The sequence below is a fragment of the Opisthocomus hoazin genome, chromosome 5 (assembly GCF_030867145.1).
Source record: "Opisthocomus hoazin isolate bOpiHoa1 chromosome 5, bOpiHoa1.hap1, whole genome shotgun sequence".
Lineage (NCBI taxonomy): Eukaryota > Metazoa > Chordata > Aves > Opisthocomiformes > Opisthocomidae > Opisthocomus > Opisthocomus hoazin.
Genome location: NC_134418.1, coordinates 12,655,648 through 12,781,936, shown reverse-complemented (window position 1 = coordinate 12,781,936; position 126,289 = coordinate 12,655,648). Strand labels below are relative to the sequence as shown.

Below are 126,289 nucleotides of genomic sequence, written 5' to 3'. Positions count from 1 at the left end.
TAGTGGCATGGAGGCAGGTTCTGAAATGAAAGACTAAGGCGTAGAAGGTCTATAAAAGAAACCTGAAAGTTAGCTTGTCAGCTAGAAAACCTCTGCCATGGACTTTGGGTAGATTTCTGTAATTCCGCTGGCTGCTGCAGGTCAGGCACACATTTGCCTCTACTTGTAGCTGTAAAGGCTGTGAGAGTTCGCGGTGACTGCTATTAATTACAAAAGCTGGGGAGAAGTTACCTCCTCCAGCTTGCTGATAGCAGAGACCTTCCTTGGCCACCTCCAACTGAGCAGGCTTGAGAATAGGCAAATGATAAATCAGCATAAAATACAGCATTTCCTTTTCCCCAGAAAACTCTGATTCCAGTTTAATGACACCAACATTAATTCTGTAACACGTAAAAATTTACTACAGCTATCATCCTGGTCAGGTCAATGAAGTTTGGTGAGTAAATGAAAACAGATGCTTAAGCTTCAGATAGTCACTAGATAGCAAGGAGTTGTGCAGTCAAAAAATCTTACATTTTGAACAGAAGGAACTGTTGGTACAACTGAATTTTACATGTGCAGTATGGGTTTATAGTCACAGGTGCACTCTGTGGTCCTTTTCTTTTTACAGAAAAAATATGGAGGAAGTCAAAGAGTGAAAAATGAGCTACACGCCATCCCACTCACTCTACGAGTATGGAGGAAGAAGAAGCAGCAGAGAAAGGCAATCGCAGCCTGAAGCGGCAGCTACCTCTTCCTGGGGTTAGGAGTGGCTGGATGATGCAGAGGTTTTTCTAACTGTCGATTTCTTTATACAGTCCCCTTCCCATGGCATCGGAGGTCCAGATTCTCCAGAAGATGTAGGTGGTATGCCATGAATACCTTATAGACTGCATGATGCTCTGTGTGTGGCTCATGGGTACTATATTTCCTAGAGACTGACCATAAGACAAAATTTATATGTGTGTGGTAATTTCTGACACCACAGCACTGGTTTGTGTCCTGATTTAGGGAAGAACAAGTCAGAATATAAACAACTTTCATGGAGCAAACATTTCCTGCAAGTTCATCTCGACACTTCAAATCACAGTGACACATTTTGATATTCATTTATCTCCCTAAAAACACAGCAATACCTCAGCCAGAAAGAAAATAATTTACATCACAGAGCACACAGAGAACCTGGATTGAAGGCAGGGTGAGAGGAGGCTTTTTATTTTACATATTGTAAAGCACAGAAATTTTTCAGTAAGTAGATGATATATCCAAATCTCACATTCCATAGGAGTATTAGGTAAAAAAGTCTTACCAATATCTGGCAAGCAAAAGACAACCATGACAACCATATTTTCACATTGCATGCAATTTGTCAGATTTTTAATGGCAGCTATATATTAAGGAAAAAAAAGGAGATTTGCTCTGCAGTAAGAATCTTAAGCTAAAGCTGCATGATTTTGAGAATCTGCTTCATGTTCATGTTTTAAATTTATACAAAATAGGAAAGAGCTGCATGAAATTAAAGCTTACTGCTTAACGATGTGTAGCAGAAGTCTTTCTGCTGTTAGTACCAAAAATACTTCAGCTCATTCTCACTGATAATTCCCCACCTCTATTTGTGCCAACATTAACAAATAGAAAGTCATATTGATTGTAATGTGCTACACAGAGCAGGTTTGTTTTAAACTGAAATTCTCCCCTAAAAACAGAAAAGAAAATCCCAGTCAGTGTGCTATTTCACTTTATTTTTTGTGTGTGTGCGCAGAGATTAGGAGGATTAGAAAAGAGGGTCTTAGCAGCACAGAGGGTGTTTTGGGTTAAACCCAAGATCTAATCCCACGGCTGCAGCAATAGTATTTTGAAAAATCATTTTTCAGCTGCTATGGTAAATGTTTCTAAAAACAGAGGAGAGGTTTACAATCTGTTACAACAATGAATCAAAATAACTCTGCTCATTTTCCATGTTAAGTCTCAAGAGCCTTGGTAAACACCACATTGGTCACTGGAAACAGGAGAATGATTGACAATGTAATGCAACCAAAAACCTGAAAGAGAAAACAAGTAGATTAATTATCTGTTAAATTAATACTCCTCTACTCCTCAGAGTTCTAGTCATGAGAGCTGGGTCTGCTTAACAAATAAACTGTCCGTGGGTCCAGCACAAGTACCCCATAGAAACCTAGGGCCTGATTCCAAAATCTGTGAAGGAAAACATATGCTTGAAGTTAAGCACATGATTAATACATTGGTGAGCATTGAAATCTGGTCTGTGCTGGAATCCTCATGATGCAAATATTAAAACGTCCCTTCAAATCTCTGCGAGTGATCACAGTTTGCCAGTCCAACACATATTTCATCTGCCGTTGGTAGCAAGTCCGTAGTAGCCCTGATCTTGAGTGACGATAACATAGCAGACACACCTCATTAACTCCAGGTTGTATATGTGATACAGGATGCATTCACATGTATTCATTTTGGATGCATGTCTATACAAATATAACATACAGAAAGGGGAAATTAATATAAATAAAATATAAAAATTGTAGAAGCATTCACCAGGGAAACGCAAGGATGAATGATGAATTCTGTGGCTAGCAGATACTCAAAAATCTGACCCTGGGAACTTTAAAAGAGCTGTCCTTACCCTTGATCAGCTAAAAACACTGGTGAAAGTATTGGCATTAATGCAGAAAACAGCGTCTAACAGATGTTTCTGTCTGTGATGAGTACAGAGATACTATCAAATGAGATAACATGAAATGTGGCAGTCAATTCATATGATAATGATGAAACACTTCCCAGTTAAACAGTAGCTTAGGATGAAGTTAGACAGCTGTATCTAGAGCTGTTTTTTTTTTTGTTCTTTTGTTTTCTTTTTGTTCTTTTTGCTCTTTTTGTTCTCCCCCCCCCCCCTTATTTTATCATCAGGTTCAGATAACTTGTAGCCATTTTAAAAGCTGTTTAAACTGTCTAACAGTTCATGTTAACTTTCTGTAAACCTTAGAACTGTGGTGATGCTCCACGAATAGCCCGAAGTGAGACTGGAACATCTCTGACATTTTTAAGGGCTTCTAATTGATGAACATATAAATAAGCATCAAAGGGGAGATTTTGACGGGATTTTTAAGTCAGACTAACAACTTTACAGCTGATAAAATGAGCTGAAACTGGAAATGATAAATGTCTGGAAAAATGGGATGATTTTGATTGTATTTTGTGCAGACCACAGGAATGAGAATCACGTGGCAGTAAGAAGAGGAGGGAGGAGGTGGCTGTGGTAAATAAACTCTGACTTTAATCCAGATAAAATGTTTTCTGCAGTTTATTTGAAAAGCAGGGGGACTGCAATTCAAATCTATTCCAGACTGTGACTGCTGCTGGACTAGTTCAACTCCTCTGCTTCAGAACTTGCATACATTAGATGTAGCTGCTAAAAATTCCTAACATGAATCTCTCTGAAATCTCAGGCAAATAAGATTATACTATCAAATTACAAGCGCTGTCCGTATGTGGTTAAAAAAACCCAAGACTCACTGAGCCTGTGTGGTCTGCAAGAAGATAGATGTCTAAACGGACGTTGCCTCCTCTCTGATGTTCAGTCTCTCCACTGAAACCTTAGTTCATGACTGTGAATATGTGCTTTTACAGGGGTCGGAATTCAGTGTCTCAGCAGGGTAAAGGCAATGTGCCCAGTTACTCACAGTGGTGTCTCTAGGCATCCTAATGTATAATTTGGACTGACTTTTAGCTGACAGTTTAAATGCCAATGATTTTTTTTTTTTTTTTAATCTTGATCAGTCACCATCCATTCTCCAATATGTTTTGTCTTCCTGGCACAAATTCGTACTCTGTGTTTCCCCTTTATCAGAAAGAATCAGTTTTGGGTTGTTGTGTTTTTTTTCTTCCTTCTTTTATACATATTTCCGTTGTGGGTCAAGTCTCAACTAAAAAATTCTAATAGGGTATTAAGGTTCCTATAGTTTAAAGACAGAATAGTAAAAATAAAATGAAAGTATCCCTTAGAACATTTCTTTTTTAACCTTTATAAGCTAATGCCATACTTTGTATCACAGGAAAAACTCAAAGCTAATATGTAAAACAAGGTTAATTCAGCCTTGACAGAAAATCTTCCACTTCCTTGTAACTCTTTGAGGTGCAGTGTCCAGTGCTTGACTCAAAACTGTGAGAAGTCAGAGGGCAAAGATGCTCTCCATTTTTATGGGATTTGGAGGAAAAAAATCCCAAATAAAATTTGCTTCTAATGGGAAACACTTCGCAAAATGTGACCTGCTGGTCTCTTCATTATATGATATGAAATACTTGAGTAACTTAGGAAAGATATTTGCATTAATACTTAGGCATATAGGCTTATTGATTTGATGGGTTGTCACCCAAGACAAAAGAAAAAGTAGCAAGTAAGGGCAGGTTCTTGCAGTCCATGGTGTTACTTGTGTGTATGAGCTGCACACAGTGCTTGAAAGGCGAAGGATATCCCAGGTTTTCAACCAGGTAGAAGTCAGCCCGTGGCCAGTAGCCTGATGGCCTGACAGACTGCTGTGGGGCAACGTGTTATTGTGCAAAAGTTGCGCCTGTGTTGACAGATCTTATCTGCACATTGACAGCAGACATTTGTCTGAAAAGGTCAGGTTTTTTTTGGAAAAAAGACTTCGTTATCAGCCAACTGCAAAATAATTCAGCATTTGAACAGCCAGGAACAGGGAAAATCCCCGTAAACATCTTTACACGTTAACATTGCATTTGGTTCTGGAAGGCCTGAAACATCTGGGAGTGGCTTGAGCATTTGCGCTACAAAAACCAGCTGACAGTTTTAAGGTGAGCTACAAGCATCTGACAACAAGTCAGCCTCCTCATAAATCTGTTAGAAAGCAGAATATGCACAGACTGCCTGGTATTCTCTGTTTTTATGCATGGAATCATATAGCAGCAGGTGACTTTAATGTAAAGCAAGTAATTTGTGCACATTACACAGTATAAACTCATCAGGCGGCTATTTTGATACTGGCAAGACTTCTGAGTAAGCCAGTTGTGAGGAGGAAAATAGAAGACGAGTTTTATTCCATTTTCTTTGATTCCTCAAGATGCAAGAAAGCATCCAGCCTTTCTGCTACAAAAGCATTCAGAAGAGCCATTAAGGATCATACTAGAGCTGTATGTTATGTGCTTCGCCACTTAGGTTAGGTCGTCAAATTAAATAACCTCTAGCTTCGTGATCCCTGTCTTTCTGCTCCCACCCATTCCTTTTTGCCAAACCGTCTTTTCCAAATAGTTGCAGCAGACAAGCTTGGGGAAATGTCAGGCAAGGAAAGAACAGAAAAATCTGAGAAATTCTAACTTTTTAATGACAATTCCTACATTATTATTACCTATATACAATATTGTAAATCAGACGGGAGGATGTAGTGAGGCAAGATGTATTCATTAGCTTATAATGAATTAAAGCTAAATAAGAAATCTTCATTATGGCATGGGAAAAAGTAATTTCCTCAAAATAAACTTTTATTTTTGTGGGAAAAAATCATTAAGCTGATAAATATTGCTGAACTCTATTTTCAGTGGTGACACTGAGAAGCAATATGAAGAAGGCAAAGAGTAAATTCAGGCACCAGTCAATCACTTTCATCCTTGTTGCAAATGTAGACAAGGTACTAGTCTTTGTGATTATAATTACAAGCTGCTGAGAACTGGACTAAGAGCAACAAACTCCTTTTGCATTTGTCATGAAGCAGCTATAATTTTATATGAAAGAATGACCTGGATTTGAGCCAAGTGGCCAGCTGGAAAATATACAGCCAGTTTTAGGATCTATATAAATGACTGTGTTGACTCCTTATGAAGAAGCAAAGCTAGAAGTGTTCAGATCCCTTTGAAACACTGCAAGAATCAAACAGCAGATAAATGAAACCAAATGCAGGACAGCCTAGTCCTGTTATTCTATTCTATTCTATTCTATTCTATTCTATTCTATTCTATTCTATTCTATTCTATTCTATTCTATTCATGTCCTGGCCCACCCTTAATGTGGTAATAAATAAGAATGTAATTATGCAGTGACAAGGTGTTATTCTCTGATACTCTTCTCAAGGACTGCATCCTGTCGGTAAAAGTAATATGATTATGTAATGGTCTGTAGTTTTTAGCTAAATAAAACAGAGTAAGTTTAACTTCTAAGAAAATGCTGCTCTCAAACGAGAGGAATTTTATCCTGATTGGGGTAAATTCCAGAATAGCTTAGGTGTATCCTGCATTTTAAATATGCTTAGCTCAGATACTGACTATTTTGAAGTAAAGGCATTGGGACCTTGAACTTCATTCAAAGTATGAGGATTCAGAGTTGCACCCAAGTTGTCACGGAAGAGATGGTCTACGGTATTTTGCACCAACATTTCCTAAATGAGGAAGGCTTTTAGACTAAATAGATAGCCATTGCTGTTGTTGAAGTGAGAAATGTACAGGCACAAATAACTGTCATTTCTTGAAAGAGAAACAGAACACACGGTTCCACAGAAATAGCCTAGATGTCATCTTCTTACTTTTTTTCCTAGGCTTATGAAGGGGTATCTCAATAATCAAAATAATTACCTTTCTATTCAAAATACCAGAGCCAATGTGTAATTAGAAGAAGATGTAGTGGCCAAATCTGGTCCTAGTCTCTAATATTGCGAGAGTTTGTTGGTCTACCCCGGATGTATAAAAACAGAATTAACAAAATTGTATTTTCAATATTAATGCTGAAGCAGGAAAAAAATTTAATCAATGTTAAAGCCAGTTTCACAATGTTTGTTGTAGAGCTGGATATACTGATAGACAGATTTAACTTCAGTGACTACCCTTAGTCTCTTAGAGCCTGGAGACACATTTTTTGGTACAAAATGAAATTATTCTCGTGACAGCTCTTGCAACAGTATCTTATTGTTCAAACTGGATTTGAATATGAAATGGATATATTTTTTTAACGCTACAAAATTTGTGACAACTGTTTCTTTACAACAGACGTTTTCTTCCTCTGGTAGAATCTCCCAATTAGTGGTGGCCTTTTGTAAGAATACTTTTTTAAATGACGCTTCTTACATCTTTGGACGAAAACTTAAAATATAACCCATAGCATTTTATTGTTGCTTTGAATCTTAAGGCTGTGCTTACTTCTGCAATTAGATCAGCTTTTTTTCCAGTTACTTTTCTAAATCCATTTATGGTGATGCAGAAGGTAATATGACCAATAATGGAAGATTTAGAAGACTCCTGTAGAATAGCTTTAATCCAATCCTCAGCAGCGTGTAAAAAAATTCTATCCTTTAGCAAAGAGTTATCAGATCTCAGAAAATAACCTTTACAACCCTACTTTCCAGTCCTAAATAAAGTAGACATAGTTCTGATACGACTATTATTAGGATTTTCCTTTCTGGGGCATAAATTAATTCAAAGACCCATTTTAAAAACTAGACTTCTAACTGCTGCATGCACTGCCGTGAATTGGATCTCCTTCTCTACTGTGGACTGGAACTTCTTCAGAGGAACAACTGACTTCACTCGGTGCATGCGCAGCCTGAAGCTTACAGTCAGAGCCCAGCTACTACTCAGCTCTAAATAAGTGCATTGACTCACACACTCCCTCTGACTTAGCGTGGGTTTGTGGTTTGATAGGTTTCCCAAAAGCTTCGAGAATTTAGTTTGAGATTTTTTGCGTGCCTGGCATATGGCTTAACGCACAAGTGTGAGTGTGGGAATACACTTTTTTTTTCCTACTTCTCCCTCATCAATAGTAAAAGACTTCATCTGTGAAATTTTCTTACGTAGACCAGAGTGCAACAGAGGAGCCACAGAGGCAGAAGTCAGTGAACTTGAGTAGTCATGGACTGAGCAGTTCTGGGATCAGTCCTATGGTGTGCATGTAAACACTTATCTCCATCTCAGCCTCCTTGACCTTCTGTTGAAGACCTTACCCCAGTGTGGGCTATGGGCAGTGTCCATCAGGCCACCCCATACAGCAGATGTACTGCAATCAGCAACGTGATTGCTCATCAAGAGCAAGAAGGGGCAGCAATTACTTCACTTTTGTACTTACTGGAACACAAACATTATGGAAAGGTTGTGGGGTTTTTTGGTTGGTTGGTTTTTTCCATGTCTTTTATTTCTTCGTTTCCACATAGGAGGTGGATTTAGTTCCGTTCAGACCAGTTGACCTTTAAGATCTCAACAGATCCCTTTCATGAATTACAACAAATACGTTAGCTGATTGCACTGGAAACAAGAGTGGGGAAAACAGTAATTTCTTACTGTTTCCTGTGACTGCTGTGTGATTCCTGGCCCAAGGGGAAAAACAAAGACCCGATTGGATTAGATTATGAGAACTAGGGTCTGAGAAGCTATCTCAGATAAGTCTTTACTGAGATTAGGTACGAGGTCCAGTATTACAATATTGAAATGTCTCTCCTCAAGTGCCATCGATGCTGAGAAACATCTAAACTCCAAAGATGTGCATACCTACAGCTGTGTCTCTGCATCTATTCTGTGTCAATGCAGTTGTGATGAGACTAAGTATTGTAGTTAAGCCAAAATCTATATGCAGAGTGTAGGAAGTTGGAGTCTCTGCTCCACAGCTTGCTCTTGTAGATGTTCTTGAAGGGGTGCTATACCATGGTATTTTCTGGCTCCTTGTGGCAGTTTCCTCGTTCTTTAAAAAAAGGCATGTTTAGGAGGGAATATACACTTTCAATACAGCATACTTGTGACTCTGCTACTTGCCCAGGAAATGTGGAACTAGGCTCTTGATTCCATTCATTGGTTAAGGGAGTTCAGGCTAACATCTCTTATCTCCTAGTAAATTGGTTTAACTAAGTCACTATTGGGGGAAATGGCAAAAACTGTGCTTATGTAAGAAAAAGGATTTAAGAAACGCCATTTCTGAACAAGGGCATAGCAACAAGCATGACCTTAGCTTAGTTACCAGAGTGACTTAGGCTTGGTCCTTGGGTCTTAATGAATTTTTGTCCAAAGATAGTTTTAATGGGCCAATCTTCAAGTGCTCAGGACCTAACACAGAGTTTGGGACTCAGCTCTGGGAGCAGGTACTGCAGAGAAGGTCACCTGGACACAAAATCCCTGTGTTACTGTCAACTTTAGAGTTATTTCCTTTCACAAGTTTTTTTTTTTTTTTAATTGGGCTGTTATTGGCCATTTTTAGAGAGCTTTCTTTAAAAGCAGTGGAAGTGAGCCCTGAATGGGCTTTCTAATGGAACAAAGTGGTGGCTCCAGAGAATAACGATCCTATATCTTATACAGAGGCAAAAGGGCAAGACAGGGGAGAAAGCTGACCCAACTGTAAGCAGCTCAGGGGGATGAGGGTAATGCAAACACAGTTCCATAAGATGGAAGTAACTTTATTAAAAGCATCTGGCACACGAGAAACAGGATATTTTGGCACCATTAGAAACTTTACCAAGACTTCGCCATGTAAGGCTACGTTGATTGTTATTTATAGCATCAGCTTAGAGGGGATATGGAAATTATACCAGGAACCTCATTAGTATCAGCATGAGAGCCATGATCAATCTCGCTGCCTTAGTGATTGTATTCATTCCATAGTGCAGATGCAGCAAGCAGCCAGGGAGGAATCTTCCCAGTGCCTTTCGGCCTTATTATGGAGGAAACACGTACAAATGGAGAGCAACTACAATAGTGACCAGGCAACACCCTTCAGAGAGGGTTAGAGAGGGTTACCTGTCTTTTCTAGAGTCACATGCGCATATTGACATCCCACTGCCAGCTAGCCTGTAGTGGAAAGCAGATTTCTGTTTTCTTCAGAAATTAAACTAATGGAAAGGGGAAAGCTTCTAGAGGTAAAATTTTAAAAATTATGATTTTTTTTTCTTCAGAGGAGAGTGTACTATCAACTGAAACAGTCAAGAGATGACATACGCCTTTAGCAGATGTGCAAGTTATCTACTGTATGCATTCAGTGAGGCAATATCTGGCATGAAATTGGTTTAATTGTAAACCTCTTATCACTCTGAGAATGTTTCAGTCTTGCAGCCACTTATTTTCTTGAACTAGGTCACCTGATAGTAAGCCAAGTAAAAAGATGGCTGATTTATTGTTTAAACCAAGATGCTGCCAGTTACTACTATTACCTATACAATACGAACACCACTAAAGGTGTCCCAGTTCTGACTTACGTGTAATTCTCAGGCAGTATGTATCTGCTACAGTCTCATTTCGCACGTTTGTTGTGCTCATGGGTTTTGCTTCAGCAAGCCCTTATTCAGGTCTGAGCAGCTGGTGTGTGTCACAGGAGCTCTTGTCAAGGGAAAAGCTGAAAGAGGCTTGGTTTTCAAAGGGTTTGAAGTACTGGTATGTATATTTGAGGGCTTTGCTACTTAGCAAGTTTGCAGACTGTACCACCAGAGAATTACAGAGGGGACAAATTGAACTTGAGGAGTCTCAGTCTGTATAAAGAGCAGAGCTGAAAAAATGTTATTGAAAAGAAATATCATGGCTTGAAGTGTAGAATTTTCCCTATGTGCTTGCTATTGCTTATTGTCTGCATTTAATAACATATCCAGATTTTTTAAATTCAAACTCCTATGCAATCTGACTTTAATCTACTGGTTTTATATCAGGTAGATGAGTGGAAAAAGACATGCAACAGCACTATATTTTGAAATTCTGCATTCCTGTGGGAGTCTGTTAATTTTCAAAGGTTACAGTTCAGGCTCTGATTGAATAACTGGTATAGAAGTTAACAGTCTGAGAGTTTTAAGTATTATGCCTCAGCTGAACTGGTATTACAGTTGTTTTTTAATCAAAGTTTATCTTGCATTCTGTATTGTCCATAATGTGTTTCATTTACTGGATTCTTTATTAATAGTAAACTGAGCAATAAAGCGAACATGAAACACAGCCGTGTCAGTAATTGATTGAACTTGTCTCTTCACTTTGGATCAGTCATATGTAATTGCTTTACTTCCAGACCTCTCTTCTCTGTGGATTAATTACCCAGGAAAACATACCCAGACAGCCTCACTCATATCTAGACTTACATTATGTTCAACCAGTGTTTCCATCCCATTTTTTTTTCCCCTGGGCTGAATGTCAATTTCGTACATTCTCTTGTCTTATACTTTGGATATTACAGGAAAATCTGAAATATCTAGGTCTTGGATGTGCTATTTTCAGATGGAATTTTTATACGCAAATTTGTTTTCTCCTCTTTAATAACATTCTAATGTGATCTACACTTTGCAACAGTTCTCTTCCAGTCTAGCTAGATCTACTAGAATATATGCAAACCTGAATTTGCTTTTTAAAATTTATTCTTAATTCTTTCCCCTTATTGTTAAAAAAACAGGTGGAGAAACGACACATCCTCAAATAACTAAATGGTATAATTTTTCTTAATTCCAGTGCAGAAATCTTTCCATGGCATTTATCTCTGACATTGCTTCCTCTCCTGGACATTATTACATTTGCAGACAAACTTGAGGAGTCCTAGCAGGCATTTTTACCAAGAAATTACCTGCAATACACATTTGTCTGTAACTCTGAAAAAATGTCTCTTATTTCCTGATAATGTTTTATGCTGCTTTGTTTAAGATTAGGCTTCTGCAGTCAGAAACTTCCAAATCCCTAAAGACCTTTTTAACTTCTTTTCTTGTAAGCTGTCAATAGGTGATTGGAGTTAATAGGTTCAATGGGTTATTGAAGTTAATCTTGTGTTTTCTGGGCCACAACTGTTGAAAAGGGAATCACCCTGTTATTCTCAAATAAGCCACTAAATAATGATAGAGGATTGTGTGGTTTCTGGTAACGGCATTCGAAGTGTAGCAGACAGACATTAAACATCCTGTGCCTCCCATTTGCATAAACATTGGTTTGGAAATCACTAGGTTCAGTAGTCTTCAAAATCCTCAGTAACCACCTGGCTATGAGACGTGCAAGCCTAACTTCAGGGCATGAGCGACCACTTGGGAGATGTGGGCTCAGGATCATGCCCAGGCTATGACCAACACCTGAGCTGGTGTGACAGATGGCAGCCCAAGGGATGCTTTTTGCACATCACTTGATAAGAGCAGACAGAGATCCATCAAAAGGACCAATAACAAGGACCAACAGAGTATATTTATACCTTGCAAGTCATCACTTCTTTTAGCTCCCTAAAAATTTAGCCGGAATACAGAACCACAAAAGAGAGGTGTCTGCCTACCTAGAAGGGAATTCTGTGTCCTACGTGAATGCTTCTAAGGCTTCTGTGTCACATATCTGGGATTGTTTGAGGATAGTCACTATGCCCACTACCTGTACCTAAGTTAGGTACACTCCACTGACTTTATGAGAAATAAGAGCTTCCTAAGATAGGTGCCGACGGCTGAGATATGAGTATCTCCCTTTGTAACTTATTGCTGGGTACCCAGTCGAGTGTGGTCAGGGAGAGAGCAGCATTATGCTTAAATATGAAATAATTTTAAATATTATATAGAAATTCCCACAGAGATAATGACAGCCAAGAAGAGAATTTGATAAAGTAGGTAGGGGAGGAAATGCTATTAGGCAAATTGGAAATCTAGGGTAATGTGGTGAAAAGGAACAGTCTGAAGAATAGAGGAGCGTCTGGCAAATGTTATATAACTGAAATTATTCTGGCCAGCTTTGGGTAGAGAAGAGCCAACACGTGGAGCAGACTGGTAGGGACAGCCCAGAAAGAAGAACTGGAATGGAAAAAACTTGTGAAGCACTTTCCAACTGTCCCAAATTCCTTTGTCAGTAATGCAAAGTGCTCTTTACCGATTGCTTTGGATGGGGCTGGAGGTGGTGAGGTAGCGTCTAAGCTTTAGCATGTACCTAGCAGCTTTCGTGTACACGCAAGCTGAACTGGAAGAGAGGAAAGATGAGTGCCCACTATTTCTGCAGAGAAAAAAAGAAGAATTTCTATTTAATTGCTGAATTTTACCCAGTTTGCCTACCAGCACTAAACCATTGTAAGAACACTCAGCTCATTGTCTCCAGAAAGACATTACCAGCACAGCAGCTGTGGTGTTTCAGTGAAGCATCTAAGATTAAATCACATGAAGCTGTGTAATTTCTTATTTTCCCATTTCAGTAAAGCCTCTTTTCTGGTTCAAAAACATCTCGAGTGGCCTCAGCTTTTCATGACCTACATTCCATGCATTAGATAGGCTCGCCCTGCCCCCCACCAGTGACAGACACCCAAGGACAACATGTCAATAGTATTTTCCCAGAAACAGAGATGATGCATGTCTGAGTCAGCGACAGAGAAACCAAAGGGTGTATAAACAATACGGGCGCAGAAAGACGAAAATGATGGAAGAGAATCTGCTGGAATTTGTTGTCATCATAGTTTTACATGAACACTCCGTATATTCACTATCAAAGTGGTGTTATTTGCCTTTCAGAAACTTGGAGGTGAAATAATTATTGTCTCTCCATTCTAAATATGTTGTTAAATTAGGCATCTTATTTTTTTCTGTAATCCTCTACTACATAAATTTATCTGGGCAATTTTTTTTAACATGTATACCTCAAATGTGTGATGATACAATTCTAATTTTTCACCTGGATACTTACTAATGACATCTATTAGCATGACATATGAGTGTTTTAACTATACATTAGGTATATATTGTTAAAACATATCTAAGCAGTGTTATTTTGAAGTTGTGAAGCAGAGGCACGGACAGATTTAAAGACAAACCAGAACAATCAAAATGTAGTAGCTTGAAGCTGGTGACAGTCAGAAAATATGTAGCCCATTTACCTGTCTAAGCCTCCTTTTCCGTCTTGGTCCATATGATTAAGATCTCATACTTCGGAACATTTATCTTTCTTGACAGTATGAGATTAAAGACTGTGATCCAAATGGGGGTGGGGATGGTGGTTAATCTGTTGTTTATTAGAGCAAGAACCCAGATGAAGAACTTTAGAGAGTACAGAAAGAATAAAGGTCTTTTTAGCTAAGTATCTATTATTTATGACTGGCTGGTAACATCTCATAAAGAGAGTAGGAACAGAGCAAGTAATTAGTGATATGTAGTCCTTTTATTATTTTCCCAGCAAAATATTCCCCTGTGACTTGGGGAATTTGAGCTTCAGGTTGTACCTGCCTTTTTGTGTGCAATAATATTCCTAAAAAGACTTTCCTTTCATTAATTTAGCTGGTTGCTATAAGAGGATCAGTCTATATAATCGCTGTTTTAATATAGTCCCCCCAAGCATCAGCAGAGTATTCTCAAAGGCAAAATATTAGATTACACAACCAGAGCTGGTTCTCCCTTTGGGATAGTGCCCTCCATTCAGCCTTAAATTACTTGGCTTCTTTGGTTAGATTGACTCATGGCTGCACAGTGGTACAGTCTTCAGTCTTTGAGGATTTCAAGACTAGGCTGGACAAAATTACAGGTGGCGTGATCCAGCATTGGTAACCGTCCTGCTTTCAGTGGGAGACTGGACAAGATGGCCTCCAGAGCTCCTCCCCAGCTAACATTTCTATGATTCTGTGATAACTGGTGTAGTTAAGGGAATCTGAAAGAGAAAGATCATTTCTGTGGTGAGGTGTTTGTAACACTTAGGACAGTAAATGGAAAACATGGATGAATTCAGTGTAATCGTGCTTGTCTCTGTAGTCCCACTCATATTAAGGAGAAGTGATTATAGATTGAGATAGTTCATCCATTTGCATTAGTGAATCAGTTGCTTGGACTTCAGCAGAATACGCTGGCTGACTTCAGGGGTTGGATGGAAAAGTGTTTAATTGGAATTGCAAAGTGGCAACAGTCCAGCCAGTGGTTTGCTGTGACTTTGCTACAGAGGTGCCTTATGCCTCTGTTTCTGTGTCCAAAAAAATTAGTGTTCAGATTCTGCCATATACTTTGTGAATACTCTGGTTGTCACAGTACTAAATTGTTTTTCTGTTTTGATGGTAAGTCTGTGGTCGTGGATATTTTAGATAGGCCAAGTAAACTGAGATACCAAATTTTGTTACATACATAGAAAAGAAATTTGATGATATGAACCTATCCCATAGGTCTCTGACTTGGTTTCCTAAGAGGACTTTGATGCCCTTAGATACCAGCATTGACCCTCTGAGCGCAAAGAAGTGTACATGAAATACATAGGCTCCCTTTGAACAGCAGGGGAAAAATTAGACATCTTGGAATATACATAACATGTATTAAGCAGGGAGAATATTAATGTTAACCAACAGGAAAAACTAAGAATGGGGGTTTTATATGTTATGAATACTATCCCTCTCCAGAGCATAGACTCTGGATTCAAGCCTACAGAATGGTGTATCCATTCATTTCAGAGCCTAGGGTCTTCTGCGACTAGACATTTACATCTGTTTTTTGAAAGAATAATGCTCATGCTTTTCTTTAAAAATAGGAATCTTGCAGACAAAAGCAGTACACTTGTTTTAAATAATAGTCTTATGCTTTAAGCACTTAGCAGGGAAAGAGCTGGTCCAGACAGGCACTGAATGTAGGCCATTCAACTGTACTGTTAATTCCAGTGCCCTGGCCCCTGGGCTGTGCTGCAGAGGACTGGAGCTCTCCCTCTCCTTTGTCACCGTGCCAAACGGAATCCGAGGTCTGGCAGGGAACAAAACCAGAAGCAGTACGCAACCTGTGGCTAGTGTGGAAGGGGGAGTCTTGGGCTTTGGTCCACTCTAGCACAGCTAAAATTTGTACTGACAATTATTGAAACAGAATATGGGAGGAAAGGTTGTATTAAATACGTCAACAGTATTCTGTCTTTTTCAGGTTTAGGGTTTTCCTGAGATTGGGAATCTCTCTAAATTAAATGCTTGGACCTCTTTGGGCACAACCAGAGGAACAGTTTGTTCCTGTATCCCAGACAGGTGCAGGGCAGGCAGCATCGAGGCAGAGACTTTGGGGCATCGATACCTTTATTCCACCAAAATCCTCTCTTCATGGTATAAGTTCCTCACTGGCTGTAGCTCTCGATATCTTGCTTAAATATATACTGTTTAAACCAAATGCTGAACCCAGATCACCTCAGTCTAGCCTACAGCCTTACTACAATGCCATTGCTTCTCAAATGTGTAGTACTGCTTTAATAAGCAGCCTCCAGGCTTTCAAGTTTGTGGATGGTTTCCTCCTCTGATAACTGTTCTCAGATTTCCTCCATTTCAAGAAGGTGAAAAGACTTTTCAAAGAAAATCCCAAACCAATGGTGCTTAATCAGAATCCTAGCAAGTCATTGAAACCTTTCTGCTGAGCCTTGCAGTACAAGGCCTTGGAGAGCAAAGACAACGTAAAAACTGCTTTGGCTCAAGATAAGCTTCAACCTTTCTGCTGTAGACAAGAGGAAGAATTTAATTCCGTGGAGCTGAGTTTTCTGTGTTTCATGCTGAAGGAAAAGGAAAGCTTTGCTGGCACTAATGGATACAAAGTAAAACTGTATAGAGTCCAAGTCAAACAGTGGAAAAAGCAGTCACTGACTCGTCTTAAGCTCAACTGTAGGTGAAATAGCACCTTAGGTTTTTCCAACCAAAAAGTTAGAAATGTCTGGTGTTTTTTCTTTAGTATACAAAACTCAGAAAATGTATCCAGAATGGCTTGTAATTTTCTGCTTTGGTTCCACAAATAAATGACTAAACATTGAACTGAACTCTGGGTGGCATGAATTCTGGTACCCAGAGTGACATTCCTTATACCAAAAAGACAGAGAAAAAACAATGCACAATGAACAATTCACATTTTAGGAAACTCTATGTGTAGGCACATGTGGAATCTTTTAATATGCCACAGATAAATTATGAGACCAAAATTAGGCACTCAAATCTCAGAACATAACGCTTTGCACACAAGAATTTTTCTTCCATTGACATCACACAGCGCTTTCCACAGGTCCACTATCTCATTATGGTACCAAACGAATTATCAAAGGCCTATTTATTGTTTTTCCCCTGACTGCTGAGTTTTGGACTATGTACTACTCAAATTTTTTCATTATTCATTGTGTTTTAGGCCATGTCCTAGCTGGAGATTACTGCCATTATGAGTTAGGTGACTGGATTGTGTGAATGCTCTTTGTCTGGTTCAGTGCAACATCAAACAGGTCTGAACATCCTTCAGCAAGATGTCACCAGAAATCAAACTGATGTGGAGGAGAAATTTTTAGGCACGTCATCTGGTGATGATGCAGCCATTGGGACAGTTAAATCCACCAAAGCAATAATAATCAACTTTGTGGCGGAGAGGGCAGTGCCATCTTAAACTACTGTACCCATTTCTGACCAGGCCTGATTTTCTTTTCTTGTAAAAGAAATAGAGATATTTCATCCTATGTCATTGCTGAACTCAGCAGGGTGCCATCAAGCAGTTAAATACTTGACAGCAGAAGTAAATTGACATAATTTATAGAGACCAGCTGTAGAGGAGAAAAATGCGCAGAGATCACCAATGGGTTTCACAGCTACTATCTGGCAACGGCAAATGGTGAGGCTTAGGAAGCTGGGTATCCGTTACAGGCTAAAAATAGTGTGTTATGGCTCCTAAGTTGTCACTTTGTGTCTCACCTTCTCTAATATGTTCCTATGACTGCACTGATTCTCCTGGGCTTCTTATTTCATGTAATTCGGCCAGCTCCACTTTCCATCCTCCAGCAAAGTTTTAAATCTTTGTTCACTCATTTTCAGAGCATCACTCCACTGATCTGTCTTTGTCCCCTTTCCCATTCTTAGTAGACCATTTCTTTTCTCTGTTCTCCCACATCCAAGTTCATGTTTCATCTGCATTTGCATCAGCTAGTTTTCTGTACCAAAATGTCTGTGCCCCAAAAAGGGGGCAATCTGGAAGAGACAGGTACCCTATTTCTCATTCTGAAAGCCCAGCACTACAGAAGCTGTGAGAAGCTTAAGACTGTTGAGTGAGGACAGAATTGGTGCTGTTTAGCTTTTAAAACAGAAGCTGTTTCTGCTGAGCTAATTTAAACTGTAAATTCTTAGAAGTTTATCTGGTAAAATTTTGTCTAGATTTGGTGGAAAACAGTGAAAGCATGCTCCCTGTAGGAAAGCACTCTCTTTAGCATGTTTCCAATACCTGTTGTAGTGTAGGCTTCTAGCTTCTCCAAGAAAATACCTGTATACTTTTAACATTGCAAAAAATGTTTCATTTTCCCAGTTTTGTTCTTGGAGAAAGCTGAGCAGTTGCACAATTTTGGGTGATACTTGCCAGTAAAATTCAGCCTAAGGCTAAATTTTTTGAGCAGTATGCAAAAATTCAGCCCAAATTGTTCAGGTCTGGTAAAACTATAAGTTGTTGAATACACTCCTGTCAGTGGAAGTATTTGGAAAGTATAACAGTAGGCAGTGCTACCAACTCCACCTACAGGATAACTTAAATCTATCTGTTAGGTCTATAAATTAGATCATGCTAAAAGTAGTACTAAAACAATAACAAACATATTTTTATCAAACCTGAAATGTCATAAAAAGCTTTACAGCCTTAAGCTGATGTATAAATGTAGGTTCTGATCTTGCAATATATCCTAAGCAGAGACAGAAGTCAATGCTTTTCAGCTGTGGTGTTGGTATTCCCACAACAGTATCTTGGCGAAGATTCACTAGCTTGATCTGCTAACTCAGATTTATGTGGGAGTCCCTGTGCTCTGCAGTTCATGTCCTGAAATCTCTGCTCTGTCATTCTATGGACCAACTCCCACTGAAGTCAAGTTTCCCCGAGAGAGTATTGAGCAATAACTGAATAAGGACGTCTGTGTGTAGAAACATTTTTACTGTGACTCCAGCCATATAGCGTAGTTTCTGTGATGTTTTTATGATAAGGGAGAGCAGGATCAGGGTGTACATGTGGAGGTGGGAGTGAGAGCGAGCAGTGTAATAATTAACATCCATCAGGCCTAAATTCTTTCTCAGTTGCTGGAAAGCAGCTGTTAAAGGGATGAAGACAAAGTAAAAAGAGAACAGTTGTTTCAGAGAGAACAGTTGTTTCAGAGAAATAGGTCCACTAACATTTACCAAAGTTTATGTTAAAACTGTGGTGGGCAAACAAATGGAGAATGGAATGAATCATTAGGAATCAAAATGGGGTTTTGTTGGTGGATGAAGCTGATGGACAAACTGGTGAAAGGATGGGCTTCTCTTTTTCTCTCCCCTTCCTCCCTTCCTCCCTTCCACTCTTTCTTTCTCTTTCCCTCTTTCTTCAAATCTTCAAGTCTAATTAAAAAAAAAAAAAAAAAAGGAAAAGAAAAAAAAGGAGATGGGACAAGGAAAACTAAATATCTTGAAATAGGCATGTTGTAACCCAGCTCTATAGCTACCACAACTTCCTCTTGATACTTCATGATCAGCCAAGATGCCCTCCCACCTCTCATTGCCCTAAGCCTGAAGGAACCATATAAAGTTGTGTCATCTACAGACCATAGCTAATCCCCAGTCCTCTCCTGGATTCCTAATGTGTTTTCTTCTCTCATGCACCTTTTCCCTTTTCACCTTATGTACTTTCATAACACTTCTGGTTGCTTTATAAGAATTTATTTTGTGTGCATAAGGCTCCTATATTACTTCTGCTGTCTCATTGCACAGAGACAGCTGTAAGCACCGTCTACAAGGTCACAGCAGAAGTATCTGTTGGATCCAAGAGTGTCTGAGATTTTCTGCTTGAGATGCCCTGGAGTGAGGTGACAACTGAGGGTTAGCAACTGAGACAGGAGCTTTGCTCTTCACCTTTTGCCACTGACGTGGGTTTACTCTGCAGAACCAGAATTAGCAAATGCAAGAACTCTCCAGCCCCATCCTTTGTTGATAACTATTTTGCTCCCTGAAGAAGCTGATTACTGTATTTAACACTTTCTAAAAGACTGTTGGTGTGCTTATCCTGTGCAACAAGGCTCACAGGTACTGAGGGAAGAAAGAATGAAGAATATCATTAAGTAGGAAGCTTGGCTTTATAATTTCTTCCTATTCTCATTTATATTCTTTATTATCTTTAAGAAAATACAGGAGATTTCTATTCACAGTTGTTACTATGGGACTAGCAGGCTGCTATCTGAGCTTTTACTGTAATGCTACATATCACCAACATCAAGTTAATGTATCTGGGACTCTGGTTCCAGTTTTTCATACCAGTGGAACACAAAAGTAAACACTGGTTCCTTTTTCTTCCTAAAAGCGGGAGAAAATGTTCCCCTTCTTACTGGCTTAGGGAAGAAGTACTTTGCTATAGTTCCCTCTCCCCACTGATTTGATAGAAATAAATCCTACCACTGCATTGCACTTCAGACACTCTTCTGTGGGGTGATAGGTTGTTAGCTTGCCCCACTGCAGAGAGGAGGCTTTTGATTATCTAGATTCAGAGCTCCTGCACAAATGAATCAGAAGATTTTTCAACTGCCTCCACTCCTCCTATAAGTAAAGATGAAAGCGGAAAGAAATCAAGCAGAGATGAATTTTCAGTGCAGAGAAGCTTAACCACCTCTCTCACTGATTATTACAGAGTAACATGAAATAAAAATCAAAGCAATAAAGGCATGGTGAGATAGCGTAAATTTAATATAATCTTAAGACTTTTGAGAACAAACATTATTTTAAAAGAAATTTTTGATAAAGAGGAGGGTTTAGTCCTTAGAGTGCAATGGGACTGTATTGAATAAATCAAGGATAGTCATACTAAACTAATTCCCCCTCAGAATGCCAACTTTCCTAAAGGTATTTAGAAGACAAATACCGATACAAATGAACTATGTTTCTAATAATGTAGATGAATGAGCCCAGGCTTATGAATTCTTAAGGAAAATGAATACAGGCAATTTCACGCTGGCTTCTTGGCATAATGGTAAAATAGAAGTTCTGTACTGCTGTACATAAAAGGCATATGAGTATTCCTGAAATCTAGAGTCATCTCTTCAACCTGTCAAACCTATTTCCCCTATTCTTGCTGTTCTGGGAATGTTGGTTCTTAGGTTTTGTGTTCTCCTCAAAATGACATCTCTGGTAAAATGGAGTGGCAGGATTAATACACAATAGGAATTCAGAGTATTTGCTGAATCTGGACTTTATAATAGCATGGCATGGAGTCTCATTTCAGAAATGAATTAAAAATGACTTGGATAACTACACTTTCAAGTAGGCTGGCAAGCAGACAAGGGACCATAAATCAAGGTTAATGATAATGGCAACGTACCAATTTGGAAGAGAAGATCAACATAAGGAGCATTGCAAGAATTGGTGCTAGGCCCAGATTTACTAAAAGCCATTATTTATTATGTTAATGGAAACTAAAGAACACTGAAGTCAAAGCAGTTGCCAAAATCTATGGAAGATGGAGAAGAAATCTTGCCTAGCTACAGCTATCTGAGCATTACTTGAACATTGTAGTTTTCTAAATACTCCTGAAAAAAAGTGAAGAGAAAAAGGTACCTCAGAAAGAAGTGACCAGGCTAGGCAGAAGCATGCACTGTCTAGAAGCACCTTCCTATAGATTTGGAAATAATCCAGATGAGTGTAGTAGTTAGATGACTGAAGTAGCTTCAGGATTAATAAATACGATTAAATCTGGAAAAAGGTTAAATTATGTTCCCTTTTGGATTTGCTTTGGACTGAGATATACAGATGAAGAAAGATATTTTGAAATCTTAGTGTCAATAAAGAAGCTTTAACAGAGATCAAGAAGTAAAAATCAGCTTTTAATATTAAACAGTTCCAGTGTCAGGTGTTTTCATGCTTCATATGTAAAACTGATAGACATAAAATAATTTAATTGCAACAATAATAAAGAAATGTATGTTGAATTTGAAGAGCAACAGTATTGAATGAGAAGTCAAAGGCTTGGTTCAACAAATCATATACTGGTATTTAAAAAAAAAAAAGAATCAATTTTGGCCAAATAATGACTAAGAGGGAAAAGAAAACCTGCTAAAAGTATGTATTTAAAGACGAAAACAACAAAGGGAGTGATAGCCCAAGGGGCATGAGTAAGGAGGATGAAATCAGTGTAAATATAAGCTGAATATTAAAAGTATTGCTTAATACCAAATTTCTTCAGACTCTGAAATATTTTGCAAGAAAGAGGATGGAAGCCCAATAACATTAGAGTTGTGCTTTTTTTGTTGTTAGTTTGATTAGTCTTCACTAGTTTTATAAAATAAGGAGAGCACACTGTGTGGTGTGTTCCTATCCTAATTAGGGCATGGGCAAATTAGAAGTGAAGTGAACTATGAATGCGGCGCTCTAAAGACAGAAGAAAAGAGTGTCTATCAATGGTACTGTTTTAAGTTTTGATCACACTCTTCAGGGTTGCTGAAGGAAAAATGAACGAGACAGAAGAAGTAATGACATCAACACCCTGATCTAGTGGTTGGGTCCTTTGCCTGAAAGATGCAAACATGCTTTTCCAATTTTACTGCATTTAAGAACTGTGCCTGCTATTTCTACAGTATCCATAGTAATTGGACAAGATATTTAAACAGTTCTTACAGCAGGGACTGGAACCCAATTCCACTCTTGCAAAGGAATTCTTTAAACCAAAAAAAGAAGGATTATCTCTTGGCCTAGTGATTCTTTTATAACTCCAGGGAAAGCTGGCTGTCTAGAGGGGTGTATGAGGTCATCCTCCAAGAGTTCAATGTTTAGATCCCATTCCTGGGACACATCTATTTGATATGCATTAGACTAAGAAAACAACTGGAAATAGGTGTTTCGCAGGCTGTGCGCGTGCTCAGCCCGCTGCATTAATGGATGACAAACCAAAACTACAACCGCCAGAACCTTTGCTAGCATTTCCGTGGAGAGCCTTCCTCAGTAGACATGCTGTAAATCTTTAATATACAAGAGAGAGAGAAGAATATCGATTGTCTTCTGATGCAACTGATGTGCTGGAGTTTTCTGCATTGTCAGAGCTAAAGCATATGTGGCTGGTGTCGACTGGGTACGTAAGTTACTGGTGAAAATGGAGCAATCAAAGGGCCACCATTTTGGAGTTAAGCACCTAAATGCAGCCTGTGTCCCACATCTGATTTTATATTGCTGATTCTGAAAAACATAATGAGCTGACAGCAACATCTGCCTGGAAATTCACTGGAAAGAATAGTCATGCAAGTCAATAAAAGCTCCAGAGCTAACTTTCAGGAAGCAGGAACGAAGGATTGCTATCTCTCAAGGCTATCTACTCACACTACGTCACTTGTGTTATTAATCCTGAAAATTTTGTCATTGTCTGGAAACAATTTGCTCTGAATATATTCAGGAGTTCTTGACCCTGTTTCCACCTGGCCCAAAGCAATTCCCTGCGCTGCAGGTAGTCCATTAAACAACACAGAATTCCTGTTTAGGGTTAAAAAATAAAAGGCTTTTGCTTTTTGCAGCTCTGTTTGGATTTTATTGACTGGATGTAGTAGACTATTATGTCACTTGCCCTGTAAAAATACACAAGCTGTAAATAACATTGGAGTCAGAGATAAAAAGGAAAGGCTGAGGTCTGCAAAGGAGCTTAAGGTACTCAAATCCAAACATGGATCCTTGGAACTATTGCATACCTTTCAAAGAAACTGAATTCCTCCTGTCAGTGCAAATTTTTGGATATCTACATTTCTAGTGTTGGAAATACGTATTTCTTCCAAAATCCTGATAACAGAGCAGTACCTTAGTCTTCTCAGGGTTCCCAGCCTCCACATGTTTTCTTAGTCTTCCTCATGAGGTTACTGTGCTCTGGGGCATTCTCTCAGGAGATGTTCCAGTTCTGCCAGGAGCAAAGCTTGAAGGAGACAGTGAAGTCTTTTTTTAATCTTTAACAAAGCAGTGATGAAGGCACTGCATGGTTGAAAATACTTCCACTGTCTAGTCTGGCCCGAACATTTTTGCTGGGATCCATCCGTATGTTCTCATGTAGGTCAATGAAGCCTCTGCTGTCTGTAGCTTGCCTCTGTCTTTGGCGAACATCTACAGAAGAGGAAATGTCCCCTCCCTGGAAGTGCTGAATGCCAGGTTGGATGGGGCTTTGAGCAACCTGGTCTAGTGGAAGGTGTCCCTTCCCATGGCAGGGGGGTTGGAAGTAGATGATCTACAAGTTGCCTTCCAGTCCAAACCATTCTATGATTCTGTAAGCGCATATCTAAGTGCCCACCAGTCTGTCAGGAGAGGGTTCAAACCATCGGGCTGTTGGAGGACACACTGACTTCACCTGCTCTTGAGGTTTCTTGATGGATTATTTCACTGTGCGTAAGCTGTTGAATAATCACTGGGTTGTGGAGGAAAATGGTGAAAAGTGTCTCTGTTACCACTGGTAATGCACTGTTCCCAGTATGTAGGCAACACAAACTCAGCTTCCCTACCTAGAGTAGTGCCCTGATCATCTGGATATTTGGCAGGGAGAGAGATCTGCATCTTCATTTAAGGTGCTTTGTGAAAAAAGTGCTGGGCTAAGCTGGGGCTTAATTCTAGGCAAAAGTTACCTTGGGTCCTAAGGAAGGGGATCAAAACCATACATTTTCAGGAACATGGCAAGAAATACCTAGGCCAATGATGGAATAGAAAGCAGAAGATCTAATCTAGGTTCTCTAAAGATTGGGAAGTTTCAGATCTGTGGGATTGAGCAGGAGTCCCTAACCACCAGTCTAGGTGCTACGCTGGGCTGAGTTAATGCAACAGGTTGTGATGCAGAAAAAAACTGAGTCTCTGAGCAGCCATAAGCAGGCCATGGATTTTAATGGTCAGGGAAACTGGATGTCTGGGTGGCAATCGCAGGAAAACCACCTGGAGCATCATAGAAACAGTTTTCTTGTTTCTTAACTGGATATACCATTACCTGTATCATAGGTCAGCCCAGGATGGACATTTAGAAAGCTCTTATGGAGACTTAGATAGCGCTTGATAGCTTCAAAATGCTCCAAGCAGCCCTTGCAGTGTCTGCAGGGTGTTTTGAAAGTGAGCCTGAAGAAGTGGGAATTGAAACAGCATTCTTTGGGTGGGTGGATCTGCTTGTCACCAGCTATTGGCAAGGTAGGTGCTGCGTCAGGGCTGTGCCTGCCTTGGAGTTTGCATTTTTAGACAATGTGTTCTCATCTCAGATTGTCAGAGATCCCTGATGTTTCATGTCATTACTAATAATAAAAATATCTCTGCATTTTTTTTCTGTCAAAGACCTGCTGTCTAGCTCAAACCAGATCTCTGCTTTTCTGACCACTCACTAATATCTACCTGGACTACCGTTAAAGTAAAAATCCATTTGCTTGTCTTTAAGTAATGCCATTCAAATATGGTCTCTGCAAAATGTAATTTCCATCTAACGCTTGAACTAGACCTCATGAAATAAGATGCTAAGAAAGATTTACGAGTCACCAAGGCTCAAGCTAATGTGCTGATAGCTGTGGAATTTCAGATGTTCAAATAGAAGTACTCACAGCTGCAGCAGGAATTTCCTAATTTGCCAAAAGAAAATAACCCTCCAAACAATGGTAACTGAAGATTTAAACTATATGTGCGCACTTGACTTTTCTACAATTTTAAATAGTTCTTACAACCAGTAAAAAATAATTTTGGAATCATCTTCATATGTAAAGACACTTCTGAGGCAGGAGCAAGCACGGAAGAGTGAGAGGGAGCTTTCTGACTGCTCTGCCCCTGGGAAGTCTCCTGGGTGCGTACACCTGATGGCACCTGCCCTGCAGAATAGCTGCCGACACATCCAAAGTCCTCTGGGAAGTCTCTTACCAACTTACACGTGATTGAGGCTTTCCTCAGCTCCTAAGCACAACGTAACAGACCAGCTCCTTCCTTGAATACTCCTCTGAAATATTCAGAGATATTGAATGAAAGTTTTACTTAGGTAGAGACTGCAACATTAATTTCATTATTAAAAATAATGGAGGATTTGATGTAATGGAAAGCTGCTTTATGAATCTGTCGCATGCCAAATCCAACTTACAGTTCTTTTGGCTCACTTAATGTTATTTCAAGACATTAAACAGACCATATCCTATGTTGTTTTCTGCAGGAAAGATAGCGTGCAACCCACTTGTATATGTTGCATCCTTAAAGTAGATGTTCAGAAGAGGGATAAAAAGCTATTTGAGGGGACAGGCAGTGCTTATAACCATGTAGCTGGGATTGCTTAAGAGTTATTATTTTTCCAGTGTATATATGCTGGCATAATGCTGGTTTGGACACAGTTATGAATGTATATTAATAAAAAATTTTTTTACCAGTATAATTCCTTCCCTGGCCAAAATCAGCTATACAAGTGTAAGCATATGTATGTAAGCGCAACCATGTTTATAGCGGTTGCAGCAGGACAGCCTTTTGTCTAGGCGAGCCCAAGTCCTTCATCTCTTCACAATACACCAAAATGGCACCAACATCAATGTTTAGAGATTTGACCATTTTTTGTGAACAAATTATCAGTCACTTTACTCTCCTCTGCACTTGGGGAGTAGTCCTTAAGTGCACATGTTTAAAGCGATGTCTTGCTTCCAGTAAAGGCATTGGAAACCTTTGATTTTTTCGCGGTGTCTTTCAAAAGCCAGTTGTGTCAAGCACACCAAGTGTTTGATGTTGGTAAGCTGACACAAGCACTTAGAACTGTGTTGTCTGTGATCTGATTTTGGACAACACAAGCACTGCCGTGCTTTGATGAATCCTTGACGTTTTAGTTCTTTAGGGGAAAGATGACAACAACATCGAACTTCAGCCAAGAAACCTCTACCCTGTTTCAGTTGCAGTCAGATATCCAGCTGCAGGGTAATGAAAACCTAGGATGTTCAAATAAAAAAAAATAACAATCTGGATGTGGACTGGCTAGCTCACACTTTTTGGTGAGTACCATCCTATGACAGAATGTTATAAACCCAGTAATGCTTCTGTACTAATACATAGAGTTAATTTAGGACCAGAAGCAACAGTTTTGTGTCTAAACTAATAAAGACCCACTGTGGAGAGATGCAGCAAAGAGACTTCTCAGAAGAACCTGTGTTGATCAAGCTGGTTGCCTCTCCACATGTGGCATTATCTGCAACTTAGACGATCCACTAATGATTAGGGGAAGTTGACTATGAATGCATTTATTGGTGAAGAAATATATCTTCTAAAGCAGTGGGAATTTCACTTCTAATATATCAAGTGATCTTACTTCTCAGAAGTAAACACAAGTTAGGTGTAAAACCAACTAATTTATTTTTAATTTGTGGGTCACTGGAGAAGCAAAAAGAGCAGTATTTTTTAAGCTCTGACCCAAAGTTCCTTGAAGTCTGTAGATGTTTCTCTGCTGTTTTTCATAGTCTTTTCTCCAGCCTCTTAGTAAGTGTGTATGTGAAATGGGCTTCCATGGTTTCACACTGAGATGGAAGGAATGTGTGATATCAGTTTGAGGAGAACAAAAATCATTAGAGAATTTTTCCAAAGCCATTTGGGACAACCATCATAAAATGAGGTTATATATTTTCAGTGCTTTCTAATGTAGCCAGTCCGTACGTGTCATTCCGAGAAGAAGCAGTTGAGTTAGGATGATTTCCAGTTCACTGTATGTTTTCAGGAATTTGCTGCAACAAATGAAAAATCAGTCTGTCCTAGGAGGAGAAGGAGCCTACTAGACATCACTGGGTGTGGGGACTTGGAAGAGCCCTACAAAACAAATATCTTCCAAGAGGTCAGCAACATCGGAATCTATTTGAACACTGATAAAAGAAGCGTGCACAGGCAGTTCAGAACAGGCTAAATTTTGTACTTTGCAACACAAATGTCTTTGCAAGTGCAGATTCAGCATTCAGTCAAAGCTTGTGGTCATCAGTTTTGTTTCTGCTCATTCTTTTTTTTTCTGTTAGTTGCTTTTATTAAAAAGGTCTTTGATATTTCCTAGAAGACTCTTCTTGTTTTCTTGCTATTTTTAAGAGGTATGCTGCTGCAAAAATATTGCTGTGCAAAATGACCTCCTACAGTGTCAAACTTCTCTTCATTTTCAATTTGTTTCAAAAATAGTTCTATATTTAAATATTGTCTAGCATAGAAACACTGAACCATTTTTGTTAACATGGCCTGTACATGACATAGTGGTATATAGGGCTTTATATTTTAATCATTAGTTTGTTTGAGAGAGTAGCGATTTGATGTGCAGCTATTTCAAGCTAATTCTACTTTCTAAAATCCTTCTAATCAAATTGAATAACCTTCTGATATAAATATTTAATAAAAAACACCCCACACGTGATAATTTTTATTCTACATTGTCAGTTTCAAACTGTTCTTATACGCATGAAAAAACTGCTGTTACTCTCATATAAACACAATGCCATTTACATTTATCTTCTACCTCCTAGACAGCTTATGTATACATGTTCCAGTACAGTTAAGTAGTTTAATGTTTAGGACAAGAGTTTGGATATATGACCATCCTGTGTCTGCTCCTGTCTATGACTCTAATAGGAGATTTAAGCCCGTATTTAATAGACTAGCTAAATTAAGGCTGAAGTTGAAGACTTCCTAATGAATTTATCAAACTTTGGCCATAGCAAAGAGAAAAACATGGCACTGCCTGTCCTTTGGGGTGGTGTCCAGCCTCCGAGCATCCCGCTGGCGCAGGCATCGTCACGGTATTTACACACCTTTGTGTGCGGGGCAGGGCTGGGGATGGCATGCGTTGCGCTGGCACCATGGAGCCGGGCTCGTGGTGGGCAAAATGTGGCCACTGCTGTGGCTGGGCACTGGGGACTCCTGAGCACCAACGCCCTCACACGCAACCTCCGTGTTGCTGTCCTGTTAGACTGCATCATCTGGGCTTTTGTCCTGAGCGCAGATGCGCACACTTTCAAAGACTCAACTCAGAGATGACTTTTAGAGAGTACCTGGAGGTAGAGAAGTTTGAGCCACACTAACCATTTAGGTCATATCCGAGTGACTACAAATAGGGTTAGGAAATGAGAAAAGTGGGCTGATTTTATCTTTTTTTATTTGTTTGAGGGTTTCCAACTATTTCTGCTGCCTAAGAGGGCTCCTGCCTGGTCTTTGCCTCAGGCCACTGTGGTGAGGCAAGCACGGATGTGCACATGGGATGCTTGCCAGAGAAAAGTGAGCTACCAGTAAAACTTCGCTGTTTCCGGGACTGACAGCAGCCGAATGAGAGTTTTGTATAACACATTTATGAATTGGGATTATTAGTCAACTATATCTGACTTTTTTGGAGCGAGACTTTAATCTCTCTGCTTGCCTTTTTCTCTGTACTGGGGATATATACCTCCCTCCTTGCACCTCAAAGAGGGGTTTGATATCTATCCTGTATTACCTCATCCCTTCTGTCTTCCCACCAGCGGATGATTGCTCCTGGGAGAATTACTTAGGACTTTGTGTGGTCCAGCTTTCAAAGACTTTGGACACAAGAATTAGCCTCTTTCCTTCTGGGAGTGCTTCACATCCCACTTCATTTTAGTGGTAGAAATTGTATTCCAGTTTAAATTTTCCCTTTTCCTAACTTCATCCTATGAAAGCCTGTCTAATTATATCAGGCAACTAAGCCAAATCTTGTTCAGCCAAATTGACACTAGCTAAGATCAAGTTTGAGGATTCTAACTTCCCTCAAGCTTGGAAAAGCACTGTGCACGTGACAGAGTGGTAAAGCGAAGACGTTCCCGTAATAATGTTGAAAGGGGTTCCTGAGACCTGAACACCTTCACACCTTGGTGTGAGCCTGAGTGAACACTGGTAGCCTGGCCCCACATCTCCACTGTCCGTACAGATTTTCCATCAACTTGATTTCTTCTTGTGCAAGCTGCTAAAAAGAAATGACTTTTCTACTCAGAGAGAGTGACTATTTGCCACACCTGGGATGGAATCCGATTTCTGTGTTTCCCCTCCCTATTTCACCTCTCGAGTCCAGGCTACAGGTAAATTCGAAGTCCTCTGTGGCAGACTGCAGGCCACATGCAACATATGCTGAGCATTTTGAAGTGATTCTGGAAAGAAGTTTAGAGTTTATTAGAAGATGGAAATACTTTCGTTTCTAATGTGCAGTTAGGGAATTGCAAATCTTTCACAAAAATCTGAATAGTTGGGATAAAAAATTCCAACAGCCTAATACCCTTTGTAAACGTCCAGGCCTGGCATTTAAATTAAACACACCTCTCTTTCAAGGTGTGACTCTCTTCACTCTCCCCTTCACGGCCACAAAGCAGCATTTAATGTCAGGTGCCTACTGAGAAAATCTGTTGCTTCTGCTCCACCAAGGATTCATGCACCCTTTTCTCCTGCCCTTCTCAAGAGCAAAGGAAAGGGCTGCTTAAGATCTGACACCTTTGTGAGAGAAATTGTTTGACAGGAGTTGGGCCGGGTTTGGATTTCTTCCAGAGCAGTTCCTAGAGCAGCAACTGCGAAAGTCATGTAAAAACACCAGCCTGAATCTTTTACTTGCTGTCCTTTGCCATTCCCTTATCTGCAAGCAAACTAAAAATAAAGATGAATTATGGCGCTCCAAGCAACTATGTGGAGTGGAGCATTTGAGACGATGGTGTGTATTTAACGAGAAGTAGTTTATAATTGAAACAGAAATAGTAGGAGCTAAATATAGACTTTTAAATTCATTTGGAATCTGGAGTTGGCAGTTTTGTCTTTATGGTATTTGTACTGATTTCCTTATTTAAACCAGTACAAAGTGGTGTGTTTTGTTTTTTTTTTTCAGACACCAAGCATTTCAGTGATCGAACATTCTTGGTACACATCAGCATGGGATATCTCATAGTTACCAGCCAAAATTTAAAAACAGATTTTTTTCCTCCTAGCAAAAGTTCCTGTGAAGAAGAGGTCAAACTGGATATTAGTGAGCCTTCAAAGGGTGACAGAGGGAACCTAAACATTTTTGCAAAATCTATTCTTTTTGTTTAACTTTGATGAACATGTCCAGGGTGCTTATACTTTCACTTTGGTTGTAAAGATACACAAGTTGCTTCCTCCCATGCTCATCCCAAGCCAGATGCGCTCAGAGACACCTGAGTCTGATGTGCACTATTTATTGCTGCCAAGCCAAGCTAGAAAGTCCTCCTGGGTGAATTCCCTCTTAAAAAGCTCCCTCAAGAATCTCTGCACCACACTTCTCTGCACATTGTAGATGTTCTCTAAGTTCTCCTGGGAAAATGGGAAGAACTCTCCTTTTCTGCAGGACAGATGTTCATATCCAACGAAAAGCAAAAGTACATTGAGTGAGATATTGCCCAAGGATAGCTGGCAATTAACAGGCAATACAAAATGTAGCAGAAAAGCAACCAGTGGACTGCGACTCGAAATGCCAAAGTTTCTTGGTCTTAAAAATAATAATTGCCCAGTAAATGGGCAGTAAGCCACCATGAGTAGTTCACAGCATCACAGAATGGTAGGGGTTGGAAGGGACCTCTGTGGCTCATCTAGGCCAACCCCCCTGCCAAAGCAGGGTCACCTACAGCAGGCTGCACAGGACCTTGTCCAGGCAGGTCCTGAATATCTCCAGAGAAGGAGACTCCACAGCCTCCCTGGGCAGCCTGTTCCAGTGCTCCATCACCCTCAGACTGAAGAAGTTCTTCCTCGTGTTCAGATGGAACTTCCTGTGCTTCAGTTTGTGCCCATTGCCCCTTGTCCTGTCGCTGGGCACCACTGAAAAGAGTCTGGCCCCATCCTCCTGACACCCACCCTTGACATATTTATAAACATTTATTAGGTCCCCTCGCAGCCTTCTCTTCTTCGGGCTGAACAAGCCCAGCTCCCTCAGCCCCTCCTCATAGGAGAGATGTTCCCGTCCCCTCATCATCCTTGTAGCCCTCCGCTGGACTCTCTCCTGTAGCTCCTCATCTTTCTTGAACTGAGGAGCCCAGAACTGGACACAATACTCCAGATGGGTCCTCACTAGGGCAGTGTAGAGGGGGAGGAGAATCTCCCTCGACCTGCTGGCCACACTCCTCCTAATGCACCCCAGGATCCCATTGGCCTTCTTGGCATTCAGGGCACACTGCTGGCTTATGGTCAACCTGTCGTCCACCAGGACACCCAGGTCCCTCTCCACAAAGCTGCTCTCCAGCAGGTCCGCCCCAAGCCTGGACTGATGCATGGGGTTGTTCCTCCCCAGGTGCAGGACCCTGCACTTGCCCTTGTTGAACCTCATCAGGTTCCTCTCTGCCCAACTTTCCAGCCTGTCCAGGTCACGCTGAATGGCAGCACAGCCTTCTGGTGTATCTACCACACCTCCCAGTTTGGTGTCATCAGCAAACTTGCTGAGGGTACTTTCTAACTCTTCATCCAGGTCGTTGATGAAGAAGTTGAACAAGACTGGGCCCAGTACTGACCCCTGGGGGACACCACTAGTTACCGGCCTCCAACTAGACTCAGCGCCGCTGATGACAACCCTCTGAGTTCTGTCATTCAGCCAGTTCTCAATCCACCTCACTGACCACTCATCCAGCCCATACTTCCTGAGCTTTCCTAGGAGGATGTTATGGGAAACCATGTCGAAAGCCTTGCTGAAGTCAAGGTAGACAACATCCACGGCTCTCCCTTCATCTACCCAGCCAGTCATGCCATCGTAAACAGCTATCAGATTGGTCAGGCATGATTTCCCCTTGGTGAATCCATGCTGACTACTCCTGATAACCTTCTTTTCCTCCACTTGTTTGATGATGACCTCCAGGATAAGCTGCTCCATCCCCTTTCCCGGGATGGAGGTGAGGCTGACTGGCCTGTACTTCCCTGGGTCCTCCTTCTTGCCCTTTTTGAAGACTGGAGTGACATTGGCCTTTCTCCAGTCCTCGGGCACCTCTCCTGTCCTCCAGGACCTCTCAAAGATGATGGAGAGTGGCTCAGCAATGACATCCGCCAGCTCCCTCAGCACTCGTGGGTGCATTCCATTGGGGCCCATGGAGTTATTAATGTCCAGATCGCTTAAGCAATCCCCCACGCAGTCCTAGTCGACCAAGGGAAAGCCATCCTCTCTGTAGGCTTCTTCTCTTACCTCCGGGGTCTGGGATTCCTGAGGGCCTGCCTTGGCACTGAAGACTGAAGCTAAGAAGGCATTCAGTAGCTCTGCCTTCTCGGCATCCTCCTTCACCAGGACACCCGCCTCATTCAGCAGCGGCCCCACATTGTCCCTAGCCTTCCTTTTGCTGCTGATGTAGTTGAAGAAGCCCTTCTTGTTGTTTTTGACATCCCTTGCCAGCTTCAATTCCAGGTGGGCCTTGGCCTTCCTCGTCACATCCCTGCACGCTCTGACCACATTCCTGTACTCTTCCCAAGTGGCCTGTCCCTCTTTCCATATTCCAGGGACCTTTCTCTTCCACCTGATCTCCACTAGAAGCTCTTTGTTCAACCATGCAGGTCTCCTGCCTCCTTTGCCAGATTTCTTTCTCAGGGGGATGCACCGCTCCTGAGCATGGAGGAAATGACGTTTAAACAGCGACCAGCACTCTTGGACCCCCCCTGCCTTTGAGAGCCCTGGCCCATGGGATTCCTCCCAGTTCTTTCATGTAACTGTAGCTGCCTAAAAGTTAGGAGTGTGGTTTCAGCTAATTGTCTCCCTTTGTGACTGGGGAGAAAGAGGATTCATCCCATCTTAACACATGATTAGGCTGCCCATTGGAAGTGTGCCTCTCTCTGCTGACTATTGAAAATGCCTAGATGCCAGTTCAGAGGCAAAGAATCCTATCGTAGTATCAGAATTACCCACAAAATCTCAAAGATTAATGTGGGCCAATAATCAACTTCAAGGCATCCCTCTAGGAGAGATTTTATACAACTTTTTTCTTTCCATAACAAATCATTTGGCTAAAAATACCTACGCTGCTTCAGTTCAATCTCAACAAAAATACGCAAACAAACAAAAAAAGCTTTTTGTTAGGGACTGCAATTACTGAATAACAGGATATGACTTCCCACCACATCCTATTTCTAGCTGCAGGCTTTTTGAACACGCACCAGCAGTCCGGTCGCAGAAGCGTCATTGACAGAGCTTGCTGGGGACAGACCTTTCCAATGGCAGCAAGTTTTGTCTTCACCTCTCCATCAGGTCTGCCAGTGGGTGAGTTCAGAATTAAGTCAGGAGGGGCAAACACATCACCGCATCATCTTTCAGCCCTTTGAAAAACACAAAGAGCACATACTTGGCAGCACTTTAATTTCTATGGTTACTGCTGAACAACAGCACAGCTGTGGAACTGTTGCTACAACCCACTAGCAGAGATAATTTAAGAGGTCACGCTGAAGCAAATCCATTACAAAAGCACAGGGGTTTTTTCAGGGATAGTAAAATCAAGGACCGTAGGTTGTACTCTTTGGATTAGCATCAAGTGGACTGCCCAGCTAGTCATAAAGTTGCCCTCATTACTGTCATTGTTTAGAAAGCAGTAAGAGGAAGGATGGCTCTGTAGTAAAGATACCAAACCAGGGATGGTGGTTTCTGGATAAAATCTTGACCAGAAACATGATTTGCTTGGATTTTGTCACAGTCTCAGATGTTGATGTCTGCCGTGCTAATGCAGGCAAATGCTCCATACAGCCTGCAGAGCCTTTCTGGCCACGGAGGCCTGTATCAGGGCTTCGCTCTCTACCAGGGGGACGGTGATACAATTTTCCAGTGTAGTCTGGAAAAAAATAATCGAGTAACCCTGAATCAGAATTGTTTGGGAGCTCTGACACAGAATTCTTGCATGACCTGGGTGAAATGGCTGGTTTGTGCTTGCAGTTTTCATCTGTACTCCCTTTCTTACCTCTTAGGGTACCAGTCACAGTAACTTCACGGCAGTGCCATGTGTCTTCAAATAATTTATGGAACAGACTTTAAAAGCCTTTTGGGAAGGAAAAGCCTATCGCTTTGTTTTACACAGTGCCCCATTCAGGAGGAAAGTGAAGGCAAAATTCACACTTCTTTTTGCCTGCTACGCTCTAGCTGTGGCCTCCTCTGAAGCAAATCCATTCCTAAAACAGCCAGGGATAACAGAGACTTGGAGAACTTTTTTTACATTTGAAAATTCAGAAAAGTCAGGGAATGGAACAACTATTATTTATATGACTGTGGGTAGAATTGCAAAGGACACAGTTAAAAATACAAAATAACTCTTAATGGGCTGAATCTGTGAGTCGGTCCACAGAAATGTACTGTTGCTCTCCATGCAAATGTTGCGATTTTACATTTTATTCAGTGTAATGCAGGATTAGTATCAGGGAAGACAAACTGAAACCATGTAAGTCCTTTTGCAAGACTCTTCTTTCTACGTATTTTCTCTACACACACTGGAACAAGCACATCATCGAGAATAAAACCACTGACATCAGTAGAGTTTCACCTGGGACGGATTTGGCCTGCTTTTGCTAATTGCGTCATTACCCTCAAGCTACGCTGAACAATTCATTAGTGGCAGACAGCTGAATTTCTAAAAGTGCGTGTAACCTAACTCTAACCACCAGCACACTAGAAACTACTCTCAGTAGCTCCTCTGGGCAACCAAGGACACCATGAGATTGAATAAATAAATATAAACAAAGAATGTTTTTCTCTTTGCTCTCCTTCTGGAGTACTGCATATTTTTCCAGCTCTGAAACCAAGGCACGTTTGCACACTGCTACAGACAGTCCTCTTTCACTTCTGCCATCTTTGATGATCCCAGTGAATTTAAGAGTGTTTTTATAGATTAGAGGCTTCCCTTACTTTTCACCGCTTTCAGAGAATAAGCCAATGTGCCATGGGTTGCTTCATTTTTGAAAATTCATGCCTAAATCTTTTTTTTTGAGGTCTAAGGCAAAGTTGAAAGTACAATTTTTATTTTCTTTCTTCCTAGACGCCTGTTTTCACCTACCAGCTACACTCCTACAAGCAACGTTGCACACGTCGGGGCCAAGGTGGCTGTTTGTGGGGCTGAGCTCCCGGAGCGGCGGCTGGGCTGGGGTGGCCGGGGACAGACGGCTCTCCCGCAGGTCCCACGGTTGTCCCAATGGCCACAGCTGCATCAGTGGCCCTGTCTCGGACGATAGGCAAGCTCGCTACCAGACAGGGCTCGCTCTGTGCCAGCTGGCTTGAGTGCCTGGCAGCCTTTCTGAACTTGCTTGATTTACCCACCGAGGTTTACCCTCGGGGTCTGCAGAGGTGCCTTTTGCTGGCAGGTACAGGTTGGGTTCCTGGGCTTTTTTGCTTTTGTGTATAACACCGCTTACAGAGGAATGGTATTGATTCATCCCTCTTGTATTAGACGCTGGATAAATTGGTTGTTTCCTCCAGAACTTGCAGTTTAACTGATGCGTCTAATACCCAGTGTAGGACGTAAGTAACTAAACACCCCCACACAAACAATCTTAGTTGTCACCTAAAGTTTAGTTTCCTGAGACACAAAAACTGAACTGATCTGAAATGTTGTTACTGCTCTCATCTGCTTTCTCTTTCTCTGGCTCAGGTTCATATTTTTGCTCAGTAGCAGCTCTTCAGGAGCGAAGGGACCATCACTCCATCAGTGGGATATACTCCTCCTTCCTCCCACGTCAGCTGAAAAGGGCAGAGGCTGCAGGTGGATATTCACAGGCTTGTTTCTGGATATCACTGGGGCTGGTTGGCTGCATGTGCAGTAGACTTGGGGACATGCGGATGTAGACTTACAGCTATCTCCTCTAACAGTCCAATTACCTTTGTTAGTGTCTTAGGTCTCCTCGTGCACAGCATAGGATGCTGCTCATCTCACCCTACCAGACCTCTGAAACAGCTGTTATGAACCATGCCCTGTAAGTGCCTGTTTCTATTCAGTGGTTATAAAGGGATTCAAGACAATCACTTCTGCTGCACCTTTCAGTCGATATCTAAGACCAGGACAGGCTGGTTCAGACACCAGACCTCTGTGCTAAATGTAGATCTAGATGGAGGGTTACTCAGCTCATATCTTGATGAAGTATCGCAGGCCATAAGCAATATCCTCACTCGGGCACTATCCACAGAGTAAATATCTGAAAGTAAGTCTTCTGTTTCTCCTACATGTCCCTCCACACCCCAGTGTATTCAGGGCCCTTTGGCCGATCTCCAGCTTGTGAACCGAACCTAGGTTTTCCTCCCACCCTGCTGGACTTGTATTTGAGGAAGAGCTGCTTATTCTTTTCACAGAATTGGCATTTTTGACATATTTCGGGAGCTGGGGTTGTGCCAGTGAAGCACACCGGGGCCTTCATTTGTGGATATTTCCTGGTAGATGCTGACTCACGTGCACCTGCTGCTCAAACAGGTCCCAGTCAACATACTGGTTATGGTCTGGGTTCGCTGTTGTCTCAGATGTCCTGATTCACCAGAGCCTCTCCCCTCGCATGATGGTGTTGTCTTCCCCTTTCTCCTGGAACTGAGTCCAGACTCCATCATCTCTAATAGCACTGGGTTCCCAGGAAAACAAATCACTCTTCACGAATCACCTCATAGGGCAGGCATTTAACAGTCCTCCACCTCTGGTGATCTACAGAGGTTCTGCATAAATAAAGGAGCTGATTCATCATCTTCACGAATCTTTAACTCTACCTAGTCTGAAAAAAAGAATAAGAATAGAGAAAGATTTTTATAATTATACTGTACATGACCAGTTTCTGTCCTCACCTTTCCCACACTGTGCTTCGCCTCCATCCTGTCCATTTGAACCAGGTGCTGCAAGTCCATCCATTTTAATGCTTCTCTGCGTTTAATACTCCTTTGCTAATTTTTAAGCTTTCAAGCGACATAACACTTAACAGGCGATTAATGAAATACACAAACCAGTATCAGACTGAGACTGTTCTCATTTTTCTTTTAAACGCAACAAATATCCAGTCTGGTGATTATAACCGGATAGCTATTTGAATTGCAGTAGCTGGTGGAGAGCCTGGTCAGAAGTGTTGCCTCACTGAAGATTTGATGCTGTTCTGCAGTTGACCACATGTCTCCTGCTCAGCTTCAGGCAAGCAAATCAAGCAAGGTTGTATGCTGGGGGCTTTGCTGAGCACAGGAGCTGGGCCCCACGGACCAAGTCTAACCTGCTACTGTTGAGCTGCAGCTCTGCTTCTGACACCTGGGGATGCATCTGGGTATAGTTTCAACCAGAGTGACTCCAAAACCGTTCAGAAGCATACAGTAATGACAGTTCCCTGGGAAATGCATTGCAGACATCTCAAACTAGGGAGGGAGCTGGAGGTGGTCTTTCCTATTGCTGAGCTGGTGCTTAGAAGGAGAGTGCCACCTCCTTACTGGCACTGTTGTCTTAAAGACTCAGCCTTGCCCACGGAGCAGGACTGCGGACTCTGAAGCCTCCTGGGCATCATGCACTGCCCTGGAATGGGCTCTGTAGCTGTGGAGAGGAGCAAGGGTTTGGATGCATCTGTCTGCAGCATGCCTCCTGTTAGCAGCTCCTGCACCTCTCCTGTTCATAATCTACACAACTTCTTGTGTTTGTATTCTTGCATATGATACCATTATCACCCCTGGGTGTGCCACATGGTTTTCAGTAATGTTATTACAGCGAGTTAGTTTAGCACTTCAAAAATAAAGTCAGAATGAATACTGGCATGTTTAAAAGGTGTATTGGACAGTATAGATGGAGACAGCAAACAGTTGTCCCATTTAAAGCAGATTTCTTGCAATAGCTATTTCAAGGAAATATGTTTGTGTTGTTCTTTGAAATGGCTAAAAGATTGTAGGGACCATTTAACAATTATGTACAGTCCAAGGAGACAAATAGGACAACAGAAAATGAGCTTTTCAAAATTCAAGGAAATGTGGCATGCAGCAATAGTAATTTGGCACAGAGTTTACACAATAGATTTCATTTTTTCTTAACAGAACAATAATTGAAAACTGACTCAGCCTCTAAAATAAACCAGTGACAGCTGGGAAAATCAGCAGATTGGCCCTTTGTGTCTGTTAATGGCAGATTTTGGCAGCGAGATAGTTGATGTAGTCTCTATAGGACGCAGCTATTATGTCCTCCAGATGTGCTTGACCTTTATCTTGGATAAAAAAAAGTCTTGCCATAGTAACTATCGATTTCTATATGCTTAGCCCAAGTTATCAGCTTCTTTAAGATGCTGAAAAACCCCTCTTGTGATGGTTATGCTGTATCCATTGCTGTTCAGTACAGATGTCTAACTTGTGAGTGCTTAGTTTTTCAAACATGAGTACATAAATTCAGCTCAATGTCCCTGTAGAGCTCCTATATGAGGAAGATCTGGAACACGGTAGGTCTTGCTCGGTACTTGCAGTGGGATATTTAGGAGATCCATGCTTGGTTAGCTACTCACAGTCGGTGGAAGTAGAAAGAAAAATGGCAATAGCTTGTTCATGTCTTGCCTTTATTATTTATTTATGCGTACAGGATGATGCTACTGTTCTCTCTGGCTATATCAACTATATCAAAACCAGTTCCCAGCAAAGAATTAAGCTACAGACAGCTTAATGCTACCATGCCAAGTAGTTGAGAAGAGCATGGGCCACCTCGTACCCACTGACTATAGAAGACATGAGCAAGAGTCCTGCCAATGATAGGACTGCATCCGTGTATGTTGTCCCACTAGCGAAACCCCAGAGCCAGGAAAGAAAGAAAGGCAGCCTCTGGCTAGAAATGCTCTTGAGTCATAGGAGGATTTCATTTACATTAATTTGACTGTGTCAAAACCCGAGTGGCACTCAGACAGAGTGGCACAAGAATAGAGCGAATGTCATACATTGATGTTTGTGGGGAGGAGAATTAGGATGTAGTGGAGTAGAGGAGAATGGAGGAAATGGATAGAGTGCAGTGAGACAAGAGGGAAGCTGTGGGAATCCTGGGCTTTGCTTGGCAGCCTGGAGGGAGAGGTTGAGAGGGTCACATCAGATTGAAGGGAGGACTTGTTTTGATGGGAAATAAAGGAAGGCAAGATATTGAGTGGTTCATACGTGCAGTCACATGCTCACATCTCTGGGCTGGTAGCTGAAGAGCTACGGCTTTCTGCTCCCAGTGGTTTTGTGGCATCTGTGTAGCTCGGCTCACCCTACGGTGACTGAATTTATTGCTTTTCCTTTTCCTACAAGCCAGATGTGAGGTGTCCTGAGACAGCACACAAGTGCAAGCACAGGAGAGCAGGGTGACACACTAGCTCAGAGCGCCATGCATCCTGGTGAGTGCATCTCAGACACCCTCAGTTCAGCACTGCAAATGTTCTACCACCCCCATGCGCTTCTTCCACTGTCACATGAGCCAGTCTGTCTTGGACTTCTGTGACCAGACAGGCTCATAGATGTGTATCTGTCACCTGATCTGAGGCATAAGGTCTCCACAGGGCCACCTCATTACGTGACTTTGTATACAGATGCCTCATGTCAGGAGTTTAACACGGTGGAGGCAGGTGTGACAGGATGGACTAAGGTTATGGCAGAAGAAACCTAGCTGAAAGAAAGACCAGAGCTGAGCTGTGTGAGCTGGTGGCCCACAAGTATGGTCCACTGACAGCAACGATGGATGCAACTCTGCCCACTACATTGCTGTGGGACAGGAAGGTAAGCTTATAGAAAGGTGGAGGTATACAAATGGTGAAGGGAAGAGACAAGAGAAGGCCTGAGCAATGTTCCCTCATGTACATATTTTACCCAGAGGTAAAGCTTCTGAGATCTTGTGACACAACAGTAGGCCACTTTCAATAGAGTAGGAGGATTCTGGAACATAGTTTCTGGAAGACCATGTAGCAGTGTTTCTGCAGCTGATTTTCTGAGGAGTTGTTTGTGGGAAGTTAAAAAAGAAACAAACCCATGGTAATTGCTCAAACTGGACCAAAATTGCACACAGATCAGAAATCTTGCTTTTGAGCCTTCGTGGCTGTCTTCTGGCTCTTCTACTCAGATGAAAATGCCAGCTGGCAGCAGATGGATGGTGATTTCTGAAATATTGTTTTCTGGAGATAGGAATATTTTTAGGAGAGGTGATAGGCAAGGCAGGACTTTGCTTCATCATACTGAGCTGCTGGTGTAATGTCGTTGGAGGGCATTACTTAGTTTTGCAAAATAGCATCTCTAAACAGAGCTTTCCTCCTATGTTTAGCAGAGCCCTCTGAAAGGGATGAATTCTGTCTGTAAATCCCTGTTTCTTGCACCTTTGAGGAAGATGTAAGAGTACACACTCCAATTTGTTCATATTTGGGACTTTAATCCTTTTGCAGTGTCTTTAAATCATGAGGCAAATCAGAGAAGGCAGTAAAGCGATATGATAAAATGTATTTCATCAAAATAACAAAAATTTCAAAATAGCCAAAAATAAAATGGAATTTGGCAAGTGGGAGGAGAAAACAGCTGTGTCAGCTGTTACATTGCTGCATAAACAATTTAATTACAAATTTGCTTCTGGTCACTCTGTAGCACACATAAAAAGGTTATTTGCGTACGGTCTTGCTCTGCCTTCATTGGAAGTCCTCCTTTTGAATCACAGGCTGCTTCGGTAATCTGGGAACATATGGGAAGCTCTGTTTATGGAGTGATGTGCAGATGTTTCAGCCCAAGCCTCTGCAGACCCTCTTCTTGTCTGGACCACTGGGGTTGGGCAGATGCCATGAAACCACATGGCCAGAGGTGCTGGGTTCAGGCTGTGCCTCACACTTCATGCTTGCTGCAGCGAGGAAAACAACAGCTTGTCTTGTTCGTACTGACCTTGTGACTTCCAAACTGCGCACCGTTGTTGCTCGGGTTTAACCCATACCTGTGATCTTAGCCAGGTTTAACCAGTTTCACACCCCGTCACTCACACGTTTCATGAAGTTTGAGGACAAGGAAAGCAGGCATTTCCCAGGCTGTCAGAGCAGCCGTGTCCAACAGCAGGTGAGGCGTGAGCGTGCCCTGTCCCTGGGCTGTGGCTCAGCTAGATGATAACGAAGCGCTGATTGCCCGGAGCTCTCGTCCCGGGCGTGCGCTGCTTCTTACAGTCCCTGGGACCTTTGTAAGCTGAAAACCGTTGGCTCGGGGGCCACTGCTTGCTATAGACTATTCAGTGGGGTTTGGGGGTTTTTTTTGTGGTTTAAATGTTGACTTGCTTGCTTCGCCGCACTCACGCACTGGAACCTGCATGAGACACGGCACAGTTTGTGTAGGTGCGCTGCAGAGTGAAATTCATACAGTGCATAGTAAGGAAAGGCTTTAGACAGAGTTTGCCTTTGAAGTGTGGAAATAGTAAAATGGAACCATTTAAAACACATTGAAATGTGCTTAAGTAATTAGAGTGTGTGTATGCATCGAAATGTAGTTTGCACTAAACCTTCAAGCTTTTCAAAGCATTTCTAGTTTACATAGCTATATGTTAATCCACAGACAATATATAATTCTCAATACTCTCATAGCAACTGCAGATCAACAAATGATTTCCCTGGGCTATTTAGGCATACCACTGCTATTAGGTCCTCTGATTTTCAATTAAAAGGAAACAGCTCTAGCATCTTGAGCTAATTAAAATGATAATATCTTCTGTAGGATGCATTTGTTAAAGTAATTCCTCTACATGGCTTTATTACTCAAAAATATAACTGCAAATTCATCAGAAAAATGAGAACATCCAATTTTTTTGCATGAACTTAGAATGTAAAATATGCTTGCCGTTCTGCTGCAATTCTTGAATGTATTAAGAGAATTGCCTCTCCCACATTTGACAGTATAGTTCTTGAGAGAATGATCTTATTAACCTTCATTATAATTCTAATTAATATACCATATCACAAATAGTTCCTTATTATCTCTTTGCCATTCGTAATGCCTTCATAAGGAGTTGATTACTGTGGTAATGTTATGACTCCTTGTTAAAAAAGTATACACACACCCCTAGCTTTACATATTCATTTCTCGCTGAATTCTGACAAAAAGAACAGCCAGAGGGAAAGCTATTTGACTAGGGCTGCTTAAAAATTGTTTATTTTTGCATCTGAACACACATGCATGCATTGAGCTTTTTAAATACGTGTGTGTCTGTGTGTGTGTCTGTATGAAATCTGTACCTTTAAAATGAAACGGCTGCAACATGTTGCAATGAACCACTAGATTTTAGAAGTTTTTAGAGAATAATATTATTCCAGGTGTTGCCTAGATACATGTGGAAGCAAAAAACAACTGAACAAAAATTGCCACAGATGTAATTACTTAAAGTAGAGGTTTGAGGAGAGACTTCCACTGTGGATGAAAACTCACTGTCCGTCAGCCTGGTCTTATGTCTAAGCTACCTCTAAACCTTCAAACCCCTTGAAGTTTTCTGCAAAAACTACTGACTTCTCTCTCTCTCATACAGTAAAACTTTCTCACAAAAGTGTGTACCCATTATTTCCTTTTCTCTGTCCTTGGCAAATGCATCCCCGTCCTTACCTTTTCCATGCCAAATACAAGAGATTATTTGCACTTTCTCTTAGCACAGGACCTTGGCACTGTCCCTTGCTTTCTGTGTCTTTCCACTGTCTTCTGTATTAGATTAAGTGTAAGTTCTTGGTCTTTACTCTCAAGAGTCATCATAGCCTAATCCTAATTTTGAAATCATTCACCAATAGGGTATTTACTCCAGCCTCCATGACACCATCCGTGATGCCAAGTGCTAGCTACCTAGTTTCTCATAAGCTTCCTTTCCAAATTAGGAAGCTCTCAGAAAATTTCCAAGAAGTTTCCCATTAGCTTCTTTTACATCTCCCCCTTAAACTCCCCTGACATCATGTTTATAAAAAATTTGGCTAAAAATGGCAACTGGAACATTGAGATTGCTGTACATAGTGCTTTCCAGTGCTGGCATATTGATTTGTTCATAGTGCATTATTTCTTGTCTTCTATTTATACTGCAAGGTTTTGGAGATATATTTGTGAGAGCTTTGTACAGCACTCTGGATGGTTGGACTCTGGTCTGTGATTTCATCTCTCACGCATTACAGTATGCCCTCCTCCTCTCTCCACCAAGAATCCACAAAAACGTGTGATGAAAAAATACTAGATTTCTAGAACAACAGCTATCTTTGCCTGTTTCAGGGTGTTAATCACAATTTAACATCGAATCTGTATTCAAGAAAATGTCAGGTTTAAGGATGAACATAGATATAATTAACCTTGTCTTGAAGAACAGCTTTGGACCAGATGACATCTTGAGTCACCTTGATTCTTATGAGGTAGGGACATCTATGAAAGAGTCTACATGGGACCTTTAAATTGTTTTTCTTGAACTTTTATTGCATCCCTGAATGGGAATTTGAATACATACGAGAGAATCATTTTGGTAACTCAGAGGTAATGTGGTGGTTCTGAGAAGTGATAAGACACACCTCACTACTAACGATGATTCCTAAATAAAACAGAAAATAGTTGATCATGTTGTGAATTGAACATCTAAGAAATGTACCTTTCTATAGAAGTTTTCGCTCTCTAACCTTGACTGAAGCAAAATGCCACATGACTCTTTCAACTCTGAGCTTTCTTAAGTCAAAATGAAAAAAACAAGAAAAGATTTTCTTTAAACATCTGAAATCCTGTCTTGTGAAATTAGCTGGTGAATCAAGTTTTGGATAATATTATTATGGGAGAAGTCAAGCAAACAGAAAGATGACTCAAACAGTTTAGTGCCAGGACTATTTCTTAACACAGAAGAAAATCATCCTCTGGTTGCATATGGAATCCTCCCACAATGAACAGGGAGCCTGGCAACAGAAATACAACTGCAAATGCTCCAACTTTCGCTGTAGAACTGGCCTCAGAGGTGAAGTATAATGAGGAGACACCAGAAAACGGACACTGTTTGAGGAGGAGAAACCATAACATGGCTAAGTAATGCTGTGCCTATTTCTTTGTTTGTCAAAACAGACAACCTGGTAGATAGAAAGGTAAAATTTTCTTTAAATCTCCCTCCCCACCAAAAAACCCCAAATGAAAACCAAAACAAAAAACAAGCCAAAATCATAGAGGGAAATTCTCTGAACACTTCCTCTCACTATAACCATGATGGAATATGCAGGCTAAGAGTGGATTTCTCCCACTCAAGCGAGTACAGTAGGATGCACCACCTCCAAAGTATCATCTGGTGGCAGTCGTGTGGCCACCCTGGAACAGAGCCCACCAGTGAGACCAAAGAGTTTCTCTGACTGGATCCGTGCTGATGGGTTGTGCCTTGGATGAACAACGCTCAGTGCAACTGTCTGCTGTGAAAAAAACACGTGGCTTTCATCTGCCCCATCGCATGGCTCAACCGCGCGAATATTCGGGTGTGGAGACAACTGGGCTGCTGCTTGCTCAGTGTCTTAGGCACTTGTGTGTTTCTTCTTTTTTATGGTCTTGTCACAGATTGGATGGCGGTACCCTTCCTCAGGTGGGAAAGGTAGCTTTTCTACAGAAATATTTTGTGAAAGTTGTGCTCCCACCGCCCCTTGCTTCTGGCTGTGGGATTTATCCACAGCTTTGGACTGGAACAGGGTATGCAATTTCTGTGGAGCTGGAAGACATTCTTTGAATAAGAATTTGTAAAGAGATCAAAACAAGCACAGAAACCCAATTCCACCCTATATGTGTCAAAAATAAATTTACAACTGGGAATACTCCTCAGGAGATATGTTTTTCCTGGCTTCTCCATCACACTAGTGAAATACAGCCAGTGCTCAGTTCTGGACTTTGCAAACACTCATCATTGATAAACTAAATTGAAAAAGCCAAGTTTTTGTGTGGGCTTAAATAAAATCGTTCTTTCATGACACTCAGAGAAGTACGTCTTTGGAGGACAGATCAAATGGCACCAGCTGTTCTGAATAGGAGATGTAAAGGATCTTGGTACAGCATGTAACAAAACCATAGACCGTTGTTTGATCGTCCCAAATAATGTGTGTATATGCACACACTTTCCTTCAAAGTAAACCATTTCCTTAAATCTCCCCCTAGTGATCAGACACAAATTAGATTTGTTTTGACATTCAACATTTTGTTCCACTTTCAGACAAGCCGATAATACCGTAATATTAATACATCATATATTAAGCTCCTCTTTGACATGCTAAACATTGAGTTCGTCCAGTTTCCTTTTCTACCACACTCTTCTGCGGCTTTGAAGTCAATACTGTTGCTCTTTTTTGCCCCCTTTGCTGGTTTGTGCCCTGAGGAAGCAGTAGTCTGGCACCTGGTTTCTGCGTGCACAGAGACAGAATTACTCATAGAAATTCTCTTTTTCCACAATACAGCTTCCATTTTCCAGGCAGGCTGGCATTTAGATGTGGCTTTTTTAAAACTAGGGCTGGACAAGAAACAATTGTCTGATCATAGGATCTCACATTTTCTTACTCTTCCTGTGACACTCCTGCAACCTTTAAAAATTTGAATTCTTTCCCAGATATGTCAATGCAGGTCATCTGTTGATGAGAGCAATCAGCCAGTGCGGAGAGGAAAGCATTCACCTTGTCTCAGCTCTGTCTGACCTAGAATGACGAAATCTCTCCTTATGCCTATATTTTTGAGGGAGCTGTTGCATTCTTTGGTTAGCGAAACAGGCTGGTTTAAACTTATTAAGCGTTTCAGACTATGCAGTATCTCAAGTCTCATTTCACCTGTATTTACCAGTCCATCAATTCTGCTCATTTTCATAAAAGAGATTTTACAATAACTTCCAGCTCACTGAGGAAAATAATAAGCAGTGGCAGGCCTAGGATTATCCTTAATAATATCCCTAAACCACATGCAATGATTTCTCCACTGATGACTTTCTGAGATCTTGTCAGTCAGGAAGTTCCCAACCATTTAAAGTCTGTTTTACTGATAGATAGAACGCTGATTTTTTTACTCACAGTGTCATGTAGCACTGACTATGGTGTCTCAGACGTAAATGTGTACATTGCATGTCACATCTATTCAAAAAACAGAGTTTCACAATACCTGGGAGCGCCTCCAAGAATGAAATCAGGTTTGTCTGAAAAAGTCTATTTTCTATAAAATTTCTGATTGGTATTTATTGTATTACTATATGGTAATTACTTTATTAGTTGAATCCTCCTTCAGATTTTCCATTATTTTGCTTGTGATGATAGAATCATGTTCACCACTTCTTTGTGTTTTTAAAATTTTGATACAATATCCAGCAAACTCTATTCTGGTGGAATTTCTTTGATACACTTAAATGTAACAGAAATGAATATTAGTAGGCCAATGATCTTCCTAGTCAAGTCTTTACAGTCTTTTGTTGCCAGTTATACGGGTCTACTGATTTTAAAGATTTTACCACAGTATGTGATGCTTAACATCCTCCTGGGTTACTAAGGGGCTGGAAAGTCTTTCGTCACATCCTGGTGATAAAAGCACATAAATACAGTGCAGAACCACTTGTTGAGTACTTTTTTCCTCATTATAAACAATTTTACCACCACAGCTCGTTTTTTTTCTCTAGGGGATGATGTCTGCCTATAAACTCTTGTTTTGGTTGTTACATTTTACAAAAATAACATATTACATTGTTCAAAGAGGTTTTATTCTGGGGCAATGGTTGTCCATTGCTTACGTACAGGCTGCCCCAGGAGACCTCGTGGAGGTGGTAGGGCCAGTGCAATATAAGCTGTAGGGCACACTGGCAGTAGGGTTGCTTTTCTCTGGATGCCTTCCAAGATGTCCTGGACCATGGATCACCCATTGAAAGCTTGAGGCACACCTCTGTCACAGTCACAGGTCTGACTAAACTACAGCTCCATACTGGTCCTTCCATGGGCTGTTTTCCAACTCCTGGTTACCCCTCCGTGGCAAATACACTGCAAGAAATTGCGCTTCTAAACCAAATTGTCATGAATTGAGGAATCTTCTCTGTCAAAGAACTTACAGTTTAAAAATATTCCTTGCATAAAAGGAACAATAACAATGGATGCTTTATGATTTGGCAAAAAAAGGTACAGAGAAGGTGACAGGCAAGTGAAATGAGTTGGGGCGGGCACTCTGCAGGAGGAGGGAAGAACATGGAGCAACCTGGTCTGGTGGAAGGTGTCCCTGCCCATGGCAGGGGGGTTGGAACACGATGATCTTTAAGGTCCCTTACAACCCAGACCATCCTATGATTCCACTGGCAGATAAAGGCAGCTATTGCCCACTCAGCAGATGCTGTATACTAAAGTTGACCATAGTTCCCAAACAAAAATATAAAAAATGTGTAAATTTGCTTCAGGAAATCCACTGGGAATTGTTCTAGCCACACACTTGCCGTTCTATTCTTTGACAAACACAGTGAAGAAAATCCTGATAGAAACTGCATTTATTCAAGAGAAATTCTGTGGGAATGTTGGACAAATGCAACAAGACTGCAAAAATTTGGTAAAGAAAAAAGGCAAGGTAGTCAGCAGAACTGTTGCTCTCAGCAAAAACTGCATTCATCTCCCTTTCTGCCTCTGAAAGGAAACGATGTGAAACATTCTGCTTGTATTTGATAAACCTGTGACTCGACTTCCTTGGAGAAGACTGAAGCTTTACACTTCTGTTCCCACTGACAGTGCTGTGGGCAGCCTGCTGTGATCACAGCCGACCTTCCCTGGGCTGGATCTGTCTGTCTCAGATTATGCTATCACATGGATGTCTCACGCAGCGAGCTCCCCTCCGCCGATGGTGCTCCTCAGGCCAGTGAACCGAGCTCAGATGGCCTGGAGCCTTACTCCGATCTCAGGCTAATGAGAACAGGGAATAACAAAACATTGCTGAGGCCCGTGAAGGTACAGCGCTACGAGAGGAAACAGAGGCCTCCCTGATGTTCCTCTGGTTGCCTCTGAGGGACAGACCAGTCATACTGACAGCATGTGCTAGTGTTAAATCACCAGTCTGGTTTGAAAACACTTTAAGTCAGTAAAGAAAATACATGCATAAAGGCAAACAGAAGAGGAACTTGGTACCCTGCAGAACGCATGATAAATCATTTATTACAGTGGGAAAGAGGCTTTCAGACAGAAATGGCAGCGCATGAGTCTACTAATCTCTGCAGAAAACAAGCACCTATGGGAAACCTGTACCCACAGAACTGCAGCTGTAACGATGGTCGGCCTTCCATCTGGCTTCCTAAGCGCTTCTCCCGACACCACAGCTCCTGCAAAGGATGATGTGAAATATTCACGTATTTATCTTGCCACATCAGCAAGGGAGGTGTGTGCATTCAGTGTCCTAATGCACGTGAACAATTTGTTTTTTTCCTGATAGAAAAGAGCTTTTTTGCTTTAACTGAGTCACATCAGCAGCAATATCATATCACAGCGGAAACCAGGCGGAAATGCCCTCCAGCAGGCAGGTGGTTTGACACAGTCCAAGAGAAGGCAAATGCCACTACCCAGGAGACAAGCCACCGTGGGCACAGGGGAAGCGGCACATCGGGGCTCTTCCAGGCCTACTTGGATTCAACTTTCTGGTGATGGATTTATCTGCCTTCATGTGTCAGCCTGGAAGGACAGATTCCCATGGCCACATTGTTTTGGATTGAAGCTATTTGACAGCCTTTGACCCAGCTCTCCAACCAAGTTAAGATGACACATCCAACTTTATTTGGCATTTGAACTGGGAGGCAAATGACTTTTGTGTTCTGCCAGAAGCCTCGCTTATTTAATGTCCTGTAAAGAGGAACAAACTGCATATAATAATGACATCTTGTGGCAGCTGCTGAATTATTGCCCTATGACTTAGTAGAGAATTGGATGCTAAATTTCAGGACATCTTTCTCCCTCCATGCTGCAGCTCTGTAAGGTTACACTTACAGTTTCTGCTGCTCTGAGAAGCTAGGTGTAGAAGACCTCTAGAACCTTTGGTTTATTGTTGACTTTGGAGGAAAAGGACATTGTGCTCATTTGATTATGCAGGCCTGGCTTAACAAACAGGACAGAAACTCATAGTGGTATCTGATTAAAGAATGATTATCCAGATATTCACACAGAAAATATTAACAATTATTGAGTGCAGAGTGGCTCTGGCCCATAGAATGAGCTTGCCTTTGCTGCGCCATGGCTTTGTGCTGGATGTGAGAGTAAACGGCAACAGCCTCTGCGGCAGCATATAGAGCTCAACAGCTGCTGAACACCTGCACGGAGCTTGCAAATGGTCTTGGTGAGCAGACACCATCACCCCGCGGCTGGGGTACACAGATGTGGGGTGTTACAGAGAGCAAATCCCCAAGGCCTCACGGGACCCCTGCTTCGCTTTTCCTTGCTTCAGCTCTGGTGCTCGGGTGTCTAACTCCCGCCACGAGCTGTGTGGATATCCAAGGATCCCAAGAAGCTCTCAGCTCAGTGCAAGCTCTGTGACAGTTCATATCAGTGTCCATAATTGTGACATTTTACCGAGTATCGCATTCTGCCTGCCCGTAATCATGCTCTTGCTGATGCATCCCCTGCAGCGCTTGCTCTAGTCAAAGTTAGCAGCTTTTCAGAGCAAACAGCACACTTTCCTGCCAGTTTGCAGAGTCCTTATCAGCACGGAGGGGCTTGGCTTTTACCAGGGAGTTTGGATGTTGACTAATGATAATTAATAAGCTTAGCAGGAACAGCTTAGGGATATGTTTCTACAGAGGTGTCTGTTTATCCTGTCATGTGTTTGGCGGGTATCTCTGGGGCTCACTGGGCCTTCAGCTCTGTTCTGCTAGACACAGCTGATTTCTCAGGATTTTTTTTTGGATGCAGGTAGCTTGAGCTACACGCCAAACACCTTTGTTTTTTCTTTGGGACTACAAAGGCCTCATAAACAGACTTAGAGTTTATATGCAGGATTTATATACAGCTTTGTTTCCCAGCTGTGAGGAAGGAGGCAGGAGAAAAGACCACATCACTTATGAAGAGCTCAGAGGTGATGGTGAAATCACATGGGTGTCAGACAGTGAAATAATGCTGCTGATCAACTGGATAGTACAGAATGTGGAGTGACAGATCAATGCTACTTGTCTCTGCATCTTATGTAGCAGGCCATCTCTTCCCCATTTGCCTTTTTCACTGTCAGAGATCCTGGTGTTCATACTGGATATGGGCCATAATGCGCGCTGCCTCCTTCCTTCAGGTCTGCACAAATGCAAGCAGTACACACTTGCTGGATTCCCTAGAGATACAGAAAATAGATGAAGATAATCATGAGACTTCACAATTCCATAATATCTAATGATAGGTACTTAGCTGTATTGATCTGTTGTTTGGTTTTTTTCCATGGGATGATGCCACCTATGGGACATTATTAAAAGAGGCAAAACAGTTCAAAGTGAAGCAATACTTAATACTGTTTTTTTTTCAGCAAAGAAGGCTAAACTTTTGACCGTTTCATATAGTTCAATAGCTAAACAAAGAGCTTCTATTGGGACATCCTGAATTATGGAACCTCATTAGAAGAGAAGAAAGAATAGAGGTAGAAAAAACACTGGCAACACTGACTCTCTCTGACAAAGAAGATGAAGCTCATAAAAAAAATACAGGTAATGTTTAACTAGTTAGTTTATATCTATTTTTCCAATGGGACTATAAACAACCGTTTCAGCATTTTGGCATTTTTGTTTGCTTGTTGGGTTTTTTTTACCAAAGTGTGTTGAGGGTGATCACCTTTAACTGACCTTGAACTTATGGTGGCACAATTATTAATATTTAAAATCAAAGAGATCTGGCTAAAAAGTTATCTTTACTTAAAGAAAAATCCTTTTGACTAAAAGCTAGCAGTCTGTGATTGTTTCCAACTTCCCACTTCCACGCTAAGACAACATGGGGTGTGCCACTACTGCAGGCTCCACCAAGAGCCATCTCTTCATACTATCATGTTATTTACGGTCTGATTCCTTAGAATTGTGGCAGTTAGCAAACTACCTAAGGAGCCCATGCCTCCAGGACTGCATATGTGGCTTTGTTGACATTGAAATTATTGCTTTACCTCTTTTTTTCTTTTTTTCTGAAACAGTACGTAGGTTGGGTCCCTCTCTGCAAACAGTTGGCTGCGAACTGAGGAGCAGAGCAAGAGATGCTCTCTGAAAGTTCTCTCACTATGATCATAGTTAATAAAACTTCTGTCTGGCCTATCCTAAATGGTACTTGTGTGATTACACACCTCTCTGACAAACTGCTCTTAAAAATAAATAAAAAAAATTAAAAAAAAAATCTGTTTTATAAATAAATGTACTTTGAGGTACTCCAAGAAGTCTTGTTAACACTGGCCTTTCAATACATTCTCCAGCCATGAAATGTTTCCTGCGCTCTGTCAGATTTAGATGGAATCAAAGAAGCCTCTACAGCACTGCTGTGTCACATTGTGGCAGTCTGTAGACATATAAACTTCCATATATCAACACTGCAACAAAAGACAAAATTGTAAAACCCCATAAGGACAAGGGGCTGATTCTGCTCAAGCAGAATTCAACACTCAAGTACTGAAATTACATTTAATCAAGAGGCCAAGCCGTAATTCATCCCCAATCAGCCAGAAATAATACTGAATTTTTTAACTTACAAAATAATCTCTTTGGCTCGATAGGATTGCTCACAACACTACACTAAGGGCAACAGGAATTATGTTTTAACAGCACTTCAGTTCATAGATACAATAAAGGAAAAATGAACTTGTTTTTCACAGCATATCTAAAACATAAAATATTCTGAGTTTTCAAAGCTTTGTGTCTCTTCCATTTGTGAATAAAAATATTTGATAGTTAATATAGCTAAAAGAGAAACATCCTAATATGCTCAATAATGCCTACCACTTTCGTATGTTCTTGTAAGACCATATTTATAATAATTCGAGTATATTCTGACCTAAAACATAGATGCAGTTTCTATGTGGGTCAGTGTATCTGAGGCTTGATAATGGTTTTGCAGTACTGAAAAATGTGATAAGCAACAAAGAACATACATCAGACTTACAGGTTTGCATTATCATACTTTTTTAAAAAAAAAGATGTATAAATGAGTCATTTTCAATTAATTTTATCTACAGAGTTACAGGCAATTCAAAGACAGATTTTCTGAAGTCCCAATCCTCTCCTGCATTGAAAGAGCAATCAAGTAGTTTAACAGAGGCATACGAAGTAAATCAGAATAGCTTCACAGACTTCAAAGAGGCTGTCGGAAATGATTCCCATCCCTTAATACAGGTTCATCACCGTTGGTGTTCTTCATGTCTTTTTTCCTTTTTCTTCAAATTTTCTTTTATTTTGCTTTTGTTCATCTTACTTATAATCCCTGGTGGGAAATTTTTTAAAATTATTTAACTTCTATAATATGACAGTAAAGTCAAGAGACTGATTGCAACATTTCTTTCATGGAAACTTTGCAAAGCAGTGATCATAATGAATCTTCATTTTTTGGTATTTAATTGAGTAAATATGAATAGCGTGCAGATGTGTGGCTCTTGCTCCTGTCATTATTATGTTAACAGTCTCTGGGACTGAGTTGGACTTGATTTCAAAGTTATTTTAAAGCTTGGCAGTTCTCTATGAAAATCTCTTTCATTTTCAGTGTTTGACATGCAGTCCTATTTCCTCCTGATGTTTGAAATATGGTATCCATCTCAGGCCCATCCAGCCTCTTACAAGTTGTTTAGTTTATAATCTTGACCTCAGCCTGCCCGTAACGGGTTTATTAACACAAAATTCTGCCCACCATGAAGGTCTGTTCAGAGCTTTGCTGCCTTGAAGGATCTCTGCCCACATATTTTTATATAACTGCAAAATAATAATAAAAAGGGATTAATTCATATAGAAAACAGAGCAAAGAAAACTTCTAAATTATCTAACTTCTTGGTTGAAATGAGATTGTGATTGAATTTCCAGGTAACAAGTGTGAATAACTATGTACAGGCAAGAATAACCACAAAGATAATGCACAAAATTTCAAAGTACTGTAAACAGCAGGTATCTGTGTGAATCATTTAGACCATCCTCGGCATAAAAGCAAGAAACCAGTAAGCTTTATAGTTTTTTGTTTTCAACTTGATATGAGTTGTATTATCAAAGGTAGAAATTTCAAAACAAGGTTACATTAAGCTAATCTTTGTTCTGTCAAAACCTGAAGGCTGTGTCTGAAAGCACTCATGCATGTCTGTTTTTACCTTCATTTCAACACATTTCTGGAAACACATAATTTCTCTCCCAGATGTCAACTCTTCAATCGAAGCATAAGAAATTCCTCTCTCATAAGCACACCATTAATTCATCATCTTCATCAATTTGTAATTTTATGTGGAATGGTTAAAAAAAAGTACATGGGAAGTATATTCTGCAAAAGTATAACTTTAGCAATATTCAGAAGTTCATAATTAACTGAAGCTTAAATCTTTAAACAACCTTATAGAACGATAAGGAAAGGAAGGCCATATTTTCTGCAGTAAGTTGGAGCACAGTATAATACAGTATTAATATAGTATAAAAGCAGTCAGTGATGTAAAGTGAAAAGTCTTTCTTGGCTTGGCCCAGCCCTATATATCTGTGATGATCTAAATAAATATTGAAATATAATATATTTAATATTAAGTACATTTTTACTTTGTTTACATGGGCTAGTGTTAACTATTTATTGCATTCCAAGTTTGATTTATTATTATCTAAGATTTTTTAATTAATCTTGAAATAAATGTGGTGGTAACTTCACATACTTAAACTGAGATTGTCAAAGCTTCTATGGGGAAATGACATCCACACTATGAAAGCTTCTTTTGAAGAGAATCTGAATTCTTATTTAGTTCTTCAAGCTACCCATAACAAATTTGAAAACTTTTCTTCAGCTCTGATTGTGTTCTATGGCTCATGGTGCAAGGCACTCCACTGCAGTACAACACAGGTTATCCTGAATTAAATTCATTTTCCTGTTATGCTTGGATAATCTATTCTTTCCATACTGTAATATTTACTCAAATGTTTGAATCGTTTTTTAGAAGTTGCAAAGATAACAATGAATAGAGAATTAAATATAGACAGCCAGGAGACAAGGAGCTTTATTAAGTATTTTCTCTGAGTGAGGGATTGGCAGCCTTTTTCAAATTTTATTTGAAAATATTTACACAAGTCGAAAACCACAGACTTAGAGGCAGTTCAGAAAACCTTCCTGAATTCTGCAGAACATGGGTTGGACATCATTGCTTGAAATTGTTTTCTCCATATGACTTAATGAATTTACAAAAACTTTTACCAAATATTTAGGACACGAGGAAGTCAGTAGTGTTTAGAGTCCTATTTATGTCTCACATATTATATTCCTACTATTAATCTCTAATATTAATTCCTAATATTAACAAGACTCTGTGGCTTCTGTATTTGTGTGAGCTAAGAGCTAGCCAAAGAGGAGCTAGCCAGATCCACTACCTGACAGCTTGATTAGCTGCTGATAAGAAATCTTCAATTGACTGCTAGAAAGGGGGTAGTATTCTAGGAACGGATCACCATGTACTTGCACCATATTTTATATTCCTGCCTATACCATCTGCTCACAGCTTCTGTTAGAGACAGAACAATGGGTGAAAATAGGGTTTTGGGCAATACAGATATTCTTAACGTTCTTACAGATGAAGTTCCTTCTCTTAGAGCTACCTCTGGAGCTTCCCTCCCATGATCTCTTTTATTAATTTAATCCTCAAAAAATCTACAGAGAGGGAAATAAAGTTTCCAGTGATGATTATAGTCCTGTTGTTTAGATGGCTGGATACCTAAAGCTAGCCTCTCCTTCTTTATTTGTAGACACAGCGTTACCAAAGTAATCATTCTGTTAGGTCAGTGCCTGGTTAGAAACAATCTGGGCTGCCTTCTGTATTGCTTGATCACCATGGGAACGATGGACAACTTCAGACACGAAGACACAGACAGAGAATATTGAAAAGCATTGTGTACACTTGACTCAGCAATCCTGTCAAACTTCCTGGCAGCCTCCCCAAGCTCCAGTGATTCTCTACAAGGTCTGTCCACACTAAACCAAACCACTATACTGTGACACCAGTCTCTACATAACAGCTAGCCCGCAGCTTGGACCTGCTGAGTAGGGTTGGACGGTAAGCAAGAAATTTGGTTTGCTGAGACTTTGGAATGAAATACAGGTCTTTAAATACATCAATGAAAAAAAAGCAGAGAAGGACCATAACCTAGTATAGCCAAATCCATGGTGCACTCACATCCTGAATCCCGCTTGTAGGTCTAGCTATGACACCTCAGACAGGATATGGTAGAACCAGGAAATACACAGAGAAGGAAAACAAGGCCTGTCAGAGGAATGAAAAGGCCTCCACAGACAGTTAATGTATACGGACTGGGACTAGGAAGCACTTTTTCACAATACTTCTAATAAAATTCTGGAAATTACTGTGTCATGAAAGCCAAAAGACAGCCGACTTTGAAAATGGATGAGAAAAATGAATGGAGGATAGATACATCTGTGGGTACTAAACAGAATGATACAAATACAACCTATGGCTTGAGATATCTCTTGAACCACCAACTGCCAACAGCTGAGACACCAGCGAAAGAACACCTTGATATTTCACCTGTTTCATACAGTGTTCTCCTTAGCCACTGTCAATTATAGAGTATTCTGTGAACTGGATCCAGTGTGCCCATAGTTAAGCTCTTGATTCAACTCTTGCTTTGTGTAATTTAGACTACACAAAAAAATATCTCTCAGCCATAACAAAGATGGATTATATATTCATTAAAGCAAGGAGAGGTGCTAACAAAACAGCATTCTTCACGTCTCTATTAAGATTACTGAGATCCCTTGGGTAATGCTGTACTTTGCACTGGTTACTACAAGGTACTCTGTCATATCCTAGAATTCTCACTGGATAAACAGAATTCTCAAAGAACTGTGCAATTCCTGATAAGATATTTAACTGGAACAAGTTTTAAATTTTCCTTTCTCTTGTTAAGATAAAAATTTTACGAAGAATTAAAAGAAAATAATTTCCACACTATTTATATGCACATCATGCAAACTGGGTACAATGTGAACACCAATAATGGCAGCAAAAAGTCCCAGGAAGAGAAGAAATACACCTTACTATCTCTCCAAGGTATTAAGCTATATACTAAAGATGTGTTACTCCTTAAGGAATCTTAGAAGATAGTATAATTTATTTTTTTGTGGTTCAGTAGCACAGATGCACACAAAAGCAAACTAGGGCTGTACTAGTATGAGTTTCCCATTGAAGCCTGCCTCCAGAAAATGCAAATTGTCATTTTCTGCTGACACCAGTTTAACTCCACCTACCACTGAAAAAGTGTCTTCCTTTTCCTTTGTATCTATGAAGTGTCTTGAATATGTTATGGCTATTTACAGGCAATACCCTTCTTAATGACTAAACTTACAAATTTTAAAATGGGTTTTCTTACCTCTCCACTACCTTTCCCAATGGGAGAGTTGAGAATAAAGTCAGGAGGAGCAAAGACATCAACCAGGGCAACTGCATCATCTTTCAACTGTTTAAAACCAAAAGACATAGATTTGGCAACTTCTGTAATTGGCAACTTCTGTAATTGTCTATGGCTACCTGTGAACTACAGAGCAGCATAAAGATTATTTTCATAAAGTACCAGCTACTGGTAATTTCAGAGAAACCCACAATAAAGAGTCTAGATTTATTCTGGGTTTTTCCTCCAAAGGTAATTGACAAAAAAGATTGTATTTTCAATGTTTTCCTCCTTTGCTTATGGTTTTTAAAAAACATTTTAACCAAGATGGTACTGTTTACGCACATAAAACCACATATTTTTTAACTTTGAAAACATAACATCCAGATTCTTTTTTGACATTTTGCTTACCTGTGAAGAATATACTCCAGTTTGAAAAAAAATTAATGAGCTAACACAACAATGAAATAAATAGAATTGGACTGCAGTATTTCACTGGCTTTCCAATGAAGAACGCAAGGCCACAAAAGACAGTGTTATTTAGTAAGATCTATTGTTTCTCATTTTTTGGTAAATAAACTAGGACTAGATTCAGGGTCAATGAGTTACTACACTTTAGAGAAAGTTACTCAGAAACTATTAATGTAACATCCTGCTAATTTACCCTTTTAAGTATAGAATAACAGATACATCTCTTTTTTAGTATTTGTACGTTATTATTTAATCACAACAAACCATATTGAAGACTTACCCTGTAGCAGAGCTCCAGAATAGCATTCTGAATAAATCTACCAGCTTGTTCACCTGAAGCATAGCCACCTGCAAATACATTCACAAACAAGCTCATACCAGTTAAGATTACACTGATTCAATCCTTTTCCAGAAGAGTTTATTAGTTCAGTATTCAAGAGACTAAATAGATGCTCCTGTGTAAGTGGATTATTTGTCTTTCATTCATGAGTTGACTATAAAACTGTTAATCTAAAGCATTTGGAGCCGTCTACGTTAACAAACTACACTACAGCACCTTGCTGCCTATTCCCTAACCTCTGCCCCAAGCACTGGACCACAGCAAAACTTGTAAGCCCTCCATCTCTGAGCTGAGAGAGTCTTTTGGGTCAATTTGTTGCTCTAGATTCCTGCTCCTGAAAATTTTGTCCAGAATGATTGTTTTATATTACACAGACTATAAGCAAATGGTGTAATTTAAATCCTAATTAGGATTCCTTCCCCCCACCAAGTCAGGATTTTTATAAAGTGACATGCACAGTATATTCAGGGAGCTGATCTCACCTTGATAGAGCACAGCCAGATGTTTACTTAAAGACCAGAGTCCATACAGAGCACTGAGATTCTTAAGCACTGGCTGCAGAGTAGATGGTATGCTGGGATCATGAGTGTAGTCATGGTATCTTTGTAAGACTGTTTGTTCAATAAAAGCAATGGCTAATGATTGACAGTAGTACACCTTAGGAAACAGAAAAGAAGGAGACACTGAGTAACAAAATAAAAGCAATCAATCCTCAGCTGGTGCAAAATGGCTTTGCTCTGGTGAAGTTAGTGGAGATTTGTTGATTTAGACCTGCTGATCTAGCTTGAGATTAAAGAAATTCTAAGAAGAAACTCTAAGAGGAAACTCCTTCTACAATATCTTTGCAAAGGTTAGTCATGAAATGTCTCATGAAATGCCTCTCAGAAATAAGTTACTAATTTTCCACTGTGTTCCAGTTTGGGTACTCTCTTATACCAATCCAAAGGAAGCACAGATTGTATGCCTGTTACCTGTGTAATTTGGCAGTTGCACCCAGACTGTATGGATCAAGTAGTTATACCAGAGAGAAGACAATCCTAAATCAGCTTTGCTGACTTCAGGATCATTAATAAACCCATATAACTCTAAGAAGATAAAGGTAGTTTTACATTTATTTAATATTATGCAGAGTTTTATAAAGAGGATAAAATCTCCAAAGCGGTTCATACTGAAAACTTACTACAGTCCCTTCAAATAATAAATAAAAAATCTGATCATGTTAGCATGAGTGGATTCTGTTTATGGATTGCAATAGATTGCAGTTTGTTTTTGAAGAACTATCCAACTAATCCTTGCCAACTATCTGATCAGAGATCAGATTCACCAGTTACTGTTAATACGGAATATAAAACCTTACGTGATTGTACTCACAGAGGAACACTTCTCTACTTTTAGATAACTTCACCTTTACTGTATCATGGCATATGTCCTAACATGAAATAGACTGCTGACTGAAAACATTCTAGCTGGTGAACAGCAGGGGAAAATGAAACCATTGTTGTTGTGGCTGATTTGTTGCAATGCTGTAAATAGGTATTTGGTTTTAGCCCATTTGTTCAGTGTATTTATTTTTTTTTAATTTAGCACTAGTTGATTAGTTTTTCTTTTTTCTTTTAAATACTTGCATCATCCTTGTATTTAAATCCACTGTGGCATTTAAAACCAAAGATCCCTATTCCTCCCTTGATAACTGTTCAGTGGCATACTTAGGCTTAAGCTCAGATAAAAGCAGAACTGAAAAATACACATCTATTCTCTGCAGGTGTTGGGGAGGACTTCCCCCTTACTAGAGGGACTTTCTTAGATATGAATGTCAATTCCTTAGTCAGAATGAAATAAGTCTTCGCATCGCAAATGAAGCACTAAGAATTCCCTATTCTTCTCCCCTATAATTCTATTTCCTTCTTTACCTTTGCTTGCACTTCTGTATTGTTTCTATCAAGCTATCCCCAAACCAAAATAACCTAGGGAGAGGCTAGGAATCTCTTCCAGATTTCCCATAGCAAGAAAAAATATTATATATTAGTCAGCCCCTGGGCTGACAGAAAAAGGCTTCTTCATGCCCAGAAAATTTTAAATCAAATATGTACACGTCTTTAAAGCACAGCTTGTAAATCATTTTCAGATGTTTTTGAGGCATGCCATTTAAAATAAAAAATCCTGCTGTCCAAAAGATGAATGGTAGGGAGAAAAGAAAACCTAATGACCTAAGGTATATCAATGCCTACCTTGAAAGCAGTTGTGTGCCTAAGTATCTTTAAATTTTAGCGCATTTGAACATAAAAGAGAAAAGAACCTGCACGCTTCTGAGCAAACCATTCTTTCTAACACAATGGCCCCGGCACCAGCCTCCCAAGAGGTGGCCAATTGACAGGCAATCAGACTTGAATTTCTCACAAATCGCATCCTGAATTTGACTCTGAAGAGTCTCTCTAATGAGCTGCTTCTAGGATAAAACCAGGAAAGATTTCCTCCATTCTACCACAGTTTCACACAGACCACCCCCTGCTGAAGCCAGGGTGGCTCTTTCTAGGCGCAGAGTTGAATATTCCTTCCTGACGATTTTTAGTGAGCTTTGCAGATAAGTTGAATGACACTGGTCATCTTCAGGGAACAGATGTCTCCCCTCCGTGACAAATGACAAGTGTTCTTTCCTTGGATGTAAGCCAGTTTTTCTTTTGGAGGTAATGGAAAAATTTGGGGAGCTCGGGGATACACACAAAAATTTGGAGTTAAGCCATTCCTAGCCATTAAAACTCACTAATGAGAGAGTGGATCTGCTATATGTAGATTGTCAATGTTTCCTTTTCAAGTTCCAATGCTGTCAGTCTGATATCTTTCATGAATACTTTGCACTATAGAAATGAGAGATGGAAAAGACCTATTAGGTCATCTAGTTTACCTACCTGCCAGAGCAAGATTCTTTCCTATGGTATGTATTTGGCCACAAGAACAGATGGAGATGCAATAATCAGATGCTGCAGTAGATTTAATAGTAGTAGATTTAGTCTTCAGACGTTGTGCTATCAAAATTCCTGACATCACCCAGCACATGCCTGCAACTTTTCTGAAGGGAAATATATCCTGGAAGACTTCTGCTGATTGTAACTGTCCTCCTGCTATCATGTTCAATACAATGAACGTGGACAGGTATTATATTTTATTAGTTATTTGACTTGCTGCTTTATGTGTGAGGAAATTTTACTTCATGACACAAACTTGGATGAAAATAAGTAAATAAAATAAGAAAGCCAAGTAAGTATTACCTGACAGTTGTTTTTTGCCTCAAAATCACTTCGCCCAGACTGCTTCTCCTTGCTCAGCTTTAGGTCACTTTCTCGGAGCAGGTAGCAAACCAGCCATTTATATGCTGCTAAAGGAACTGTGAAAAAGAGAAAAACAAAATTCTGAACATTCACATTTATAATGCGAGAAGTCACATGCAGATTCTATTGCAGTCTCGGTTTTTGTTACCTAAGATGAAAAGTGAAAGTGTTAATTAATCAATCTATTAATACGCCACTTTGCCCATTACTGTAGATGCAATAAATAACATCCGGGTAAGATCGTAACTGTACAGTGAAGGCATGCCATGCCTGACCACACCCTAGTTCAGACTGACCCCAAGCTAAAAGACAAGGCATATCCACAGCTCAGTGTAGACTTCTGACTCGATCAATTTTTTTTAGCTTGTTATTTTCTTCCCATATTAGGACTCAGGTCTGCAAGATACTCAGTCTCTTCTGAGAACACAAGAACAGAAGACAGTCCACATTTCGTGGAAGCACATGACTTCTAACATTTCAAAGGTGGCTGAATGTAATCACATTTGAATTACCCGCTTGGTACATAAGTACATTATATTTTTAGAGCAGCCTGGAACTATTAAGGAAAAAAGTACTTCAGCATAAAGTCCTTGTATGAATCCTGCTTGCTTGTGTCTTCGCGTAAGATTTAATGTAGCACATTATTTAGGCAATCGTGAGTAAAAAATTTAGGCACCTAAATTAACAGTCCAGTTTCTAACAGAACGGAACAATAGACAGATTCAGGTATTTTTAAAACTATAATCTGGATCAGTAGGTATTACAAGAAAGGAGAGAACACTTGCTTATGTATCAGTTTCTGCACTGGTGGATTTCACAAGTTGTAGACATATAGCAAAGAAGAAAGTATGCAGTTGTTTTGAACCAGTCTTTTTCTTATAAGCCTTTATATTATGAATTTATTCAGATTCTACCCCATAGCTATTATGATACTATCTCACTTGGTACTATTCATCACTATCCAAAGTTCAGCTTTACTGCAATTATTTGAGCACTGAAGTGGTTACTGAATTCTAGGAATCAACTTGATTGCTCCTTACATACTAAGACTGGAGTTTCTTCTGCCAGTGTTCTCAGTTTCACAGATTCACTTTTGCTCAATGCCATGTCACTATCTCAATATCTCCTCATTTCTTTGTTAAATTTTGCCTCCAAGCACCAATCTGGGCTCACAGTGATACACAAGTGGGAATGGCATGTAATGTCATACTTGATTTGATTATAGCAGAGTAAGTCAGGAAAACTGCAGGGAATTTTCTTTCACCATTATTCATTTTTCCCTATGAGATCAAAAGCAGACACAGTTAAAGCCTTTTCAATGTATTTCTAAATCACTTGTATGGTTCTCTAAATTAAGATATTTTAGTGATATAAGGTAGTGGCAATCAATGCCTCTTAAAACAGTGTCAGTTGAAAACAATACAGTGGCAAAAACCTAGATCAAAAATGCTCTTTTAGAGGAACAAAAATCTCATGCCATCCTCCATTCCAGAACTGAGGCTAGGGACCTATGTTGAAATGCAAACTCTGTTCTTAGTAAATTGAAATGGATATAATACAAAGAGAGTCAGCAAATTAGTAATATGACAAATATCTAATAAGTAGCAGAGTTTGAATCTGAGATCTCTGGATCCTTTCCTCTGGAAAGGAATTTAAGATTCTAGAATCAGTTTAACAGCAGCAAAAGGCTACCTGAAGAGTCCATGCAATCTTCAACACTAATGGCTGTGAATTTCCAGCCAACAATACGATGGTAGTCTTGCAAAAAGTTTATTGTTCCAAAAGGGGATTCAAAAGGAGTTTTATCTGAAATACCAAGGAAAATAGAAATTATTTGTGAGAAAAGAAATCAGACTGTTTGGAACTAAAAGCCTATGACAAAGCCATGCATACACTTGATAGGCCAGAGGAATTAGGCCAGAATATTTATTTTATTACGCCCTAGTCCAGCCAAATGAGGACTGGTGGACAAGTGCTCAAAAACTCGACATCGCTGCCTATAAGCCCCATAAGATTCAACTCCTATTGCTGAGTTTTCCAGTTCTGTAAGATGCTGGTGAAACTCACTGTTAGAAAATTGAAACAAAATCATTCACCCAGAAAATTACAAAATGTACTGATGGATATTGCTACCAAGTTAAGCAATAGGAACTGTTTTAGGTACAATAAGCAATGGGTACCCAGATTTACAATGAATTTAGTAGTAGTTCCACTGAATTAAACTGCACTTCTCAGGGAGTAAGATACTACTTAACCTGATTAGGGATGCCAAAACATCCAGCTAGCTTCCCCAAGACTTAGGAGAAAGAATATTTCTTGCAGCAAATACCAGTGTATTGTGAATGTATCATATGATGGAGTCTAGCACATTATTTATGCTCTACAAAATGATTAAACAACTGTCAATTGCTTTCAGTATGAAATGAACTTCTGATTCCATTAACTAGACACTGTTGGATCCAGCATTGGATTCCATAATGAAAACTTACCTCTTATGCAATTCATCCAGCTCATTAAGTAGTTGCTAGTTTGCTGAAGCAGGACGTTGTTATCTCCCTCATATGTGCAGTTTGGATCATTGTCATTTCGGATTTCACCCAGGCGATTCACTTAATAAGAACAAATGCATAATTTAATACATTGCAATGTATGAATGGAATTTAAGAGGGATGAAAGAATTAATCCGTGACAAAATGCGAGTTGTCTGTTCCTGTATGTATAGCTATTATTACCAACAAATGAACTTGAAAGTTCACTGTTTAGCTTATGAAAATGAATATACTGGAAAGATTTTAGAAAAGTGTGGCATTCATCTTACAAGGGCAATTTTCATCTACAAAGTTTGTATCGTTATTTTTGGAACTGAGACTGTATCACATGTAGAGTCTGTCCAAATGTGGTGCAGATGCTGCACAGGTTTAGTTCTTTTCTGTGGTATCAGGTATACAATGAACTTTAAAATACGGATATGAGGAAAAAACCCCTTTCTAAACATGTTGCTAAAAATCAGACACCATGAAGCAGCAACAGTCAAAGAACACATCAATATAACCATTCTCTTTCTGATCAGTGTATGCAGTAGTCTGTAACTTACTGGCAAGGTAACCGTGTCCTCCACAAGCTTCTCGGCACTCCTGGGCTGCCTGCTGAGCAGTCCAAGAAGACAGTGGTTTGCTGGCAGCAGATAAGGCATGAATCTCACGTCCCAAATCGGCCTTTGTGAAAAACAAGTTACAAGCAAGTAACAACTTTAAACAAAGTAGGTTTGCAACCAGTTAAAGCCATAGCTATGTGTACTGCTTTATAACAAAGGAAAGAGTAATTGGCAATACATACCTAAAATTTTCTGAGAGCTATGTAAGGGCAGAGCTTATTTTTTGCTGCCACAACAAAACCCTGCCACAACTGAAAAACCTTCAGCGCTAACTTTCTTACATGGAATAGCAATAATTGTGCCAGGTACTGCATGGGTACATCTTAGCTCAGATGTGTCAGCTCACATGGGATAGTTCACTGCTGGCCAACCTTTTCCTCCCAATGATGGAGAGGCAGGTGGTTGCGGCAGCTCGTCCAGAGAAAGCTTCTGTCCCCTCTGTGACTCCCTCCCCAGTCAGCAAGGGAATTTTATAATATTTACTGCCTCATATGGTTTTCACTGATCTTTCAAGCATCAATGTTGCAAAGAGTAGGAAAAATGAATGCACCCCCTCAATTTCGAGGGAATCGCAGTATCCTGCATTTACACTAACTCTGCTGATCTACCCTTGAAAATCTGTTCAAAATTCTAGTTTCTGGAGACAGACTACCAAAACTTGTTTAAGACTAACTCCCTGGTAGGGTTTTTGTTTTTTGTTTGGTTGGTTTTTTTTAAGGTCTCCTGTAGAACAAAAAGAACTCATAAGGATCACATTCCTAACATTGTCAACAATCAGATTTTTCTCTATCACAGTATTTTTTCTGAAAGCCACTGTTTTGCCTAAGGTTAGCGACTGCACTGGAGACCTCCAGAAATAAAACATCAGATTAAAAAAATCAAACAAATTCTTCTGTGGTTTGTGCAAAGAGAAGAAATTAGAATACTCAGACATTAGTACACAAATCTTTCATGAGCTTTATTTTGGCTGAAAAAAGCCTGAATGATTAAGTGAGATCTGAGCAATACACAGCCAGTGTGTAGGCCCTTAAAATTCAAAAATGTCAAAATTTTAAAAAATAAATAAAATTTATTTGCTATTAAAAACCACATACTCCAGTTATTTTCATCGAGAATCAGTCCTTGCACAGAGACAGATAGATCAAACTATTTCCTCTGTAAAGGAGTGACTTCCAATGGTCTGACTGTGGACAAGAAATTCAGCATTAAGTCTCAAAAGTCTTAACTTTTTTCCCCAAAAATATTTATCCTAATGCATGAGTATGAATTGCAACCTCAAGCCAGACTCAGAGTCTGTGCAGGAATTAAGAACAGTATAATTTCAGAAAGTCTTTGATATATGCCCCCTGCAGTATCACTTACAACAGTTATAAGCTGAATTTGCATTATCACCATATATTTATGATAAAAATTTTGCAGGGGAACATAACCTTAAATCCCACAGAAAACAATAAAACTAACCAATCCATCAAAACAAATTTGGATGCTTTTCTGAATGCAACTTTAATCGTTACTTTGTATCTCCCATATTTCTGAGACATTCCTGGAGCATTCTTGATTGTAAGATGGCCTACGACTTACAAGCAGGTCTCTCATTCAACAATTTCTAGTTTATTATAGTAAGAACTCAGATAAGAAGAAACGTGTAAATATCTCACCTGTCTCTGACTCCTTTGCTTTGTCAACAAGCCTGCATAAAATTCTACAAAGTTCTCAAACAGGGATTTAGAGAAATAATCTAAGGCATATGCAGCAGCCAGATAAGGAAGAAGACGCCATTGCTAGAATAAAAATCAAATGGATTTGATCATAAATTGATATGCATTTTTTATATATATGTACATGTAACTATCTCGTAATCTTAACCCACCCATTCATTTTTACTTTGTTCAAACTGGAAAATTGTTTTATGAAGAAGAAAACTTAACAATAACCTATAAGCATAATTAACTACTCTATACACAAGTTACAGTTACATTATTCTAGTTCACACATTTTATGAATTTGTGATAAACATTCTGTTAAACCAGTACAAAAGTTCAGTGAAGCTTTGGGGACTAATGACATATTTTTGCCCTGTGTTTATACAATGTCTGGCATGCCGGGGCCAGTCATAATTCGTGTGTTTCTTCAGTACCAACATGACAGAGATTTTAACTGTTTCACTTGCTTGTTCATTGCTGAATGTACATTAGTGCTGGCTGCATTCTGTGGAAAAAAAAAAAAAGAAACAGGGCTGGGAAGCAGAGGAGAAAGCATCTTTGCTGCTCCATGCAACTCAGATAGAGCTCACGAAGGAAAGGAAAACCTGCTTTGGGAAGCTTTTGTGGTAGAGCAAGAAGAGAATGAGAGGTTCAGCAAGCAGAACCTACAAAACAAGTCAAAACTTCAGGGACTCAAGGAACAGTGGGAAGCAGACCTTGGCTTATTCAGAAGAGGTGGAAAGAAGACAGCTTTCACCAGTTTGTAGAAACCCATAAATCCTTCGAAGTTGCAAGAGTAAGTGCAAACCTGGAAAAAAGCACCCACTTTGCAAAGACAAACTGGGCAGGTTTGTTTTCAGGACTTCTTATACATTGACCTTTCTCATTCAGCCGATCTGAGCTTTCTGTATTTCAGTTACCCTATATAATCTTGTTCCATTTTTTCTGAGCAAAAGATGTTTCTATAGAAAAACTATGGTTATACTCCTCTCAAAACTAGTGCTAGCTTGAGACTTCACCACGACGAATATCATGGATTTCTATACTTTTAAAGAATAAAGGCTAAAAAAGAGAAAATTAGCATAGCAGCAAAAGAGGCACTGACAGTTTTAAACAAATGCTAGTTTCTACATCTGCAGTACTTTCACATGTGCACAAAAGACAGTCTTTCTCTGAAAGGTAAATGTTTCTAGGTACTTCAGAAAAACATGAATATTTTGGCTTTTGCTATTCCAAAAACTTGTGTCAAAAGCCTGATCATGCCAGGACAAGTGTCAGGAGGTCTTAAGTTGGAATGAACCCCCACAGCTGCACTAGAATGACACTTCTGATGACACAGACAACTTTTAATTTCACTAACTTCAGTGTTGCTATTTTGATCTGCAGTAGCTCTGAATCTGAGTTTCCTTACATAAAAGTCTGTATGTGTGAATTACAAAGTATTTACCTGTGTTTGGTATTCAAGAACAGGTATTTCTTCTTCATCTGTTGGTCCAAACTGACAGCGAGCTGCTGAGAAGCGAATGGCTATCGTCAAGGCAAGCTTTAAATTGGTCATGGAAAATGCTGTGATCAGAATTCTGCCAGTGGACAAGGATCCCAGAGATGCACTAAAACGCTCTTTAACATCCTGAATGAATAAAAGGCACAGACTGAATGCTGAGGTTAACATTGCATTTACCTCTCCCGTAAAGAGACAACTCTGGTAGCATGATCAGAAACCCAGAGACTGGCCAATTTTATTTCTTGACACATTCAGATAAGGCATTCAGGCAAGACTCAAAGCAGTTTCTCTAAAGTACTTTGGGATCGGTGGGGTAGCGCACAGAGCAAGAAGTCAGTAAAATCAGTAAGGTGATTTGAGACATTTCTGAAAGGCAATTAAAAATCTATTATTCTAACTACCTCATGTGAAATCATTAACAGCCTTATTTAAGTCCAGGTATCTAGTACTTCCCAACAGGAGAGGCCCACGTTCTATCTCTTAACCTATTTATACCTTTGTATATTTAATGAACTGTATTAACAAAACAAAACCTTGATTCCTACCTTGACTGAACTTGAGTACTTCCCCTCAGATGTGACATCTCCAGCTATATTCAGTATGTTTTCTTTAGGTATCCTGACATTGTGGAACATGGCAAATCTGTTTAAACAAATAAACAAGCAATGTAAAATCTATTTCAATTTAGTCTGAGGTGTCTATATTACAGAAAAAAGGTCACAAACAGACATGCTTGCACAATGATTCCAGGCATATCAGTGAACTGAAAACAGTGCCCTTCAAGCCAGGTAGGTAATTTGAGGAGAGCGTATGTCTGGAAGAACAAAAGCTTTCAGACTCAGGGAAGTAGAGGAAATTCAAGATGGGAAATTCTTTGTTATAACTCCTTAGTTTGTTAAAAAAAAAAAAAAGAAGAAGTTGATGCTTACAAAACCAAAACAAACACCGCATTGACTCTAGGAGACCATTTCAGCGGCTTCCTAAGTAAAGAAGTAAACAGCTAATGGAAGGATGAGCAATGTATTCTATTTGAGGGGAGGGACAGGCAAATTTACTTATTAGAGACGCTATACAGAGGCAGTTTGACAGACATTGTCACTGACAGCCCAGAAATCCGAACTGAATTCTCAGTCTGCATGAGTCTAGGCAAGTTACTTAGCTTGATATCTCAGCTATTGAAAAGCCTGGGAGATGAACAACTTCCTTTTGCTTAGAACCTGACTGGGCCATTATGACTCCTAATAATTCCCTGCCACAAACAATTCTGCTGAACCACATGCTTTACTGAAGTGTTGTTCAATCCACTCTGGAGACTGCTTTGGAATAGAGACACTATATATTTTTATGACCCTAAAATATAGATCTGTGAGGATCACTCGTGTTATTGCAATACAAATGAGGACATAGCTGAAATAGTGCCCTGAGAACGAACTGAATGGAGAATTTTCCTTTGTTTAAACTCAAACTAGGATTTCTGTTCCCTGGAATGTGGCATCTTAGTAAGGAAGAGCAAGATAACGTTTTCTAAATCATGGCACCCTAGCAGCAATAAAGAAGCAAGCTGTTAGAATAGGCAGAATGTCCTGAGTATCCATATTCTTCAGGAAGAAAGTGGATGAACTGTTTCACCCAAATGGGCACTATAACTTGACACAACAGCAGTAATATCAGCTCCACTCATGAATATCTCAGTACCTAATAGCACTTGAAAAGCTGTATTTGTAATCAAAGCAAATTCCTTTTGCCTGCCAATACAGGCTGATCTATTTAATAAGGCTCATGAGAGTCAGGTCTTTCACGTTAATAAATTACATAAGGGATGCACTGCTGCATGTGCTTTAACATTACGAGTTGTTTCCAAGGAAACATATCTGCATACTGAATTTATTCAGCCTTAGAGATACACAGTATTTTTTGACTTAGCCACAGAGAAAAGCATGCTATCCTAACCAAGAATGAGCTGCTTACTGGCCTTAACCATGCTAAAAAGTGCTTTATTAAGTGCCAGCTGCAGTGAGACAGCATTACTTTTTAACAGAAGCAAATTCAGAATTTCCAAAAATCTGATTTCCATCTTTGTTAATGGTTTTTTCATACCACTGAAAATAAAAAATCTCATTCAAAAAAGATCTTTTGGTTAAATTCACTTCCTCTTCTCCCTATATCCCAAATAAAATCCATCACAACTAAAGCTGTATAGCAACTCCAATATTTCTAAGCAATAGCATGCCTGTTAGAACTTGAGCTTTTCAATTATTATTACTTAATATTTTAATTACAGGAGAGTATGTGTGGCCAGTTAGGTCCCTATTTCAGCACTCTCTTTTCCCAGTTACTTTACATCCATAGAACTACAAGAAAGTGCTACCTCCTAGGAGTTTACAATCCAAGCACAAGGCAAGAAGCTACAAACATGTTCAAACAAACGGTGAGGCAGACATTAACTACTGAAGAATACTATCTTGATATGATACCTGCCAGTCACAGCATGTTGGCAACTAAGCATTGGCATTTTGTATAAGCCATTAGAACAAATGAGAATGTTAAGGAGGAATCTGACTGATGAAAGTAAGGGAGCTTCATGGATGTTTATAAACAATCCCACCCAAATAGGAAAAGATGCATGGAAGAAAGCAATGAAATATTATTTTAAAAAGCTATTGAATGGGTGATAAAAACTGGAATGATAAGCCAGACTAAAGGAAGAGCTGACCTATCAGAGAGATGATACAATCTCTGGGGCACAGATGAGGAAGGAATTTCAAAGGGCTCCAGCTATTGGGCCTTCTCTTTACAAACACTTGTTTGGAGCATGTTTAGTCCTGTGTGTGATGAACTGTAAGATTTGTGGTAGTGATGACAATGAACAAGATGGCAAATTGTCCTTTTGTGTTTTACACTGTAGTGATTAGTTCAATTCACTCAGAAAAGCTGTGCAGTTGTAGAAAATTGTTTATATCGGTAGGTGCTTGAAACTCTAGAGCTCTTAAAAAGCAAATTCAGATCTACTAATATATAAATCTATATACTGATAACCTACTTCTATGATATTCAAGCCTACTAATATTGAACATGTGGCAGATATGTACCAACAAAACAGGTCCCAAAATGACCTAAACAATTTTACTCACTTTAACCTGTTGTGATACAATCCCAAATAGTTAAATCTAGAGGAAGTCTGTTGTTGCAATGAGCAAAAAATATTGTAGAAAGTTTTATTATGATCTGTACAACATAAATATAATGTAGCTAATTCTGTACCGCCTAAAACAGTATCTAGAATTATTTTGATTAAAACCGACACACGCCCTTCTCATAACTTTTTTCACAGCTAGTGAACCAGAATACTACATTTCCTATCATTATATAAGAAACTATTTTCTTCAAGTCAAAATTAGTTCAAATAACAGTTTTTGAAAGTTTAGATTTTTTACTTGATATTGTCCATTAGATACATTATTTCTTTCTTCTTCTGTAAGTTGCCATCAGAATAAATGCATATAAGATGGCAAAAAATTTAAGAGGTACAAGAGAGACATAACTATCAATTAAAAATCACACAGATTTTCCATGTGTAAAGAAATAAGATATATTGCCTATCAGTTTTGAAAATAAAAGCAGAACCTTACAGGACCTGGGAATTAGGCGACCTTGTGAGACCATTGCCAACTGCTGTTACGCTCTTTCTCCAAGAACTTTGCTACTTGAAATTGTTAGACATACTGGCCAAGTTGAATTTGATATCGGAACATATTAAAAATAAATAGTAAGATTCAATGAAGTCAGCGATCACATTTCTAATGGTCATTAGCCTAGAAAGTATAGCGAATAGACATGGACCACATCTGTCAACGCATTTAGGGGAAAAATCCCCTTAAAGAATTGAAGAAATATCTTACAATAATGGAACTGTACAAGCAGTCATGGGGATATCATGTACCAGCAGTCTGGAAAATGGCTAAATTTCACATGGTGATGACAAGACCATAGGTTTGAAAGTTACCCTACTTAGGGCCTCTTCTGCATAGCAAATAGCGTGACTGAGATTAAGACCTCTCAGCAAGAGAGGCGAATAGCTGTCACTTTAAATGTGGATTATAGGGCTCTGTTGTACCGTGTAATTTTGCATCATCTAGCCTGTAAAACAACTGTAGCACACAGATTTCTACCTAGATTAGCTGAGCAGAGTGAAGCACTATTCCAATAGTTAGCATTCTTGTTTGGGTTCTTTGGCCAGTAGTTTAGGGAACATTTCAAGCAAAGTCAATCTTACCGATTTTAAATCATTAGATAGTAATTCACCTGGTGTGCAAAAAAGGAGCAGCTGGAAAAGCTACAAGCTCCTTTTCCCAGTACTAAATTAATAAGCTGTTACCTATAGTACAAATTGCTCAAACATGCTTTGGTGAATTTCAGACTCGCTAAAGTGGCTTTCCTGCCAGCTTTTGTTATTGACTACGTTAGAGATGGTGCAGTGACAGTTCCTTCAGTCCTTTCAGCCAGAAACAGAAAGCAGGTGAATCAAATGATCTCACAGCTGTTTATGGGATACAATAAACCTTGGGAAGAATACCACTTCAGAAATCTGGTGAAAAACTTGCAGAAGGAAAAAAAACAGCCACAGATTCCAGACTGAAACTCACAGAAAGATTAGAGGTGAGAAGAGCTACAGAGAAGCTCAGGAAAACTGCAAGGTAATATTTTAGCTTTAGTTTCTACAATCAAGGCTCTAATTTCAGAATGCAGCTCTGTGACAACAATGCTCAACAGCAATGATAAAACAACAGGTCTCCTAATCCTATCTTAATGGACTCCACAGACATGCAAAGACGCACTCACCCTAAAGTTCTTATAGTCTAAGTGCCAGTCTTGCAAGGAGTTCTGGATGTGCAGACTCCTGCAACTGTTGAGAGTTGACAGACCTCTGCTAAGGAAGAAAAAAAGCTGTCTAAAGTTCACTGCAGATGCAAGGCTCTATTTCTGTGGGTGATAGAACAAATGCATGACCAGATCTGAACCTACCTTTCCCCATCAGCACCATCAAGGGCCTGTCAATGTGACAGGCATTGCAATGAACTGGCTCTGGCTACGCAGTTTTGAGGTACTCGTGAGCAGCAAAAATGCGGGTATAAGGCAGCACTCTAGCAATGTGATTACATCTCAGCAATGTGCACAGCACTGCCTGTACCCACAGTGTCTAACCTTGAGAAAGTGGAGAGGGCAAAACAGGGAAATGACAACTCCACTGCAAAAAACACTTTTTTGATTTAAATTGCAAATATGCAAGATGTGTCTTGCCAAATATGGGGTTTAACTGTGAAAGTGACACTGTTCGCAAGGATTGAAGGATTGATGGTACTGTATTCAGATAATGTAAGTACAGGTACAGGCATTTTTAACACTTATTTTTACTTCATTACTATTGCAATTGTTGGTGACTCTGATCAGAGGCTGCAAGACAATAAAAACATTAAGCGAGCGTAAGCTCATTTATTTGAGAAGCAGGACTGATTTCTACAGTTGCTTCCTTACTCACGTCCCTGTACCAGACCTTTTTCTCTACTAGAACAGCCGCTTCTGTGGCCTTGCAGTGAACCAGATCTGACAAATGACCTAGTTGAAGACAGCCAAATTTGGGGGTTTTTTTGTCAGATTAGTTTTCAGGCAGTTCCAGTTCCTTAGCTGAGCCCCCTACACTGCTACACAAATGTTTGTTCCAACACAAAGAAAAAGGCAGTGTGGGAGTAGAAGCAAACAACCAAAGAAGCTGAATATGGGAATTATCTTCACCGAACTACTGCTTCAGATTGGAAGATGAAGCTCCAAGAGACTATTCAAGCTTCAACCATGTATTACAGCTCCTGTCTTCATAGTGAAATAACTGCAACCATTGCAAAATCTAAGTAAGCGTTAAGAGGATAAATACTAGGAGTCAAAACCCTTTGAAGGACAAGACTTTCATTTGTTCTACCCTAAACTAGCAGTAGCAGAATCTTAATGTATTATTGGCATTGATGCTGAAATAGTAACAAAGGAAAAAATATTAATTAACCATTGAAAAGTCATCTGCAAAGGCTTGGAGGTTGTGTGATATATGCCATCTTCGCCAATATACAAGGAATTGCAGTGAGGGCTTTCTGAACCTGCAATCTCTTTCCAGAAGATATACTTTTACACCATTTATTACTTTTCTGCTCAATAAATCCCCTTTACCCATTTTCTCTGAGTGTTTTGCTTAATTTTCAGTGTCCAGAAAACTGAATCTGGCCTCAGTGATTGCTAGAGAACGTGCTGAATGTCTTAGCATGTTGCATGTGTGGAGAGATTGGTCACATTTTAACTGCAGACGAAAGGTTTTTAAACAGCTAATAAAAACCTTCAGTTTTGCAAAGTCCATCATTATAATTAGACACAGCTAACAATTCTTCTTCCCTTAGAAAGATCCTTTTCTTCCCTACAAACAATTCAGTTAAAATAACTAGCTTTCTGTCTGGCAGTCATTTGATGTACCTTTGATAGCTTCATTTCACCAGTTCTTCCCTTATCATAGGTTTTGTTTGCTCAAGAATCTGTATACACATTATCAGTGGATACAGCTGAATGAGCTCAGATCATGTTTTAGAAAGACAGGCATGTTAAGCACCTCTTCAGAAACATAATTCTAGCTGATTTTCAAACTCTTCCCCACGCAGATTCAGTTGGGCTTTCTATTTCTGGAGCGGGGAAAGCAGCAATTTGCTGCTAGTTACACCTGAACATGAAATTGGTTCACTGCCAATTCAGTGGCAACTATTTATTGGTGTGCACTGCAGTAATGGGTAATTTTGGTAATATTACATCAGCCAGAGTAGACAAAAATAAACCCAAAAGGAAGAAACAGAAATGCACATCTGCACTTGCCCAAGATCTGGCTTTATGTCCCTCCTGCTACGCCTGCCATGCATTTTATTGAAAAGCCCCTGGATCCCAAATACCCAGAGTTTTTTCTGTGGTTGTTTTTTTCCCTCAGCTACTTCCATTTTGGGACCTCAGTGAACAGCACATTTCAAAGACTGCCAGAGCACTAGCAACAGGTGGACATTTTTATATTATAAAAATAAGACTGAAGCACTTGCATCCCCTGGTGGCAGTCTGATTTATTTTTTGGTACCAAAACACAAAAACAGTCTAAACTCTCCATGAGAAAAACTGGAGTTCAGTTTTTAACCATTTATGTACTGATGACACAAATTGTTGTAAGCAATAAATAAAAATATTTTAAAGTGATGTTGTCATTTTTGTCAGCTAGCTGAAGTTACAAAGACTTGCAAAACCCATGTGATTTTTGGCTATTCAAATTATGAAGCTGTGAGAATTATTTGGAAAGACAGACTTAGAAGAACCAGGGTAGTCAACTGAATTTACAATGCAGAAATTCCCACGTTACTTCTGAAATTCTTTCTCTTACTGAAAACATTACACTCTGCATTAGCAGGAAACCAGCCTTCAGTCAAATGACCCAAGAGATTAATTGTCCTCCAAAGCCAGAAGGGACAACTACAATCACCTACTCTGCTCTCTTACATAGCATAACTCAATGGCATTTTCCAAGGAAGCTCTGGAATTTCTTCCCCATGTCCTACACTAGTGTTCAGGAGCTTAACTCTCTGTATCCATATTGAAAATTCGTAGCATAAACTTCCTGAAGTGCAGGAACAAAATCTGACATCTCCGCCAGAGATACCAGACTCTGATCTTCACTCTGACCATTTATCCTGAGTGTAACTACATGGAATTATAACTGATTTACTAGGTGTCTATGGTAGTTGAACCAGACTTCATATATACATTCAAAAAACTGGCAAAGCATGCAGTAGAGACTAAAACTTGTAGTCACAGCGTAATAGAATGTTTTCTTGTCACCACATACAACAGGCTTCTACAGTGCACAAGAACTGCGGGCTGTGCTTTCTCTGGGATAAGCTAGGATATAAGGTTACTGAACTGCTTAGTAGAACACCTTGACAAGACAGTGTTTGGTGGCCCAGGCTGAACTGTCTCCCTGTGAATCTTGGCATTTTGCAGATCATGCAACCAACAGTCCATCTTCTAGAGTGGCACAGCGTGTCCTCTCTGCAAACAAACGCAGAGCTACGAAGCTACTACCTCTCCAGTCCCCACCCAGGCCTTCAAGTAGCTCTGAGAAGAAGTGTGTGCAAGTCCTGACAATTTTGACAGCTCAGTGGGAGCAAAAAGACTGCAAAGCAAAAACTAGTTCTCTAGTTCTTGTGAACAACGTTGGCATCAAGCCTCCGACTTCTCCAAAGAAAACAGCTGAGGTACATCAGGAACACAGGCTCCTAGTTTTCAGCTGACTGAAGGGTATCTGTTAGTAACCTTGGGGCTCTCTCATCCCTCTATCTTAATCTGCAGGTGCTGTTTTAAGATTTCTAGTGCAGGGACTGTCTTAATCCATACTTAAGAGATCCAGATCCATGACTGAGACTCCTCGGGCACTGCTGTTAGCAGAAAATAATCTCTTTTTTTTTAAAGCAGCATATGCAAAGTAAACAGACTGGAATGCCCTATTGCTTTAAATGGCATATGATGTCATAACTAAGATAAGGGATTCCATCTGATATTAGGATACGAAGTTATTGGTATCTCTTATTTGCTGTGTATTATGTGGATTATCATTTCAGATTATTCAGATATTACTGATATTTTAAGAAATGCTTTATTTTTTCCCAGTACATCAAAGGATAAATGGCTTTTTAAATTACGTGTATTTTGATGTTATGTAACAAGCACACTTTTCTACTTCCTTGTGTTATGCATAAAACTATGCTGCAAATAAATTAAGGACAGCAGAATTTGACCATTTCTACAGAAATACAAAGCTGAATTATATTTAGATTACTTAGGCCCATGTTGGTGTGCCATCTGGTGGCTACTAGTTCATAATGCAGATACAGGCAAAAATATCCACCAAAACGGAAACCCCCTTGTTTTCCAGGCCTTTTCCCACATTTTTCCTCTATAAAACTTAATTTTCTATATGGTTTTTTTTTAAATCTTTATTTCATCTGTGTCGTTGGGCAACAAAGCATCAAGGAGAATGCTCTGCATAAATACAAAAGCCAGTGCTATTTTTGTCACTACGGGCTATTTGGGACATCAGGAGGAGTCTGGTACAGAAAACAAGCTATGGAAGACCTATGACCTCCTGGAAAGCCAGTCAAAGCCATTACATTTGAAAGCAGGATACCTTAGGATGTCTAGACTTTGTTTACTGCAGTGGCATGTTATGAAGGACAATACATGTATCTGTAAGGAACTGAATCAACAGAAAGAGGTCAATTTGACGCATAAAGAAGTGGTAAGTGCACACACAGCCCCTTCCCATTATTTTAGGTCGCTGTCTTTACACAGAGTTATGCAACTACTATAGGGGTTTAAATCATAATTTTTACATAATGGCTGTTTTAATGCAGAAATCTACCTCAATTTCCTCACTGTCTCTTCTCCCCATCAGATGTCTTTGGTTAGTAAAGCAGAGACCCAGTAAGGCCATTGAAGTCCATGACTTAGAAATGGAGTCCAGGTACTTTTTTATTTCAGCTGTACACTGAGAACAGAGAAAAAATAGCTAACCTTCTCCTTCTCTTCTGCACTGAACAAGATTAGTCCAGAAATCCCATGGTTTAAACAAGATACCTAGTTTCTCTACTGGGTCTCTAATTAATCTCACATCTTTACTAACAATAAACCTTGTCTGTGGATCTCCATTAGCCTCCCTGTGGGCTGGAAAAGCCAAAATAATTAAGGGCTTACACCCAGACGGGTGGAGTGGCTTATTAAATTCTTTACTCAGAACTTAATGGATTTTGTGGTTTTTTTCATTGTTCTTGTTGCAGAGTCTATGACTGCAAGAATGCTTGGGGATATTCACAGAGTATCAGTGGCACTTCATATTGGAAGAAGTGAGAGAAGCAGAAAGACAATGGTTATTCAGATAGAAAATACTGAAATCCAAGATTTTTCTATCTGGGCTTTTTTAGAAATACCAACTTAAAACCACTAACGAATACCCCAGAAGTAAAGACAGAACTGACAAAGGAGGATATTTGCACTAGAACAGTGTGTTATAATCTAGAATGTATCCTTCTTCAAATGGATTGACTTACCCATTATCCAGCCCATTCAGCCCAAGTTTCTTTCCTATGTCACCTACCATCACACCTGGCATTGGTAGGAGAGTTTTTGTATCTCGAATCTGCATAGAAGTGGAACGAAACATTATTTCAGTTGTGGAACAATGAAAGTTATTGGTTGAATTTTTCAAACAGTGAAAATATTCCCAATTTGTATTCTATTATTAATGTTAAAGAAATCTTTCTGCTTTTTTCAAGCACACAATCCTGGATATAACTTGTACTTATGTATCCTCTCATTCAGGACATAGATGCCTTAACGGAAATCACTCTGGCAGCACAACACTAATTACATCACTGTGTCAATAAGCCTTAACACTGATGACTGCTCTCATCAGACTAGCATTGACACCTTCTTCAGGTTTACACAGACATAGTAGGAATCAATGGAACTTTTATGTAACAATCAGCTCTGAGTTATTCCCTGATTTTGTAGTAAATTCTGTTCACTCTGCAACTAGTTCATTTTACTACGCACAACTTCTCTACTGCATTGCTATATCTTCAAATGCCTTTACTCTTATAAACTGATCTCTGTGGTAGAAGCTTGCAGATTTCATGCAGATCAGCCTGCAGCATTGGCAGACATAAACCACCTTAAGCCTCATCCCAGACTTTCAGGACTTCATACAGCATAGGTTAGTTCTAACTACATAGGCAGCATGATTATCTGGAGGCTTTTCAGCCCTTTTATATTTTTCAGATTTTTTTGCGAAAACTGGCAGTATAAAACTGGCTGTACAACCATCACAAAATCAATGAACATTTAAAAAAGTACACTTGTTACAACTGGATTAAATGTTGAAGGCATTAAAGATTCTGCTGGTCAGATATAAATAACAGCATAGCAGAAAGTCTTTAATTTGAACCCATTCCCCCACAAAAGAAAAAAAGATTAGCAATATTTCTACCCTACCTGTACAATAAAGGAATGTAATCCTTGGCACTGACCATCAGGAGTATAGAGCTGGGCATACACAACTGCATGAGTGGCATGTTTCCCCATATTGCCAACCAAGAACTTTGCAGCTTCAAAGTCAGGAGTATTTATGACAAATTCCTGCAGCAAGCAAAGAAAGGAGCAAATGATACAAATTATAAAAAACAACACGTCTATTTTCTTTTTTTTTTCCTGACCACGGTAATGTTTTGAAAACATCCATTAACTGCCAGGGTTTCATTCTGTACTCCACTCCATCAGCTGAGATCACTCCTACTGTGTTTAATTTTGGAGAGAACACATATAGATAGGAAAAGTTTAGAGCTGAAAAAGTTCATTACTTCAGTGCAAAGCCTGAAATTCAGCCTTCTAATTGCTCATTTAAGCAGTTAAAAAAAGTAAAGCAAAGTGACGGACTCAGAAGCATTTTCTAGAACTTAGGTTAAACTGAGCTGTGAGTTCATGTGAGGGACTGTGAGGGCTGTTTCAGCTGTGAGGGCTGAAACCTACGCAGGGACCCCCTCCTTCTTATCCAGTTTTGTATGGAAAGGAAGCCTGGTTGACAGTGTGAAAGGCAGCACCATTCCCAGTTTGGACAACTGGGGGACCATGAGCAGTGGGAATTCTGAAGAATGCATGTATCCTGAAATTTAGACATCGTACGGCATTCAGATTTTTAGATCCAAATAGTGTGGATGTAAAAGAAATCAAAACTCAGAGCTTCATGATCTTAACAAACATTTAGTCATTTCCGTCATTTTTACTGCAGTGCACTCACCACCAGCATAAAACTCAATTTATTTAAATGGAACTTTTCATGCCGCCAAACTCACAAGGTTGGGGTTTTTTTCTGGAAAGGGATATGATCATCCATGTTGGATAAATGATCACTAAATTACTCGGATATGAAAGAATACAGACTGGAATGTTGTCCTACTGAAGAACATAAAAACTTTTGTTTCAATTCTATGATTCTGATTTCTCATTCTTTTGAAGTCACTTCATGATGAATAGATATGAGTGACATTGTTTGTTGGCAGTAATTGCACCCAGTTCTGCACATTACAGTTCAATAAAATGTCCCAGTCTTTGGGGGAGATGACGAGCCTGCCTTCTTGGGACATTAAATAACACATTTTAAATCAAATTTGTCATTAATCAAGCATGTACATGTCAAAGACAGAGAGAAAGTTCCATCAGTCTCCTATTTTCTTCACCCTTAATGTAAAACTACAGTGAGTTCTAGTAATTTACTGAAAAAAACGTTTGGACAATGAATTTATTGCTGCAGCAGTGTTGATTTCAGGAAACAAATTCTGAGTCGTAAGCAGTATCCTAATGGAAATAGCAGTTAATTGTTTTGTTCTTCCAGTCTCTTCAATAGTCTTGTGATCTCTTTTTCGTATTTCTTTTTCTGATCATAAGGAAATAATCCTCATTGTCATATAAAAAGCTTTCATATTTAAAGACAAAAGACAATTTGATTTGCCATCCAACCATTCCTTAAGAGACACAACAAAGGAGAAGGATGCTATCCTTATATCACAATCAGAACCTAAATTAACTACTTGTACAAGAAAACAGAAATTTCTGGATTTATTGTAAACGCTGATGTATGATAGACAACCATTTCACTTTCCTGTATTTTGTTCTGCTGGAATGGAATCACTTTCCTCTTTTTTTAAAAAGTATTCTGGGTATTAAATGCACTGATTTACAGTAGTCAAAAATACTAATGCAGACGACTTTTTGTTTTGAAAACACTGGAAAGTTGTGTGAGAACATGCTTATCTGTTGAAGTCCCCACATCCACCCTTAACTGTATTCTTCTCTTACAAACAAATGAAGCGGAGAGCGAGCTGTCTCTGAACTAAGGCACCCACAGCACATGCAGCGCATGACATGCTTGTCTGTTTCGGTTTTTTTGAACAGCAGCTCCCCAAAGCACTCTTACCTCCAATGTAAATATTTGACATTTTTTTCGTTTACATTTGACTTGAACTTGATTCTTTCTTGTTAATCAAAGAACTCCTTGAATCATTCTGTCCTGTTAGCAAATAAAAGTTTAACAGTGTCAAACATTATTCCTGTGCATTAAGGACTAACCTGAGTGCTGCGATCAAATGTGGCAGTAGTTCGTATGCCTTTGGTATTGGTTCCATGGCTGAGTTCAGTCAGAGCAAAACATCCAAAAATCTAAATAAGGAGATATAAGGCACAGTTCAAGACTACTTTATTACAGCAATTAAAATGGCAAGATTTTCAAATGATTGCAAATACAGCTATTGGAAAGTAACTTGCAATTGCAAGAAACCAATCAAATGTAACCCTAAGGCTAGGACATCATGTCTGCAGTAGGGTAACAGGTACTTTTTTCCTTTGCTGCTTTTTTCCTTTCCTGATGTCTGACTCATTCAGGCAGGTACAGCACCCACTAAATTTTCAGCTGTCTGAGTTGAAGGAACTGTTGCATGGTGAAAACTGGCAAGTCTGCTTGCGTTACAAGCAGCTCTAGAAACTCCCAAAGTTAGGAGAAAACCAGAATGAGGCTGTTTATTTTCAAAATTGTGAATAGCCTACATTAATGAAGTGGATAAATTTGTATCAGATCAATTTATGCATACACTTGGCTCTCAGCGGCATTTAGGAACACTGCCTGCTTGATGCCACACTGAAATGTGCATATTGCAACCCTTATACTTCTGGTTTGGCCTGTAGTACATACTCTTCAAACCTCTGCAAAGCAAAATTATTCTGACAAATACATATCCTCAGGCTTTTGTGTAGGCTGAGTCATTAAAAGAATTCATCCTGATCTTTAACATGGAGTATCGAATCAGAACTACGTAGCAGTATATTGCTGTCTATGAACAGACAGATAAACACAAAACTGCAGAAAAAAAAGTAAGCAAGGAAGGTGAATGGTTGGCAACAAAAACGACAAGAGGTGATAAAGAATAACAAAAGAAGCATGAAGCTCAGTTTGGGTGCCCTCAGCACACATATCTTGCAAAATCAAAGAGGGTCAGGCCAGACAGTGAATGTTGCCCGCATGGCCACGTGGCATACACAGGAGGAACTATCCAGGATTGGCTCCTTATATACCAGATAGGCTGCACTTATTCTGCAGGGCACTTGGTCCTGAGTCTCCGCTGATGTCCATGTGGTGTTTCTGTGCCATTACGACATTCTTATTTTTCATTTTATATCACCAGCATGGAATATGTACAGCATTATAGCAAGGGTGTATGTTGCACAGTGCATGACATCCATGTGGGAGGTAGAGTGTCCGAGCGTACAAAACTTGCTAGGATATACTCTTAAAGGACTGTGGATGGAGACAAAACTGGTGTTGTGTCATCTGTATTGCCTTTTGGGAGAAGTTCCCAAACTTTGTCTACATGTTAACTTGGACAGTCTAAAACAGGTCCAAGAAGTGGCATAATAGCCAGCAGTGCTCAGTGCTTCAGTCTGCTCTTTGGTCTCTTCTTTTGCTATTTAGAAGCATCTAGGCACGTCAAGAGATCAGAAATAACACAAGGGTGCAGGTAGTGCCACGGTTCTGATGGTGCCCAGTTCTCCGAAGTTATATATAAAAAAAATTACCTCCATGCTATAAACCTGTTTCACAAAGTCTGCAAATCTCATAGAAGCACTCAAAATTGCACCTGAAAATACCTGTAAAAACAGAGAATTCTGAATTAAATCAGTGACCCCGTGACGCAAAGCACAAATTGCACATGCATAATAATTTGTAATAATCATGTCCATTAAAGAGACCAGGGAAAGTAGGCTGCACAGTAAACTACTACTTAGACTACAGCTGGAGGAGGTAAGTCAGGATTTGATCTTGTCAAGGACCCTTTACACAGGACTGAACTTTTCACAGCTCTGACCTGTTCAAGTCTTCATTGCAAGCTCTTAAAAATGCTCAGTGGGCTCACTTTCCACTTGTCCTTACTGATGTCCCCTTGAGTGAAGTAAAACTTCAAGATTATTCTAGCTTCCTTTATTGCAAATGGATTGGGAACTGAAGATAGCTGCTTCTAGATCAGAAAAAGAACACTGTTCTTAGAGCTTGGGGTGCATTAAGAAGAGTGTGGCCAGCAGGTCGAGGGAGGTTCTCCTTCCCCTCTACTCTGCCCTAGTGATGGGGATCTGGAGTGCTGCGTCCAGTTCTGGGCTCCCCAGTTCAAGAAAGATGAGGAGCTACTGGAGAGAGTCCAGCGAAGGGCTACGAGGATGATGAGGGGACTGGAGCATCTCTCCTATGAGGAAAGGCTGAGGGAGCTGGGCTTGTTCAGCCTGTAGAAGGCTGAGAGGGGACCTTATAAATGCCTATAAATATCTTAAGGGTGGGTGTCAGGAGGATGGGGCCACTCTTTTCAGTGGTGCCCAGCAACAGGACAAGGGGCAATGGGCACAAACTGAAGAATGGGAAGTTCCGTCTGAACATGAGGAAGAACTTCTTCACTCTGAGGGTGACAGAGCACTGGAACAGGCTGCTCAGGGAGGTTGTGGATTCTCCTCTGGAGACATTCAAGACCTACCTGGACAAGGTCCTGTGCAGCCTGCTCTAGGTGACCCTGCTTTGGCAGGGGGGTTGGCCTAGATGATCCCCAGAGGTCCCTTCTAACCCCGAACATTCTGTGATTCTGTGAGCTACCTTCAGTTTTTCCAGATGGATATTCATATACAAAACTGTAATTCCCAGACCCTTCCCTGCCATGTGAACAGTAATAATTAATTAATTCAACTAATATTATTTGACCAGCTACGTCAAGTATTCTTTCTGAGAGACTTGTCTAGAAAGCAGCTGATGAACAGAATCCCAGCAGTGATGTCAGTGAGAAACCTTACGTTGGTTTCCATGCCTTCTGGATTCTGCCCTTAGGGCAACACACCCTGGGTGAGGCAAGGAAGTTTCTGATACCTGTATCTGTAGCAAAGACACAGCCACCAAATAGGGCCCAGCAACCAAGTTCTCTGGCTGCTAATGCCATAGAGAAGAGGCAGAGGAGTGGACAAAAGAAGATGGAACTGCAGGCATCAAAATAACTTTCCGTAGCTCTGTCTATACCGCTCCACCTTTACTTTCCAGGTGGGATTCCAGTGGAGACAGGGCTTAAGGACAAAAATCTACTAACTTCATCCCACAGTTCTCCAATTCTTCCAAACAGTTAAACTGAATTTGATTTTTGAAAACAAAGGACTAGGAAAAGATATAGCTTTAATAAAATACACTGAAAGAAACAGACTTATGGTATTACAAGACACTTAAATTCAAGTACACACCACTATACCTTTTGAACTGTACTTACACCACAATGTAAGGAATACTGCAGACATGGAGACCAATCATACATTCCTATACAGATCAACATGTTAAATATCTTTAATGGGTTCTCTCCGATCTCTTGCTGAGTAACAAAATCATACTCAAAGAGCCTTTTACAGCGCAGGAATGTCAGCTCCTGATATTTCTCACGGCATAAATCTTCTCCAGGATGATGTGCAAAAAGAGGATCACTTTCCAGAGCAGAGAAGATTCTGTTCTTGAAGGGGAAACAATGATATGAGAATGTTAATCTAAAAGCACTAACAAAACAAGTTAATGTTCTTCTAGGATAATAGTAGGCCTCAAACTTTTGATAGAAGATATAAATTTATAAAGCAAAAACTCCAGATAATCAAAAAATACATTTAAACGGTCTGTCATTATATATAGACTTCATGCAGCTAAATTTTATGAAAACTCCTTCATCATCAAGTAGTAAGTGTGAGACTGGTTCACTCTGAATGTAAGAGGACAGTATGGTAAAACTTACTTGCTTTTTACAGCAGCTTCATTATTTCACTATATGAAGCTGCTGGCAGGATCTAAAGGTCAACGGCCCTCAGTCTGAGAATAAAGGTAAAACTCCATGGGTTACATTCAATTAGAAATACGCCACAACAGTAAAGCTATTAACCTACCACAACTGCTCTGTTTTCAGATGAAAGCAGAAATGTGCTCCATTTAATGGAACCATCATATGCAGCCATTCAATATGTGGATGTGCATCTTTCAAGGTTTTAATTTGGATCTTTTTTTTCATTAGATGATTATAGTATGGCATTATTTTACCTCAGATCTCTGGGTCTTCAAGATATCCAAATCTTCTTAATGGTCTTTCATGTAATTTAGGAAAAAAAAATAATCCAGTGCCTTAGGCAAAATCTTTTAAGAAGGTTTTTAAAATCCCTTCCTCCTCTCTGAAGAGAATGACACGGTAAGAAGGAAGAAAATCAGATTTCCTGTACTTTTCTTTGAAATGTAGGGTCATTCCCTCTCTCTGTATGCACAACACTATTTACCCATACAGCTTTGAAACTCTTTCAGACACAGAGCACTTCTGTTCCTTCTATACTCCCAAGCATACCAGTCAGATGCAGAACCAGGCACTTTTGATTTCCCTGATCCACCTTCTAAGACTTTATGGTGAACATGCAAGATTAGCTTAAATCCACGTAAATCTATACCACCTTCAAAAAAGTTAGTTGTATCTCCTCCTACATCTCCAAGTTATGCATTCCCACACCAACTCTTGTGCTGCAATTAACCTCTTTTTTTTGGTAGGGTTAACTTTCAGCAAGGTAAGCGTGCAAATCTGTCCAACTGCAATGCCAAATAAGCATTAATGCAAGCACAGAAGTCCATAGGAAATTACATCAGGTCAAAGGCAGACAGAAATACTATGTATGACAGTGGCATGAACTTAGCTCCACTTAAGTACATTGTAAAACCATGGGATATATGATTTAATGCAAACAGTGCAGTAAAGAAATATGGTAGAATGTAGCTCTTTCTCAGTTTGAAATGAACACTGAAGTTCTGCAATGTGGCACCTGCCAGTCTCCCCTATACTGATGTTCAGTAATGAAATGAGCCTTATGAGACAGCAAAGTAGGTTGCTTAAAAGTTCAGTTTTTTTCTGAAAATTGGATGTGCAAAACCAATTTTATTCATGCTCCATATTGACAGCATTATTAAATAGTCTCCCTCTGAAAATCACATACTTGCTTCTACTGACAAAATATCTCCAAAATTAAAACATGCTTACAATTTTTGCAAAGTTTACCTTAAGCTGGATGATATCTTCACCATCTATGAACACTGCCATCTCCTTCCAGTTAAAAGAAGCTTTCTTACGATATTTGCAAAGTGGTCCTTTAGGGAAATCTGGTAGCAAAGTTTCCCATGAACTTTGGTTACCGGTGGCTTCTTTCAGATTCATTGTGGATGCCATTGTTAACGAAACTGTACCAAACAAGAAAAGATACATCACAAACTGAAGCACTGCAGATATCTAATTTATAATAATAAAAACATATCAAAATGGTTGTTAATTAAACCCATAGACTTGTTCAAATCTATGAGTACAGCAGTGCAGAACCAACTAAAAGCTTGCCCTTCCATTTTTCTAATTCAAAAGGCTTGGTACAAGCTAAGAAAAAAAAAGCCTTTGATCAAATATAAATGAATTACATGGTCTTTGTTATTAAAATATGACCTAAACTTATAAAATAAGCAAAGTATGAAACAGGGACATCACTGGTTAATATTGCATAATAAGAAATGGTTAATATTGCACAATAAGAAATGGAGATGAGATAAAAGATCCAGGCAAAAAAAGTAACGTCTTAAATGACATCATGTGAATAATTGTTACCTTGCTTCTAACTTAAATATAAAATAATAAAATATAAAAGCACCCAAACATGCATACAAAGCCCTGTTCAAATGCAGGAGATGCCTGTTTTATCTCCACATTACTAATTAACATTTAAACAACTTTTAACTAAATGACATGTTGATTATATGTTAAGGTCTGTTTTTATATAATTGAAGTGATGAGCCATTGTGCATAAACACGAGACCGAAGACAACATGGGAAGGTAGGAACTCTGCCCTTATCTTCCACTGGTTGAATACCTTAAAACAGTAGGTGGGTAATAAAAAGTTTATTCCGTGTACCTCCATTGCAAGAAACAAACTTCTGCAAAATTCTGCATATTTGCATCTCCTTTGCCTGATTTAATCTTGTCCAGAACTGGGTTAGCTCCCACAGAGCCACCTGGCTATGTGAGCACAATGCTACCTGGGTACAGCTGCCCAGGCCGTTAGGAGTATGGCACAGAAACAAACAGGTGGCTTTACACAGGGGAAACATAAACACCTCCAGCCCTGTATACTATTACATTGCTTTCATGTGGTGAACATTTAGAATTGTGAAACTAGAACAATATCAACATGCTGTCCATCACAAACACTGACTTGAATAGAACCGGTGAACGGGACAAACAAGAGGCCCTCTCTGCAATGGGTCCGTAAAAGGTACAGATTAAACCTGGAAAAATGAAGTAAAATGAAACTATCACTGTAGTGACTTCTACAAAACACAAAACTGTAAAGCATTTCTTCTACATGGAAGATGAAGTTTTGGAAAACTGTAAGCACAGAGGTATGCACTTCTTTTAAGTGTCATATTGCCATACTCAAGAATAAATTTTAAGTAATACAAAGTATGAACTTTGCAACCACACTTCATTTCTCCCCCTTCTTCCCTATGTTTAAATTTTCATTTCTGTTATTTGGTGGCTTATAACATTTTTAGTCTGTCTTCTCACTAAGTATTTTTTTCTGAATACATTTATTTTCTTCTGTGCTTAGTTGGCCTCAGACTCTTGGGTATGTGATCTAAAGCAGTAAGGCACCATGAAGTCTGCTGGCATTTTGTTATATACATATATATATACGGGTCATGCAAGTGCATTGCAAAACTTCACAGAACCAGACAGATTTCATTACCAGTAGGTACAACCGCGCTGGTTTTGGAGAGAAGGGAAATCGCGCTTTGCGTTAGAACCTGCCCCAAAGGGTGAAGGCTTATACCTCTGCTGCTCCCAGCAGCAGCTGTCCGAGTGCCCTCTGCTACCACCTGCTCGCATCCCACCCAGCAACGCTGGTCACCGTGTGCGGGTGGCAGAGATCTGTGTTACGCTTGTCAGAGGCAAAAACCATAGGGCAGGGGAACAGAAGCCGGCCACAGTGTAACAAGAGGGCTGCCTGGAAGCAACAATTCTCAAAGGTACTGGGAGGACATCCAGGCCCAGGGCTGGACAGGGCTCAGTAGGCTACGAACATAACACACAGAAACTACTCATTTGGCATTTTCCATCACTTTTTCTTCCTCATCATCCTGATGTATCTCCTTGTTACATTTCTTTTCTTTCAACCTAATCCTCTTATGGAGGTCATTTTCTAGTTCTGGACACTACAGACATAGTAGAAGAGGTCTGCAGGATAGTATTCCTGCGTGTGACTTCAAAATCAGTTCCAGGAAGGTGCAGTTCCAGTTATTTAGCAACAGGTTTGGAAAGAAAAGCGCTCTCTTTTTTTTTTTCAGCTTTCTCTTTTTTGTTTTTGTTTGTTTGTTTGCTTGTTGATTTGTTTTTTCCGGGGGGAAGGGGGGGGGCACAAAGACATTGAGAAAGAGCATTTCAACCCAAAGCCAAATAAACAGACTTTACTCTTCTAACTGGAAAACAGGTAAATCAGGCAGAAGTTTAAGGCTTCTGGCTCAGAGAAAAAAATTACATCAAAATACTGGAGTCATTGCATCTAACTTTATTTACATTGCAAATCAATGAGATTGTCATTTTTTTGAAGTACAGGATTTTTTTATGAACATTTAGATTTTCTCATTTGAGCAATGTCTGTGTCTTTACACAATGTTTTAATATAATTTGGTTCCAAGCAAACAGTTTCAAAAGTAATTAGGAACCCAAATCAGGCAGTTACAGCAGGAAAGTAACAAAGGACTGCCCTAAAGCATAACCTCAGTGTTAATTTCAGACTTGTGCTGACATTTTGACATCTGCATGTGGATAGGGCAGTGAAAAATAACTGATGTTATTTTCAGCTTGCTGAGAACTGCTGCAGTTTCACTGAGATATGTGGACTTGAAAAAGCTTTTTATGCAGAAGGCGCTTCGGCTGGTAACTCAAATTCACAACTGAACAACTACGGAACGCAAATCAGTGAGGAGTATTTCATTTTGCAGTGTATTATAATCCTGAATAGCGATGACACAGCTCAGTCACTCGGTAGCCGCCGAGAGTAAGGCCATTGTACCGTTATTCTGTCAGAAATATCCTTACTCGCAAATGCAGAGCCGCTCCAGAACGGAATGAAACCAGTCTGGCGATGGCAGCTGGCCAGAGAAAGGCCACCCCGCAGCGGCTCCAGGCAGGGAAGCAAACCGCGCCCTGACGCAGCCTCCGGGGCCGCCCCGCACGGCCGCTCCGCCAGCGGCCTCACCGCAGGGCGGGGCCTCGCTCCCCCGCCGAGGAGGGAGCAAACAAACAAAAAACCAAAAAAGTTCTACGTAACGCACCGGGTTTTACCACAAAGAGGGCACCAGCTGGGGGCCTGTCGGGCCGTCAGTCGGCGCTCCCAGTTTTGAGGCCGCTGTCACACCGGCGCTCCGACGCCGAGGTACCGCGGCCGCACGGGCCTTCCGCAAAGCGAAAGCTGTAAAGGCGGTAAAACCCCTCCGGCCTGCGCCCGCTCTGGGAGCGGACGGGTGCTCCACCCGCAGCCGCCTCTCGCCGCGCCCCACAGGGCGGCAGCCCCGGCTCCCCGGGGAGCGCTGACAGGAGCCGCCGCGCCGTGAGGCGGACAGGCCGCGGCCGCCCCGCCCCGGCTTCCAAGCCCCGGCCTGGGGCGGAGGGACGCGGCACCTACCTCCGGCCGCCGCCGAGCCCGCCTCAGGAACTGACGGGTGCAGCCTGCGACGCGCCCCGCCTCCTCCCCCTGCGCAGCGGCGGCGGTGCGGGACGGCGGCGGGCCGGCCATGGGGACGGCGGCGGTGCGGGACGGCAGCGGCGCGCTGCCCCGCGGCTTCTGGTCGGCGGCGCGGGTCTGGCTGGAGAAGCCGCAGGTGGCCAACAGGCGGCTGTGCGGCGCCGTCATCGAGGCGGAGGGGACGGTGCCGCTCGGGGAGGGCGGGGAAGCCTCTTCCCCCCCCGCCGCCGAGTGGGGAGGCGGGAGCGGCGGGGGGCGGGAGGGGCGAGCGGCGGCCGCCGGGGCCGCGGAGCTGGGCCGGCTCTGGAGGGAGGTGCTCGGCCAGCTGCCGGCGGGGCGCGGGTCTCTGCCGCCGCCCCTCAGGCCCTGGGCCGGGCCGGGCCGCCGCGCCGAGCTGCGCGCCGTGCTGAGGACGCTGCTGCCCCGGGGGCGGCCCGGCGGCCCGCCCGCCCCGCCGACGAGGGAGCTGGCGGTCCAAGGTGAGCGGGAGCCCGGCCGCGGCGCGAAAGCTTTTTTCTGGGTTTGTGGGAGTGCGGGTAGATTTCTGTCTTCACCACGCCCTTAGATTTTACCCTCGTCTGTGTTATTTTTGTGCTAGGAGGTTTCAGCAGGTGAAAATTACAGATTACAGAGGTGAAACACCTGCGGGGCTCTGGTTGAAGCAACCCCGCTCGCGCCTGAGGGAAGCGTGGTGGGGCGAGGAGCTAACGCGTGAGGCGCTGCGGAGGCCGGGCCCCCGCTCCCGAGGAAGGGGTGCGGGAAGGGCCTCACCTCTCCCTTTCCCTTGGAAAGAAAAGGCAGGAGGGGCTGTCACCGTGCCCGCTGCGGTTCCTGAGTCAGCCGCCCACTCAGAAGTGCTGCTCGTAGCGCAGGCTTCATTACGGGCTTGTAAGGAGTGACAGAAGCCTTTGAAGATGCGGGGTTTGTGGAAAAAAAGGAGGCAGCTGTGCCCCCGGCCTGGCCGAGCTGAAGTGTTTGTGTCGACTTTCTTATTACGGTTTCGTATTGCTGAAAAATGAAGCTCGACTTGGGGTTTGGTTTTATTTCTTTTTTAACATTGTATGTGGTAGTACACTGCAGTAAATCCTACTAATATAAATAAAGTTACATAGAGTAGAGGTTGGCACCGTTTTAAGATAAATTTTGGAAAGAGCGTTGATGTGGATTAAATTCTAATAGTGACATTTTGAAAAGAATCAGAATTCCGGAAACAATTAAATTTACAATTCAAAAAGACCTATAGTCATTTATGGGAGACAGCTAACTTAGGATGCTTGTGGCCTACAATTCTTACTGTGATGCCTTCAAAAAATACCTTGTATGTTTCAGTTTTATGATTTTTTTTTTTCTTTTGGTGTTAAGAGAAGATGTTCCTGAACAACATCTGGAGAGCCTTTCTGTTAAAAAAAAAAAAAAAAAGCCTAGGAGAACATTTTTTAGTGTGTGTAAAATAAAGTAAAGGGGTTGGCTCAGAATGGGCCAAGATAGCAAGACTGGATGTTTGCTCTGTTGCTAATTGTTCTTTCCTGTCTGACTCAGGAAATTTTGGAGTCCATTGAAATTTGATTACTTAGTCAATAAAGCATTCTCAGTTTGAAGATTTGTAGTTGTCAGAATGTTTGTTTTGATGGTAACTGAAAAAAAATGAGAACTCAATAAGTTATTCTGAAGAAATTGCCCTGGGTAAACAATAACTAAAAACATTTTTGCAACTGGTTTAGAAAGTAATAATGCATGCATATCATATGCCATAAGGAATATAGTATGGAGTCACTTTATAGGAAGGCTATAGGGAATAAATTAAGAAATTAAGATTAAAAAAAAAGTCAGTAGCATGTGAGTACTAGGCTGTATCATGCAATTCTTCATCTAGAAACAGATCTTCTCAGGTAGTCTCCCTTCAGAGTTATGACATGCTAATTTAGGGATAGATAATGTGTATTTCCACAGTGCTTAGTCCAGGAAATCTAACTGGGAAAGCTGCATGACGCCAAAACGGAAGTGTAGCTGTGCTTAATTACAATCACACAATAGATCCTGTATTAGAACATGGCAAAAGTGATAGATACTAATAATATTACTATTTTTTAATATTGCACTGATTGTTTATCTCGTACTGGGGTGATATGTAAGTGTCGGTTAATTTGGAATGTGCTTCCCAGGACTCTGGATTTGCTGTGGGGTAGGGGAAAGCAGCAGTATTGTGCTAGAAAAATCTCACTGTCTAGCTTTTACTTTATTGAAATAGGTTTAAAGAAAATGAATAATCTTACTGGTCAGCCTTAGGTGTTTTGGAAACATCATGCAGCAGAATGCTATTTAAGAGTTCAGACAGTTCAGTAGTTTCAGATGTCAGGCACACTGGGAAGCGGATCTATTCTTAGCATTGTGGTTCTTCCTGTATTGTCCTAGATACTGCCTCACTAGTTTGCACTTAACATAGTAAGGATGCAGAAGTTTGTTTTGGTGCAGACCATGCTGGTTAGCACAATAGAATAATATATCACTCTTCACATGTCTTTTCAGATGTTTACAACGGAACTGTGACCTTTCTGCCTTTGGAGGAGAACACTAAAGGAGAATGCTGGATTAAAAAGTGCAATATTTATCAAATTCAACTTACACACATAAAAGATGAGGAATGGTAAGTACTGGGAGTAAGAGAGGAAGCAAACCTCGAGTTATCACAAGGATCACACCATGTTTTAGTGTTGGTGTCTACGTGATTTGCTTTGCATACTTTCCTGCTTGATTAGTAATGACAGTAGTGGTGTGGTCTTTAGTGCACAGCGTTCAGTTAAAAATGAAACATCTACCACACCCAAATCAATACAAAACAAATCTATTTAATCTTTGAATGTATGCATTGACTGTACATACATGTGTGTGGTCTGGAAAAAGTATGTGTATTCTGATGATGGGGAACTAGCCATGCCTGTGAGAGAGGTCAGGTTCTGTAGGTCTTAGGTTGAGGGTCAAATTGGAATTGCTGTTTGCAACCTACTGAGCTTCAGTCATTGAGATGTAGACCATTGTAGCTTGGTTTTAGCATCTGAGGGCATAGCTCTAATGAAACCTAAATACAGATAGAGATAACTAAATGTACCAGTGCCTGAATTTTCCCATAGTTTTCGTGAATTCCATGAATTCACTTTTGCTGGTGTGTGTTTGGATATCTTGCTAAATCAGTTTGTTCATTGTATGCGAGTCCCCAGTCATTGTGTTAAATGTAGCATGGACTCTCATATGCAGTGTTTGAATTGGCAGATAATGAGCTGTCTAACAAAATTCAGGGGAGACTGTTCCATTATTCAGTAACTTCACTGTTTTATTTTGCTTTTGCTTTTACCTATTGCATCTTTGCTTATTCTCCAGTCTGCTTTTATACTTCTGTTTGATCAGCTGATTTTCTTTGTTTAATCATTGTTTTCTCTTTTTGAGGTAGCTGAAATAAAGAAATACACTGTATTTACACAAAGTTTTTATTTTATTTTTGAAGGTCGGTGTCTCTTGTAGCTCCATTTCCAGAAGATTGGTTTTCAGATGGAATGGGATACCCCAAACTAGCATGGCTTGGGAATGAACTTTTGTTCAAACTGGCTAAATGGTCTGTAGAGGAAAAGCCCAGTTCGTTTAAAAGTACACTGTCGCTCATTTCTGTAGCAAAATATAGCAAAGTTTATCAAGATCTTAAAGGAAAATACAAAGAGATGGTAAAGGTAAGTTTAGAAATAAATACAATAATAATATGCTTTCCTATATTCTGTTGTTGTTGTTTGTTTAGTAAAACTGCTTCATTCACTAAATTCTTTTTTTAATAAAAGAAGCAATTTAATTGAAATGTATGTTTTGTGGTTTCATGTCTTGGCATTTTTTTCTGTGTATATATTGGGGGAAAAAGGTTTAGTATTTGGAAGAACTGAAGTGGAAAAGCAAGATTTGGAGCCAAATTCAAGCTAAATATCTGGGGGAGTTAGGTATTTTCTAGAATTTTTCCCTTCAGATAAGAAGTAAGCAGTAAGTCAGTGGATGTAAGTAAGAAGTCATCCACACTAGAAGGCATAAATAAAGCACCTCCTTCTCCAAAACTTGGACGAGTCTGGAAACAGCACTGGTTAGCAAGTAGATTAAATTTCCTGTTACTCTTCTTAAATTTGGATGCTATATTAATAGGTGTTTGAGTTAGAGGAGCAATCTTGTTATACTGTTTTATCTTGGGGATCCTGAAAAATGACAGTGATCATCTCAAGTGCTGTATGAAATAATATCTATATCCTTATACACCAGACTCTAGCTACAAGCAAAAAAAAATGGTAAATGATTTTGTAATGCATTTTACATTGTGAAAATGTTGGAAGGTTTTACTGTTGATATTTTTGTGCTAGTAGAAAGATACATATGAGAGGAGAATTGGACTTGTGGGTAAGGTGATGGGTTCGTTCTTTAGCTCTGCAGTAGACTTAGTGTAGTGTGGAGCATTTTAATCTTTGTTTCAATTCCTCACTTATAAAACAGGGATAATACTTCTACTTTCTGTCTTCCTGTCTCCAATTTTGATTCTTCATGTTCTGTTGTGCCAGGATAATTCTATGATTGTTACACTGTGAAAATAAATTTACAAATGCTAATGTTATCAGTGTTGCACATAACAGGAAGGATATAAGTATTTTTTTCTTCTGAGAGAGTAAATAAAAGGATGCATGCTCTATTACAGAACAGACGCAGCAGTTGATCTGTTGTGGGCTGCACATATGGAGCCATAATATTCTTGGAAACTTCATTGAATGACAGCAGACATTCTTTATGCCATTATTCTGTTGGGTGGCTCACAAAATCAAACAGTCTTTAAACACAAAAAATGTAAATAATAAGGTTAAAATGCAGAATTGGTGAAGTGCAGAAACCTGTTGAAGTAGATGAGTATCTAGATCGCTCTGAGTGCTTCTATTTCAGATAGTGCAGGAAATAATTTTTCTCTATTTTTTTCCTGAAGGTGTGGCCTGAAGTGACAGATCCTGAGAAATTTGTTTATGAAGATGTTGCCATTGCCACTTACTTGCTGGTAAGGAACTACTTGGCCTAATGTTCTATAAGGTTCTATTTCCTCATAACCTCTCTAAAGAAAACCAGTATTTTGATTTGATAATTACTGCATTCTGTAAAATAGAATGACCTGAAGTTATTACAGGCATCAAGGCAAAAGGAAGGGGGTAGGAGAAAGGATGTGGATTTGGGTTTTCTGTATTTTCGGTGTTTTGGGTTTTTTGTTGGTTTTTTTTTTTTGCTTTTGCTGTCATATAAGCAGAGACACAAAGTTCCTCTTACAATGTTTTCAGGCATAATGTAAACTGAAAGCGGAATTCGTGTCTATAACTGTTCAAGTTGTGTTCGTCTTCTGATCTTCTTTGGTAGTAATCTCAACAGCGTTTCAGGGATTTACATATAAGAAGCAATTACAGAAGCTAGGCATTTTTTAACAAAATTGGGAAAAAAAATTGGATGTGACAAAGGAGAGTAATATCAGTTGGTTTGTTTTTTATACTGCCCTATACCACAAAAGTCAGCACAATAACAATGAAAATTAAGTTTAGAGGTATGCTAAAACTTCCTTGTGAAGACAGGATAAAGATTTGTGGTGCTCTGTCACAGGAAGTTTGTGACCTATACGGAGACGATATATTTTTTTTTTTTTAAATGATAAAGCAAAAAGCACTGATGTAGCAGAAAAATAGTGATTAGACAGACTGATTTGGACATGAGAAGCTATTGTTTTATACGTATTTCTACGACTTGTTAATTTTATGCTAAAGGTTTTTCACTGCTTTGCCTTTCCCTGATAAACGTTTGGCTCGGATTCCATCTTCAAATGCAATAAAGCCAACTGCAGATGCTAGAAAAGCAGATAAATACTTGGTGCAGTTTTCCAAGGCATCTACTTATTTAAGAATCTATGAAAATTCTGCCACCTGCAGTCACTAGGAGTTTCGGGTTTTTAAACAGCATCAAAATTATGTAGGCACATCAGTATTTTTTGACTGCTACCCAGAGTGCAGTTAAGAGCATGTCTGCCTTGAAGTATAATGGAGATAACTCTCTTATCTAAGTCAGTAACTGTAAATAAGTCAGCTCATTTACACAACTCGTTGAGGACTAATTTATTTTGATAATTGACTGTTTAAACTTAGAACCCCAATTTCTTTTCCTGAGTGGTATTTTTAAATTGTCTGAGGAAGTCTGACTGACCTAGGCTACTCTCAAAATCTTGTCACATTGGTGTGACAGAACTTCTTATATGAGAGAAATGATCAAGATGAAGTAGCCAGGTAGTTGGAATAGATAATCGTTGTAGGTCCCTTCTAACTGAACTATTCTATTCTATGATACTGGCTTGTGGAAGGAGCTACAGAATGGACTTATCTTTCACCATTTTTACCACCAGGATACTATTGTATGTTGATAATTGGTTCCTGTATGTTGGGAATTATGATAGTTGTACCCACAGGAAAATTCTGTAATGACACTCCTGAAAATGTTTTGCAAATTTTTATGCACGTGAGTGTTTGTTTACAGTGATAATGTGTTTTAGGTGACATAGCAGTAATTTTCAAAAAATTACTTAGAGCATCTAATAACTGGCTTATATAAATGGAAGCTTAAAGCATGGTACTGATAACCTAACCTCCTTGCAAAATTTTCATATATCTATATGATGGTATATAATAACTCATTATTTAGAAATATGTTAAATGGGTGGTTAAGATAAGGCAGGTCCAGTGTTAAATTTTTATAGATTTACAGCATCTAGATTGATATGATGGGAGGAAGGGGCATCTGACCTCATTTTACTCCGCAGTTAAGGTCACCTACTGTCTAGGCACATGCCTGAAGAAGTAGCTATTCAGTTTGCAAACTCAGCAGGGGATGGAGGATAGGTGTGATCTGTGTAGGAGGTGATTAGGGATTTCTGGAATACAGTCTGGAGTGCAAAAGTGCAGTGATTAGTACATTTAAAAATGTAAACACAGCGTGATAATCTCATGGATTATCTGCAGCTTCTTTCCCTCTAGCAAAACTGGCAAACTAACAAGCAGCAATATTGAAAATACTAATTTTCATGGTTAAATACTCTTGATTTTTGTTAGTCAGATTGGTATATGTGTGCTCTGTAGCTTCTCATTGAAGGAAAAAGAGTTTGACAGTGATAGAGAGAGACTAATCCATGCCCTGCAGTCAAACATCTAATTATGAATTACATAACTGTGTAGAAGTAACTACTTACATACAGAACAGGGACTAGAATTGGGCTAAATCCCTGTGGTGAATGTAAAATTTGGGGCAGCTGACTGTTGTTAGGTAAGCTACACTTCGTTCAGTAGAAAGTGATGGTACATGTACCAGTATGTAGCCAACTGATCTCAAAGAATATTTTATTTCATATTTTCAGCTCTACCACCGATTCTTTTTTTAATACAGTGAATATAAATGCTTCTGTGGTGTTACTTGCAGAGACACTTTAAGTTTACTTGCTACTTCCCTTGCTTTCTCTGTTCATCTCTTGCACCCTTTGTTTTAGCAGCTTATTTTACATTTATGTTCACTCTAGCCCAGGGTTGTATAGTCCTGATTAATTTCAACTTCCAGTGACTCAGAAGGGAGTGGAGGATGGGCTTGGCCATTAGAAAATGGTTAATATTTTGCAGAATAATTCCTGCCCCTCTCCATAAACAGTTTTAGTGTTTTCTGGGTTGTTTTTTTCTCCTCTAAAGTTTTTTTCTCTGTAAGTACAAGGGATGTCTTCTGTCACATCTGCATTCTCTCCCAGCTTTTTCCTTTCATTTCTAATAAACTTTGCTGCTTCCTTGCAGGGAAATGTGAGAGCAGAAGTCTAAAATGTTTTCTTTTCTTGTCTTAGATTCTTTGGGAAGAAGAGAGAAAGGAAAAAGGGTTGATCAAGAAACAGTCATTTGTAGACCTTGGATGTGGAAATGGTCTACTGGTTCATATTCTGAACAATGAAGGGGTAAATACAGTGCTTTTTAAAATAATAATTAAAAGATATAGATAGTCAATGTTCTTGTTATGCTTTCCTTTTATCTTAGAAACTTTTCACTTATTTTTATTAGTGCAATTAATTTCAATTCAGGGCTGTTTTTTTGAGGTAAGAAACTAAGAGGGAAAAGAAAAAGTAGTGGTGTAATTTAGTTATGCTGTCAACAAAGCAAAAAGGAATACAGAATCTTAACATAGATATTCTCTCTCACAAAAGTCTTTAAATAAGATGTCTTTCATGAACTTAATTTTATCGAAGTTGAATTCTGCTTGTCATGTCCTGAAATTTTTTTTTCCCTTTTCTTTAAAAACAACCCTAGCATTTATTAATTGTGAAAAAGCCTAATAACATGCTTTTGTGAGTGAAAATGTGGCAACATCAAAATTCAGTTTCTTGAGGCGTAGTTTCTGAAACAACAGCAAAAAAGGGTCAGTGAGATTGAACAAAACCCAGTGAAGTTTGGGCTGTCTGTTTCAGAAAATTGTATTTTCCCGTTTTGCAAGAACGTCGTAAAATTTGTAGAGTAAATAACTATCTCCTGTTAGATTAATAGTTGTCATGTGGGGAGAAAAATGTCCCAAGTTCTCCTAACACAAGCTTTGTGTGGCCAGAAAAAGTTCATCTAATACAAGATGCTATTTTCCCTGTAGATATTTCTTTTCGTGCATCAGTTGGTCATCACCAGTGTAGCACTGACAGCCATTGTTGACTATCAAAAAATCAAATGTGTGAGAGTTTTATGAGACTTTTGTAGTAATTGATTTTGGTTAGTTCTGCGCAGGATTCTGGAAGTTCAGATACTATTACTTATGCGTTCTTTATTTCTTGCTTTAGTTTCCAGTCCTATTTCCTCTGTCCATCAGTTCAGACAGGGAGAAGTGTGTTTGGACTCCCAACAACCTAACTCACCTCAGTAGTGGAAAGGTGGTTCTCCCAGCAGGGACTGCTTAGAATAGCATGCACTCTTCCGTGAGCCCTGTGGGTTGTACAGTAATACTTGTCTTATAAAAGGTTTTGATATTTTAAAAACAAACGAAAAGCAATACTCTGCTTTTACTTTCATAGAGATGCAAGAGCGGTCTCAATAGTTGTGCCCAGGTAAAGTTTCAAACCAGATATATACTTAATATTTGTAGTCTTGCCCTTCATATTTAGAAGGGAAAAAAAGGTTTGAAAGTATTCAGCTTCTGCCTGAAATAGTGAAGCTGTGTTTCATTATGTGTCTAAATTTTAGTGTGAATGAAATAATCCATGTTAATACATACATTTAGTGAGCCTGTTTGACAACTTTTGCTTAAAGTAGTACTTAAAAATGATACATTTTATTGTTCAAATATTTCAGCATTCAGGTAGAGGAATTGATGTGAGGAGAAGAAAAATATGGGACATGTATGGACCAGAAACTCATTTAGAGGTATTATGCAAATGTATGTCGATCTTACTGATTCATAACTTGATTCATTTGTTCATTGCTTCAGGTTGCATTGATGCAAATGTAATCAAACATACCAGGTTACAGACAGTTGTCTGAAGTGATCTGTGGGTTTGGTATGATGCCACCCATACGTCTTGCAGGACTATAAAGTGAGTTGTAAAGGGGATTATTAGAGTAGCGCTGTATCGTACCCTTGCATATATTCGCAACTTACTTATTTTTCAGCTGAGAAGACTAGTGTGATTTCCTACTGCATGTACAGACATGCACACCATGAAACAATCTCTGATTTTACTGGAAGATCAATATTAAGCAGCTTTGCACCACTGTACCTCGTAAAAGATATCAGTATCCAAAGTTGTGAGTAGTTTAGTCTTGAAAGTGATTCTGACCTTCTAGTGCTGTGTGCTGTTTTGGGGACAAAACTGTTGGACCTCAAAGGAGCCAATCCTCTGCTGTACTGACCTAGTGGTAAGTAATTGCAATAGTAGCCATCAAAAAAAAAAAAAGAGTCTGAAAGAGGGATTAGATTTCAAGTTCTGCATTGGCATTTTTATGAGAACAGGAACAATCTGAGCACAGGAGCTTTCACTTTAACTCCAGCTGTCCTTGGTCTTGTCCTTGATACTTGTTGAAATGTGGTACTGAGGAACAGTTGTCCTTTAGAAACGAGGTGTTTCTGGTTCTTGTTCTCTACACTCCTAAAATTTCTCACTCCATTCTCTCAAACATTGTCAGCTTCCAATACATTAAAAGAATTTTCTTCCTGTAGTTATTCTCTAGTAGTTTTGTTTAAAAATTAAGTCAACATATCTTTGAATGCTAACAATTTATACTAAATAAATAAAGGAGCAGCAGTTTTCACAGATGGAAGGTGGAGCTTTCAGTCTTCTCTTTGCCACCCTGCCGTTTTGGGTACAGATTGCCAAAACTGCCAGATTCCTTTGCTGCAGTCTGCAACCAGATCTTACTGAAAAGCTTCAAGAAACAATCCAAAACATCAAGCTGTGCTCCTTTATTCCTGTTGTACTATATTAAGTCAGTTGTGATCATACAAAATAGCATCATCTCTTTCATGCTATGTATTCCTTTTTCTGCTCCTGTTTCTGTATTGTGGGAATCTTTGAGTTTGTACATTCGTTTCATATTAAGCTCTGGCTGTTTACAGTTTCTCAGATTTCTTGATTCAAAGGAAAACTTCTGAGCATCAGCTGTCCCTCTCTGCAGCATGAGGGAACAAAGTAGAAAAGGATGGAATTTGTTTGTCTGGTTTAAAAGAAAAAAAAAACCCAGAATTAACGAAGAACACTTGAAAAGCTAGACAGAAATAATAAAAATATCCAAAATATGCATATAAGGAAAGCATTGATTTATGTGGGAAGGAGCTGTATAACGAACAGAAAGGGTGAAATGATTCTGCAAGGCTCCTGTAGCCACAGGAGCCACAGAAGGAGAAAGCACCTGCTTACAGCCTTTTGTTACCCTGGAAGCTAATTGTTTTGATCTTTACTTAAAGCATGAGTTGCAGGATGGATATTGCCATCTGTGACATGCAGTGCCAATACTAACAATATAAATGAATGTAACAGGTGGCACTCTGTATTGCCAAACTGCTGTCAGACATGATGAATACAAATTTTGATTGTGGGTGACTGTCAAAATGTGGAGTATGGCACTGGTAATTCATGTGATGCCTAAATGAAATGATCGAAACTGAAACATAATGTAGGAGTAACTTGTTTAATCAACCATAAGCAAATACTTATCAAACACTTGGTTTAACATCTACTTACCTGCCAAAAAGGATTTTGTTACATATATTATCTGGAAATGTATATACATAACTAAAAATGGTCAGAGACAGAGTACTTAAAGTGAACAATAATATACCATACTGATACCTAAAATACCTAACAGAGTGCTTTCTGAAAAGGGCAGTTGGAATGTAATAGAGGTAGCCTGAGATTTCTGAAATTCCATGTTATGTGTTGGTGTTTTTTAAAATTCCTATACAGGTACTATTTTGCATGTGAATTTTGACCTCAAAACATGCATTTTGTATGTAAAATGAGAGTATGGACATACTTTTCAGGGCTTTTCGTAAAGGTCTGTAGAGATTCAAGTTTAGAACTTTTTTCAAATCTGCCCAATAATTATTTGAGATACATGCACATTTTTAGAGAAGAGTATGTACTTCCGTAGTATCCACATCTTTAAGTAGTTTCTTTGCTGAACTTACAGGGAGGAAAATGTGTGTGTGAGAAAAACAAACATTAAAGGCACTCAAGAATTTTTACAAGTTCAAGAATGAAGAATTCATCGTGTTTGGTGGTTGGTTTTGGTTTTTGGGTTTTTCTTTGGCTTCTTGTTTTTTTAAGAGTATCAGGATAGGGTATTCTTGAGCCTAGTAACTATTCTGTGAGTCAGTACTGTGGTGGGAAGACTTCTGTGCTGATGTCTTCTCAATCCATATATATTGAATTTCCACAAGGCAAAATGCTATTCTGAAGGCCAGTGAAAAGAAGCCTTCTTTCTCTAACTATTTTTTTTCTAATTTTTGCTCCTGATTTTCCGTGTATCGTAAAGTAGTCATGACACAACTTGGAAGGTGATGGAATGGCGACATAGCCGAGAGAGAGCATGTTAGGCTGGGTTAGGTTTATTATATGTGAATAATAAAGTGTGCAGAGTGGTGTTCTGTATATTAGAATTTCATCTGGGAAGAGTCTGTGAAAGAAGAGAAAGCAGCAGTGAAGCCGTGTTCTGATTAATTGTTGTGTTAGTCCTAGGGCTCTGCACAGCAAATTTAGTGGCTTTCTGAAAAATTGAGTCCAGACATACGTGTGACAGAAGGAGAATGGCAAGAAATCATAATCCAATGGATGGTATTTGTTTACAGATATTTAGAGTGTAAGGTATCTTAACCAGAATTGTTATTCTACTCTTTGTCTGACCAATATTTTGTGGGTAGCTGTTGCTAAATTACTTCTTTGTAGCTGTAAAAAAACTGCTGCCTGGCAGAAACAGAGATTATGGAAACCATTGTTGGTGTCTGTGGTTCTGATTCACCTTGCATTTGTCAGCTTGTATGATTTTATGTTATTGCTTAGTGCTTTATTAACAAAGAAGATTCATTTAAAGAAACTTGTAATAAAAGTCTATGATTGGATGAACATTCACTTAACATATTGTTTGTTTTTTTTTTAGGAATCTACAATCATGCCAGGTGACAGTCATCTGTTTCCAGATACTGACTGGCTCATAGGAAACCATTCAGATGAATTAACGCCATGGATACCTGTAATTGCCGCTAGGTATTTTGTGGAGCGAGGGGAGTGGGAGGGAAGAAATTAAAAAAAAATAAAACATAATTACCCATGGGTGCTTGGTGAAAACTGTCACTTTTGCATCTACGCCTGCTGTCCTTGCAGGGCTTCCTGCTTTTGATGCCAATTGATTATTTTTACAAAATGTTTCTCTCCCTGTGGAGAAGCACTGATGTAGTACTTACTTTCCCATAGAATTCAGTACAGCATTTTGCTTTTGAGGTTCAAAAATAGAACTGATTTTTATTTTATATATGTGAATCTGTTGCTTGGGTTTTTTTAAAATAAAATTGCTCTTGGTTCTGCCTTGCCTTGAACCATTGTGCTCTTCACAACCAGCTGCAATAGCTTAATATCTAGAGATTTAGTCCTGCAAATGAAGTTGGCACAGTAATTTGCTATAGCAAATACTTTGTGAAACAGTATTTTTGATTATGCTAATAAATTTACTGAAAGAGGAACATATAAATATTATTTTATGAAGCTCTGTCACTTAATAAAAATTTCCATTAATGCTTGTTTCTGATGGGTTATTTGTTAAATTTGCGTGTTCTCTGCAATAACTTTGCATTCAGCAGTTTGTTATCCTTCTCGTAGGTCTTCCTATTCATGTTGCTACTTTGTGCTGCCATGTTGCTTCTTTGATTTCCATGGAAAATACAGCCGAAGCCAAAGCAAGAAAACTCAGTACAGAGAATATCTGGATTTTGTTGCTCAAGTGGGATTTGTATGCGGCTTTCATGTGGAAGAAGATTGCCTTAGAATTCCATCAACAAAAAGGGTAATTTTGGACTGTATAGGGTTTTTGGTTTTTGGTTTTTTTTTTTTAACTGCTAGCTGTCTGAAGCATATGGATGTTTGTTCATTAATATTGTCTGTTCATTATTATTGTTGTAAGATCAGACTATACTCCATTGCATTACTTGAAACAGTGTGCTCCGAATAGAGACTAAAAGTACTCATTGTTTTCTTGGGTCATCTTTTCTTAACGTTGTAAGTAGAGTCCTAAAGAAAAATGGAAGGTTTTATTGTTGTTTCTTATGTCACCCTATAGGATCAAAAACTTATAAAGCTCATTTTTAGCCTTAATTTTTCCAGCTGCCTATGTTGCTTATTTGTACTTTAATTTTGCTGGTTTTCATGTCCCGTGAAATTCGAAGTGAGACGTTTTCAGAGTAGGAAGAGGTGTCCAGCTTTAATTTTGTAAATAATCTGAGGGTCGGGACCAATCTTCTTTGTTCTCTGCCTGTATGGAGTGATGGATTATGGTTTGAATTTCGGATTATGATTACTGAATTTCTTCTGTGGCACCAATATTTGAAAACTAAAATTAAAAAATCCTCAGAATATAGTGAGCATTGAGTTTGAATGGATATCTCCTGTAAGTAGATTTAGAAGTCTGCAAAAGATGTGTGCAGGCTGGGGGACTGTGTGTAAGTATGGGACTGTGTAGAAAGTGATTTACTGTTTCTACTAAAATAGGTGTGCCTTATTGGAAAAAACAGGACCTATCCACCTACAGAATGTGCTCTGATTGACAAGCAGATAACACAGTATATTGGTAATCGTCAGACCTGCACTGTGGTCATGTGTGACAGAAGAGTTGGATCGAATCACACGGATCACTGTGGTGGTGTATGCAAAGAAGCAGGCTCAGAACTTCCTGAAAATGAGACTGAGACTGCTGGTACTATTTGGATTCCTGGATTTCAACCCAGAAAAAAAGTAGAACAAATGAGAAACTGTGCGTCCCTCCCTCGGGATTTTGTAGATGATGTGGTTCTCAGTGTGGCAAACTTGCTGTTAAATGCAGCCCCCCAAAAATCATGTTCTAATATGCATGATGGAAATACGAATACCTGGAATCAAGGAGGTGAGGTTGTCTTTCCTTTATGCCATCTTTTGCCTTTTCTGGCAGAGGTGGTCTTTTCCAGTGAATTGGCATGTTTGTAAATTTAGGAAGTGAAATAGATTTTAGGAAATATCAAGAACAGTACAGTAGCAATCAAAGGCTTCTTTTTTCCTGCTGTGTTTTTATTGCATACTGAGATGTAAATCAGACATGTAAGAAAAAATATTCTGTGGGGTAAGAAAAAATTTTCTGCAAGAAAAAATAGTGTGGGGCGCTTTTCCCCTGTACACTTAAATACTAGGACAGAATCAATTTTTATTAAAAAAAGCAAACCAAAACAAACCCAGAACTCATCCCCATTTACCAGAACAGAAGCCTCTGCATCTGTTTGGGGAGAATATTAAGCTTCTTTTTGGATAGTCACATCATAATTGGCTGTAATTCTGTAAGACTTCTGTAGAAAGTGCTTTGGAGTGCCATTTGATTACAACATGATTAGGAATTTTTGGTTTAGCCTTAAGAAGAAAAACAATATTAAGTTGCTGTTAATTTGGTAAGTGTTGAGTTAGTTCTTACAGCTATCATCTTTCCATTTTCCTTCATCCATTTTTATTATTCACTGTAGTCTGTCATACAGTACTGTTACAGGAGATGCTTTGAGTCATTCTCTCTTCTGTCCAGCTACAAGCATGTAAACAGTGCTTACCACAATGAGGGTTATATGCTACCGTACAAAAAGCAGGGAAAATAAGAAATGTGTCTTACTGTAGAAATTCTGACTTGAGTCCTATAGAATGAAAGCTGCTATTTTACAGACAACATACATATAAAATATATATCATGCATGATACTGGGAGTACAAGGTTGCTGCAGTGCTAGTAGATAATTTGTAAATTCTGCTTATAATCATTAATTCATATAAAAGTTAAATTTTCTTAGTATTTTATATGTATACATTTTTAATAGCTGCACCATTATTTATTGCAGAAAGCCTTTCATTGAAAGAAGTAGCAGAACACTTAAATAAAGAGACTTTAAAAAGACTAAAGAGTGAATATGGGGGCCTACAGACACTGCTCAAGAACAATCATCAAGTATTTGAAGGTAAAGAGGTTTTGTGTTTTGTTTTTCTTTAATTGTCTATTTTATTTCCTTTATAGGCAGTTAAACTCAACTGAAAGTTTACTGTGGTGGTGTGGGGTTTTTTACACAAAGGTATAGAAAGCAGTTAAAAGTGAATATTCTTTATGTGCCTGTTGCTCCAAGATCCTGTTAGTAAAGCTCTTTTAAATGAGACTGGTAAGGCGTCTATCAGCAAAGAGTTGTTCTAGACTGACTCTGTCTGAAAAGAGAACACCTTAGTTAAAGTGCATGATTTAATGCTGTTCTTTGACTTAAAGAATTTCAAGTTTTCTATAAAGTATTGATGAATTTGGGGCCATCAGTTGCAGAGCAATTTCACTTAAACATTTAACTGAGGCTTAGTCTGGCCTTACCAAGCCCCACAGCGTAAATGCCAACGCAAAATAAAACTAGTTTCCATAAGAATCTGTAACTGTGAGGTTTGGTGAGTTTACATAGCCTGTGGTAGCGTGGCAGGTCTGTGGCTGGCTGGGCTTGGTAGCTGGTTTTTGGTTTTTTTTCCTGTTGTAATGTGGTGGTTGTTTTGGGGTTTTGTTGTTTTTTTTTTTGTCAGTGTGGAGTTTCACAAAAGGAAGGTCTAGCTTTGCAGTAATGTGAAATCTGCAGGTTTTATCAGTAATTAAGGCTACTTCAGATTTGGAAGTATGTTAACTCCTTGTGTCCCAACAATTTACATCAACTGTAAAATGCTGATCGACTAATCCATGGCAGATCATGCCACGTATGCAACCTAGTTGCTGCCAGTGATTAACTTAGCCAAGTTTAGCATCCACTAAGGATTTCTGTACATTTGACAAGTACAAAATGTGAAACCATAATGAAATCCTTTTGAATTACCATCCATTGAATAGAGTTGGTCACACTGCATTCATTACATGTCTGAATTTGATTCCCTGTCGTTAAGGATAGGTGGAATAGATTTACAACTGTTACATGGAAGGAACGCTTTAATTTGGCATGGATGCTGTCTGCGCGTTACCTCTGAAGAAAGACTAGGATTAAGGCCAAATCTTTCTTGGTAATTTACATCACATGGGAAGTCCCTGGAGCTTCAGCTGAGATCACTTGATTCTTTCCTTCAGTAGCATGTCACCATAACAAGGGACTTTTACCAGTAAGCAGTCTGGAAGGACGTTGCTTATGGCAAAGAGGACAGAGAAGAACATGACTATAGCTCTTCTGTCATCTTTACTCAAATATTTGTGTTTTACAGACATGGAAAACCTATGGATGCCCCCACACACACAAAAAAAGAAGGGGCTTATAGTAACTGATCTGTGGCGGTTTCTTTTGATCAGGCATCTTGTCGAATACAGGACTGATTTTCTAGAAAAAAATACGCTTAATCATAAATAGCACTGTATCTGCTCATTTTTCTTTAAGCTTTGAGAGAGAATTTAAAACTCTGCTGAGCCCATTTCTGGATTGTCTTTGTATGAGTTCAGATCTATTTGTGCAGCACAAGGAAACCTGAAGGGATGAATTCATCCAAGCCTGAATGTGTGATATTAAGCTGTCTCTGGACTCATTACCTTTTGAATGGTGATTATTAGAATGCAGAATGGTATCAGTTAACTATGCCGAGCTACAACTGTGTGATACAGAAGGTATGATTGAAGAAGAATATGAAAATAGAGCATGGCAGCATAGAAGTGACGCATTCTTCCCTCCTCATTTTCACTGTTGTTTTTTGTCTACATTTTTTCTTTCTCTCTTAGTAGCTTCCTTTTATTCTGTTTTTTTACACATTTAAGGAGTTGGCAGAGGTTCACCAAGGTGTGTGTGCAGACTATGGTCCTAACACAGCAAATGAATTTTAAAAAGTGCCAAATCTTTATTAATCAATGATAGTGCACTGTTGATTCATATGAAGCATTAGACTTGTCATCTCTTTGGTGCAGTGCATTTTTGGGTCAGTGAACCTTTGTTAGCTGTGTAGAGAAAGTAGTAGAAGACTCTCGCTGGGTTTTTGCTGGTAATCACATTTTAAATGTGGAGTGATAAAGTTTTGAACATCAGAAGGATTACAGTTCTTGAAGTTCAGACTTCTTTGCCAGGACTTGCAATCTAAATTCAGAGGGCTTTAGTCTAAGTGATCCTAACTGCTATATTTAAAACAAACAAACCTCTACAAAGATGATACAAAGGTGTCTCAAACTATTCAGCATCACAGAAAAACATCTCAAAGGGAAATCAATCAATTCTTCTTTAGACCGTGTCTATATTACCTCGGTTTGTTGTGCACTTCTTTTTATTTCTGTACAAATGGCACATTTGCTTTTGCCTGAGTGATCCATTTGTAGAATATGTGTTTTATTCACAGGATGTCACTGTGCATTTTTTCCAGTACAGTTCCCATGGCTGTCTATTAAGAACTGCATTTTTGTTTTTAAATCTTAGTTCTAAATGGGAGAGTTCATATTCGTGACTGGAGAAAAGAGAAACCATCAAGGAAAACCGAACCTGAAGTGAAACGACGCCTTTCAGCTGAAGCGTTTAAAACACGTCTCTGTTGGTTTTTTGTTCATCATCCTGATGGTTGTTCTTTGCCTTCTGAATCTTGCCCATATGCTCATGGGACTGAGGAGCTAAGGCAGTCTCAGATTATTAAAAAGAAAAAACATATGCAATAATAAAATGCTGCTACTTATATTTAAGCTTGTGTACAGAACTGAATCTATGACTGAATTTGGGACTGCCTAGTGCATGAAGGTCTGTGCAATATGAAGGGGTTTTCCCCATTCCTATGCATCTTATTTTCCAGTTGGTTTACAAGTTCTCCTGTATTTTTAATTCTTTATTGTTTTTGTTAATGTGGAAGATGTATAGTAAAGTATGTATATACTTTAGGTTTTTGTCATGGCTTGTTTAACATGCGTTTATAGAAGTAGAAAAGTTTAAAAACTTAATTTCCTAGGACACTTCTCATGATCCTCGATCAGATCAAATGTACGTGATGCAGCATTTTCAAACCCTGAAAATGAGCTGGTTTGTTCCAAATTTTCCGAGAGGATTTATGGTTTCTTATAACTCACAGTGGCTCTAGTGAGTCGGAAATTGGAGACATTTCACTCTTTCCTGATATGACAGCTTCCTCTCCATGTTACTATGGAGTAATACTACATATTACACTTTCTAGTCCTCCTTTCCTTCCTTCCTTTTTGTACTGATTCAAAATGAATGTCAGTTTGAAGAATAACTTTCTGGGAAGTTATTATGGCAGTCTTCACATGTGGGTGTAGGTTTTTAGGCCTCTGTAGGCCATACTATGCTTTCCCTCTTTTTTTACAGTAAGGAGTAACAGCAGAAAACTTATTTAATAATATTGGAACAGTAGGGTTTCTGCTTATCAGTTAATAAAGGAATATTTTAGCACCTTGAGCAGGTTATTATTTTCTTTGGTACACTATTATTTTCTTTAAAAGGTTTAACTTAGCAGAAATCCTAATTATTTCTCAGTGACAGTCATAATTCATATCTGTCAACGGCAAACTGCTTGTAAAGTACAGTATCTGCTGTACAGGCTCTGAGACAAGGAATCGTGTTGGTTCTGGCCCAGCTTGCGTACTGATCGTGTGGAAACTCTGCTCTGATCTACCAAGACTAACTTTGGCCTCTTCAAGGAGCTACTGGGAGGAATCCCGTGGGCCAGGGCTCTCGAAGGCAGGGGGGTCCATGAGTGCTGGTCGCTCTTTAAACAACACTTCTTCCATGCACAGGAGCAATGCATCCCCCTGAGAAAGAAATCTAGCAAAGGAGGCAGGAGACCTGCATGGTTGAACAAGGAGCTTCTAGCGGAGATCAGGTGGAAGAGAAAGGTCCATGGAATGTGGAAAGAGGGACAGGCCACTTGGGAAGAGTACAGGAATGTGGTGAGAGCATGCAGGGATGCGATGAGGAAGGCCAAGGCCCACCTGGAATTGAAGCTGGCAAGGGATGTCAAAAACAACAAGAAGGGCTTCTTCAACTACATCAGCAGCCAAAGGAAGGCTAGGGACAATGTGGGGCCGCTGCTGAATGAGGCGGGTGTCCTGGTGACGGAGGATGCGGAGAAGGCAGAGCTACTTAATGCCTTCTTTGCTTCAGTCTTCAGTGCCAAGGCAGGCCCTCAGGAATTCCAGGCCCCGGAGGTAAGAGAACAAGCCTACAGAGAGGACGACTTTCCCTTGGTCAAGGAGCACTGTGTGAGGGATCGCTTAAGCAATCTGGACGCCCACAAATCCATGGGCCTGGATGGAATGCACCCACGAGTGCTGAGGGAGCTGGCGGATGTCATTGCTGAGCCACTCTCCATCCTCTGAGAGGTCCTGGAGGACAGGAGAGGTGCCCGAGGACTGGAGAAAGGCCAATGTCATTCCAATCTTCAAAAAGGGTAAGAAGGAGGACCCAGGGAACTACAGGCCAGTCAGCCTCACCTCCATCCCGGGAAAGGTGATGGAGCAGCTTATTCTGGAAGTCATCATCAAACAAGTGGAGGAAAAGAAGGTTACCAGGAGTAGTCAGCATGGATTCACCAAGGGGAAATCATGCCTGACCAATCTGATGGCTTTCTACGATGACATGACTGGCTGGGTAGATGAAGGGAGAGCCATGCATGTTGTCTACCTTGACTTTAGCAAGGCTTTTGACACAGTCTCCCATGATATCCTCCTGGGGAAGCTCAGGAAGTGTGGGCTGGATGAGTGGTCGGTGAGGTGGATTGGGAACTGGCTGAATGGCAGAACTCAGAGGGTTGTCATCAGCGGTGCTGAGTCTAGTTGGAGGCTGGTTACTAGTGGTGTCCCTCAGGGGTCAGTACTGGGCCCAGCCTTGTTTAACTTCTTCATCAACGACCTGGATGAAGAGTTAGAATGTACCCTCAGCAAGTTTGCTGATGACACCAAACTGGGAGGTGTGGTAGATACACCAGAAGGCTGTGCTGCCATTCAGCGTGACCTGGACAGGCTGGAAAGTTGGGCAGAAAGGAACCTGATGAGGTTCAACAAAGGCAAGTGCAGGGTCCTGCACCTGGGGAAGAACAACCTCATGCATCAGTACAGGCTTGGGGCGGACCTGCTGGAGAGCAGCTCTGTGGAGAGGGACCTGGGAGTGCTGGTGGACGACAGGTTAACCATGAGCCAGCAGCGTGCCCTGGCTGCCAAGAAGGCCAATGGCATCCTGGGATGCATTAAGAGGAGTGTGGCCAGTAGGTCGAGGGAGGTTCTCCTTCCCTTCTACACTGCCCTGGTGAGGCCTCATCTGGAGTGCTGTGTCCAGTTCTGGGCTCCCCACTTCAAGAAAGATGAGGAGCTACTGGAAAGAGTCCAGCGGAGGGCTACAAGGATGATGAGGGGACTGGAGCATCTCTCCTATGAGGAGAGGCTGAGGGAGCTGGGCTTGTTCAGCCTGAAGAGGAGACGGCTGCGAGGGGACCTTATAAATGCTAACAAATATCTGAAGGGTGGGTGTCAGGAGGATGGGGCCAAGCTCTTTTCAGTGGTTCCCAGCGACAGGACAAGGGGCAATGGGCACAAACTAAAGCACAGGAAGTTCCGTCTGAACATGAGGAAGAACTTCTTCCCCCTGAGGGTGACGGAGCACTGGCACAGGCTGCCCAGGGAGGTTGTGGAGTCTCCTTCTCTGGAGATATTCAAGACCCACCTGGACAAGGTCCTCTACAGCCTACTGTAGGTGAACCCTTCTTCGGCAGAAGGGTTGGACTAGATGACCCACAGAGTTCCCTTCCAACCCCTACCATTCTGTGACTCTGTGATTCTGTGAAAACAAGACTTTGATTCAAAATTCTACTGAAGAAAGCGCAAGATTTAAAAAAAGAAATGTCACTGAAGAAGAAATGTGGTACGAGAATGCAGTTGGTAGTGTAGTTACTGGTGTAAGAATCTCAGAAAAATATTTCTCTTACTGAGGGGACAAGAGTTGAGAAAAGCCATGGAATTGTATAAATTTGCATGTAATCAAGCGATGATGTTGCATTAGCCTTTGTTTTGCTACGTGCAGAGTCGGAAGAGTTCTCCAAGATAACGTATGTACTGTGGCAAACAATGATATATTTGGTGAGGAGGAGGCCCCTGTAAAATGAAGTTTATGCTGTCTCCACATGGAGACTGTTTCCAGATGGTGCAAAGAGCAGAAATGCTTCCAGTTCATTTCCAGTCATTGGTGACTTGCCTAATGATTCACCTCGGGGTAGGATGTGTTTGGTTTGAAGCAGGTGATGTCCTGAGTTTGGGCTAACGCCTGGAGCCCCTCCGATGGGCTTGCAGGAAGTCAGGGTTAAGGAGCTGGAAGAAGGTTGGTTGTATTTTGAGTTAGGTGGGGATTTTTTTTTCCTTCTTCCCAAGAAATAGGGAATGAACTAGCTACTTGATTTGTTGAAGTCATAATGAGAAGACTAGTGAATTAGCTTTAAAACTATTTTTTATTATTTGTGCAATGCTATGAGAACTAGCATAACATACTATGTTACTGTAGTACGCTGCCTCCTTTGTATAGGCTTTGTTTCTGGACTCGCCAGCATGCAGGTCTGTCACAAATGCATAATGGCTGTTCCCCTTCCTGCTTGGCATCACTGCAGGTGGCGAGCCAGCCAGCAAACCTCCTGTCCTTACAGAAGCTTCCCTGTTGTTTGGAGGAGCGGTAAGAGAAGATTTTTGCATCCAAATGCCAGCCTTAAATAATTCCGCATTTAAATTTGAAGGTAACTGCTGAAGGTGTAAATAGCTCTGCTTTATCTAAATTCTGTATCTTGTTGCTTTCCCTGTAATCCACAGTCTTAAAATGCCATTAATACAATATTCATCTTTGGCAATGGGTGAAATATGATACAGAGTAAAAATCGGCTTTGCTTTTAAAAAACCCCTTGCTCCTTAAGGGATTCAAGCACAAAGTCTCAATTGTTCAGGTGACACTCGTTTTACTCCTTAGTTTATTAGCAGCACTACCCATTAGTTAATTTGGCTTTATTTGAAGCCTGTTTTGTAAAGGGAAAATGCTTGCTGTAGTAGATACCTCACAAGAGGAAGAAGACAAAGAGAAGTTAGGTGTCAGATTGCAATCAGAAATGTTGGGATCTAGAGATTTTGTATTTCAATCTGTAGATGAGCTATAGTTTCAGTAAGTCTATAGAAGTATCCTAAATTAAATAAGAATGAAAAACACCTGTGTTTACATTCTCCCTTTAACCTCAGTGAAGGACTGAATTTTAGTTTTTCATCAGATCCTTAAACCTGAAAAAAAATCACAGGCGGTGTTTTTACTTGTGAAATATCTATATGTAGCTTCAGAACAGTCTTTTCTGGCACATTTCAAACCAGGAAAATTTTCTGTGTACATATCATCTGGATTATCTGTTTACAATATTACTGTCACTACTTCATGTTATAAGTTATTAGCACAAATTTAGAGCAGTTCCTAGAGGAAATCTTACAACTTCTCTGACAGAAAAAATAGGCTTCTAGGTATGCTTTGTAATAAAATTAGTCTGCTTCTTACAGGTTTTGGGGCTTGTTTATTCGAATTCAAAGTTTTAATTATCTCTTCATCTTTGGTGATGTTAGCGCTTTTTTTGAGCTTTATTATATAAAGTAGGCAAGAGTGAGCAATCAATAGCTTTGCTTAGGGCATCATAATGGCAGGTATTTCAAAATCAACAGAGATAAAAGATAAAATCTGTAATGGTCCTACCAAGTGACAGATAAAACAAATATTGAGACAGGTGTCCACGAAAGTGTCTAAACATTTGGCATCAACTAAAGTCAGACATTATGTTTTGTTACTGCTAGTAGCTTCTGTTTGCATAATTGAAAGAGTATTTTCACACAAAAATTGCAATTAATTGGGAATTCACCCAGAGTGTAATGCCGACACGTTACCGTGACAAATAGCTTTCACAGTCACTTTTTTCTGCTGTTGTATTGCACTGGACCCGTGAATAGCATCTGAAGTTTTTCCTCTGGGGTGTTGGCGCGTTTCCTCTTGCAGAGGCCCGTTGCAGCAGCGTTGTGTACATGTGGCAATGGTTTCATGACTGGGCTTTGCATGTTCTGAGTAGTTTTTAGTGAACACTGTTATTTGGACCTGCTGAGTTTGTGTTTCGTTTGTGTTATTCTTAATGTTCATATTTATCAGGTAGAAATAGGTAACAGCTTTAGTGGTCGTTTAACATCTTATAAGCACTGCTTTAAGCCACTTCTGACTGTTGCTTCTACAGTACTGCCAGTCTAAGTCTGCTTAGCAATTGCAGCCTAGCTCAGCTCTTCCTCCTACAATTTTATTATAGCAGGTTTCAGCATCTCTAAATAGGTGCGTATAGCTTTGGATTCCTTTTTGAGCAGGAGCATCATGGCAAACTTTGGTGATCAGTGGATCCACCTGCGTTGGTTCCTTGGTGAGCCAGCCAGTTGCTTCGCACAAAGCAGATCCATCCCTTCACAGGTGTGTGGTGCTGTGCATGCTTGAGGGGCAGGCGTTGGCTGCTGAAGCTGAGCGTGCCTGCCACGCTGTGAAAACACCGTCATTCAAGCTGCCAGTGGGTCGTCTTGGCTGACAGCTAGCCAGACACTGTATACAAAATCAAAACAATCCTTTCCCGGAACGTCTGCCCTGAATTTTGAATACTTTGGTGATTGCTTAGCTGTAGTAGCAATAAGGAAACTGTCCTCGCTGCTAATTGATATTGAGAGGGGGATGTACATGGAGATACAACAGCTGTGAAATGAGAGTCTCTCTGCTTTGCACTGTAGGCTTCGTGTTAGTAGTTCTTAATCCAGTGAATAAACATGGAACTGAGAGAAGAAGGGAGAACTGTTTTCCTTTTTCTCAAGTACAAAATACTGAGAGAGCAGAGAGTTTTCAAGTTGCCTGTCTTCCTAGTACATCACGCATTTTGTGTTTTGTTTGAATGTGTAGCCTCCCTAGCGACAGTGCTTTTGCTCTGCAGCACCGTGGGATTTTCACTGGCCTGTGGTGCATCATGAGGAAATCCGTCCAGTACAGGCATTGCTATCCTTATTTCTGTTATACTATGGAACGGAATAGGCATAATAGTTTTGGTCTTTTTTTTGTCTTTTATTTTACTTAATGTTTGTTTTGTCAGATTGTTTCAGAGACTTTAAATCCTGTAGGGAACACATCACCTGTTAGCAATGATCTAATAATGCTGTGAACACAAATACTGACTTTTTCCGTGGAGTCTGGCCTAGCAGTTGTATTCTTTCTTGTATTTGGAATCTAAGCAGATAGGGAATGCTTTCAAGTGAGAGTTTCTGTTTTTTGAACAGCTTTAATGATTATGTATTTTTGCCCTTTCAGCATTATTTCACTCTGATGTCTTACGATAGACGCTGATATCACTTGCAACAGTAAAAAAAAAAAAATGCAGAGGAACTTCATTAATGGCCTGTGCAAGCACCTCGGTGTGAGGGCAGGATCACCTGAGTGGGATATTTTCATGTGACGGAACACACTGATGCTGTGCTGCTTTCCAGCATGGGCAGCAGGCGGGGAAAGTGGTAACCCCTTGGAGTGGCAGCTCCGGCAGCCACAAGGGTCCCGACTGCAGTGCGTCCCAGGCCCCTTCCTTCTCCACGCCGGGGAGAGCGGGCTGGTGACTGCCTTGTGTTTCGCTAGACCTTGGAGGCAACTGGTTCTCGCATCAGTCTTCCAGGGTATTCCTGCATTTTTTCTCTTGAAAATACAACAACCTGCATTTACTTCTCTCTAGGATCTTCCTTCTGTATAAATATAACTACCTAAGTGAAGTAACTGAAGTATATTACAAGTAAGTGGTGTTATTTTGATAATTGCCCTGATTAGATGAAAGAGACTAGATTATTTCAAGGCATTTCTCGGCAATCTGAAATGCAAATTATTATTACGAAGCTGGGTCTCTTAAGTAATTTGCGCTTTTTTTTCTCCCCTCTGAAATGTTACTTTGTTTTCTAAAAATGCCTGTGGTATTCTAGGTCTTGCAGTGCATGGGAAAAGAAGGGCAGTTTTTGTCAGCTCTCTTCTGGTAAGTTAGAAGGTCCTGAATTGTCCTGATACCTCCTGCTAAATAGAGAGATATGTCACAGTCTTTCCTTTTCAAAGGCTTTTTGGAATCTCTGTATCTGTAGTGGCCAAAACACCAAACCAGGAAAATGCTGCACAGTGGTACAAACCGGTGTCTTCTGGGAGTCCTTATGCGAAGAAGTGTCTTTATGGTACAGTTCAGTGTCTGTGTGAACTCTTTCATTTTTTTTCTCGCTTGGTTAATATTTGGAGGTAAAATCACCATTGCAATAGGAAAAGGTGTTTAAAGATATTTGTGAACTTCATGCCCTCAAAAGACTGGTATAAAACTAAATAGGTATCTAACTGCTAAACTCCAGGTGTCTCAGTAAAAATAATAGATGTGTCGGTTTGCTTACAGATGTTCATCAAGAAAGAGTGAGCAGCAAGATGCTGGCTGAGCACAGCCTTGTTAAAATGTGTCTCAGGCGTGTAATTACTGGTAGCTCAACTTACAGCATAAGAGAGCTTGTCATCTTTCTTGCTCTTTGCCACCAGACATTTAACATCAATTTGCATCTGATACAGAGCTTGCAAAGCTGTTTTGTGTGGGGTCTCAGTCACTGAAACACTCCCTCTGTTTAAACATTGATGCTTTCCTCAGAAAATATTTATTCTTTGGATTTATTTGGAGTTCCTTGTGTTTGTACTACCATGCTTTGTTTCTTTGTTTGCTGATACTGGGTAATGTTGTATCGCTGCTAAGGCTTTGGAAAGAGTCATGAAGAGATTAGGAAGCGGTAATGTGATGATGAGAGTGGCTGAAAATGGGTGACATTGGTGTTGCCTACCGTAAGAACAGCCAGCGAGGCAGCAGCAGTAGTCCCTCTCCTGGGCAACTGGAGAAGGAACTTCCACAGACAGCAGTTTAGCAAAGCCCCAGAGAAAGAGTGACTTCTGGGTAGAGAGACTCTAACTTCAATAGTAATAAAACATACTTTAAGCCAATATAATGGCACTTGATAGTTTTTAAAGAAAGTTCCAGTGCTGATCTATCACATCGCTGCCAACCTGGAGACAGGTCCATGGAACCATACTTCAGTGCATCACGGTTGGAATCTGCTCCTTCGTCATCGCTTTGACCACGGGACAGAGGTATTTTCAGAGCTGGACAGGAGGCCCCACCACTGCTATGCCTCACTTATTTACAACCAGTTTCTGGTGTAATGGAAAAACGACAAGCCGCCTCTTTTCTTCTCTGGGTCCAGAAGAGGACCCTTTTAAGGCTCTGCAAAGGCAATTGAGCTATTTTCTGTTAATTTCTTTGGTATACAGGATCAAGCCTTGATGCAGGTTCAGGTTCCTTTGAACACCTTTGCTGCCATTACTCATCTATCACAGCACTCCATCTCTGCACTTCACTAGATTATGGGCTTAATTTTGTAAAATCCAGACATATTTTGTAGTTTTGTCAACAGGCAATCAACTTTGGCTGGAAATACTATTTTTAAATGTGTGCACTTAATGGGAAACAGCTTTTTATGTGTGTTTCCTCCACAATGATGATTGTCAGTGTTTAATCAGCGATAGAACAGTCTGGCAGCTTCACACCATTTTGGTGAATAAGGGACTAATATTTCTGATGAAAGAAACAGGTTATGCCCCAGCTAGTTCTTTGAAGTACTTTCCTCTGTGCATCATTGTGAGACCTTCTGCAGGGTCAGGAAAAGTTTGCTGCTCTTTGCACAGGAGCTAATTTCTGCCACACATTATGACAGTTTACAGATAGCAATGTCTACAACTATGGGGAGTAAAACAGGGAATCAGCTGTATGTTCTTGGCAGAGAAACCTATAGGTTGCGTTTTCTCCTCCAAACGGGTGTTGAAGAGAAAGGGAAATAAGATAGATCTCAGTAGGAGAGCACAACTGAAGGTTTTTGCAGAGGATGAAAAGCAGGATTGCACTTGTATTCCTTAGATCTTTCTGAAAGAAATAATTACTGCCTACATTGCACAGTATATGTCCGCAGTAGTAGTTCTGCTTGCTGGTTGGCTGACACTGAAAACAGATTGCACTTTTTGTTGCTGAATATGTCAACTGTTTCAGCATTTTCCCCTAGCAAGTGGAAGGTGTGCAGGCGAAGATGAGATCTGCATGTACTCAGCTTTTCTTCAAGACTTTTTTTAGCATAAGTCAAGCAGCTTTGAACAGTTCTCCTTTGACTCATTAACTGTCAGAATCAAATGTAGATGGGAAGCATAAAACTTTCTTTCAGAAAAGACAAATATAGCTGCAATATAGCCTTCCTCCATATGGAAGCATCCTTCACATGACTGAGCTTATACATAAGCAAGCACTGACACGTTACATGACATGTATAATAAGAGAGGGAAACATGTAAAGAACAATTCAGTTGCCTAAACATGAAGTGCTGTTTGAGATAACGTTGTCTCATCTCATCTCCTGGTATCTCACCAGGTCTCCAGTTGCTGGCCCAGGGGAATATAGGTGTGCTCCATTAGGTCCTTTATCAAGTCTTGTGCAAATGTGTCAGCTGTCATATCTCAAACAGCATGAGATTCCTATATTTACACTAATGAATTAAGACCATGTAGATGAAAATAGCATGAAGTTTATTCCTAGCTGGTTGAAATACAACCTCTAGAGACATGTTAATTATGAAGTATGCATCAAGAGTCCTTTATGCACAAGGTGCTGGTTTTAGAATCCTAATCTATAATTTTTTATAAAATGTGGATGGTGGAATAAAGGTTATGCTTATTACAATTTCAGACTGTCATAGAATGATAGCATGTTTTGGGTTGGAAGGGACCTTCAAGATCACCTAGTTCCAACCCCCCTGCCATGTGCAGGGACACCTTCAACTAGACCAGGTTGGTCAGAGCTCCATCCAACCTGGCCTTCAACACTGCCAGGGAGGGGCAGCCACAGCTGCTGTGGGCAACCTGTGCCAGGGCCTCACCACCCTCAGAGTAAAGAATTTCTTCCTTATATCTAATCTAAATCTACCCTGTTTCAATTTAGAGCCGTTACCTCTTGTCCTGTTACCACATGCCCTTGTGAAAAGTCCCTCTCCAGCTCTCTTGTAGGGCCCCCTTCAGGTACTGGAAGGCTGCTCTAAGATCTCCCTGGAGCCTTCTCTTCTCCAGGCTGAACAGCCCCAACTCCCTCAGCCTTTCCTCACAGCAGAGGTGTTCTAGCCCTCCTGTCATTTTTGTGGCCTACTCTGGACCTGCTACGTGGAAGATACTGTAAGCATTTTGGAGTGGATGGTGGTAATTGATTGCTCAAAATGGAGAAGGTAAGGGTTTTTAATGCGAATTTGGCAACTCTATTAATAACAAGAATGAATAATTAAAGGTAGGGATGAGCAAAAATGGGTGAATTACTTCAGTTAAATGTGCAGTTTTTCATGAGATGGTTAGAATCACCGTGGGTGTGAATACTTCAGGTCAGAAGCAGGATTAATACATGTTCAGTACCAAAACATATTATATAGGTACGCTTTAAATGCACAACGCAGTGATATGTATATTATGAAAGAGGAAACTAAATCTTAGAATCTTTGATTTTGAGCTTTGGTATAGCGAGTCCCAAGGCGGCTGTATAGTATGCCAATGTTGTACTACTTGTTACTTTCCTTGAATGAAATTATTCTGATGCAGAACTGAGTCTGTAGCTAGAAAGGACAGTCCCTGGCTGGCAGGAGGCAGTTCCTGGAGGAAGAGTGAAAGGGTGAGACACAATTATAATTTAAAATTATCTTGATTGATTGCATAAGTGATTTGAAATCAGTGAGATGAAATCCAGAAAGTTCAAGTGCTAAATACATGGGGAGAGATGCGTGTTTGTAGGCAGGGAGGGGGCATTATTAATACAAAATGGTGAGTTACTGACTGGGTGATTATGTTGTAATGGATCACAAACTGAACTGGATCGATGATGTTTGCTGCAAAAGAAGGATAAATGTATTTATGGGATTTATGAACAGGAAGATGATGCATAGGAAGCAGGAGGTGAGACCATGGGTGAAGTAGAAAGTCTAGTTATGTACACCATGACTTAAGAAAGATGTGCATACATTAAAAGAAAGCTGCAGGAGAGCCGTAAAAAATATTAGATATTTAAAGATCAAAGGGCATGATCTTCAGGTGATATAAATCACTTCAGGCTCAATAACTCCCAAAGAACTGAGCTGATTCACACCAGCTGAGGAGCTGATTGAAAGAGTTATTTTTTAAAATCTTCTTTCTAATCTAACCTGAACAGTGGCAATTTACATTAACTTCTCAGTGCCATCAAGTTTTCCCCAAGGCTTACAGGAAAGAATTATTTGAGTGTCATCATTTAACTCTCTCTTTTCTTTCATTTTTATTTTAAACTGAACTGTAGATTTTTTTTTTTCCAGTTTCTATTTTAGCATTATTTAAAAATGAACACAGCTGAAATGGAAAAAATGAAGTACTTTTTAAATACAAGGCACAATTAACCTCTGAACCCTGCGGTCTCTTGATATCATTGCAGCCACAAGCTTAATAGGATCAAAAAAGGGTAATAGATAATGAGAAAATCTCCTGATATATTTGAGGAGGTTAAAATAAAAAAGACTTTAGGAAAAAAAGAGGACATAAAGCTACATGCTTCAGGACATAAACCAGCCTTTATATATCTGAATGGAGGAAAATGGTTTCTGAAAGAGTGTGTTGTCCTCTAGTTGGCCTCAGTGGTCTTATCTTACTTTGAAACAACTCTTTTTACCCCTTGTCAGATGGAGGATACTGAAGCAGATGGACACAGGTTTCAAGAAGTCTGGCAGTCATATTTTTTTCTAACGTGAATTCTGTGCAAAGTTCTGTGCTCCTGCAGCTAACCTCTTAGTGCTGTGTAAAGGTGACTTGAAAGGGCTGTTAAAAAAACAACAACAAAACAGCAAAGGCAAGCTGCTTTTTTTGTCTTTGTATTCGTGTCTGCATATTCATGTCACATCCATGCTCACCACCACATTGTTTCAACATCCCTTATGTACAGATGTGTTTAATTTTTACCCTGACGTTATGTGAGGCTGGATCATTGGGATGAAGAAAGGTTTCTCCAAGGGTTGATCTAGGAAAGGTGGACAGCAATAAAGAAAAGCAACAAAGGAATAATGTAAAAGCATTGCTTGGCTACTTAGGAACAAAACTAGAAATGGCAAAGCTTAGCTGAAGCTAAAACTGGCAAGGAACATTAAAGATGGTAAGAATGGATTCCAAAAACATCCTAGCTACCAAAGGAAGTTTAGGAAAAAAATGTTCCTGTTGGTAAACAAGGGCCTAGTGATAGACAATGAGGAGAAAGCTGAAATTCTCAAGGCCTTTTTTCTTTGCCGTTCGTAGACACTTGCTCCCTGACTTCTGCATGAACTGCTGCAGTTTGGGAAGGAGATGGCAACCAACAGGGGGGAGCAACAGGTCAGAGACTACTCAGAAAGGCTGGTTTTCTTACAACCTGCGAGGGTGGCTGGGATTCACCCGAGGGCGCTGGCGCAGTGACTGTGAGGCTGCTGTCTGTCACTTATCGAATCTCGTGACAGTCAGGGAAGCAAGAGTGGGTACCTCCACCCTGCATTCGCAACGGACGGCTATCTCAGTCTGCTTGCTTGGATCCTCAACTGAGCTGATTTAAGACCATGGTTAATCTTTCATGGTTCTTTTGTTCCCCCAAGCCTACGTATTGCTCTTTGGATTTGTTGGTGACTCATTTCTAATAGCCTAACATTGTTGGAGCTATATTCTAGTGACAATATATGTGAGCTTTGGTTGATTTCTCCTAAAATTGACTAAGTCTAGGAAATTTTATCTTTTGAAGGGAGAGACTGGATTTGCACCCTTACTGGCTCTTTATAGTGATCTGCCTTAGATCCTTCCTTAGAATTAACAGATTACTGTAACAGTTGAGTAGCCCAAACTAGGATGCTGAGCAGAGATTTTACTCCTGCACTTCTAAAGATCCAAGTTAACCGTCAGATGTGGGGTGTTTCTGATCTAATCTGGGCTTTATGGAAGCAAGAAGCAGTAAACTGAGTTGGATTATTTGGTTGAACTAAGATCGTATGCGCATGTAAAAACTTTTTATAGCTTCTTTTATACTTACTTACCTGGAAAGCGTTTTCCAAGCCACTTGAACAGCATCACAAAATCTTTTTGCAGCATCTTGCAACTATATGAGGAATATGTTAATGCTTCTTCTAGGCGGTGTGAAAATCGTATCTGACAACACTCTGATTTTGGGAATTGCATCTTATCCTGTGAGAATGAGCCAAAACGATAGGCCTACAATGATTTATGTTAATAGAGGATCTGGCTTAATATGTCTATTTCTGGCATACACAGAGTAGAAACTGTGTGTCCTCTATGCTGTGGTCTGACTGTCATTTTGCTTAACGCTCTTTGCAAAGAAATGCCCCAAACCGGAAAAGAGAATGGGCTGAACTGAAGAAAGTGAACCTACTGCTTCTGTTTCAAGTGTTACTTTGAAAGTTTAAAAACTTCATAAATGTCAGTTTTTCTTTTTTGTGGTCCTTAGCTCAACGGGGAAAAAACTTCAGATGGCAATGACCTTCAAGCTGGATTCCTGTTACCTTTGATTGCTTCTTCATTAAGCTGTAATAGATGGATAGAACTAAGGGTGGTAAAAGGTCTGTGACTTTCTTTCCAAAGATGTACTCTGTCTTGATTTGAAGGTCTCTGCGCTTAATCACTCCTGCAGTTGAAACTGAGTCTTGTTTCCAATTTGAATTTGTTCGACTTGACCCGTCTACCACTGCTTCTTGGTTTGCCTCTGCTTGGTTACAAATCCTGCTCTGACTCAGCATCCTCGTAGGTCTCTTCTTGAGAAGCTGGGCAATATAAGCGTTTAATTCTTTCATGTTTGTGTGTCTTCAGTTCTGTGCCATGACTTTCCAAAAGTGAACACCAGAACTGGAAGCAGCATTTCCGTTTCAGTGCTATCGATAAACACACTGAAGTAAAATCTTTTCCCAGGTTCATACACTGAAGGAGCATACTAGCCTTTCTTGTGTCTTCATAGCACTCAGAGACTGATGATAAAGTAATTCCATTTATCATTTCTTCATCCATTTTAACTCTAGATTCATTTGAAGTCACTGCTTTGCCAATACACCCTCCATTCTGTAGGCATGTTTTGCACTTTTTTTCTAGATATGTAATGTGAATGTGATTTTATTAAAATATTTTTGTGGGCTTACTTGTTTCATACGCTTAATTAGCCAGATCATTCTATCTTTCCATCTTTGCTCTTTATCATTCTTCCTGTTTTTGTCATCTGTATTTGTTTTAATATTGCGTTAACCTTATTTCAAAATTATTTATGAAAATGTTATATATGCCGAAATCCAGTGCCAACCCTATGGAATCATGTTAAAATTACTTGGGTTCCATGGTGTTTTCCCTTTTGTCACTGTTTCTAGAGATTCATGGGCCATTTTTTAATTCACTTAATGTGTGCTTTATTAATAATGTATAGTGTTAATTTTTAGATCAGATTATTATGTGCTTATGCGTAAGTCAAATGCCTTATAAAAGTCAAAATATATCCTCAGAGTTACCTTTTTTAAAGAAAATTGAGACCTCATCAAAGAATTAAAGAAGATTTGGCCAATAAGACCAAAATTAATCTGGAGACACTATTTTGGTCATATGAGATCTTTTTTAACACTTTTTTTAAGTGAAGAAAAAAAAATGAACCAAAGTATTAGTAGTTAACATGTTGCTTAATACCAGCTTAACCAAAGCATCTTCTCCTCTAAATTAAATCCTTTGTCTTGTGCAACTAATGAACATTGAATATAGTTTACAGCAAATCACCGTTAAAAAGAAGACGAAAAAACATGGAGCAGAAGGATGATATAATTATTATTTTTCTCTGTATTTTCATTCCCCTTCGAAGTCAAATCAACCTGCATAAAATTGAAATTCGGAGCATGTGTCCTTGATTCGAGGACAGATTGAGCATCTGGTAAGAGCAGCAACCTCCGTCTTTGTACTGGCAGAAAGTAAAACTGAATCTACTTTAAGCAGAAAGGGGCAGTGAAAATCAGCAGCTTACAACTGAGAACCGAAGAGACAGCAAGGAGAAATTAAAGTCTGAGTCCTTCTGAGGCATCATCAGAGGTGGGTGAGAGGCATCTTCTAGCTGAGGAGGAGTGGGCAGTCCCCAGAGACAACCGGATTCGAGCTGCAGCTGTCATGCACAGGGAGGAGGAATTGTCTGAGCCAAGAGATTTCGTTGACTTATCAAAGAAAAAAGAGCACCAAAGGGAAATCCTTGAAATAAACAAAACACTAGAAAAGGCAAAGGAGCAGCATGGCAGAAGCATGCGTTGGCAAGATGAACAGGGAGCTCTTGCAGATCTGGGAAGGGAAAATGAAACTATGGATAGCATGTAAAACTACAGGCTGCTTTTGGTGTTAGCACAAAATTTGTCTGGCTAAAACTCTTGGTGGAGGCTCCCCAGCAGGAAGAGGACCAACCACAGGCAGGCCACCTGTGTCCACCAGAACAAGAAGGAAGCTCTGATGGTGGTGGGCTGTGTCCTTTGAATACCAGGATATGGGCATGTCATGCTGGCGTCAGGAAATAGTGTTGTCCAAAACAAACAACCCATAGCAGCCCAACCCCAAGAACTCACGGCAGAGAGGGAGGGAATGATCAAAGTCAGTGCTATGCAATACCACTGTACATTTTACTGTATCTTCTGTGTTGCTATATGTTCTCCAGAAACAGGCGAACATATTTCTGTGCTCCAATAATTATGATGTTTGTTTTCATATTGGTAATCCAGGACCAAAGATTTTGAAGTATGTTGATACTTAACTGTGTTGTAAATTGAGTGGCTTATGAAGGGATTTGGCTGTCTAGATACCTTTAAAAATCTGTTCTTTTAGCTAAAATTAATTGAAGTGGACAAGCCTGTTTCTGTTTACTTCAGTGAACTTTGAAGTGGGACTAAGTTCATCTGCTTAATTATCTATTTTAACCTGCAGGACTCTTTTTTTAAGTCATATCGCAAAAACAGTATTTTATTCTATTCAGTGCTGAAGGTAATTTGATGACAGATAACACCAGTGTTTCAGAACTGACAGGTACCTACTCCTCTTTCAAACAGAAGAATCTATGTCAACTCTGCAAAGTTGCTAGGACAACACGAGGGAACTTACGAATTCTTCTGCTGGAGGAGCAGCACTTTTCTTGCTACTGCATTAATTACATTAGTCTATATTTATCACAGTTCGGGAGAAAAGTGACAATTAAGCTATGACACTTCTCTGGAGAACTGCCATTTTATTTAGAAACAGCGTGAAGTTGGGGGCGCATAATCAAAATGAAATGGAGACCCTTGCCACACTGTGCTATCAATTATACTTTAGATAAAGAGATTTTTCCATCAGTGCCCAATTTAGGAGTTAATGTGGCTTTTGCTTTAGAAGTGATAGGAGAAGTTTTGGCAACACGAAGTTTGGTTTTAAGCAGGGCATGAAAATTGGAAGTAAAGAGTTATTTTAGTTGTACGCTTGTGCAGAGAAATGTAGGGTAAGATCCTACTACCAGGGATACTTGAAAATATTCTTTGAACTTCTTGTTCTCCCATCGTAAAGAGTCAGTTCATGAAAACTGTGGGAAGTTCTTCAAAAACAACTTTCCAACTTGAGAAGGTGTATATATTTTTTATGATTTATAAAAATATCCTGTTTCATTTACTTGATTTCCAAAATCAGCTCCTTGATTTATTTTAATTTTTGCAAGAGAATGATTCTTTTCACCTTAGACATCTTTATAATAGTGTTTTGGAGACACCCAATATGAAATATTCTGAATGTCTCAGAAGAGGTTTCTTATGATTGGGTAGAGGAAATGTGTAGATTCTCAACTTTCTGCCCAACATGAAAAGGAGGAAAAAAATCCTAAGGGTGAGTAAACACACTTCTTGGATAATCTTGCTCCCCTAAGACTATAGGCAGTCAAGTCTGCGCAAAGGAGTCATGCTGGCTGACTGCTGAACATCATTGCTGAGGTACACACAGGTGGTGCTCTATAATACACGTAATTGAAGGTTATATATGCACCTGCTTACTCTTTTTCTGGAGCAGTGTAGCAAGGAAGCAATCTTCAGAGCTGTTGTGACAGTAGGGGGGTACTTTGATTTATTGCTGGGCTAGGCTGGTGGATAACTCCCTCTTCCCAGGGAGCAAGGAGAAAGCAGGGAAGGATGTGCATTTAGATGCTTCTAGAGCTAATCTTCTAAAACTTGAAGCATTAAGGCAATTAAAGTCACTTTTATCCTGTTTGATCATAATTGAAATAGCTGTGAAAATAATTAAAAGTAACATTTTTTTTTTAACCTGACGCATTGATAATCTGGTACTTAGAAAAGGAAAGGGCATCAGGCGGAGGACATACACAGCAGTATCAGAGTCAGAACAAGCTATTTTTTTGTCAGAATTTTGCTCTATTTCCTCTACACTGGTTATTAGCTAGCACTGAATATGTTGTAAGGGCCATCATGGTATTCATGTGCACTATTACTTTTTGAATGATCTTGTTTAACTGCCACCACACAATACTGTTTCTAGAATTGCTTCAGTGCTTATTGTGTAGAGGGAGATGATGGAATGTCACAAATATCTAGAAAGGTCAAATACACCCACAATCCACAAAGTTCAGTACAGCTTTGTGAACAGATTCTAGTTAACATTTTTTTGATTGTTTCATTGCAGAAT

General features: G+C 39.9%; 2 protein-coding genes across 10 annotated transcripts; one reads left to right on the top strand and one right to left on the bottom strand.

Moving 5' to 3' along the window:
* Window positions 1–48,076: 48,076 nt before the first annotated feature.
* ACOX3 (acyl-CoA oxidase 3, pristanoyl) lies at window positions 48,077–89,742 on the bottom strand. Of its 6 annotated transcripts, XR_012763964.1 has the most exons (19): window positions 89,284–89,606; window positions 85,966–86,144; window positions 84,166–84,399; window positions 82,451–82,522; window positions 80,951–81,040; window positions 78,821–78,964; window positions 77,878–77,966; window positions 68,257–68,353; window positions 67,655–67,837; window positions 66,163–66,285; window positions 64,445–64,565; window positions 63,840–63,959; window positions 63,043–63,156; window positions 61,291–61,406; window positions 58,507–58,681; window positions 57,965–58,032; window positions 57,196–57,282; window positions 52,640–53,547; window positions 48,083–50,951 (listed from the first exon to the last, which is right to left on the bottom strand). XR_012763964.1 is itself a non-coding variant. In XM_075420432.1 (18 exons), exons 2-18 carry the CDS (start codon window positions 86,131–86,133, stop codon window positions 53,428–53,430), a joined length of 2,121 nt encoding a protein of 706 aa, XP_075276547.1. In that variant the 5' UTR covers window positions 86,134–86,144; window positions 89,634–89,742; the 3' UTR covers window positions 48,077–53,427. The 6 variants fall into 6 exon arrangements, 5 of the variants coding, with proteins under 5 accessions (XP_075276547.1, XP_075276543.1, XP_075276545.1 ...); XM_075420432.1 differs by lacking the exon at window positions 89,284–89,606 and adding an exon at window positions 89,634–89,742 and having other exon boundaries at window positions 48,077–53,547; XM_075420428.1 differs by having other exon boundaries at window positions 48,077–53,547.
* On the top strand, window positions 89,703–109,008 carry TRMT44 (tRNA methyltransferase 44 homolog). Of its 4 annotated transcripts, XM_075420434.1 has the most exons (12): window positions 89,703–90,172; window positions 92,220–92,337; window positions 93,193–93,412; window positions 94,687–94,755; window positions 97,606–97,713; window positions 99,086–99,157; window positions 99,578–99,649; window positions 102,386–102,492; window positions 103,102–103,285; window positions 103,987–104,377; window positions 105,344–105,460; window positions 107,900–109,008. In XM_075420434.1, exons 1-12 carry the CDS (start codon window positions 89,743–89,745, stop codon window positions 108,130–108,132), a joined length of 2,121 nt encoding a protein of 706 aa, XP_075276549.1. In that variant the 5' UTR covers window positions 89,703–89,742; the 3' UTR covers window positions 108,133–109,008. The 4 variants fall into 4 exon arrangements, with proteins under 4 accessions (XP_075276549.1, XP_075276551.1, XP_075276550.1 ...); XM_075420436.1 differs by lacking the exon at window positions 99,086–99,157; XM_075420435.1 differs by lacking the exon at window positions 99,578–99,649 and having other exon boundaries at window positions 89,704–90,172; window positions 107,900–109,007.
* The last annotated feature ends 17,281 nt before the right edge of the window (window positions 109,009–126,289 follow it).

Excerpts from the sequence above, each read along its gene's own strand:
- ACOX3 (XM_075420432.1), bottom strand. The coding sequence starts at position 86,133 with ATGGCATCCACAATGAATCTGAAAGAAGCCACCGGTAACCAAAGTTCA. Across the intron at positions 68,354-77,877 it reads CTGAATGGGCTGGATAATGG|ATTTGCCATGTTCCACAATG; the intron begins GTAAGTCAATCC and ends TTGTTTAAACAG. Across the intron at positions 67,838-68,256 it reads AGTACTCAAGTTCAGTCAAG|GATGTTAAAGAGCGTTTTAG; the intron begins GTAGGAATCAAG and ends TTATTCATTCAG.
- TRMT44 (XM_075420434.1), top strand. The coding sequence starts at position 89,743 with ATGGGGACGGCGGCGGTGCGGGACGGCAGCGGCGCGCTGCCCCGCGGC. Across the intron at positions 90,173-92,219 it reads GAGGGAGCTGGCGGTCCAAG|ATGTTTACAACGGAACTGTG; the intron begins GTGAGCGGGAGC and ends ATGTCTTTTCAG. Across the intron at positions 97,714-99,085 it reads ATATTCTGAACAATGAAGGG|CATTCAGGTAGAGGAATTGA; the intron begins GTAAATACAGTG and ends CAAATATTTCAG.